At 36.9% G+C, this 144,179-nt stretch overlaps 1 protein-coding gene across 2 annotated transcripts; it reads right to left on the bottom strand.

Moving 5' to 3' along the window:
- Positions 1-50,519: 50,519 nt before the first annotated feature.
- On the bottom strand, positions 50,520-110,566 carry SDHAF3 (succinate dehydrogenase complex assembly factor 3). 2 transcript variants are annotated; one of them, XM_058525964.1, is made up of 3 exons: positions 110,345-110,566; positions 78,939-79,011; positions 51,648-51,712 (listed from the first exon to the last, which is right to left on the bottom strand). In XM_058525964.1, exons 1-3 carry the CDS (start codon positions 110,516-110,518, stop codon positions 51,681-51,683), a joined length of 279 nt encoding a protein of 92 aa, XP_058381947.1. In that variant the 5' UTR covers positions 110,519-110,566; the 3' UTR covers positions 51,648-51,680. The 2 variants fall into 2 exon arrangements, with proteins under 2 accessions (XP_058381939.1, XP_058381947.1); XM_058525956.1 differs by lacking the exon at positions 78,939-79,011 and having other exon boundaries at positions 50,520-51,712; positions 110,345-110,544.
- Positions 110,567-144,179: the final 33,613 nt, after the last annotated feature.

Here is a 144,179-nt window from a genome sequence, read left to right as displayed (position 1 = left end):
ACTTACCACGTACAGCAGTGCTACCTATGCTTCTGTTGAGGTTTTTAGCCACAAATAGGCAAAGATTCTCAAGGTGAGAAGCATTTGAGATAAGCCATTTTTAGCTATTTAGGCAATTTTTCAAGCAGATTAAAATTAAATCCCTATCACTGGTTTTAAAGACATAGCTTTAGCATCTTTCAGAAACACTTTTAGTGAAGCATTTGCAAATTGGTGACACTACCAAATCATATTTTCATCTCATACACAAAACCTTTTGAGAGTTTGGAGAAATGTTTTTTTGTTATAGACTTAAGTGGCTTAACATAAAATACATATGGAAAAGATTGCTTTGAATTGTCTTTCTCAGAGTTCAGAAACAATTGTGAAAAATGAGCTGCTTATCAAATATTAAAGGTGATGTTTTTCTTCTTAATTATCATGCTCCAGAACATAGCGTTAAAATTACTATTTAATAGTTATATCGGTCAGGGTCCAATCCGGAGACAGAAACCACAGAGTAATTTGAATAGGCAAAGTTTAATATAAAGTCCAATATAAAGAATTATTGACTGTAACCAGAGGTTGAAGAAATAGCGGATTGACTAATAAGGAGTAAAGAGAAAGAGCAGTTACAGGAACGACCACTGCCCTGGGGCTGAGATACAGAATCCAAGGAAGGGCCAGATCTGGAAGAGGTCCCCACCAGGGATCCAGACCTCACTGGAGAGAGCACAGCAAGGTTCACTGGATGGCAGAGAAGGCCCCTGCAGCTGTGTTTCTTGAGGACGTGTGGGGAAAGCCGTACACAAGGGATCGCCAGGCTGGTAGTGCTCTGCTGCGAAGCCTTCTGGGAAGATGCCAGGGGAAGATGTCTGCAGAGGAGTTCCATGTGCTGCTGGTCACTGGCTGCTGCTGGAGCCTGGGGCTGCAGAAATGTACCCACTACCGGGACCTGCCTGGAGGAGCACCCTGCTGCCGGGAAGAGAAAAACTCCTTTCTCCTCCAGTGTCCTTCTGGGACTCTCTTCTGACAAAGCTTGACATCATGCCAACTGGCAAGGGAGAAATATTTTCAGGGCCCATTGTTACAGAGCAGAAAATGGAGGGTGAAATTAGAGCTGAGAGGCAATAAATTGATTACTAGCACAGATGTTCAGTAAGGTTCTAAAGAATAGCTCTGTTTGTTATAACCGTATTTTTCCATTTTATCATTGTTAAAAATTATAAACTACTTAGGAGAAAAAATTGTGTCTTATGTCAATAATAATAATGTATTATATCCTCAGCTGGTGAAGTCACTACCATGTCATGTAGAAAAAATGTGGTGGAAAGTAGAAGAGAAGAAGAAATGGAGGAGTCTGTGTTTGACTGATATTAATTGTTGGGTGTGGGTTTGGGAGTAGGTATCTTCCTTTCCTCTCCTTTCATGTGTCCAAGTGGAGGAATTTTCCTGGCCTCTCCCCACGGCTTCATCTGTCCTAGATAAACAGGAATGGTGTATCTGATTGGTCAATTTGGAAGAATGAATGGAAACATTTGGCCCAGCAGCTTCTGCCTTTTCTTTGGAAGCCAGCCTGCCTTCAGGACACATGCATTTTCCACCACCGTATAGTACATTCAGAGGGATGGGCTCTGCCCCTCTGAGGGAGCCTACTAGTGTCTACATGTGCCAGCGACTCAGAGGGAGGGATACATGTGTCTAACTCAGGGGCAGAAGGTGTTAGCTGTCACATATCTAAGGGATAGTCTTCAATTCAGCTTTTATCAGTAATAAAACAAGTAATTTCAACCTCTACCTATTCCTGTGTGTCCACTTCTCACTTGGTTCTGAATTCAGATGAGAAAAGACAGGAATGGTATTTATTGATCCCTCTAAAACTCCAAAATTAATCAAATGACTTCTTAAAGAGAGGAGTGGACCTTTGGATTGCTAGTCTAGGCCTATGATTCTCCTTCTACAGAAGGCTCTACATTGCTTGCCCAAATCTCAACCCTCCTCTACAAGATAGTGAAGTATGTATATTTTGCCTACAGAAATCCAATTTCCTCCTCCCTTTTCTCTCCTCTCCACAGTTTGCCCCATTTCATCCTAGTGCACCCACACGTGGAAACATATTCACCCTCTTTCAAAACCTGACTTTCAGGAAGATCTGATATCAGTCATTGTCACCTCAGTAGTAAAGCCTTGTGTTCTCTCTGTCAGGGGTGATGGGATTTTGAACCTGAGTTCTAATATTGGAACATAAGTCTATTAGTAAAATATCCAGTATCAGGCAGCTGATGGGGTCATGTGGATTCTTGCTGTGGATTCTTCCTGGTGCACCTGAAGTTATAGCCACAGACAGCCCCTAAACTGCTGACCCAACTTCCCAGAGTTTCCTGGGTGCATGATCACTGGGTAACCACGCCCCCTGCCTTCATAGACTCTGAGACTGAATGCCTCCATTGACATATGTCCAGATTCCAAACCACTCTTCACTTAAATTTGACACCCTCCCCCACAAAAAAATGTGTAAAGCCTCAAAAGGAAAATGAACCAGATACAGTTTCTGTCCTTGAGAGTTTACAATCTAAAAGTCAAGATAAGTCCATGCAAAATTATATTAGGTGGAGTGTGGCGAGGTCGTGGCAGTTATGTAACAAATAACATGGCAGTTCACAAAAGGAGAAAGCACATCTGCTTGGAGTCATCAGGAAAAGCTTCACAGCAGAGTTAGCACTTGTGAAGGATTTGGAAGATAAATATGATCGTGACATGCGGAAATAGCGGAAAGTAAGGGGATAATACGGTGTTCTAGTTGGCAGGAATAATACAAGCCTCCTGAGTGCAACCAGGCTCTCAGAGCCTCCATTTACCTTAGAATCTTTAGAACTGGGGCAGCGATGCCTCCCCCCTTGGAATGTTTGGAGAGTCAATGACATCTGCTTGTTAAAGCTCCTAGTCCAATTCCAGGCACACAATAGACATTTAACACATGGCAGCTACTGTGAGCAATACTCTCCAAGAAGGACTAGGTACTACTCAGAGCAGTGAGCAGTCCACTTTAGTGGGATGAAGTGAACAGTGAGGCAAGAAAAGATAGAAAATTAAGTTTGGAACAGATGCCAGAAGGCGTTTAACACTTGACTAAAAAGTATAGATATTATCCGGTTCACACTCTGGAGCCAAAGATTTTGAGCAGAAGTGTAGCTCTTCTCCTCTCTTTTCTTCTCTTCTCCTCCTTCTCCTCAAGTAGAGAGCTTTGTGTTATCATACTTGTCATTTGGGGGGGCATACTTTCCAGCTTTGGTCTGTTTCTTACTTGTTTTATCTTATTTTATTATTTTTCCTCCATCATACTCCATCCCACTCCCATTTCCTTCTCCCATTGATTATGGCTCCAATGTGGTTATACGTATTTTTGGAAATGTATGTATCTGTGAATAAATATATATACTGTATATAGCATTTTATACAGAGATATATAAAAATAGATGCGATAGATAGGAATAGATACATATCCCCATTTAGTGTGTGTAACTGAATCTTGCATAAATATAAAATAGAGATTATTCTTTTGTGCTATGTAGATTGTTCTCTTTCTTGATCTATATGAATGCTTTGCACCATAGAGATCATTTTTTCTTACTTTTTTTTTACTTAGTACTGTTTGTAATACCCATCCATGTTGCCGCATGGTGTACCTCTGGTTTATTACTTCTGACTGATGCAGGGCACTCCTCACTTGCATCTTCCAGAGCACACTAACCTGTTTCCCTGGTGATGGACAACTGCAATGCCTTTAACTCCCTGCTGTCGTAGGCAGTGCTGTGATAAATATCCCTGTTCATGTCTCATATACCCAGGAGTGGGATGGGGGGAGGGGTTCAAAGTGTCAATGCGTATTCAATTTCACCAATCTCCAGAAATGCTGTGCCAGTTTAAGGTTCCATCAGCAATGCGTGAAGAGTCTTACTTCTCCACATCCTCACCAACACTCCATATTATCCAATTTTATAACTTTGGTCAATTTGTTGGATATCAAGTGTCACACACACACAGCCATGCACACACTTACAAACATCTCTTTTCTTAGGACAAGTGTGAAATTAAAATATTATTAAGAATGACGAAAATACAGTATTTTGGACCTACAAAAGCTTCAAATAGATGGTGTGCCCTGAAAGGCCTTATTTTGACTGGATCAGGAAACTAAAGTCAATAAAGAGCTTTGAGTTGATTAAGCCAACTGAAGCAAGGTGGTGAGGGAATTTAACTATATTTTTGCTTTATTTGATGCAAAAAGTTAATAAATCATGTCAAAACTTTCTGCAGTTTAAAAACCTGCAATGTAATCTTTAATTTTAAGCCTGAAAGAATTATTGAAAGTTAGGGGACATTGTTTATTTTTTTTCTTTATTGCAGGGGAGTAGAATAGCTCATGAAATACATTCCTGTTAACCTTCACATAAGTTTTAAATGACATCACCAATATATTTTTCCATTTCAGTTTCCCCTCCTACAAAAGACTTATTCATATGTATTGCCCATTTTTAATTAGATTTTCTCTTTTCTTCCCTTGATTTATTGGAGTTCCTTGTACATTCTAGAATGATGTTTATTTCTTTTCAGTTTTAGATGTTGCAAATATCTTCTCCCTCTCATTTCTTAATTATGCCTACGTGACCTCACATAACCGAAATCCAAGTTTCAGCCATATGGTTTGTGTTTTGAGGTCTGGTTTAAACAATCCTTTCTCAATCACATGTCACCAAGATACTCCCCTACATTTTCTTTCATAAGCTTTGTAATCTTACCTTTCATGTTTTAAAATACCTAGGTTTTACCTAGTATATTCTTTTCTATAAAATAATAAAGCAATCTGGTTTTTCCAGTGCAGTGGGATAATGAAAATCATTTCCTGATTAATATATGAAGCCACCTCTATCATAATATCAAGATTGCCCATGTATAAGGATTGTCTCTGGGCTATCTATTCTATCCCCTTGATCTATTTTTCTAATCTCATGTTAACTCCAAACTCTTTTTATAACTTTTTTTTTGTTACGTTTTAAAATCTGAGAGGGCAAGTCCCTCACCTTTACTCTTCATTTTGAGAATTATCTTAATTATTGATAGACCTGTGTTCTTCCATGACATGCTTGTGGGGAAGCTATGTCTTTCTGCTTATAGCCAACCTTCTATACTCTCTTTGTGATGCTGGGGCTGGGATTCTACAAATTCCATTTCCACTTTTCTAAGTGGCTACCTGTTAGGCTCGTCATTAGGGAACACTAAAGGTTCTGGAGGAGGGCTGGAGGAAGACAAGGGACTTGTTCCTACCGCTCTGCTTTTGGTCCTTGTCAGTGTTCCCCAGCCAAAATTCTTCACCCCAACAGCAGCAGTGGACTCTAGTTTGCAGTGTTTCCTATTGCAAAGGATTCCTGGACCCAATTCCAATGTGTGTGTGTGCACGTGCGTGCATGCTTGCGTGTGTGTGTGTGTGTGTGTGTGTGTGTAGGCTTCCCCACACCAACAAGCAGTTCTCTGACACTAGCAAGGTGTCCAAGAATTCAACTCAATTCTCACACTGTCTGCCTGGAGACAGAATCAGATTCCACAGGTAAAGGGTTCAGTCTCACAAGACCGCCCTCCAATTCACATGACAGTCACAAGCTAGATTGGCTATAAATCAGAGATTCCCAGGACCCACTCCTTGAGTTTGATTAATTTGCTAGAATGGCTCACAGAACTCCAGAAAACCTGTTCACTCACTGGATTACAGATTTATGACAAAGGATATTGAAGGATACAAATAAACAGCCAGATGAAAAGGTGCATAGGCTGAGGTCCTGAACAAAGGAGCTTCTGTCCTTGCGGAGCTTGGGGCCTCCACAGTGGCACATTCTGGTTCCCCAATGTGGAAGCTCTCAGGAAAAAAAAGCCGACTAGCTGTCCTTTTGGGTTTTTATGGAGGTTTCATTACATAATCATGATTGACTAAGTCATTGGCCGTTGGAAATTGATTCAACCTCCAGCCCCTCACCCTTCCCGTTACAGTAGGGGAAGAACTAGGATCAAGCAAAACTAAGATAGACATACCAGTTGGTTAAGATCATATTGTAATAATCCAAACAATATAATAAGAACCTGATCCAGAGAGGTGGCAATGGACATGTAAAGAAGATTAATTGAGATTCACAGCTGAGATGAACTTAACCTCAATTTCTACATTCTACATGTTAGCATGATATATTTACATCTATATGAAGTTTTCTTTTCTTATATGGAGATAGTAAATTAAACATGAATCAACTAGTGGAAAAATATCTGATAATAACTGAATTAAAATATGGGAAGAAGGATTTGACCAATGCATCTCTGGCTATTGGAATAACACTGTTACCACCAGAGTCCTAGGAAACTGTGAGTCATTGAAACAGAATTGTACTGGGGTGATATATAGCTCCGAAAAAGGAACTGAACAACACACAGCTTTATGGAAAGTGTAACAATTCAGCTCACAGTTGAACCCTGAGGAAAAACTTTTATGATTAATTCTGCCTAATATTAGGTCTATTCTCCATAAATAATTTCTCAGTGATTAATTCTTGCCTGGCTTAATTGCTGACGATGGATGACCAGCAGTTGGAATATAAGTAAATCAAAATCACAAAAGCAAAAGAGATGAACAAAACACATAAAATAGCCTCTGTGGAACATGTGAACACATATGCTACAGTGGTAATCAGTGAGATAGACACAGTCCACCCCAGGAAAACAATGTAATTAAAATAAATTATATTTCTTTCCAGCATTGGAGTCACTATTTTGACCAACCTAGAGATAGTTTTGGAGAATATCTTAGGATGAATAGATATTAGCTAATAATTTTTAACCCCATTACTCCATTATCACTACTAATCATTAGGAACCTTCCCTTCCTCCATAGAAGTCATACAGCATGATATTTAGAGTGTGGTTGGGGTTTTAACAAAAAGAAACTTAAGGAATTTGAGATTGAGTTCCCACAGTTCCATAACTTAAGGTCTCTGAAATCAGTATTTATTGAGATTCATTAATTCAACAAACATTTGTTGACTTTCTACTATGTACAAGCATTATGTTAATTGAAGAAATAAGAAGACAAGACTGGCTTCCTGCCCTCAAGATCTTTATGAGCTGAGTAGATGGAGATAGAAAAGTATATGTAAATTTTGCAAGGGAGTACATTGGGAGACCAAAGGAGAGAGTGGTGAACTTTAACCATGTATCTAGCCTTGATTCAGGTACAGTAGACGGATATTGGAACATAGACGTTGAAGCTCCTCTCTGTAAAATAGTTTTGCCCTTTAGGAAAGGTCAGTACTTTGCTCTAAGTCACAAAGCTACTAGGAAGAGGAGTCAGGACTCAAACTGGACCTGTCCCCATGTCTTAGTCTGTCCAGGCTTCTATAACAAAAATATCATAGACTGGGTGGCTTAAACAACAAACATTTATTTCTCACAGTTCTGAGAACTGGGAAGGCCAAGATCAAGGCATCAAGGCCCTAGCAGATTCAGTGTCTGGTAAGAGCTCACCTACTGGTTCATAGATGGCTGCCTTGTTGTGATATTCTTACATGGCAGAAAGAGAAAAAGAGCTCTCTGGAGTCTGTTTTATAAGGGCACTAATCCCATTCATGAGGACTCCACCCTCATGATCTAATCATCTCCCAAAGGCCTCACATCCTAATATCATTGCATTAGGAATTAGGATTTCAACACATGAATTTGGATGGGACACAAACATTCAGTCCATAACATCCTGTAAGTAAAGAAAGGGCAGTGTAGTTTGCCCCCAATCTCAAATCAGAGAATTCACACCTAGCTCTCTCCTGGGCTGCTCACCTTAAAACAAAGCTGCTGACTGACAACTCCCCTACGCACACACACACACAGCTTGTCAGACCTAGCTACCCAGTCTTGCTTTCTTAAATATTAATAACCTCAAATCACCAGACATAGAGGAAAAAACAGCTGCATGAGAGAAAAAAATCCAAACTATTTACCTTGCATATAATAGATAATTATGGAAACAAAAGAGAACTTAAAGAAAAAAGCTCTTAAAAAGGTAGAGAAAATTGAGAAGGTATTTTATCCACAAAGCAAGAACAAGATACTAAGAAAAAGAACTAATTACAAAACAAGGAAGAACTATTAAAAATTAAAATAATTGCTCTAGTAAAGAAAAAAAAATCAATAAGGACTGGAAAATAAAGCTGAGAATATCTCCCAAACACAGATCAAGAGGATAAAGATATACAAAATACGAGATAAAAGAAAAGATACATAGAAGATAAAACCAGAAGGTCTACCATTGGACTAATAGAGTGAATGGGGAAAATAGAGTGGAAGAAGTTAATATAAACATATTAATATAATACATAAAAATAATAGAAGAAACTTTACTGGCCAGAAAGGAGGCCCACAGAGTGCCAAATTCAGTAAATAATGATTTTTTAAAAACCTACATGCATCCTCATGAATGTCAGACTGCCAAAATAAAGAGAAGAAAGTAAAAAACTTTTCCAGAGAGAAGAAAGAAATCAACAAAAGAATGAGAATCATATTGTCATTGGTGTCTTAAAAAACAAGGCTTTGTACTATACCGAAAACTTGCCCATCTCTTTTTTTTTCCCCCTGAAGAAGATTGTCCCTGAGCTAACATCTGTGCCAGTCTTCCTCTATTTTGTATGTGGGTTGCTGCCACAGCATGGCCACTGAAGAATGTTGTAGGTCCACGTCCGGGAACCAAACCCGGGGCCGCCAAAGGGAATCATGCGGAACTTAACCATTAGGCCACGGGCCGGCCCCTTGCCCATCTCTTTTTGATAAGCAAGAGACAGTGTTATTGTAAAATAAGCAACAATGTGGCCTATTTTATAAGGATAAGAGCAGAGGAGTCTGCTTCCTGATATACTCCCCATGGTTCCTTTGCCCTCCTCAGACTTGCCGTTAGCAAACAAAGTATTAGCAGGAGGTCTCATAGGAGTGGGAGGTCAGCATATTTATAAGAACAGCCTCCTACTTTTATACCCAGATGTTCTTTATAGCTTTTGCTATTAATAAGTCCAACCAGACATAATGTAACAAGAAACAGCTATAAGTCTAGACACATCTAACCACAGACATGCTCATGGCATATCAACTAGCCAGCCCTCTGAATGGGAGCTTCTCAAAAATTAGTCTATGTGGCTAAATTCCCATGCCAACTCTCTGAAGCAACAGAGTAATACATTCTGAGGGCACAAAATGACTTTATAGCAATCAAGGATGAGAGTGAATAAAGGCATTTTCAGATAAGTAAGGACTTAGAAAATTTAGCCTTCTGCACTGCTTACCTTCACACTACTTGTAGATATGATAATTAAACGTCTTAATTGCTTAAGCCACTGCTATTTGGATTCATACATAATACAGAGTGAATCTAGGGTGGAGAGGGAGCGGGAGAGAGACTATTGCTTTTCATCTTTAGCAATCTGTATCATTTAACTTGATACCAAGTATACATTTTATTTTGATTTTTAAAAATTTAAATTAAGATAGAAATCATCATGTGCAACGCATTATTTTTAATAGGATTGCTATATCATAGTATCTTATCTTCACAAAAGACTCACTCTGAAGTTCTCACTGTATTTTTCCAAGATTTGTTGTATTCATGCCTTACTAATTTTCTGATAAAAGGTATTTTACCTTTTTAAAGGAATTGTCATCAACTTCTGGGCAGAAAGTAGGCATTGATTAACCAAACCTTTCCCAGGAACTAATTTTTCATTTAGTTCTAGAACTAAAAGTTCAAGACTAAAACAGCCAGTACTGTTGTTTTCCCCCAGTACATCCTAAATTTGGTCAATTTCAGCCACAGGTATGGTTTGGCGTTGTATCCATGTGTTGATGTCTCCCAATCTAAAGCTCCATCCCGGAATTCCTAATCATTGATTAGCATCTTCGTTGTGTGTCATACTGAGAATTCATATGCTGAGTTCATTATCAACCCTTTCAAAATTCTTACTATGTTTCCAATTTCACTAAAGGGCACCTTCATCTCCTCAGAGCTGTGGATTAGAGATCTCTAGAGGGTATTATGGTTTGACTTGCTCATCCTCCTTCTACCTTCCTTTTAGTGTGCCTTTTTTTTTTTTTTTCATGTAACTGCAAAGATTGGAACACTAAAACATTTCTCAGATTCCTTCACAGCCATGGCTCAGAATACCAATTAGGTTCTGCCAATTGGAGGCACACATCCAAGTTTGGGAGGGCTGCCTTTTTGGCTATATTATTCTTCTGATCAAGGGTATAGAGACATGAGGTTCTGCAGCCATACTTTCATGTCCATGCTCTAGCTTTTTGGATATTGACAAGGAATTGTGGTGGTTGCAGCAGCCAGGCTCTGGGTTCTGGTGCCCAGCCACAGTTGAGGCAGCACTGTTGGCAGGAACTAGTCTATATGGTGGGATGTCTTTCAGCTCAATAATTCTAGTGGTGACCTCTACAGTAGTAAGTCTCCTAGTACATCAGATGTGGGATCTGGGAATTATTTGTAGAGACCTAGGCTACATTCCACTTTTCTGGCTCACCTATGATTTTCTAAGCACTGACTACACTATTGAATCTCTTTCTGCATAATAAATGAGCACTGTTTCTGCTGTGAACCCTGAAGTCTTGTTCAGTTCCTCCTCTTTCTTCATACTCCAAATCCAAGCAGTAAACAAATCCTGCCAATCCTACTGACAGAATTTCCCTTGTGTCCAGTCACTGTTTTTCCCTTCCATAGTCCAGGCTTATAGGATGTAAAGGAAAGAGCATCAACTTTGGATCCTGAAATCAATTGATGGCGCTACCACCCCCAAGCCATGTTTCGGTACATAAATAATTTAATCTCTCGGAATCTTAAATTCCTTATCTGTAAAAGGAGATCGTTATTTAGTTTATAGGATTTTGTGAAAATTAGAGATACGATGTGATGCTCTGTGAATTATCATCTACCTAGGACTTGGTATTTAGTTGCAATCACACTATTATCATTATTAAACTCCTACCTGGTCTTCCTGTCCTTGGATCTCTTTCAATCTAGTTGTAGATAGAGAAAAGCTTGGAATAACCAAGGAACTAGAAAAGTAGTCCTTGTCCTCGAGGAGCTTTTAGTTTGGAGAAAAAATTTGAAGGTTTCTGGAAAGCAAGATTTAGATTTGAAAATAGAAAAAGCAACTCTGGATTGGTTTGAGGGTTCTAGACTAAGGCAAGCAAACCTAGTAGGTGAAATCAATGAAAGGATTTTTAGTGCTGTCTTGAGTCCTTACTCAGATCATGTATCTCTCTGACCAACGAGTGACTGAATTATTTTTCTTCGGTGGCTGAGATTCAATGACTGACTTCAAAACTCAAGGCTTTTTCACTTCCAGGAAAGTGAAGGTGATGTACTTGTCCCTATTCCTCCCCATCAATACAACTAAAAACCCCGGAAACTATGTATAAAACAAACCTAAGAAGACTCTGAAAGGTAGAGAAAAGAGAGTAGACCACTAGAGAATATGGGACCCAAGAAATGACATGGTGATGAGTTCCTTGGGTTTTCTTTTTGCCTCTTATATCCTAGACCTGGAGCTGAAGAAGCCAGCAGCCCAGAAATGCCAATGGGCACAGACAGAAAATCCCCAACAAAAGTCTGCTCTCTCTAGCCAAAGAACCAACAAAGGAACAGCCATCAAGACAGAAAACTTTTATACAATAACCACTCTATTTCAGTTAAACTCCACAGAAAAAACTGTGGTCCCACCTCCATCCATACCTGCAAAGGCCGAGTGGGGAATAGCTAAAGGAAATTCTCTAAAAAGAAAGCCAGAGGAATCTTATAACTTCAGGAAGGAAGAAAGAACATGGTAACATGTATCAATAAAATAGGTTTCCTTCTCCTCTTGAGGTTTCTAAATATGTTTGATGGTGAAAGCAACAAGTATAATACTATCAGATGTGGTTCTAAATGTATGTAAAGGAAATATTTAGGACAATTACATTAAAACGGGGGAGGGGAAAAGAACTTAAAAGGAGGTAAGTTTTTTATATTTCACTTTAATTGGTGAAACGATGACACCAGTAGACTGTGTCTATATTATTTGTCTACTGACACCAGTAGGCGTATAATACGTAAAGCAACCACTAAAAAAGCTATATGAAGAGATACACTCAAAAACAAAAGCAATTCAATGAAAGAGGGATAGCCTTTTCAATACATAGTTTGTGGATTCGGATCCTGGGCGTGGACCTACATCACTCATAAAGCCATGCTGTGGCAGTGACCCACATACAAAGTAGAGCAAGATTGGCATAGATGTTAGCTCAGGGCTAATCTTCCTCACCAAAAAAAAAAAAAAGAGAAAAAAGTTTAATTAAAAAAACACAAAACTTGGGGCCAGCCCCATGACCTGGTGGTTAAGTCTGCATGCTCCGCTTTGGTGGCCCAGGTTCACGGGTTTGGGTCCTGGGCTTGTTCCTACACCACTCATCAGCCATGCTGTGGTGGCGACCCACACACAAAGTAGAGGAAGAGTGGCAGAGATGTTAGCTCAGGGCTAATCTTCCTCAAGCGAAAAAAAAAAGAGGAAGATTGGCAATGGATGTTAGCTCAGGGCTAATCTTCCTCAGCAAAACAAAAAACAAACAAACAAAAAAAACCCTTAAGCCAAGAAAATCACTGACCAGAAATGAAAACTTCCACAAGAATCCTTGCCTTCTTGCAGTAGTCTACTTTGTTATTTAAGTAAAATTTTCATGAAAGGATCTCAAAAATATTCAAACTTCACGAAAGAGTTTGAGTATTTTGGGAACTCTTTCAGGAGATAGCACCACTACCTTTTAAAGTAAAATAGTAGCCTTCCAGAAGAAGGCTTTCAGCTGCGATGCAAGGACTACAGCACTTCTGGTAAATGGGGTCTTATTGTTTTAAAGTATATTTTGATGACACAAATGGTGTCCCTTCTTTCTCGAGGAAGTAGCCCTCATCCTCATCTATTACGTTACTCAGACTTTTTTCCCCTAACTAGTTATTATAATAAAAAGACCCTCCCAAGGGGATGCCAACATGATGTAGCAATTGCTAATCCTAGATTACATCCAGGAGTCTTTAAATAGTTTATCAATCCCCATATTTATAAGGTGGTGTCTTCCTCAATTATTCTTTTCCATGGGCTTCTCTCCTCTGGTTATCTTTCTTTTCCAGTCCCATTCACCTTCCAAAAGGCACTAGATTTACAGTGAGGCATTCCCATCTGGCATCCTTGTTGGCAGAAGGAGTAGGCCCTGGGTTATTCATGAGAAAAAGAGTGCAGCCTGGAAACAGTGACTCAGATTCTCTGTCTCGTGGCCCTCTTAGATTTGACATGCCCTCCCTCATGACTCCCTGTCAGGACCCCTTTACTTGCAGAGATGCTTCCATAGTCTCAGCCTCTGTACTTTAGCTCACTACATTTCTCTTGATGCTTTATTGCCTTTTCTCCCCTTGCCCTTTATTTGAACATCATCTCAACACTGCCCTGAAGCTACTCAGAAGCTATGGGTCTCTGTGTGGAAATACAGCTTTAAAGCCATTTGAAGTCTGGAAAAAGTTTTCCATAAATTCAGACAGGAATGAAGTTCTTATGAGGTCCCCACAGTAGCATTTCAGATGATGATGAATGTTTCAACTGACTTTTCATTGACAACATGCATGCTAATGGTTCCAGAAGGAAATACCTTTGCCTTGCTCTGTGAATTTAACAAATAGGTGAACTACCAAGTATAAATACAGAAGCAAGGGGCTTAGTCTTGAAAATGAACTTAGCCTTGAAGTGAATAATAATTCTTTTTCTCAGATTGATTTCATTAGCGCTTAATTGGTATCAAAACTATATTTCATAGGAAATAAACTTCTGAGTTTCCTGCCTACTAGCTGCTGATCCACACTTCTTCCTCCAATATCAAAGCCATCCAACTATTTATATTTTTCCTTTCAGAAGAATGCTGTGGCTATTGTGTTTTCTTTCTAATAATAAAAATATTATCCAGTCTTCGTAATAATTTGGCTGTATGAAGGTATATGACATAAAATTAAGTATACTCTTGACTTCAATTCCTTTCCCTATGTTAAAATGACAATTCCTTTCTCTGTTTATGTAAAAACATATGTATTTGTGTGTATATATACACATGGGTTTTTATATTTCTATTTTTAATAAAAAATGAATTTAAACTATACACACTGTTCTACAAATTTCTTTTTCACATAATATATACACAGTTTTCCAAGTCAATCTTCACTTCTTTTGACCATATATATCACATGTACCAGATGTCTTGAGCATTCCTTACAAAAGCTGAGAGAAGAACCCTCACATTGCCAGAAGGAGGCAGAATAGGTCTCCAGAGAGTACGATTTGAGAATTAACACTTGCCTGCCAGAAACCCACAGGTTCATGATTCACCTTTTCAGTTATTTATAGTTCTCTGCCTTTGGTGGTGAAGACAAAATACAGAGCCCTGCAGCAGAGCTCTTACCTCCCTGAAAGTAGAGCTGAGGACAATGAGAGAGGACTGGGCCCTAAAAAAGGGAATAGAACTTAAAACTTCTAAAGTATCATCATAAAAATAGTGGCCCCAATGTATTAAGTATTTATTATCTCATAAGCACTGTAGTCAGCAATTCACATGACATTCTCACATCAACGCTATGAGAGGGCTACTGCTATTATCTCATTTTTAGGTGAAGGGGATGGAACTTTGAAAGTTAAGTAGTTTGCTCCAGGTTATCTGGCAAGTAATTGGTGACACAAATGTTGTCTACTAGTTAAAAAAAATGTAATAGTTACAGAATAACTTAGAGTACAAGAAAATAAACCCCTCCTCGTCCTACCCATCACAACCTCAGTTCTATACACCAGAGATAACTTCTTTTACTTATTTTTGTTTTTACTTCTTCTGATGGTTACTCCCACAGCAATAAATTGTATACTTAACCCATATTCTTTTGGTTTTACATTTTTGGGCATTGTCTATTGACTCCAAATATTAAAGATGAGAATTTGGGTCACATATTATGCCCAAAACCTCTCAATGTCCCTCCCAACTTTTGATAGTTATATTATTATTTTCAATTCTCCTTCTAATTAATGATGTTGTTATTGTGTAATTTTTATGATGAAAATTGATTTTTGTCCCCTCTGAGAATACAAATAATCCATGTTTATGGTTTAAAAAAAGAGTTTAAAAAAAACATATTCAAAGAAAAAAATAACCTTAAATCTCACCACCTTAGGACACCAACAATTACTTCAGTGGGGGTGACATCAGCATAAAGGCAGAATAGGAGGTTGCCCACCTGTATTCCCCCTCAGCAATAACTTGGCAGCCATCCACAGACAAAAGTGCTCATGTGGGAGCTTTGACATCCAGGTAGGAGTTTGCAAAACCCCAGTCGAGCCCGAGACAGAAGAGGGCCATTTCAGAAGGCAGGCCTGCACCCAAGTGGCAGGCTCACTAATTGGCTACAGAACCAGAAGCAGCCCTGTCCCCTTATGAACTTGGCTATAGCCCCATTTGGCCTTGCGCCTGCCACCAGCATCTTCTAAGGTCCCTGGGGGGATCTGTGCCTGCCCTTGCCTTGGGTGACAGGCCTGTCAACCTTGGTCCTGGCTGTGGACCCTGAAGCAAACCTGTGACTCAGTTCCAGCCCCTCAGCTGTGGTCTAAGGCCATTCTTGCTCACACAGGGACCCACCCAGTGACCCAGGGGCCCAGAAGGAACCACACCTGTCCATGCACCTCGTAACAGGTCTGCCATCTGCAAACCCAAGTGTGGATGCTTCATTGTCCCAGTACCAGCCCTACTGACCAAGGTCCCAGAGGCAGTCCCATCTGCCTAGGGACCAGGAAGACCAATGCCCACCTGAGCACCACCTGGTAATAGGCCTACCAACTGGGGATGGACCAAGCAGCAGTCAAGTGACCTGATTCCAACCTCATTTGACTGTGATCCCAGAGGCAATCCCATCAGCCTGGTGACTCATCAGGAGAAGATTTTTTACCTGCCAAAACCAGTCTGAAAAGTCTTAGAAGAGATGTTTGTTCCTTCAAATGCATAGACACCAATGCAAGTCTACATGGATCATGAAAAATCAGGCAAACATGATGTCACCAAAGGAAACTAATAAACTCCAGAACTTGACCCCAAAGAAATGGAGATCTATGAATTGGCTGACAAAGACTTCAAAATAATCATCTTAAAGAAGCTCAATGAGATGCAAGAGAACACAGATAGAAAACTAAACAAAATCAGGAAAACAATGCATGAGCACAATGAGAAGTTCAATAAGAAATAGAACCTATAAAAAAAGAACAAAACAGAAATCCTAGAGCTGCAGAATACAATGATAGAACTGAAAAATTCAATAAAGAGCTTCAATGGCAGACTATATCATGCAGAAGAAAAAATCAGTAAACTCAAAAACCGGTTATTTAAAATTAGCCAGCTAGAGGAACAAAAAGAAAAAAAAAAATGCAGTGGAGTGAAGAAAGCATATGGAAACTATGGGAATATCAAAAGAACTAATATACACATTATGGGAGTCCCAACAGGAGAAAAGAGAGAGAAAGGGGCAGAAAACTTATTTAAAGAAACAACAGCTGAAAACTTCACAAATCATGGGAAGGATACAGACATCCATATTCATGAAGCTCAAACATCTCCAAGTGAGATAAACCCAAAGAAAATTACCCTAAGACACATTATAATCAAATTGTCAAAAGTCAAAGAATTTTGAAAGCAGAGAGAGAAAAATGACTCATTGGATACCAGGGAACCCCCTTAAGGCTATCAGCAGACTTCTCAGCAGAAACTTTGCAGACCAGGAGGGAGTGGGATGATATGTGCAAATTGCTGGGGGTGGGGGGAACCCACTAACCAAGAATACTATACCCAGTGAATCTGTCCTTCAGAAATGAAGGAGAGATAAAGACATTCCCAGGCAAACAAAAGTTGAGGGAGTTCATCACCACTAGATCTGTCTTATAAGAAATACTAAAGGATGTTCTTCAAATTGAAATGAAAGGACACTAAGTAACAACATAAAAACATATGAAACTATAAAACTCAGTGGTAAAAATAAATATGTAGTCAAATTCAGAGTACTCTAATACTGTAATGGTGATGCATATTCATTTTTAAGTCTAGTACTAAAGTTAAAACTGTTAAAAACAACGATAGCTACAATAATTTGTTAGTGTATACACAATAGTAAAAGATGTAAGGTATGACATCAATAGCATTAAATGTTGGAGTAGGGGACTAAAAGTGTAAAGTTTTTGTAAGCAAAATTAAGTCGTTATCAGCTTAAAATAGACTGTTATATATATTAGAAGTTATACGTGAGACTCAGGGTAACCACAAAGAAAAAACCTCTAGTAGATATACGAAAGATAAAGAGTAAGGATTCAAAGCATACTGCTACAAAATATCAACAAATCACAAAGGAAGACAGCAAGGGAGAAAGAAAGGAACAAAAGAACTAGAAAACAGTCAGAAAATATTTAACAAAACGGCAATAGTAAATCCTTGTCTATCAGTAATTACTTTTAATGTGTTAAATTCTCCAATCAGAAGACACGGTAGCTGAATATATTAAAAAACAAGACCCAACTTGTTTAATGACACACATAAGCAGAAAGTGGAATAAAAGTGGGTAAAAGATATTCCATGCAAATGGTAACCAAAAGAGAGCAGGGGTAGCTATACTTAGACAAAATAGACTTTCAGTCAAAATTAGTCACAAAAGACAAAGAAACTTACCACACAATAATAAAGAGGTCAATTCATCAAGAAGATATAATAGTTGCGAATATATATGCACCCAACATTGGTACACCTAAGTATATAAAGCAAATATTAACAGAACTAAAAGGAGAAATAGACAATACAGTAATAGCAGGGGACTTCAGCACCCGACTTTCAGCAATGGATAGATCATCCAATCAGGAAATCAATAAGGAAACAGCAGACTTGAATAACAGTAGAGACCAAGTGAACCTAACAGACATATATAGAACATTCCATCCAATAGCAGCAGAATACATTTTCTTCACAAGTGTACGAAGAACATTCTCCAGTATAGATCATATGCTCTGCCACAAAATAAGTCTTAACAAATTTAAGAAGATGGAAATCATACCAAGTATCTTTTCTGACCACAATGATATAAAACTGGAAATCAATAACAAGTAAAAATTCATAAATATGTGGAAATTAAACAACACATTCCTGAACAACTAGTGGGTCAAAGAATAAAGTAAAAGGAAAATCAAAAAATATCTTGAGACAAACAAAAATAGAAACACAACATACCCAAAACTTAAGAGATGCAGCAAAAGCAGGTCTAAGAGGGAAGTTTATAGCAATAAATCTCTATATTAAGAAAAAAGCAGGATCTCAAATAAACAACCTAACTTTACACCTCAAGGACCTGGAAAAAGAAGAACAAACTAAGCCCAAGGTTAGCTAAAGGAAGAAATGCAGCAATAAATGAAATAAAAACTAGAAAGACAATAGAAAACATCAGTGACACTAAGAGTTGGTTTCTTGAAAAAAACAAAATTGACAAAACTTTAGCTACACTAACCAAGAAAAAAAGAATACTGAAACAAAATCAGAAATGAAAGAAAAGACATTACCACCACAGAATACAAAGACAATACCACAGAAATATGAAGGGTCATAAGAGACTACTATGAACAATTACATGTCAACAAATTGGACAATCTAGAAGAAATGGATAAATTCCTGGAAACATACAACCTACTAACACTAAATCATGAAGAAATAGAAAATCCGAACTGACCAATAACGGGTAAGGAGATTGAATCAGTAATCAAAAACCTCCCAACAAAGAAAAGTCCAGGGCCAGATGGCTTCATGGGTGAATTCTCTTAAACCTTTAAAGAAGAATTAATACCAATTCCTCTTAAACTCTTTGAAAGCATTGAAGAGAAGGGAACAATTTTAAACTCACTGTAGAAGGCCAACATTACTCTCATACCAAAGCTAGATAAGGACACTTCAAGAAAATTACAGGATAATATCCCTGTAATTTGGTATGTTCTTTCATGAACATAGATGCAAAAATCCTCAACAAAATACTAGCAAACTGAATTCAACAGCACGTTAAAGATACTGTACATAAACACAAGGGAATACCACTCAGCCATAAGAAACTATGAAATCCAGCCATTTTTGACAACATAGATGAACATTGAGGGTATTATGCTAAGCGAAATAAGTCAGAGAGAGAAGGTCAAATACCATATGATCTCACTCATAAGAAGAAGATGAAAACAACAACAAACAAAACACATAGAGACAGAGATTGGATTGGTGGTTACCAGAGGGGAAGGGGAGAGGGGGGAGGGCAGAAGGGATGATTAGGCACATGTGTGTGGTGATGGGTTGTAATTAGTATTTAGGTGGTGAACATGATGTAATCTATGCAGAAATAGAAGTATAATGATGTATACCTGAAATGTATACACTGTTATAAACCAATGTTACTGCAATAAAAAAATAAATAAATATCTTAAAAAAGAAGAAAAAAGTGTTGTACAAAATGATCAAGTGGGATTTATCCCTGGGATGCAAAAATGGTTCAACATATGCAATCAATAAACATTATACACCACATTAACAGAATGAAGGATAAAAATCATATGATATCTCAACAGATGCAGAGAAAGCATTTGATGAAATAGCTGCTATTAATAATGAAATATTTTCCATTTCTAGCTCCGGCTGATGTTACCATAGAGAAGAGTTATGGATTTTTATACATTCACCTTATATTCAGTCACCTTAGTAAACATACTCTGATTTTTATAGTTCTTTGGTAGAATTTCTAGAATTTCACAGAGATATAATTTTATGATTAGCAAAAGAGATCATTTAGCTCTTCTTTTTCAAAAGTTATACCAGTAATTTCATCTTCTCATCTTATTGTATTCTCTATAACCTCTAGTGAAATGATAATTATAATGGTGATAATGTTTTCTTATTTTTGTGAGAATCTTGAGTCTTATTAAATGATGTGTTTGGCGTCTGCTGATATAATCGTATAATTTTCTTCTTTATTCATGTTGACAGATGTTCTGATTTTAGACCATAGTTGCATTGCTAGAATAAAATCCTACTTGGTAGTATTGATTATCATTTTGTTATAGTACTAGATTTAACTTGCTAATATTTTTATGTAGAATTTTTATACGTAGGAATAAGATTGGTCTACAATTTCATTGCTCTTCTGAACTATTTTCATCAGCTTTTGCTATTAAACTTAAATGCAGACCTCATGAAATAAATTGAGGAGATTTTCATGCTTTGTCTGGAATGGTTTAAATTATGTTGGAATTGGCTGTTCGTGAAATTGGTGGTTCTGGTACCTTTCACAATGAAAAAAATCTTTGCTCTCTTCAATTTCTTTTATTATGATCGATCCATTTAAATTTTTAACTTATTCTCAGAATAGTTATACTAATTTATACTTTTTATAATTTATACTAATTTACTAGTAGTATATTTATACTGGTTATACTAATTTATACTTTTTAGTAAATCATCCTTTTCATCTACGTTTTCAAATTTGTTGCCAGAGAGTTTCAGGTAGTACAATGTTATAATTATTTTAATCTGATTCATTTCTGTGCTTATTTCCTTATTTTCATATTCATAACTTTGTATAATTTTGTCTTTCTGTGTAATTTTTTTCCCTATCAGGCTCTTGAAAATATCTTTTATTTTTTTAAAAAACAGTTTTTATGTTTATTTTCCATTCTACTTTTTGTTCTATTTTTTGAACTTCAGCTTTTATTTCTAGTTACCATCTTTTGACATTCTTAGAATTATTTTATTGTTATTTTTTATTTTATTAACATGGATACAAAATTCCCTTATTTTGATATTTTGGTAATTTGCCTTTAATACTAAAGGCATTTAAAGCTACAAATTTTTCTCTGAACTGCATTAGTCGAGCCCCATTGGTTTGGGTATGAGGTGTTCTTTTTTCCCCCTTTATAAATATTTTGTAATTTCAGTTTCAATGTCCTCTTTGATTCAAGGATTGTTTAGAGGATTTTTCTTTAATTTTACACACTTAAGTTTTTGTTGTTCACCCTTTCTTAATTTCTAATTTCATCAGATAAAGATCAGAGTATATAACCTGCAGAAATCTCAATTGTATGAAAAAAATTGTTAAGGTTTTCTTTGCGGTCAAATGCAAAATTTATTGTTGTCTAGTAGATCTGTCTTATTCTGAAAAAAATACTTTAAAATCTCTCACTATTATTGTGCTTTCATCAACGTATCCTTGCATATCCAATAGTGGTTGCTTTATACACTTCATTGCTTTGTCATTTGGTGAATACGATTCATCATTGTTAAATCATTTTCATAAACTGTACTTGTTGTGGTGCCACAATGTCTCACTTTTTCTGATATTAATATAACTGCTTTTGTGTGGGGTCCCCATTGTTAAGTTTGAGGCCCCCGAATACCATAGTGAAGAAGGCTGTTCTATGGCATATCAACAGACAAACTATAAGACTTTTCATCTTCCCAGATGATCCATTCAATTTCTTTACAGTAAGACTATCAGATTTTTGGCCTGGGGATATATTTTGCTCTCATCTATACTTCAGGAGGTTGGGCATAGGGTTGTATAGGAAGATATCTTTATTGGTAAATTGCTCTCTTGTCAAACTCACTTTTCACTCCCAATTCTCTGCTATACCTGCTGAACCTGAACAAGAATCAAGCTGAGGTTGTGAAAGGCAGAGAGGAAGGGGTAGGAAGAGGAGGAAGATCAGTCTGAGGGCATTTATTTGCTTAGGAAAGTTCAAGATCTGTTGTACTTTAGTACTCTTGGAGGCACAAGATTGGCAGAAGACAAATGGTGGACAAGGGAAGATACAGCTGAAGAGCCAGGAAAATATACTTTCTCTCCATTGGTCCCTCATAAGAAGGCTTCTCTGGAAATTACCAGTTGTCCTAACTCTTTTTCTGTTTCCTGACAACATAAGGTTCCTAGGGCAATATTTAGGCAATTAACAATGAGACATAAAGGTATATTGGTTTCTATCAGGTTGTAACAGTAGAAAGACAGGTTCTTCATATGGTTCCATTATTGGCTATGGGTTCCTGATCGGAAATAGGATCTAGTAGCTAAAGGCATGAGTTTGGACATAGACTTCCTTAACTCAAATCCAGTTTCCATCATTTAGCAATTGTATAATTTTGGGCAAGTTATTTAACCTCTATAAACTCCAATCCTCAATTTACAGAGAAAGGCTATAATCATTCCTATCTCAGAGTTTTTGTGAGGAGTAAATGATATAATGTGTTTAATACAGCACCTGCCACCCAGGAACCTCTTAATAAGTATTAGCTGTTGTTGCTTCTGTTATTAATATTGCTACCTAACATCAACATGCTCCTGTTTTCTCATCTCAAAATGCAGCAGGTAGGAGTTAATTTAATTGCTATCTCCTTGGAAATGTGCACATGTAAATTTTCTCTGTCAGCCTTTCTGCCTTAGGTTTATTTAAATCTATTTTAATTGTTGAGAATGTAGAGTTGTTGTTGTCTGACCTGGTATTAGTTTCATCTACATTACCAGCACCCTGCAGTGCCCAATGCTTAGCACTTACTAATTAACCCACCTAACACCGAGAACACCACTCCTGGAGTTCTGCTTTCTTGGCAGCAATCATCTGCTACACCTTTGAGTGAAGGGCTTAGATTAAGCTTCTGATTCCTGAGGCAGAGGGAGGTACTGGGGGAGCCAATCTTTTGTTTTCCCTAAAACAAAATGAGAATTAAAAATGAACTCTCAACTTATACAAATCCCAAACAAGCACATTGGAAAGTTGACAGCCTTCCCTAAGGAGGTAGAAAATCAAATTTAATTATTGACAAGAGAGGAACATGAAATATTTTAAATACTAATAGTGAGCACTTAACTGAAGTTTGTGAAGGGAGAAAAGAACAAGATTCAAATAAGCATAAGAAAAGTTATAGCAAAACTTACAGGGGTAGGAACTTTGCAATATACTAATGCTATTTGTATTAACATGTCATCTACTTCTAAAAAAATGTTCATGTGCTTGTTGACAATACAAATTTGCAGACTGATCCAAAAAAGTGTGCACAACTAATCAGAATTTATTGGAGGGGGCAATAGTCATCAGTTTTGTCTATAGTTTGCAGTGTCCAGGGTAAATGCTTCCATCACATAGTAAGATCAGCCGCTTGTAGGAGTCCATGTGATGAAATGGAAAGAGGATAGGCTTTGATGTCAGGGCTGGTTCTGAAAGATGACTCTATGACTTATTATCTTGGTGACTTTTTGCACGTTTATACTTCTTTTCTATAAAATATCCCCAGTTATTTCATCTATAAAATATCATAGCCACTTTAAAATACTGGTGCAACAATTGGAAATAATGCTTGTAAATGACCTAGAATATATAAGATACTTAAGTGGTAGCTACGACAACTGAAGAGTAGCTTCATGTCAGTACCGCTATGAGGCACATTTAAACTTTTACTTAGATTTGTATGTTGTAAGGAATTTAACCTTGCCCAAAGAGGTCTGGAGAATGTCCTGCCTAATAAAAGTGTCTTTATTTACCTGGGGCTGCAGGCCACAAAGATAGTCTAACAATGTGATTTAGGGTGGGAGTTTTAGGTCACACAGCTCCTGAGGAGCTGGAGACTGAGGTCAGCCATGTGGACAGCCAACCAGGTCTACGTGACCAATGAAACCTCTGGACACCAAGGCTCGGGTGAGCTTCCCTGGTTGGCGATACTCTGTGTGTGTTGTCACACATTGTTGCCAGGAAAGTTAACGCCATCCAAAACTCCAGGAGAGGCAACTGGAAGCTCTATGTTTTGAACTTTCCAGGATTATGCTCCATGCGTCAATTCCCTTGGCTGATTTTAGTTTGTATTCTTTTCCTGTAATAAACTGTAGCTGAGTATATAACAGATTTCAGTGAGTTCTATGGGTCCTTCTAGTGAATCATCAAAACTGAAGGTGGTCTTGGGGACCTTCAAACTTGCAACTGGTGTAAGAAGTAAGGGTGATTTTGTGGAATGTTCCCTAACTTGACAAATTGCTTTGCAACTTCTCTGTAAATATAAAATTATTCCAAATAAAAAGTTTACTTGAAAACAAAATAAAGCAGACAGAAAAAAAACAGAATCCACAAGAATCTGCTCTGGCTAGATAAGGCAGAAAGGAGGGCTTTAATATAGGATATTAGGTGAAGGATTCTTAAGGCATGGGAACAAAGCCTCAAATCAGACCATCCAATTTCACTAACACCAGGAACTTGACTTCACTGCAACCACTGGTAGCTCTATCACTCGGGCTGCTTCTGCCTCAGAAACTCAACCTTGCAAACCCTAGAAAATCATCACCACTGCTGCTCCTGTCACCTATACCAGCAAAAAATGGAAGCCCCATTTATAGCTTCCCAATCAAATATACCTTAGCTGCAAAGGAAGCTTGAAAATTGAGTTCTGACATCCCCTTTAGGACTTATTTTGTAGGAAAAGGGAAGATATACCCAAGTGGATGATAGAAAAAATATGCCAGAGAGAAAAAAGAGATTGCAGCTCTAACTTATTCATTCATGATTAGAAAGATACTATTAACACCATGGAGAGGCAGAATTGGCAAGTATAGCAATAAAAGCAATCATTAGTTTAGCATCTGTTATGTGCCAAGTGCTGTATATACACCATCTTGAACCATCCTAACAGCCCTGTATGGCAAGTATTATTATCCTCATGGTATATGACAAAACTGGTGTCAGAGAAGTTAAATATGGCCAATATCACACAGCAGATCTGACTGACTCCTTATCCTCTCCACGCTGCTGCTTTCAGAATGCCACCAAACAGAGCACCTGAAATCAGGTAAACATTTCTCCATGAATAATATACTAAAATATAGTTAAACTACTTATATTCAGTTTGCCTTGAAGGATGGTTTTCATTCTGAAATCCCAGTCAATGCTGTGTGTTCCAGGCATTGCTGTGGTAGAAATGTCGAAGCCCAGGTAAACACTAGTGAAGAAGAGGTCAAGAAAGGTGTCCACTCAGAGATGATCACAGAGTGGGGAATGAAAGACAATCGACTTTAGATGTGGAGAATCAAGAGGTTCTATCTGGCTTAGTGTTCTGTCGGGAACACTATGGAGGTTCATCTTCCTGAGGATGGGAAGATTGGATCAGGCCGTCATCCCGCTGTGTAGCTCCACATCTGGTGGGGCCTGCCAGAGGCCCTGATGATGACATGCAATAAAAAGAATGCTGCCCATTTTTTAAACTCCAACAAGTTTATTATTAGAACATTGTATACTCTTTACCCTGTGAATCGCCATTAGGTTTTGTGCCAAAGACTTAAAAGACGTACCTCTATGTTTTAGCTGAAATATTATTCTGGGAAGGTTATGAGTTCCCAATAGAAAATTCACATAAGGGAGAATATGAAGGTGGCAGGGTAATTCCTTTGTCTAATTTGCTACATTTAAATTTCTCTTTCTAATCATTCTTGAAGATTTCAATGATGTGGACTTGTTTTCGCATAATACGTGTGGTATAAATGGCTTAATACCCGTGAACAACGCTGTCTTTAGTATCAAAATGAAAGCAGATGAGAGTGATATATTTAACATGCCAATTGGATCATGTGACTCCTCTGCTTAAATCCCTCCAATGGCTTTTCTTTGCTTTTAGAATAAAATCCAAACTCTTTACCACAATGGAAAAAAAAAATATTTGCTTGCCTTTGTTATTCCTTTTGGCTTTGGCTTGTAAGCTTGAATGAATTTCCCTACCTACTCTGAGGCACTGTAGCTTACTACAAAGATCCAGAAACTACAGTTCAATTTAGTTAAAAAATATTCATCAAGTATCTATCATGTGTCAAGTTAATGGTAGTTGATGGGGATATAAATTTATGTAAATCATGGACAATCATGCAGTCTGGTGGGGGAGACGTATATAAATCAATAGTTACAGAACAATGAGATACATGCAACAAAAACGTACATTCAAGATGGAGTAAGGAATAACTGTTGGGAGGTAGACAGCCAGAGAAGACTGCACAGAAGATACGATGACTGAATTGGGCTTTAACGGGTGAAGTAAATAAAAAACAGCGTAGGAAGAAGCAGCAGCATGTTAAAAGGCCTGGGAGCATGAAACAACACTATAAGGATTTTGTCATGTTGGGTCATAAAGCACACAAGGGACAGGACACAGAGGGGGAAGACAAAGCTGGGGAAAGATCACGACGGACTTGAACGTCATGCTAGGGGTTTGGTTGCTAGTCTTCAAGCCAATGATTTTTGATAACTTTTGATTCTACAATAGACGTCCGAAGGAAAACCAACATGGCAGCATATCGGGTGTAAAAAATATATGATGATAGACAATATTGTATGTGTAAATATGTATATAAATGAATATTTATATTCTAATAATAATAATATGAAGTACTATAATTATTCAAAACCCTAATTATAAATTAATTTACGTTTTAAAGTGATGAGTCTTGAGCCTATATATAGCCAACTGGTTGGCCCCTATCCCCTCAGGCCATTCAGGAAGTCATCTCAGACAGTTCCCTCATACACCAGCGTCTGTTTTTGTCTCTCTAACTGAGGGCTTTTTCTGGTTGCAAAAGTATATTCTTCAGCCTGCGCAAGGGACAGGCCAAAATGTGCCGCGGAGTGCCCAGAGGCGCCCCTCAAGCAATGAAAGAAGGGTGTTAGTGAGAAAATACTCCTGTTTTCTCCACCCTCAGAGAGACAATTCTCAGATTTTTTCTATACTTTCTTCAGAAGCCCCCAGCAGTTGCCCATAGCTGTAACCCCTCATCAATGCACCCCTTAGCAGCTGTCTTTCCTTCCCCATCTCACTTCACCTCTTACCACGCTTCTTCCGATCACCTCCCAAATAAATTCTTGTCTCGGGGTCTAGGATGTTAATCTATTTTATGTATTTTAGAAATATTAGGAGGGAAAAACCATAAGTCTCATGTTCAAGAGAAGTAAATATTTCCCTTTTTCAAACATTATAAGATTATAGAAGATTATGAGAGAAGAATCTTTTCTTATAAGAAGAATTTTAGAATCTTCTTCTATTATTAGAATAATCCCAATTTGCACAGATTTGGACAGAAAACCATAATATAGTTATCAGAGTTATCCATCTGCACGTGGGTGGCTCTTTGGGTGGAACTGTTTGCTGTTCTCACTCCCAAGACAAGGGTCCTGCAGTTCCACAAAACATGTGATCTTTCTTTTGTCCTGGCTTGATGTCAGCGTCACAGCAAGCTCTACCCCTGTCTACACTGGATTACATGATTGTCTCGGCTCTGTCACCTTCTCTCTGATCATCACATAGTCTCAATTGGAGCAAAACCAGATTTTACTCATTGGTCAAAGCATTACACTTTGATCTATGAAGGACTGGTGGTCACAAGAGTACAATCACATACCAGCTATAAGCCACAGGGGAGTCCTTGAATGGTTTTAAGCAAGGGAGTGACATCTGACTTTTATTTTACAAAGATCACTCTGGAAGCCAGAGTGGAACATGAAATGAAGGAGGGTGAGAATCAGGATAATAAGTGAGGAGGCCATTTGTTATGAACCAGTTTAGAAATGATTAAGCCCTGAATCCAGGGTATGAAGCTGGAGACCAGGTGATAGACTAGAGCAAAACCGTGGGACAGCATTCTCTGAGCAGCAGCAGCAAATACAAATGCCTCTGGGTACCACAGACATTTGGTTACATCAAATTTTTGTTTTGTGTTTGAGACTGAGGTCTACAAAAGAAAATTAACTACGCTATACAATATAGAGGATGTCCCTGGTGACTTCTCTTCCCTTTTCTCATTCTATCTTCTTCTTCCCTTCGCATCACTTTTCTCTCTTATCCTTGCACTGTTCACTTTTTCGCTCCCTCAGACCTCCTGGTTGATCTTTGTTACTTGCTTTCTTTGTAGAATCAGGAACTTAAAGCCAGATAAGTCTGGAGGTAAAATAATGTCATGGTGAATGTCACCACTGCACAGTTATCTGGCTCTGCCTCACAGTGTTCTACCAAAATTCTAGAACGCCTGCCTCGTCTAATTCCTCCCAAATGGTTCTGGGACTTGAAGACGGCATCTCATGTGTGTTATGTCAAGGGCTCTTTGTACCCACTGGCACAGCCATTTTCTTCCTGTGCTGTCCCAGCTTAGCAAGGTGTTGTTTCCTACCATTTCTGGGACCCCCGTGGCAGAGTCTGCAAGATGTCCCCACCATTGCTCCTAGCCAGGGCAAAGCTGCCAATGACCGAATGTGAAAGGTGCTGATGTCTGCTCAGAGGATGTTATCTGCCATTGACACCGACCCTCACGCTGCTAACATCTTAGGCTTTCAACATCTCAACATCCTGTTCAATATATTACCACGCTGTCCTCAAGAATTAATTAACCTGCTTTTCTCTTGTTATTTAATAAAGTTATTAGGATGCAAGCTACCAACAGTTAGGTAAATTATCAAATTTTCGTTAACGTGAAATAAGAGTGAATATTTGTGATTCTAATATCTGGATAAGACCTGTGTCAAGAGTAAATGGTATTTCATTATATTGACAATTATAAAGACATCTGTTTAATTAATTTTAATTCATTAACAAACGTTAGAAAGAGAGCTCTAGGTGAGCGGTGCTTTTTTTTTATATCTTTTCTTTTTTTTTTTTTTTGGTGAGGAAGATCAGCCCTGAGCTAACATCCATGCCAATCCTCCTTCTTTTTTTCCCCTTTTTCTCCCCAAAGCCCCAGTAGATAGTTGTATGTCATAGCTGCACATCCTTCTAGTTGCTGTATGTGGGACGCCGCCTCAGCATAGCTGGACAAGTGGTGTGTCGATGCGTGCCCGGGATCCAAACCCAGGCCGCCAGTAGCGGTGTGCACGCACTGTAACCGCTAAGCCGTGGGGCCGGCCCTGAGTGGTGCTTTTATACCACTTGAAAGATTAATATGTTTCCTGCAATGGTCCTCTCACTTCATTTCTCTAATGTTCAATTTCCAGCTGCTATTTATTAAAGCTGCCTGTGGTCTTAATTCTAAATCAGAATTCTGTAAAAAGATGGCATGGAAGGCATGGACCAAGCCCTCTGTGTGATTTCCCATAAGATCCTTACTATCTATTATGGGTTGAATTGTGTCCCCCAAAAAGCTATGTTGAAGTCCTAACTCCTGGTATCTCAGAATGCGACCTTATTTAGGAACAGGGTTGTTGCAGATGTAATTAGTTAAGATGAGGTTATACTGGAGTAGGGTGGGCCTTCAATTCAATATGACTGGTGTCTTTTTTTTTTTTTTTTGTGAGAAAGATCAGCCCTGAGCTAACATCCGTGCCAATCCTACTCATTTTGCTGAGGAAGACCGGCCCTGAGCTAACATCTAGTGCCAATCCTCCTCCTTTTTTTTCCCCCTTTTTCTCCCCAAAGCCCCATCAGGTAGTTGTATGTCATAGTTGCACATCCTTCTAGTTGCTGTATGTGGGACGCCACCTCAGCATGGCCGGGCAAGCGGTGCATCGGTGTGTGCCCAGGATCCGAACCCGGGCCACCAGTAGTGGAGGGTGCACACTTAACTGCTAAGCCACGGGGCCGGCCCCTAACTGGTGTCTTTATAAGAATAGGGAAATTTGGATACAGACACAGAGGAAAGATGGCCATGTGACAACTGAAGCACAACTTGGAGTTTTGCTGTCACAACCTAAGGAACGCCTGGGCGACCAGAAGGAAGAGGCAAGAATGGATTCTCTCTTTGAGGTTTTGGAAAGAGCGTGGCCCTACTGAAACCTTGATTTCAGACTTCCTAGCCTGCAGAACTGAGACAGAATAAATTTCTGTTCTTTTAAGCCACCCAGTTTGTGGCACTTCATTACAGCAGCCCTAGCAAACTAATACATCACCCAAGAAATAGCTCTACTACTAACTCACTTAGTCAACAGCCACTAGTTAGGTGTCCACTACTGTCTGTCTGTGCTGAGTGCTAGGAATACAGAGATGAATGGCATGATCCCCACTTTCCAGGAACTTGCAATCCCAGGGGAGCAGGGTTGGGGGAGGCAGACATATCAACAACCAACACTAACTAGAGGGATCCACGGTATAAGACAGAGCTAAGTCCCGAACACAATGAGAGCAACACATGAACTGCACCTAAGGTAACTGAAGGAGGCTTCACAGAGAAGGTGGCTTTTAGGCTGAATCTAAGGAACAAGTAGGAATTCTGTAGAAATTGAAGGAACAAGAACTTCTGAGACAGAAGGAATAGTATTAATAAATGATCTGATCACAATATTTTACTGGCATGGCCAGTTGAATCATCATCCATGTTCAAATCCACAGGAGTGACCTCCTATCCATTAAAACAAACCGTATAGACTCTGACTTCTGATATTACAGTGAGTTACCCTAAGGTGTCCATTTGTTTGATTGCTCAGAACAGATCACTCTTTTGTCAAATACAGTAATCTGTAAAACACTTTTAAAAACACTTTTAAAATGTAGGTTTTACTATTATTCAGCTACAGTGAGGGCAACAGATCAGGAGATGATTGCCATTGAATACATGGTTTGTTACATTTCCCAAGAGGAGGAGACACACCACGCCACGGGGACCACATGGGGAAGCACCAGGGTTGGTCAGAAGGTAGAGGGAGCAGGAGGAAAACATGGACAAGGACCTTTAGTGTGGTTTCTGTGGGAAGGAAGAGATGAGGCAAGGCAAGCAGGCTTAGGATTGGCCAGTTTGAATAATTTTAGCAGGCACTGGGGTGTAGGGGCTGTCCCCAGTTGTCTGGTACCTGGCCCTGGGGTGACTCGAGCAGATGGACAGTGGTGTAGAGTGTGAGAGCCGGGTAGAGATAAGGGTGTGTGTGGGCTCTGAACTGGTTGGTTTGCCTGTGAAATGCGTGCTCCTGGGTTTGTTGAGTTTACTGTCTGTAGTAATTGGCTAGCCCTGGGAGGGGCAGTCTCTCCAGGGTCAGCAAGGCCTCAAGACGTTGAAGCATCAGAAATACAGAACATAAAAAGGCGTGTTTAACACAAGCACCTTTCTTATAATTAAGTCCAGTGTAGATTAGGTGCAATTCTACTCCTAAACTGTCCACTTTAAAGAAATTATTTTAGCATTAAATGTCTTCTAGAAATCATAGGATCCAAAACAGGCACCAGTGCCACGTAACAGGTTCTAACACTGAGACACATTGGCACTTTTTGCTGCTAGTAGGACTGGAAGAGGACCCTTGTATTTCTTTCTAAGAAGAAAGTCAGATTGAGTAGCTGACTAACAAGGAATCATTTGGACTAAATGAGAGCTAAATGAGTTGCTTTCTGTGGTGTTGATCTGGAGTAGGTTGATTCTTTTGGTTTTTATACAGAGCTCCTAGAGAACAATGCCAATTATTTCCACAAATAGAAGGGAACAATCCAGCTATCTGAAGAGTGACTTTAGCATGCTTAATCCCTTAAGGGATAAGAGCTGTCTGCATTTTTCCTTTATGCCCCTCCCTCCTTCTTTCTTTCCTTCCTTTCTTAGAAAAAAAGTATCTTGGAAGTTAAAAAGGCAAAACTCTAACATAAATTCAAATTCTTCCTAGATGTTTGCTACCAGTGATGCTGTTAGATGTTGTTAGGTCAATCCTTAACCTTTATTGACTGCTTTTTATTTGCCCAGCACCGTGCTATACGCTTTATAAGTATGAGCTCATTCATCCCCCTAATAACCCTTGAGGTAGGTGTTCTCACTCCCCTTGTGTTGAAAATAAGAAAACTGAGGCTTAAAGATGTTAGGTAACTTGCCACGGGGGCAGAATTAGAAAAAGGAGTTTGACAGATAGGACTCAATAGCAAGTCCATCTCATATCATAACCCGTGTTTCTGACTCCTACACTAGTGCTTCTTCAACTCCACATGCATGGAAACCACCCCAGGGTCTTGTTACAACGCCAGTTCTGATTCAGGACGTTTCTGCTTCCATAGGGACCTGTGAGTGTGCGTTTCTAACTAGCTTCAGGTGATGCTGGTCAGCCGCCCAGCTTGTGAGTAGCAAGGCGAGGCTATTTCCTGGCCATGTGATCGATTCTTTCAGGAAGCAAGAATCCTACTTTTCTGAATGCTGCAAGTCAAAATAAATGGTGAAATTACCTTTACAATTTAAAATTTTCAGATAGTTTCTATTCTCACGTAAATTAAAAAAAAAAAAGCTTAGTGAATTTCAAAGCTTTTCTAGCAGCAAAACTCCTTTTTTAAAATCAATATACTTAACATTTTAGAACAGTTTTCAGTTTACAGAAACATTCCACAGAAAGTACAGAGAGTTCCCATATATACCCACTCCCCACACACATAGTTTTCCCTATTATTAATATCTTGCATTAGTGTGGGACGTTGGTTACAATTGATGAGCCAATATTGACACCTTATTATTAACTGAAGTCCATAGTTTATATTAGGGTTCACTCTTTGTGTTGTGCTTTCTGTGGATTTTGACACTGCCCCCTTCAGACAGGACCCCATAGTCCTCACTACATCCTTCTGTCTCCCCAACATCTGCCATTTAGCATCATGTGTGCTCTGTTATTTTTCTTATGAAAGAAAGACATTTTTGGGTACTCGTGTTGTAAAAAAATGAGAAAATGAATGATAGACCAGAAAAAGCTTCATGTTTCCAGAAAAGTGGATGAGCACAATGACTTAGCTTCACATGCATTTGTTGACTGCCCACTTTCAATTAGTTTTTAAGTTTGAGATGCCTGATAAAGAACTTTCTCCTGCTGCTTAGTTCTTTACGCCTCCAGCCAGGTAGGATGGCCACCATACGGGACACTTCAGGATTGCAGGAAACCCAGCATTTTCCACGGGCACCCAATCCTGCCTCCTCCTCCTGCCCCCTTTCAGCTGCCGCTCCCTCCCTGCCAAAAATAGTAGCAGAGTGTCAGGTTCCTCCCGCACAGTCTACCCTGCTGCCAGTCTCCTAGGGACTATCTTGGGTTTCTTTAGTATAAAATACAGGATACTCAGTTAAATTTGAACTGAGTATGTTTATTGGGACTGATGAAAAACACTACACAGAAAGAGAATTTTTTTTGTTTGAAATTCAAATTTAACTGAGTGTCCTGTTTTTGTTTGTTGTTGTGTTATGCGTTTTGTTTGTTTTTTACTAGGTCTGGTAACCCTACCTCTGAGACATCTCCTCACCTGCTCAAATATCACCCCAGAGACTGAGTGTTTCATCTTTTGCTGGGACCTGCTCCTTGTTCCTTCCCAAATGAACCCACTCTCTTGAGTTAATGTCTCTATTTTCACTCTAACTCTGTAGCTGACAAATGAAATGTCCTGCCACTTTTTTTCTAACATAATAGTAATAACAGACCTCTCTACTAATTTTCACCTCTTTCTGTCTTTCCCCTGTCACCAAGGCTAACATCAGGACAATCCTTAAACAGAGATAAACTGGCAAAGAAATGTTCTTCCTATGAATCCTTCCTCCACATCATCATCTTCCCAGGCACAACCTCACATTTTTAGGCTGCACTTTGAAGTCTTTCCCCAATTTTATTGATTTTGCCACTTTTATTTGCTGCTACTCATCCCAACCACTCTTTTTATTTGATCCAATCTTGAAACACCCCCTCGCAGTCCTTCCTTTAATTCATTAGGGACAAGACACTATGCAATTATAAACTTGCCTTCTTTTACGTACTAGAATCTTTTTTGTGATAACAACAGTTTTAGAGCCAGAACCATAAAATATGAAATATTTGCTCAGCCCCAGACTTGATGAAGCCATCACAATTGGATCTCTGAGCACTCTCTGAGTGTAAAAGGAACAGATCGGTGGAGCTCAAGAAGGTTAGGCGATTTGTTTTTATGTCACTGAGGTTGACAAATGAAGCGACTCATCTTGTAATTATTTTCCCCAGAGGTTGCTAAGGTTTCAAACAGGTCTTCTGAGCCTCAGCTGCTCTGGCCTCCTCTCACTCTCTCGGTTCCCTAGCCAATAAAGGCTCTCAGACCTTTTCTGGTAAAAATGTGTGCTGGTCTCTTCCATCAGAGCATTGCTATAAAACTAAGAGGAAAAAGCCAGAAAACTGGAGGTCATCTTGAGAACTAAATCCAAGACCTATAACCTAGATTATTAGTTTCAAAGCTGAGAGGGTTGGGATTCAGGGTGGAACATGAAGAACTGTGAAAGCAAAACGTGGAACACAAAATTCTCAGTGCACAAGGTTTATTAATCGTGTGTCCGTCTCCTCAACAGAACTGGTTTTCAACTGCACAGGAAATCAGTCCACTTGTCATTAACATTTGTATAGTAAGCGATATGTACTGTCAGATTAATTGTCCACTGTGTTTGCTACACTTGACTACTTTCCAAAATCAAACTCACTCTCAAAGGCAGAAGATGCACTGTCCTGAGAAATAGTCAAAAGATTTTGCCAAATTGTGTTTATGTTTTTAATCTCTTCTTAGTTATCGCTGTAATCTGCACTAAATGACACAAATAGGTTTTGATCCATTAAAGTTGTGAAAATATGCTTACCCAACTTGAGGTTTTTTGGTGACCATTGCAGTGAGGTGAATATCACTTGTCACTGAGAGGATTTTTTATTTCTAAATGAATTTAATCACAGCATCTCTCTCAGTTCTGCTTCTGTAATCATTATGGCCTTTCAACGTCTGTCTGAAGTTTGTATCATTCAAAGAGGTAATGAAATGAATAGAGCTTTACCGTTCCTATGGCAGGGACTTCAGAAACAAATTTGTGAGGAAAGCTAAGCCGGATAGAAAGATCCCAAGGTAGTAAATAAATGGTTAGGTGGTGACATCATTGATGTTCAAGCATTGACTTTTTCTTTTGTTTTCGTTTGTGTACTGCAGTTCCTTTAGGGATTTTGACTTGGGAGGGAAGGATCTGACACGTCTCTTTACCAGGCCTTACGTCCTATTGAGGCAGTTTTGCCTTTTGCCTCAAAAGCTGATGAATGCCACCTAATATAATATTGTTTTTATGTAGTGCTATTTTATTTATAAAAATTATTTTTTCAGAAATAAATGTATCCAAAAGAATTACAAATACTCTTAGAGATTTTAAGCTTGTGAAGTTGAATATTAGGAATGTGAATTAAAGTCAACTGACTTTCGTACAAGCTCCATTAGCATAAGAGCAGGAAAAACACTTCACAAATCTGAAAAGAGCAAAACAATCCATAAGAGCTGAGGTTCTGACATGGGATGGATTTTTAATTTAAAGGCATCAGTTATGCACAGCCTCTCTATTTATGTGTCCTCCGTGGTGCGAAGCTCAGTGAATTTGGAATAGGTTTGCCCCAATTTATGGCATTATATGATGCTACAGCTAGACTAATTACTAAAGCAGTACAGTCCAGATCTCTCTGTGGCCGATGAGAAAGCTGAAAACCCAAGTGAGTATGTGATTTGTCCAAAGTCATAACTTAGGGCAGATGGTTTTAGAGGCCCATTGCCAGACTCCGAGGCTGGTGATTGTTAGCCTTTCAGCAGTTAGATAGTGTGGTAATACTGAGTTCTGGTCTACACAGCATCTGTTCCCACCTTCTTGTTTGGCTTCCTAGACCATAGATGCTGGAATGGCTAAAACTGCATTTCCCAGATACCCTTACAGCCCAGATTCTACACATGACCTGGTGACAGGAAAGGATTAACTGTTGGACTGTAAATCTTACTCCAGCCTCAGAAATGCTTGAGCACAATTTAATCGTTAGCTAACTTTTTGAAATATCTACTGTGGTTAAATGAGGGATCCAAAACTGTTCCTGAGTAAGCGGTAACTAGTTGTCGTATAACCTGTAATTTACGGACCATAGCTGCAATAAAGAGCTCGGCGCATGACCTTTGGGGAGTTAGGTGATTATCAAACTGTTTAAGCTCAGGGATCCTAAATGCTGTGGCTTCCCTATGCTGACATGATCCACATTCACTTTTTATTTCTTGTGACCAAAACATGCCCTTTGCACATGATTGGTGACATCAGCAGCTGCATCCAACTCCTCTGTGACGCTGTTGCTCTGGGTGTTCTCTCTTCTAGATCCTTTCTTAATGCTGAGTAAACATTTTTCTGGATAAGCCTATCGTGCCTTGAAAGTTTGAATGACAATCCAAGTCAGAAACCCTCTCTGATAACCTTGCACCGAAGTTCTGCCGAGCAGATCCACCTGCGTGTGACTTGGAGATAGAAGTGAGCACCAGGTGATGTGGCCCCATGCAAAGCCATCAAAGCTTCTAGTAGGCATAACGGCAGAAGTATCCAGTTTTTCTGGAGCAACTCCAATGTCTTTCTACTGTCCAGACACTAGCATCACAGGTGTGAGCAGCAAGCTATGGCAGCAGGGATTCTTCCATTATAAATAACTCAACATATGGAATTGCGTGTGGTTCCCCTCACTATTAATAATCCACATTCAGAATTTTTGCATCCTCTCCTCACAACTTTGAGCTTTGCCAGTTTAGAAGGGAGAACTGTTTCCATCAGGGGACACAATGATGGTTCTATTGAATTAGCAACTGTGACTACAACCTGCCCATTTTGGGCTCCACATGCTACTGATCCAACAGGCAAAGATGAGCTTCATCTATTGGCTGAGATGATTGATCCTTATTACTAAAAGGAAGTTGATTTGCTGATATAATTGGGGCAGGGAGAACTATGTTTGAAATCCGTAGATTTCTCTGTGAAAAAAAGGCAGGTCCACTGAAGATTCAGACCCTTCAGGAATATAGGTTTGGAATATCCCACCAGATAAAAAAATCTTGACCCGCTGAAATTATGGCTGAGAGCAAAAGAAATAAGGGATGGGTTGTGGAAGAAGGAAGCTGTAAATAAAAACTATGGCTCTGTGACTAGTTATAGAAACAATGACTAAGTGGCTATATATATCTTCTTCTTTGCTTGTTATATGAATGTATGTCTGTTTGTATATTTGTAAATACAAATTTATTTTTCTCTCACATCCTTCCCCTTATTACTTTATACAAGTTTTATTGGCAGTTAAGTTTACAATTTAATCTTTAGGTGACCAAATATTCAGATGGAACTATAACTGAATTTGGGGAGTAACTATTATAGCTCATACCTAAATAGTGTGACTGCTAATGAAGGTGGATACATTTATTGTCGGGACTTTGGGTTCCTCATTTTGAGAAAAGGATGAGAACATCTTTATTTGTACAAAGGATAGTTGCATTTCTGGGTGAAAACAGAGAATTGTTTTGTCGTTGTTTGGAAGACAAATAGGCATAGATGGGATGCATATGTGTGCTGAGTAGCCAAAGGGATGGATTTTCCCAGTTATTAAGTTATTGCCTCTTAGCTTCAAACACACCCTTCTATACATTGTTTTGTGAGGCTGGGGCTGGGAATCTACAAATCACTCTGGAACAAAGCTTTGCCAGAAGGCTTTGTTAGGCTCTGCCAATAGGGGTGCTAGAGGGAAACTACCAGACAGGAGGGAGAAGAAGAGGCTTGCTCCTTCCTGTTACTATTTGCTTCTTATTTGTTCTCTATTCCTATCGGTGTCATCCCAGCCTCACTTCTTCACTCTTGTTCTCCAACAATTGCAAACTAGCCTTGTCATGCTCCTTCTCAGAGACACCAGTGCCAACTGTCCACTGCCCTCTCCTAGAGGTCTGAGCTTCAGCTGCTCAGTGCACCACCTCTAAGCTTTTAAAGTTTAATAACTTCAACATTTTCCCTTATTCCTCCAGCCCTAGAATTATAGCTGCTTCCTGCAATTTCTACTTCTGCAATATCTCAGCGTTCTCTTTTTGCTTTATCAGTTCTTCAGTAACTAGTTAACGATTCTTTATATTAAATTCTTCCAGTAAAAATGACTGGTGTGTTTCTGTCCCCTGACTGGCCCCTAACTGATGCAAAAGAAAAGCACAGGCTGGATCATAAAGCATCTTACGATACCGTTAAGTGGTTTGGACTTACCCTCAATGAGATGTCACTGAAAGGTTTTTAAAGCAAGAAAGTGACATAATCAGATTTGGATTTGAGAAAAATTACCCTGGCTGGACTCTGGAGCATAGGTTGGAGGGGTCGATACTAGAGGCAGTTAGGAAGTTATTGCAGAAATCCAGATGAGATGGTGGCTTGAACTGAAGAAGTGAAAGTGTTGATAGAAAAAACTGAATGAATGTAAGAAGTATTAAATAGTTAGAATCAACAGGACTGGGTGATGGATTGGATGAAGATGGGGAAGGAGGGAAAGGAATTTATTTCACATGGAGGTGAGAAAGAAGGGTGATAGTCTCCGGTAATGACAGCTGCGTGATTCAATTCATGAAAAAAAAGCCCAAACACTGAAGGGTAATCAGGTTTAGGGCAATTGAATGAGCTCCATTTTGAACTGTGGTCTTTGGCTCTTAGAACATCTAGAGGTGGTTGGATTCAGAGATATGGAGCTCAAGAGAAAGAGATTTGACCTGGAGATAGAAATTTGGGAATCATCAAACGGTTGTACAGAGAGCAAAAGACTTTGATGGAGTTCCCCGGGAGAGAATGGAGTGAGAAGAGTTCTAAGGCCAAAATCCTAAGAACAAAATGTGAGGGTGTTTGGTGTGGTTCTTACAGTAAAGGTGTATTTCTCGCTATTCCTGAATTTGAAAGGTATTATCAGTTGTGTTCAGATTTAGAGCCTATTTGTGTGACCTCAGGAAATTTGCTACACAGTCTCCTCCTTATGGGAGAGTTGCTATCATCTAGTGTTCCTGCCACACCTGCAGTGTCACCCTGCATAGGGGCTCCAGTGGGCACTGCCCTATTTGTTGGCATGACTACTAGGTGACCAGTATTGGGCGCTCATCTAGGAGGAGTTGAGGCAGAGGTGCCTGAAGGAATGTTGAGAAGCCTGTCAGCAACCTGAGACCCTCTGAGAGGGTAAGACCACTGGAAAGCAATGTCTAAAGAGACACTTGATGAGGACATGACCAATAGGTGCTGACCCAACAGAGAACCAGTCTGTCACCTTTACCACTTCAATTACATTTTCCTTTAGGAAGAAGTATAATGGTGCAGTGGTTAAAGACACAGGAGCTGGGCACACTAAAACAGTGGATCCCAGCTCTTGCACTTATCAGCTATTTGACCTCTAGCAAGTTATTTCATTCCTCTAAGCTTCAGATTATTCATCTATAAAGTAGAGAAAGGAATAGCAACTCAAGTCATAGGGAAGTTGAGGTTTAAATGAGAGAATCCACATAAATCCCAGTGCTTGGAATATAATAAGCATTCTATGTTAGCTATAATGTGCTAGATATCAGTTAATTTCCTCTCCTCTCCAAAGTCATCTTGCATTATCAGCTCTATGATGATGGAGATTTAAGGATTTCTCCTTTGCAGTGAGCACAGTATTAAGCTTTGTCAATGGAGGGTTATCGTAGGAGGAGGGATTTCTCTCCCTGATTCTAGTGTGCTGCCATTTTTGCTTCTTGCTCCTGCTACATGGCTGTCAGTGACACATGTGTTGGGATATCCAGTGGTAGTCTGCCCCAGCTGCACGCCCAGGATGTATAGTCTCTTGTCAAGCTTGTAGCCTGGCCTGGACTGGTGATCACTTCACATGGCCCTCCTGAAATGGACACTGAGCATCTCAGACCTCCTGACACTCTGCCCACAAGCAGGCTTCCAATGCCCTGACTCACTCTGTGTGCCTTCCACCAGCCTCAGCCTGCCTGCACTCCCTAAATTGTTTCCCAAGGCCGTCCAGACATACACACTGCACAACCCAGGCTATGCACTGCCCTACCGATGAGCAGGATCCCAATACCCCAGCTTCCTCTGCAAGCCTGCCTGCCAGCCTCAGCATACCCATTGGAGAGTAGTTTCCTGCTTCCCCAGCAAAGATGGACTAGCTCTAGCCTGGGCAACACAGCAAACCTCTCTACTCCCGTGGGCTGCAACCACACCTTCTCCAGTGAGCTCTGAATTCCAGCCATGGGAAGGGCCCCTCATTCCAAGTTTATCCTTCCTTGGGGACTCTCCTTCAGCCCTAGCATATCCTTTAGAGTTTTCTATACATCTTTAGAGTTACTTTCCTATTATATTTAATACTTTTTATATTAAACTTTCCATATTCAAATTAATGGTGGTTTCTGTCTTCAGAATGGACCCTGGCTGATATACTATTTTTAGATAATATTATTTTATTCAACAAATATCTATTGAGTTTTTGCCATGTGGCTGAGTAGTGATAAAACATCAGTGGACAAGACAAAATTCCTGCCCTGATGGAATTTGCATTCTTTATGAGAAGACAGATTGAGGCAACAGAGTTAAATGATGTGAGCTGTCTCTCTGGCTTTAGAAGGCAGGAGGGGCCCCTTACATGTTTCATAAAGCTAAGCCTTGAGATAAAACTCACATCTCCCTACTTTAGAAAAGTTGGTTTAAAATATCAACTAATTCAAATCCAGTTCATTCAAATGTTTTTACCATAATCTTTTTATTTAATCATATTTTAAAACCAAATTGCTTTTGAGTGTGCTTGTCTTACAAGTTCATTATGATATACATTTTAAATTTAAACTTTTACTATTGTCGTCTCCCGGTGTTTGGTTCTCTTCTCAGTAATCTAATGCGAGTGGCAGTATTCACTAGCTATGTCGTTAGGATGCAGATAGTTATTCTTTTAAAGTTGCTTAGCAACAATTATTCAACATTCAGCTTTTATTAGCTTTTGCACAGAGATGTTTTGAAACCCTGAAAAGGGTGTACTATTTCAGCTATCTAGCATTAAAATACTATTTCTTTGCTAGCATAGCACAAGTTAATCTTACAATTTGTCCAAAAATAATACATTTATTAACACCCGTAAGAACTGCCTATTGAGCCCAGCATTTCTGCATGTTTCTCTCAGACTTAGAGATATCCAGAACAACACTAGTTGGAATAAATGAATTTGTGTTTCAAATTCACTAATCTTGTGAGTCAAGATGCTTTTCTTGATCAAATAAATTCTGAAAATGAAAGGATGAAAAATGTGGTTAGACAAGATAAACTTAACAGCCTCTTCAAATTCAATAATTTTGTATGAATCTAATTGACATTACAAAGGTCCTCTACTCTTTCCTCTATCAGGTCTCTTACCAAAAGAATAAATTAGAGACCAAACAGAAAATGCAAACAACCCTCAAGTGTTATTCCCTGAAAAACCAAATTTATTTGAAACATATCAATGTGAAATGGTCCCAAGGGCTAGAAAGTAGAGAGCTTTATAAGAAATAAATAAAAGCGACAAGTACAAACACAAAAGTAACCATTATTTTTATTTTCCCTCTCAAACAGGTGTGTTCTTACATATTGAACAAGTTCCTGAAATGTTATGAATAAGTCAAAATTGTGGAGAGTTGGACGATGCTAAAAGAAAACCTGTGCTTGATCCTTAATTGAAATAAAATATTCTCCTACTTTATTGAATCTTCAGGGTGGGCACTCAGTAATTTGTATTTTTAAAAATCCAACATCATGATAGTGAAATGCTCTTCTTTAATAAGGCTCAATATGCCATGCGGAGGGAGGTCAAGAATAATGATAAACATTCATACAAACATCACCCAGTCAAAATAGAAAACATTGTCACCCAGGACCCCAGAAGATCCCATGTGTCCATTCCCAATCACAACCTCCTTCACTCCCCTGGAGGTAACCAACCTCCTGATCTCTGTGACTGTTAGTTCCTTGCTTTTCTTTATAGTTTTACCACTAATATCTGCATTCTTTACAATATTGTTTCATTTTGCCTGTTTTTGAGCTTTGTACAAATGGATTTATATTACATTTATTTGTATTTGATTTCTTTCTTTCAATCAGTATTACAGTTATGAGAAGCTGTAGTTCATTCAGTTTCATTGTTATGTGACTATACAATAATTTTTTATCCATTCTACTGTTAAGGGACATTATGATTGTTTCTGGTTTGGGGCTGCTAAAATAATTCTTATGTGAACATTCTTGTACGGTATCCTAATCCTCCACAAGTGCACAAGAAAAAATTATCTAGTAATTTTGTGAGTTGTAAAGTAATATTAATAACAACAACAATAGCAATAACAATCGAGCAAATACTTTATAGTATTTATTATGTTCCAGGTACTGCTCTGAGCATTTCACATAGATTAACTCATTTAATTCTCAGAAAATCCTATGAGGGCAAAAATTTGTTCTTGGGTTGGGGGGAGGGTAGGAGAGACAAAATCTTACTCTTTTTATGTATCAAGTCACATGCTCAAAATCACAGAACTAGAAAGATAGGATTCAAATCCATGGAGTTGGCAGCAGAGTCTGTACTCAACTACTACATCATAGCGCAATAGTATTTATAGAGTGTAAACGTCTCCCAATTTGTTAGAGGATGTCAAACTGCTTTCCAAAGAGGTTATACTAACTTATACTCCGGCTAGCAGGATAAGAGTTTCCATTACATCCTATCTTTGTCAACAACTGTTATTGTCAACTTCTTTATATTAGTCAATCTGGAAGTAATCACATTCTGATTTACATTTGCATTTCTCTACTACAAAGGAGGCAAAGGATTTTTTCTATTTTGTATGTTTACTGACCATGTGGATTTCCTTATTTATGAATTTCTTGCTCAAATTTTTTCCCCATTTTCTATTAGATTTTTACACCTTTCTCATTGATAAATAGGAGTTCTTTAGCTGTTCTGTATACTATTTCTTTGGCCATTATATGTGGTGCAACTATCTTCTCGTACTCTGAGGCTGGCATTTGTACTCTTTACTACTTTTGATGAAAAAAGTAGTGTTAATGTATTCAGCTTTATTCATGTTTTTCCTTTACAGTTACAGCTGCTTGTGTCTTATTTAAAATATCCTCTCCTACCATAATATTAAGATATTTTCTATATTATATTCTTATAGTGTAATTTTGCCTTTAACATTTCAATCTTTAAGAAACCTACAATTAATTCTAGGCACCAAAATTTTTCTCCACAAAAATACTCAATTGGCCCAGAACCATTTATTGAAAAGCAGTCCTTACGTCACTGCAGAGCTGTACCACCGTCACCATAAACCAAGCCTCTGTATAATAAAATGCTACACTATCTTAAGAACTATGGTTACATTTTGCTATCTGGCAGGCAGGGTAAGTCCTACTACATCATTCTTCTTAGAGAGTGCCTTGGCTATTCTTGGTGCTTTACACTTCCATACAAATTTTAAAATATCCTTGTCAATTAAAAAAAAACATTTGGAATTTTGATGAAGATTGCATTGAAACTATAAACCGTTTGGGGATAATTAAGATATTTACAATATTAAATCTTCCAATCTTTGAGCACAGAGTACCACTTTAGTTAAGTCTTCTTCAGTGTCTTTAAGTAACACTTCACAATTTTGTCCAGGGTTTTGAACACCTTTTGTGAGATTGCTTTCTAAGTATTTAATATTTGCTCATATTTTAATGATACTTTTATGAGTTTTCATGTTGTTTGTTACTGCTATATAGAAATGCAACTGATTTTTGATAGCAATTTTTGCATCTATAACAAACTTATTAAATTCTCTAATTCATTCTAATAGTTTGTAGATTCTTTTAGACTATCATCTGAGACTAATAGTTCTGACTTGAAAAGCAGAGATGACAGACATCCTTGTCTTTTTCCCAATCGCAAAGAGAAAGCTTTCAAGGATGCATCATTATGTTTGCTGCAGAAGTTTGGTAGAAACCCTTTAATTAGATCGATGAAGTGTCCTTTATACCTAGTTTGTTAACAGCGTTTTTATCACGAATGGATGTTGAATGTTTAGCAAATGTTTTCTCTGCATCTAATGAGGTGATCACGATTAAATTTCCTTTAATTTGATTACGTGGTGGATCATAGCAATTGATTTTCTAGTGTAAAAACAGCTTTTGATTCCTGGCATAAACCTGACCAGGTCATGGTGAATCATCCTTTGCCGTATTCGTCTTACTAATACTTAGTTTAGCACTTTGAATCTATGTTCCTAAGTGAAATTGGCCTATAATTTTTCTTTCTCATATCATCGTTTGGTATCAGGTATTTGCTGGTCTCATAAACTGAGTAAGGGAGTACCTCTTTTTTCTATTTCTGGAAAGATTTGCCTAAGTTCAGAATTATTTATTTCTTGTATATTTGGCAGTACTCACCAAGGAAATTGTTTAGGCCTGGATTTTTTTTTTCTAGGAATATTGATTCAATTTAATTTAATGGCTATTAGAACCATTCTTTTGTCTATTTTGGTAAGCTATATATTGCTAAAAATGTGTCCATTTCTTCTGCATGTAACAAATTTATTGCATGTAAGTTGTTTACAATATCATATCTATTTAATGTCACAATAGAAATAGTTATGTTCTCTTTTTCACTCCTGATATTTATGTGTGTTACTCTTTTTTCTTAATTAACTTTGCCAGAGGTTTGTCACTGTTAAGTCTTTTTCAAAGAATAAACTTTTGATTTTTTTTTATTACTTTCTGCTCTAATCTTTATTTCCTTCTAATTTTTTTGAGATTACTTTGTACTGTTTTTCTAACTTAAGATAGCTACTTCTCATTAATATTCAGCCTTTCTTGCTGCTAGACATATTTAAGGTTATCAATTTCCTCTGACTCCCATTTTAGCTGCAACCCATAAGTTTTAAGTATTTCACTAGTGTTCAGTTCCACTTATATTCTAAGATTCATTAGGATTTCTTGATTGATTCATGAGTTATATGTGACTGTGTTAACTTCCTAAAATATGGGCTGCTGAATCACTTACTTCCCAGGTAAATACCAATTTAAAATTACCCTCATAGTGAATTGAAACTTTCTTTATATGAGGCTACTTTTTTTATCTCTAGCAATGTTTCTGCCTTAACAATTTTTTCAGACATTAATATATCTACATCAGCTTACTTTTTGTTGGTATACCTTTTACCATCATTTTACTTTCAAATTTTCTGTGTTTTATGCTTTAGGTGTGGTCTCTTACAACAGTCTATAATTGTCATTTTTCAGCTGGTTTAACAATCTGCCTTTAACTGGATAACTTAGTCCATTTACATTTGATGTATCTACTGACATATTTGGGTTATATCTATTATCTCATTTTTTTTCTATTTATACTTCCCCTTCTATGTTTCTTTTTCTCTTTACTTTCCTTATTTTTTAATGATTATTTTTTTCCTATTTCATTTTTCCCCCCATTAGCTTGGAAGTTACATATTTATTTCTATATAGCAACCATTTTAGTGGTTGCTATATAGAAATGAGTTATATGGTAGAAATCACATCTATACTTTAAGTTAATCAGTATGTTTATTCTCTTCTCAGACCATCCACAGAGAGCACTTAACTCCAATCACTACCCTACCAACTTGTGTATCATTTTTCTCGTGTATTTTAAATCCCTCATTTTTTAACCTCATGAAACATCATTATTGTTCCGTATGGTAAATGTTCCTTTGGATTACTCTATATTTACATCTTGGTCTTTTATTGCTTCTTTCATCACTTTCCTACTACATAAAGCACATCCTTTAGAATTTCCTTTAGTAAGACCTGCAGGTAGCAACCTTGCTCGTGTTTTGTTGTCTGAAACTGTCTTTATTTCACCATCATTCTTGAAATATACTTGCTGAGTATAGAATTTTAAGTTGAAAGTTATTTTTCTCTCACATATTAGAGATAGTCATTCAACTGGTTTCTGGCTTCCATTATTGCTGTTGAGAAATCACCTAAAGAAAAATCTAGCTGATGTTGTTTTGAAGGTTATCTGTGACTTTTGTTTTGGCTGTTTTTACAAGTTTTTGTCTTTAGCATTCTCCTGTTTCACCATGATTTATTTAAGTGAGGATTTCATAATTATCCTGCTTGGCATAAAACTGTGGATTGGTATTTTTCATTGATTTGAAAAATTCTCAGCAATTCTCTCTTTAAATATTGCTTCTGCCCAATTATCTATTTGAAATTATTAGCTATACATTAGACTCTTGTGCTTTTTCCTCCACTCTTTCATATTTTCAAGCTCCTTTTCTATGTTACATTCTGGGTAATTTCTTCTGTCCTATTTTGCAGTCATTAATTCTCTTTTCAGGCCCATCTAATCTTCTGTTAAGCCTCCCCATTGGTTTATTTATATTTTAGTTATTCTATTTTCCATTTCTAGAATTTCTATTTGGTTCTCTTTCAAATATGCTAGGTCAATTTTTATATGCCTTGTTTCCTGCTGATATTTTCAAATTTGACTTGTATTTTTTAAACATATAAATGTAGATGTTTCATATTATACACGTGCTAATTCCAAAGTTGTTTTCTGATGGCATTTGGGTTTAATTAATGGTGCCAGTCTTCCTCGTGGAGTTTATTTAAACTTGAGGCATTCACTTCCTAGGAAAATTATCTGTGACTCGAGCATCCTCCAAAGATTTATTTACATCTGCCAGGCACTCATTCTGGGGCCACTAAATTCATAGATTAAGTTTTGCTTGCTTTAGCGCCCAGATTACTTGAATTTGGCATGGCCTGCAGTCTTGCACAATTACTGGAGCACATTTTGCTTCTGGCTCACTCTTACCCTGAGCGTGCAGTCCTTAGGGAGAGGCTGGCTTTCTCCACCTCAGGTGAGTTCTGTGCTTTGTCTTCTGCCACTCTGTTCCAAAGGACCACCAAGGCAAAGCTGAAATTCACCCTCAGGGCAAAAGAGGCTTCAGCAGTTTCACTCAGATATTGGCCTTATAACTATTTAATTTCTTAGGATATTGTCAACTCCTAGATGCTTCTCAAAAATGCTTTTTATTTTACCCAAAAGTTTTAGTTTTTAGGACAACTGCTCAGATTAACATAGTCTGCCACATTACCGAAAAGGAAATCTAACATCTTTGTGAAAATGTTGTATATTTTGTAGCATCCTTTTCTCGCTTATCAATGTCAGGAAAATTCCCATGTTATTAAACACTCTTTGTAAACCTAAATTTAAGTTGTTTAATTATACAAGTTATCACAACTCAACTAACCTTTCTGATGTTTGGGGAATTTTCGCTGTTCTTAAATTTTCAGTCTCTTAAAAACCAATTCTAATAACATGTTTATATGAAAAACTTTGTCCACATTTCTGAATTTTTTCCCTTAGTATAGAATCCTAGAAATAGAATTAATGAGTCGAAAAGGTATAATAATTTTTAAAGTTCTTTATACACATTGCCAATTTATTTCCATAAGCTGCTTCAGATTCTCCTCAACCACCACCACCAGTGGTAAGATGCTAATTGTGCCATCTGTCACTACCATTGAGTATAATGCAAATACCTCCCCCACTCCAAATTTCAAGCAGGAAAATGGTATGATCAGATTTGCAAACATCAGTAAGGTGATGTTCGCAGCCACATGGAGAATAATACATTAAGGAGCATGCTGAAGACAAGGAAGCCACGTATAGGTTACTACAGAAAAAAAATCCTGAGTCTAATATATCAGACTGATAAATGGAAAAACAGGAATGATTTTGAGAGAGTAAAGCAGTAGAGTGTATCAGCTTTAACTGTACAACAAACCACCACAAAACACAGTGATTTAAAAGCACTACCATTTATTTGGCTTATGATTGGCAATTTGGGCTGAGATCAGCTGGGCAGTTCTTCTGGTCTCGGCTGGCCTCATTCATGTATCTGTGGTTGGCTGAGAGCTGGCTGGTCTAGGATGGCTCCGCTAGGGTGGTTCACCTCTGCTCCGCATGCTCTCTCATCCTCTGGTAGTCCAGCCCGAGCTTGTTCACATAGTAGCTGGGGAGGTTTCCAATAGTGCAGGTGGAAGTGTACAAGCACAGACGCTAACTGTGCATAATGTCATACCCACATTCTTTTGAGCAAATCAAGACACAAGGCCAGTTCAGTTTGAAGAATTGAAAAACAGATGGAATTCTTGATGGGAGGAGCTGCAAAGTCACATTGCAAAGGGCATGGGTACCAGTAGCAGTAAAGAACTATGGCCTTTTTGCAGTCCACCACATGGAGTTGTCAGAATTGCTGAATAATGAGAAGGAGGCCTCTAGGGAAATGGTGAAAACCAGGATGAATTAAAGAATTCTGAACTGGTGAACCGGGCATATGTTACTATCACTCATTCACTGAGCAGGGAAGAAAAGTAAGTCTGATTTTAAATATGAGTTGGAAATGCCACATAGAATTTCAAACACACATCTGAAGTTCAGAAATGAGATTGAGGTGTTAGAGATTTAAGAGGATAGCTAATATCTGAAGCAATGGATGTGTAAAGTAAAGAGTCCTAAAGATGAAATCCCAGAGAATATCATTACTTAAAAAAAAGAGAAAATTTATAACCTAAAGGAGAGTTAGGCAGTATACAAACCAAGCAGGAGTGGTTTAAAAGCAGTAGGGAACAGTTAATACTATCAAGCCTCACAGGATAACTTATCAGTTTTACACTGATTAACATCCTATCGATTTTGGCAAGTGAGTGGTTACCTTGGTGAAAGCAGATGAGGAGGCAAAAGGAGAGGATGATATTGAGGGCACTGCTAAATGCCTAGCTGAAGTGAAGGACCACAGAAACTAGGGCAGATTGGGATGGAAATGAAGGCAGTCAAGGAATGCCAGTGAACAAAATGAGTGGTCAAAAGACTAATGAGTTCACAGTTAAAGACCACTCCCTGACACTATTTCAGCAGTTCCCAAACTTTCTCAGCTTACACACCATTAGTGACTCTGTATTTGCACAGCATACCCACAGCAAAAACAAATAAAAAAACCCAGTTTCATTTATTACCTAGTCCAAACAACTCAGTATTTGTCCTAACAACTTATCACCTATTAGACACTACACAGCTTCTCAAACTTTGTAATCGCATTGGACATTTTCTGTTACTAATTTTTGTGTGATGTTTGCTTTTATCACAGCAATTGCTAAAAGCTGAGCTTTACAAAGACATGGCATCCAAAAGAATGTTGCAATACCACAGTAAAACTGTGAAATACCTCAAGCTAGTAATTTGTGTGGTGTCCGATAAACATGGCTGTTATTTCCTGAAAAATTTAAAATATCCTCTAGCACACCTGTGAGTCCTCTGTGGTGCTCTGGGGCATCTCAGTTCCAATTTGGGAACCACAGCTCTATCCCCTATCCTTGCTTTATTTTTCTCCATAGTACTTATTGCCCTACATATTTATGTATTTTATTTCCAGCCTTTAGAATGTGAGTGCCATAGGGATAGACATTTTGTCTTTGATAACTGTTGTATCCCCAGTCTCTAGAATGATGCCTGGCATATGAAGGTTCTCAATAGGCATTTGTTGAATGAATGACTAGTTGCAGTGGGAATAAGCAACTGCTCACATTAATATATGAGACAGTGAGAAAAGCATGGAATGTTGTAATTCATAATTTCAGGCAGAGGAGTTCTGAATAAAGTGGGTTTAAGTAAGTGTAACCATGATCACAGGTGGCTGAATAAGTGAAAGTTAATAATGAACCATCAAAGAGCCGTTAGGCTACTAGATAAGTCAACCACATGAATTAGTGGTGACTAAGTGACTAAGGTCACCAACATGATAGCAAGACTTGAGATGGAGAGGTATGAGCCAGGTGCCAAGAACAAAAATAGGGAAGTATAACCAAAAACTACGAATGAAAAAGAATTCTTAAGTTACAGTGGCACAGTGATGGATTGAAAGGAACAGTAAGGAGTTTTATGTTATAGTAAGTTGTAAATGGATCCACAACTCCCACTTCACAAGATGCAGAGAAGCAGTGTCCTCACAGATGTTAGATTTCTATTTGCCAAGAAGCTGAAAGAGATAGTACTGTAAAGAGTCTGGGGATGTAATGTATTTGTTTATGATGAAACAGGGTTCCTAAATGCACAGCTAGATTTTAAACTTCTTGAGGACAAGAGCTTTATCTTATTCATTGTGGTATTCCTGGAGCCTGTTATAATGTAGAGACTAGATTATTGATTGACTGACTGCCTATCTTTCAGTGAGAAAAGACTAACTGATCAATTTACAGATTGACTCAAAGAGGGATGGAAGAAAGGACTGAGGGGCCTGGCGGCCATATACAATGAAAAAGCACGAGACAGCAAAATGGAGTCAAGACAAATCAGTTTTTAAAGAGCTGACATAAATGCAATTGCATCTGAAAAATGATCACCTCAGGATCTAGAGCAAACATACATAACTAAAGATACAAGTCTTTTTAGTGTATAATTCTTAAAATTCATAAACATTTTAGGATGTGAATGGGATTACCATTTAAATTTTTTCAGTTTATAAATCAACTTAAGTGTAAGAAAAATTTATGAAGGTGTTTTTAACTCCCCAACCTTTAGGCAATAAATGAGATTCTCAAGGTAATTACAAATTATTTAATTTAAGGGGTAATCTGTTTTGTTAACAAATACTGTATTATACATTGTATAATCTACTACACAAATGGTAGTATAATACTGAATCTTAAAGCTTCTTTTTATCCTTTCATTGTAAATAAACAATGACTAGGGGAGAAAGGACATTTAAGAGAATAATCATATACGTATTTTTAAAGTAGAAATAATAAAACTTTCAAGATGACAATGTATTTAAATAATAACCTTGTTGGAATTCCATATCTATCATTATCATGGCATACTTATCTGATGAACCTAAAGCTATGAGGCTAATGCTTGAACAATAATAGCATTAAAAACAAATTAATATATAAAAATTTTTTTGGCAAAAGTCCACAATTTTGTCCATTTTAGAGCCATTCTTTCTTTAGTCCAAAAATCAAATTCCATCCAGCAAGTACTGTTACTTCAATAACGTAAAGTTTCACCCACTAGTGATCCTGATCTATATATTGCAGACAGCATTCATGACATCACCAAATAAAAGAATATTTCATTAACACGAGGCATTCTCAAAGCCTAAAAGCTGAAGAAATAAATTTTTTTTTTTTTTTTTAGGAATCATTTTTTGTTTTTTTGGTGAGGAAGATCAGCCCTGAGCTAACATCCATGCCAACCCTCTTCTTTTTGCTGAGGAAGACTGGCCCTGAGCTAACATCTATTGCCAATCCTCCTCCTTTTTTTCCCTTTTTCTCCTCAAAGCCCCAGTAGATAGTTGTACGTCATAGTTGCACATCCTGCTAGCTGCTGTATGTGGGACCCCGCCTCAGCATGGCCGGAGAAGCGGTGCATGGGTGCGCGCCCAGGATCCGAACCCAGGCTGCCAGCAGCAGAGCGCGCACATTTGACCACTGAGCCACGTGGCCAGCCCCAGAAATAAATTTTTAAAAACAATAATAGTTAAATCAAGGGGTTCAGAACTGAAAATGCTTTGTTAAGCTTTATTGTATAGACTAAAGTTTTGGTTTCCTAGACTCAGTGACACTAAATTGCCTATTGGGTTTAGTGGCTTCTTGCATCAGCTCCTGCAACTGTCCAATTTGTTCATCACGAAAGTCATTAAGTTTTTCTTCTGGTAGGGCTGTTCCAAAACATGCTTTTTCAGTTGAATTTTGCCTGTTTTCATCAGCTTGCTGCCACAGCACTGCTGCATACACCTAGTAAAAAGAGAATGAAAAATGAAGCTCATAGATAAAATAAGGTCTGTATTCACTCATTTAATGTTGGAGGACTTGAAGAATTAGATAAATCTAATTCTAAGTCACCTCCTCGTCTCCATCACTGAGTCTTCTGCATTTGGCGAAGAAGACACAAACAAATCTTATTTTGAGCACTTTAAGACTTTTACCAAAGTTCTTAACCTGGAAATCTAGGGGGTTTGAGGGGAGTGGTCCATAGATGGACTTCAGGAGCATGCATAAACCACCCAAAAATCATGGAAAAATGTATAACACAAGCATGCACATAGTTCTTGGGCCATAGCTTTCATCAGATTTTTAAAGGGAGAGCCATGGGTCTTATAAGCTTAAAAGTAGATCTCAAAATTCATTAAGTTCATTCCCGTCTTCAATTAAAAAACTAATTTAAATCACACTAGACAGAAAGAAACTTTTCAAACCTTTAAGCCTTCAATATTTAACAACCATCTTTGTCAGGAAAAAATTCTACATTGTTTTATGCTGTAATTTTTCTCTCATTCAGTCAGCATCTTCAGCCTAATATTCCAACTACCTTTGTCTTGCACAAGTGACACTTTTTTGAAGCAGATTCTCACTCTAAAATCAACCTTTTAATCAGGCAGAAAGCATCAGCGTATTTCAGTACATGAAGTTAAAAGATGAATTAGTTAACTCTGGATAATGCTGCTACTCTGTCTGGTTTAAGATAATTAAATTGCTTATAATTGCTGGATTGCAGCATCAAAGGAACTTTAATTTTAACTCCAGACATTCCAAACCTTTACTTGTATTGGAAATATTTTCTACATGTTTTACAGAAATCCATTTCATATAATAACCAAAAAAAAAAATTGCACACCCTAAGCTTTATCAATCCCATTTCTAAGTATATGCCCCAGCGCAGGGTTTCTCAATTTTGGCACTATTAACAAATGAGATAATTTGGATAACACTTTGTAGTGGGGTGGGTGGGAGTCTGTTCTTGCACTGTAGAATGTTTAGCAGCATCTCTGGTCTCCACCCACTAGATGCCAGCAGCATCCCTCTCAGTCTTGATAACCAAAAACATCTCCAAACATTGCCAAACATTCCCTGGCAGGCAAAATCGCCCCAGGTTGAAAACTATTGCCCTAAAGAAATTTTCAGTCAAGTGAACAAGTAGCATGCACAAGAATGTTCATTGTGGCATTGCCTGTTAAAGCAAAAAAATTAGAAACAATCTAATTGTACTTCAATAGGAGAAAGGACAAATACACTGAGATTTATTCAGATATTTCTTTATAAGCCATACAGTAAATGAACTAAATATCTATGTATAAACATGAATGAATCTCCAAAACAAATAGAATCCAAAAAGGAGGTTTAAAAAAAGTTATTCATTTGTTGAAATGGAAAAACTGATACTTAAATTCATATGGAAATGTGAGAGACCCTGAATAGCCAAAACAATCTTGAAAAAGAATAAAGTTGGAGCATTCACAGTTCCTAATTTCAAAACTTAACTACAAAGCTACAGCAAGTAATCAAAACAGTGTGGTATAGCAGCTTTAGGATAGACATATAGACCAATGAAATACAATTGAGATTCCAGAAATAAACCTTTACATATATGGCCAACTGATTTTTGACAAAGATGTCAAATCCATTCAATGGGAGAAAGAATAGTCTCTTTAGCACATATTGCTGGGAAAACTGGATTTCCACATGCAAAAGATGAAGTTGGATTCCTACCTCCCACCACATACAAAAATTAACACTAAATGGATGAAAGACCTAAACATAAGAGCTAAAACCATAGAACTCCTAGAAGAAAACGGGTAAATCTTCATGACCTTGGATTTGGCAATGGATTCTTAGATATGACACCAAAAGCATGAGCAACAAAAGAACAAACAGATAAATCTGACTTCACCAAAATTAAAAACTTTTTGCATCAGAGAACACTATTAAGAAAGTGAAAAGACAAACTACAGAATGGGTAAAAATATTTGCAAACTATATACCTGATAAGAGTTTAATACCCAGAATGTATAAAAAAATCTTACGACTCAACAAAAAGACCAACAACCCAATTTAAAAATGGGCAAAAGACTTGAGCAGACATTTCTCCAAAGAAGGTATACAAATGGTCAACAAGCACATGAAAAGATACTCAACATCTTTAGTCATTAGGGAAATGCAAATCAAAACCACAATGAGATCCACTTCATATCCACTAGGATGGCTATAATAGTAATAAGGAAAATAAGTGTTGGAGAGAATTTGAAGAAACTGGAATGCTTGTACATTGCTGGTGGGAATAGAAAATGGTATAGCCTCTGTGGAAAACAGTTTGGCAGTTCCTCAAAAAGTTAAAGAATTACCATATGATCCAGCAATGCCATTCAAAGGTATAAACCCAAAATAAATGGATACTTGTACACCCATGTTCATAACAGCATTATTCACAACAGCTAATAGGTGGAAACAATCCAAGTGTCCATCAACAGATGAATGGATAAACAAAATGTGGTCTAGACATACAATGGAATATTATTCACACTTAAAAAGGAATGAAGTTCTGATACATTCTATAACATGAATGAACTATGAAAATATTATGCTAAGTGAAATAAGTCAGACAAAAGAACAAATATTTGTAGGATTCCACTTACATGAAATATGTAGAACAGGCAAATTTATAGAGACAGAAAGTAGAACAGGAGTTACCAAGGGCTAGGGGTTGGAGGAACAGGGATCTATTGCTTAATGGGGACATACTTTCTGTTTAGTTAAGAAAAAGTTTGGGGTACAGATAGTGAGAATTGATCCACAACATTGTAAATGCAATTGATGTCCCTGAATTGTACACTTAAAAGCGTTAAAATGGCAAATTTTATGTTATATATTTTTTACCACATTAAAAAAAGTTATGCAGGGGCCGGCCCGGTGGCGCAAGCGGTTAAGTGCGCGCGCTCCGCTGCGGCGGCCCGGGGTTCGCTGGTTCGGATCCCGGGCGCGCACCGACGCACTGCTTGGCAAGCCATGCTGTGGCGGCGTCCCATATAAAGTGGAGGAAGATGGGCACAGATGTTAGCCCAGGGCCGTTTTCCTCAGCAAAAAAAAAAAAAAAAAGAGGAGGATTGGCGGATGTTAGCACAGGGCTGATCTCCTCACAAAAAAAAAAAAAAAAAAAAAAAAAAAGTTATGCAAGGAGTTCTGCTTCTATTAATGGTGGAGTAGCTCCTGCAGATAACCTTATAAACTCTGTATAAAATATAATCAAACAACAATCCCAAGGCACTGGAGAGCAATCAAAGGCAGAGAGAAAGTAGAAAGGAGTTGATTCTTTGGAGAACGGTAGACAACACTGGGTTAGATGTCCATTTTTATGGCTTTTTGTCTGAGGGAAGATCTCAGTTGGTACTGAGGGGTGATGGAGGAATCAGAGGACAACGTGGGATAACAACAGCAGTTGGAAACTGAGAAGGGGAAATCTCAGAAAAAAAGAGGTACAGAAAGGGAATCCCAAATTCCGCAAATAAACCCTACCAAAATCTCTAGCTAACCCCTTAACTTGGCATGCTGAGGACTCAAGTAGCCCAGCTAAGGTAGAAAGAATTGAATAGATATTTCAGCTGCTTCTTGTCAAAGAGGACAGAGTTTGGAATCTGAGTTCTGCCAAGTTAACTGCTTGATAAAACAAAAACAATACACGTTGGAAGAACATAGTGGAATAATGTCTCTACAATATATGTCATTCACAGTATCCAGGAAAAAAATCCAAAATTACCAGAAATGTGTGGAAACAGAAAAATGTGACCATAATCAAGAGAAAAGGCAATGTCTGAAATGATTCAGACATTCAAGTTAGCAGAGGAGGATTTTAAAGCAGCTATTATGAATATGTTCAAGTACGTAAAAGAAAATAAGGTCATAATAATGCCTAGATGAGAAATCTCAGCAGGGAATAAGGAACTGTAAAAACCAAATGAAAGTTCTAGAACTCTAAAATGCAGTATCTGGAATTTAAAAAACCTCACTGAATGGGCTTAATAGCATATTGGAGTTGACATAAGAAAGAGTCAATGAATTTGAAAATATGTCAGTAGAAATTACCCAATCTGAAAAACTACTTTAAAAAATGAACTTGGGGCTGGCCCGGTGGCGCAAGCGGTTAAGTGCGCGCGCTCTACTTCAGCAGCCTGGGGTTCGCAGGTTCAGATCCCGGGCCCGCACCAACGCACCACTTGGTAAGCCATGCTGTGGCGGCGTCCCATATAAAGTAGAGGAAGATAGGCACGGATGTTAGCTCAGGGCCACTCTTCCTCAAGAAAAAAGGAGAGGATTGGCATCGGACGTTAGCTCAGGGCTAGTCCTCCTCACACATAAAAAAAAAAAAAAATGAACTTAAGATCAACAATCTGTAGGACAATGTTGAAACATCTACCATAGGTTTAAATGGAATCTCAGAAGAAGAAAAGGAGGCAGAAAAAAATATTTGAAAAATAAATATCTGAAAAATAAGTGTACAGGTTCAAAAAGTTTAGCAAGCACCAAGCAAGATAAATACAGAATGAGACCACCCCTAGGCATATCACTGTCAAATTGTTGAAAAGGATCAATAAAGTGAAAATCTTAAATTTGTAAACAGTATGACCATTTGTAGAAATTTTAAAAATAGAAAATAATATATATTATTTACAGATATATACATATGTGAAAAATATATACAAGCAAACATGGAAACACCAGTGTCAGACTACTGATCACCTCTGAGGACAAGGAAGAGGGAAAAACTAGAGTAAAGTTTTAGCTGTACTTTTAATATTTTACTTATTTTTTAAAAGATTGATCTAAAGCAAATACTGTAAAATATCAATATTTGTTAAATCTGGTGATGGATATATAAGTTTCTTTTATATTCTTTCCTATATATTGAAAATTTTCATGATTTTACATTTATAAATTTAAATATGTATAATTTCAGAATATTTCATTGGGGCATAGTTTTTAAATAATTAAGGTAACAATCTAATTCTTATCTTAAACGTTTATGTTTCTTGAGGAAACTAGAAATACATTTCACACAGAAGTGTGAGGAAGAAGTTACAGTTCAAGATGGCAACATAGGAGGCTCCTGAACTCCCCTCTTCAGGACACACACAACCTACAGCTACCTACGGAACAATTTCCTCTGAAAAAATCCAGAAACTAGCTAAGCAACTCCTACGTATTCGGTGAATGGGAAAAAATCCACATCGATACAGGTAAGAGAGGCTGAAACAATCTCGCCATAAACCCCAACCCAACGTGGTGACATACAACCAGGAGGGAACTCAGAACTCCCAGCTTCTCCCTGAGGAACAAAGGGTTTGGAACCCACATCTGGTGCCACAACTTTTAAGACTTCCACCTGAGAAACAGGGCCCCAAAACATCTAGCTCTGAAAGCTAATGGGGCTTGCATCCATGAGACCCACAAGGGTAGAGTGAACTAAGAAACAGGTAATAATGGGATGCCACAGATTCATGTGGATATCCCCCCAGGGCTCAGCACAGAGAGAGCAGACTGAAACACCCAGTCATTCCATGAAAGAAGCCTATTTGCAGATCTTAAAAGCTGCAGCCTGAGAGGCAGGCCTCTAATTTAACACACATCTAGGGGCCGACTGCAATCCTCTCCAGAGATCGGGGAGGCGGGCGGGCACCATGTTGGCCCTCTCCCATTTCCTCACTATAGGTCGCCAGTGCCTCCATGAAAGGAGCTTGTGCATATGTCTGGTGCCCTGGCTTTTGTGGCTTCTGCTGAGAGGACACATCCCTTGACAACCTTTTCATCAATGTCTTATAATTTTCTGTGTATAGGTCTTTCACCTCCTTGGTTGAATTTATTCCTAAGTATTTTATTCTTTGTGATGTAATTGTAAATGGGACTGCCTTCTTAATTTCTCTTTCTGATACTTCATTATTAGTATATAGAAATGCAACTGATTTTTGTATATTTTGTATTCTGCAGCTTTACTGAATTCATTTATTAGTACTAACCATTTTTTGACGGAGTCATTAGGGTTTTCTATATTTAATATCATGTCATCTGCAAATAGAGACAGTTTTACTTCTTTCTTTCTTATTTTGATGCCTTTTAGTTCTTCTTGCCTGATTGCTTTGGCTAGGACTTTCAGTAGTAAGTGGTAAAAGTGGGCATCCTGGTTTTGTTTCTGTTTTTAGAGGAAAAGCTTTCAGCGTTGCACCACTGAAAACGATGTTAACTATGCGCTTGTCATATATGGCTTTTATGTTGAGGTATGTTCCCTCTGTACCGTTTGTGGAGTTTTTATCATGAACGGATGTTGAGTCTTGTCAAATGCTTTTTCTGTATCCACTGAGATGATCACATGATTTTTACCCTTCATTTTGTTAATGTGCTGTATCACATTTGATTGACTTGCAGATGTTAAACCATCCCTGGATGGTTCCCACTTGATCACGGTGTATGGTCCTTTTAATATATTGTTGAATTGGGCTTGCTAATATTTTGTTGAGGATTTTTGCATCTATGTATATCAGGGGTATTGGCCTGTAATTTTATTTTCTTGCAGTGTCCTTGTCTGGTTTTGGTATCAGAGTAATAATGCTGGCCTCATAAAATGAGTTTGAAAAACTTTGAGAAGGGTTAGTATTAATTCTTCTTTAAATGTTTGGTTGAATTTACCAGTGAAGCCATTTGGTCCTGGATTTTTGTTTGTTGGGAGGTTTTTTACTACTGATTCAATCTCCTTACTAGTAATCGATCAGTTTAGATTTCCTATTCCTGATTCAGTCTTTGTGGGTTGTATGTTTCTATGAATTTATCCATTTCTTCTAGATTGTCCAGTTGTTGACGTATGATTGTTCATAGTAATCTCATGATCCTTTGTATTTCTGTGGTATCAGTTGTAATGTCTCCTCTTTCATGTCTAATTTTGAGGCTTCTCTTTTTTTCTTGGTGAGTCTAGCAAAAGGTCTATTTTATTTATCTTTTCAAAAAACCAGCTCTTAGTTTCCCTGAACTTTTCTATTATCTTTTTAGTCTCTATTTCATTTATTTTCAACTCTGATCTTTGTCATTTCCTTTTTTCTACTAACTTTGGGCTTAGTTTTTTTTTCTTCTTTTTCTAGTTCCTTCAGGTATAAAGTTAGATTTTTTAATTTGAGATGTTTCTTGTTTTTTTAATGTAGTCATCTATTGCTGTAACTGTTTTTGCCGCATCCCGTAAGTTTTGGTGTGTTGTATTTTCATTTGTCTCAAGACATTTTTTGATTTCTTCTTTGACCATTGGTTGTTCAGTTGCATGTTGTTTAATCTCCACATATTTATGAATTTTCCAGTTTTATTCTTGGAATTGATTTCTAGTTTCATACCATTGTTGTCAGAAAAGACACTTGATGTGATTTTAGTCTTCTTAAATTTATTAAGACTTGTTTTGTGGTCTAACATATTATCTATCTTGGAGAATGTCCCATGTGTGCTTGAGAAGAATATGCATTCTGCTGCTTTGGGATGCAATGTTCTGTAAATGGCTGTTAAACTACTACTTAACTACATCTGTTATGCCAGAGGGAAGGAGGAGACTGAGAATAGAAAAATACACCACATGAGCTACAGCACCCTTTGGTTTCAAGCTTTCATCATGCTAGCCTCTAAGACTAAAGCTGTCAGAATTTAAGTTAGAAGACTCCTATGATTGACCTCTTGAACCAAAATGAATGCACAGTGCTTCCTCAGGTTAAGTTAAGTAGCTGCTTCAGGTAGCAGAAAGCCATCAAAGGAAGAGGCTTTGCACATGGTGAGAGCAGATGTAGCAGGTTGAATGGGGTCCCCCAAAGATATCAGATCCTAACCCCTGGAACCTGTGAGTGATACCTTACATGGTAAGTGGTTTGCAGATGTATTTAAGTTAAGGATCTTGAGATGAGGAGATTATCCTGGTGGGCTCTAAATACCACCACAAATATTCATACAGGAGAGAGGTGGAGAGAAATGACACACATCAGAGGGGAAAGTGATGTGAAGATGGAGACAGAGTTTGGAGTGATGTGGCCGTAAGTCAGGGAATGCCAGCATCCACCAGAAGCTGGAAGCAGCAAGGCTCGGATTCTCCCCTAGAGCCTCCAACACCTTGATTAGGAGATCCGGCCTCCAGAACTGTGAAAGAATAAACTTCTGTTGTTTTAAGCCACCAAGTTGCGCTAATTTGTTACAGCAGCCCCAGGAAACTAATACAGCAGTAAACTATAGAAATACAGTTATAGGAAAGTCTTCTAACAGAAAAAAACTAACCTTCATGCTATGGTAACAACTTAAACTGTTACCAAAAGGCAAATTAAATGTGGCTTGCTAATTCTGTTTCTCACTAGAGTTTTTGAAAAGGCAGAGGACCAATAGTACCAGTTTATCAGTGACAGAACAATGAGAAATATTTTGAGACACCAGTTCTGCCATCACTGTACTTTCTAAATCTCTACCTATGTATTAAACTTGTTTATGGTCTGAATCCATCCAACACCACTAAATTACTGGTAACAAAGTGGATAGAATCTGTTAGAACGTGACTTTAACATAGACAAAAGATAAAAATATGTCAGGTTAATATCTCTAAAGAAAAGTATTAGCAAACTGACTTATTCCTCAGATTTTTTTTTAAAAGAATAAAAATGAACTGTAATAGATTTATTTTTTGCCAGTTTTGGGAATTAATAAAACTAAAGGAATAACATAAGAAGAATGTGCTTCCTGATGGAAGTACTTAACACCTATACTGAAAATCAACCTGCACCTAATAAGCCCCTACATCGAATCCAATTTACAGAATGTGTTAAAAATCACTATGAGAATGCAATCGGCAAAATCCAGACTATGAAAAGTTACAAAAACAAATAATCCCAGTCTTAGAGCTAATAAACGAAAAATAGCAACTTTATAGTGGAGAAACACAGAAGACACCACCTTAACCAAATGATCAAGGTTAACCTCACCAGTAATAAGTGATACTGACAGCGTGTATCCCTGGATAATTACGCACTGAGAAGGATATACCACCTCTGTAATATTCTTCCCAATAATGTACAACCTCAATCTAATCATAGGAAAGCATCAGACAAACCTCAACTAAGGGACAGTCTACAAAATAACTGACCAGTAGCCTTCAAAAGTTTTAAAGTCATGAAAGATAAGGAAAGACTAAGGAACCATCACAGATTAGAGGAAATTAAGGCCACATGCAACCAAATACAAAGAGGAATATTGGACTAGGCCCTAGAACAGAAAAAGAACATCAGTGTAAAAACTGGTGAAACTGAATATTAAGTAGTTAATAATATTGCACTGATGTTAATTTCTTAGTTCTGATCATTGTACTTTAATTATGTAAGATGTTAATGTGTAGGAAAGCTGTACTATTTTTGCAACTCTCCTGTAAGTCTAAAATTAACTCAAAATAAAAAGCTAAAAAAATAAAGGAAAAATTTCAAAAAGAGAGATTTAACAGACATATCAACCAATTATAAAGTATCAATTTATTTGGATTCTTATTCAAACAAAAATACTGTTAACAAAAAGAGACAATCAGGGAATTTTAAAAAGTGATTGGATATCTGACTATTAAAAATTACTGCTAATTTTGGAGGTATAAGAATGGTATTATAGTCAGGATTTGTAAGCAATCTCTTTTAGAGATAAATATTGAAATGTTTGTGAATAAAATTGCATGCTTGTGATTTAGTTTAAGATAATCTGGGGATGAGGGGAGAACTAAGTGGGGGTACAGATGAAAGAAGATTGGCCATGAGTTGACAAATATTGAAGCTGAAGCCACGTGATGGGTACACGGTGGTTCATTATATTCTCTCTACATTTGCGTACGTTTGAAAGTTTTTCCATTACCTAAAAAAATATATAGTGTGTATATATGTGTGTGTGTGTATATATATATATATACATATATATATATACACACACACACAAACATAACATGTAACTTAAAGGTAATAAAATTAAACGCAAATTTAAATAAACAGAATTAACTACGTATAAATACCAACTAAAATTATTTCAATCACTTCTAAATTTCAACTCGGGGTTTGAAATTTATATCTACAAAGACTCCCAGGCACTGAAAAGCTACCTTTGGCCCAATCTAACCACAAGCCTGTAACTCTAGAGAATCCTCTCATATTGCTTTAACTTCTCAAACCGAAAACTGTAGTTCTCAATTCTTTTTGTTTTGATGAGTGAGGGATATTAAGTGTCTTCAATGCTAAATTTAAATTAACTTTTGTGAATCAGCAAAGAAAAAAGCAAACTGTTTTATTCACATTCAAACATTTTCTGTTCTCTGCCATCTCATCTTCTAAAATATCCTTCAAATATTTTTTCTTGTGGATTCATCGGGGTTCAAAGAAAAGTAATTAGCTTTGAGGGTATCTTTTCTCAATCCTGAGACCTTTATTTTCAATAAGCTTATAATGATTACTTGGGTAACAAAGTTTTATCCCTTTTACTTCTTGCTGTTAATTAATCTTGTTTGATCCCCATTCTCTCCTGCTGCCAACTAACCATTTCTTTAAGTTTCTCCTTCCTCTCTAGTAAGTGTTCATTAGAGAACATAGTAAGTTTCTTAAGTGAAAAAAGCCTACATTTACCAGCAGTTTTTCTTCTTTTTGTTTCTGGAAGTATTTCTTAAATACCTTAGCATTATTATAATTTTTTAAGCCATACACATTTTTAAAATCTAAGTAAAACATACCAAAATCATTTTTAAATAGGTTTCACAATTTATGCACCAAAAGAATAAGATTTCAAATTGATACCTGAGCACATGCTTGTGAATCCTGACTAAATTCACTTCCCGTACCATTAAATTACTTTTTGTATTTATAATGTGAATCACTGGATTGGTGCTATCTGCCCGCCCCATGGGCTAGCATCAAAGTGGAATAAAATTACTTATACAGCTGGCATACAGAAATTGAGACTGATTGATTCTTATGTACAAATTTGGGCCACAATTTTTTTTTTTTTTTGGTGAGGAAGATGCACCCTGAGCTAACATCTGTTGCCAATCTTCCTATTTTTGCTTGAGGAAGATGGTCCCTGAGCTAACATCTGTGCCAATCTTCCTCTACTGTGTATGAGGGATGCCGCCACCACATGGCTTGATGAGCAGTGCGTAGGTCCATGCCTGGGATCCAAACCTGCGAACCTTGGGCCACCGAAGTGGAGCGCACGAACTTAACCACTACATCACCGGGCCGGCCCCTGGGCCACAATTTTTTAAGATGCCAATAAGGAACAGAGTTGGCGAGAAGAGAATGGGATTTGCACATGGGATGATGGTGGAGTCACAGAAAGCCAAAAATCAAGAAAATAAATCTGTGGATTTCAGAGAGTTGGGACTCTTAAGTGTGAGTAATGGAATATCAGGGCAAAAAAGCTACCGGACCCACTCATATCTTAAAGAAATACCTAGATGTACATAGAAAGAGATATAAGGGTTGGTCAAATTAACCATGGTTCACCTATACTATAGAACAGTATGCAACAGTTAAAAAGAATAAAGTCAAACATGTACTGACATAAAGAGCTCCTCAAAACAAGTAAAAAAAAGCAACTTACAGATTATTATGTAAATACAATGCCCTCTGTATAATTTTTAACTATGTACAAATTTATATTTGTAATAGAATGTTTACAAATTTATATATGTAAATGGAGAAGCTGAAAGAATGCTCAAAAAAGTTTGGGGGGCAATCTTTCACATTTTGTTCTGAACATCTCACCTCTGCACTGTTTTGATCTTTTATAATAAATATTATTTAAATAATTAATATTTAAGTAATTAAATGGGAGGGAAAGAAACAAAGGAGGAGAGAAGCTTACAGAAGAAATTTTGGAATGGAGGAAGTTATAGCTCTAGTTTTTCATTATTTGTCCTAACAGCAGAGACCAAATCAATTCGCCTATTGTAACTAATTAATTTGGCTGTAAAGATTAACAAGAAAATTCAAATTCTCATTATTTTGTTTAATCACATATCTACTATTTGCCCTTCTTGGTTCTTTAAAATAAAATTGCAACTAAATAGCCCAAAAGTACAGTCAGAAATATATTTGAGTCTGTAAGAAATCATGATATATGAAAATCCAAACTGTCAAACTCTGTAAGTAAAAGGATAATTAACTGCTTCACAAAAGGATATTCATATTTAGAAAAGCATTTATCATAGGTCCCCTTTAACAATGAAACCAAATGGTTTAAGAAGACTATCTTTCTTTTGAACTACATAAATCCTATTAATTCCCTTACCAGATAGGCATATATGGTGCTGCCATGTCCACAATTTCCTGAAAAACTAAAATGACAGTAATTTTTCAGAGTTTTGGCAAATTAAATTATTTGTACTCCTTCAATGTAAACTCCCAAAGAGAAGGACAACTACTAGCTCTAGAAGGAAAAAGTTACCTTTCTCCCCAAATTATTCAATTATTTTAAGATTTTATTTAGCAACATGGAACCAACAAACTTAAGTTTGGAGCATTTAGTCAAGCTTTCCCTAGAGAACTGATTAAAAATGCCATGCCTCCTTGAGGAACAAAAACAACAGGAACACCCCCTCCATAAGAAACCTGAAAGTTACCTGAATTACAATAACTAAATTCAAAGACACCTTGGGGATTTGAAGCACAGCTGCCCAAGTCATTAATACAGAATATTTTATACTACAGAAAACAGGAATCTACGTTGACAATGATAATAAATGTGATTTCTTGACTCTTTTTGATCAGGTTTTAATATTTCAAGTCATTGATGCTAGATTATTCATTTTTATAGCACAAAAAATATAAAATAACCACCTGTTATTTCTTAGCCCCCAAACACTTATAATACATCACATTGATTCACAGAATACAAACAAACAAGAACTGAAAGTAGCACTAGTGTCACCAATAAGTGTATATTTCTCAGGTGGCCATGAAGCTGGGCCTCTCTGGAATCAAGCTCCCCAGGTTCCTCTGCCCAGTGCAGTAAACCAGACTCAGGACTCACCTGTGACTCCAGGGATGAGCCAAAAAGGTGTTAGTTGCTACTTATAGCAGTGCAAAAAAAGAGACTAAAAACAAGAACATGGAAGGTTCTTGGGTCAGGAAGTAGTAAGGAAATGTAGAGAAGATCTGGTTCACAAATGCTCTTTATACTTGTTTACTATGAATTCTCTATGTCCTTGACAGTAGACACACACAAATCAAACATATCATAATGGCAGAAATGAGAAGTCAGTGCAAATAAATAAGCACTTTCCTGTTTATGAAATTCATCCAAAAGTTCCTAGAAGTTTAATAATAATAGCATTGTACTTAAGGTAAATACTATTATGTAAGTAATTTTTCTTAAAGGCAACTCTTCACTACCTAAAAATATGCTCAAAAAAGTAATTTTAAAAATACATTTTCCTGATCATTTCAAAAACTACAGAGGTAAATGGATTATATGTACATTTTATGCTTTATATAGCAACTTTATTCTTTTGTGATATAATCTGTCTCAAATTTTACAATACTTCATTACATTATAGATATAGAATTAAATCTATAATACTATGATCCACTAACACAAGATATTGAAAAATGACAAAAACTGTTACCAAGCGTTCTAATTAACTGGACATCCTTATTAGACCTACCAAATGTATACAGCACAGGATTGCTGTGAGAATTAAATGATAAACAGTTAATATTTTTAAAAGGTATTTGTACCCAGGCTATAAAATACTATAGAATTCTCTTGGTGGTTATGTGTCTTTGTGAGTACTCTTGCATATAATACTCTTCTCATGGCTGGCTGCTTCTGATCTCTCAGGTCACAGATTATTTGTCTCTTCCTTAGAAAGGCCTTCCTGACTCACCTATATAGCCCTGTTACTCTCTCTCAGTACCCTAATTTTCCTGCTTGGCACTTATCTAATCTGATGTTATTTTATTTCCCCCCCTAGAATGAAAAGTCCATGAAAAATGGGGACACATCAGACTTTTTCACTACTGAATTCCCTTCATCTAGCATGGTGCCTGGATCAAAGAAAGTGGTAATTATCATCTTAATGATGAATAAATGAATGTTGTCCAAACATCTCCCAGAAACCACTCTTGCAGGGTATTATAGGCACAATGTCAAATGCCTAATCGATTTTTTTAAAGGATTCATAATTTAAGATTTTTGATATTGTCACTCTATGGAAACATCCATATGCCTCCCAATATCCTATTTCTTACTGATGACATTTTCAAAGGTTATCTTCTGTGCTCCATAGTTCTCAAACTTTTTGTTCTCAGAACTCCTTTATACTCTTAAAAAGCAAAGAAAGAAAGAGTTCTTGTTTATGTGAATTATGTCTATCAATATTCATCATATTAGAAATTGAAAGAGATATTTATTAACTCATTAAAAATAATATATGTATTACCCATGACCTCATAAACTTTATAATTAAACTCATAAAGTAATGGCACATTTTTATGAAAAATAACTTTGCTTTCAAAAACAAAAAACCTTTTAGAAGAGTGGCACTGTTTACCAGTTATGCAAATCTAATGTCTGGCTTACTAAAAAGACAGCTGGATTCTCTTATCTGCTGTGACATGTAATTTTGGTTGAAGTATATGAAGAAAATCTAGCCTCATGTTGATATAATAGTTGGAAAACAGAGTACTTGAATGCTTTTTCTGATAACTGTGGATATTACTCCTTGATACTACAACAAAACTGGCAAGGGGCAGTTTCTGAAAGGTTAGTTGTAATGTACCATATCAGTGAGCTTTTCCTACTCTATTATATTAAAATGCATTGCTCTAGTTCACCCTTTGAATGAATTTTTTTATCTATACATAATTCTGTAATATCATGCATTGGTCATTTGGAAAATACTGGTTCACTGGGTTATGCCAATCTGCCCAATGCTGACATTTTATTATACAATATAAAAAAATTACATTTGTTAATATCATCACTGATAAGATGAGGAAAATCTTTAAGTGTTGGGAACTGTCAAGCTTATGGTGGTGGATACAAGTTTTCCAAAGTCCTAATTTTTGCTTGAAAGCTCAAATTTTATCTTTGGCAATAAATGTCAGTTATTTTCCATGAAGTGACAGGCTCACTCCACTCACTTTTGAGAAAATGTCTGCAAACACCCAAGTCCAAATAACGATTATTTGTCAGTTGTTCTTTTGGGTAAAAATGGTATATAATTTAAAAAGTGACCAATTTAACTTGCAACTCAAATAGCTGCACAAGTGCTTTTACTCAAGACAATCATACTTTGGTATGAAACCAAAGCGCTTCATGAGTACTTTCCATTTTTTCACACAGAATATTAAAAAGATATGTACTCAAAGGTCAAGATTTAATAAAATTAATAATGTTTACCATTTCATTAAGGATATTCTTAAACAAAATTGGCCTAAAAAACCCTGCAAGTGCAAGGCAGTGGTGAATACACTACTACCTGTGCCACGGCCTCAATCTGTGCCCAGGCACCGGCACTTGTACCCATCATTGGTTTTCACCATCAGTTGCACTTTTAGAACACAGCCTTTCACAAAGTATCTTTCACAAACTTCTAATCCTACTACATGCTCTTCCTTAGAAAAAAGAATTCTCTGCTTAAGTGTATTTGGAAAGTGCAGCAAACTATATTCCAGCTTAGAGATCAACTCTATTCATGAGTATAACAAGGTTTGAAAAGTACCAAAGTTAAAAAACAAAGGAAAAGAAAAACTATAAAACTTTAACACAGTGTTCTAAAAGCATGTCTATAGAACCTCTTTAATGAAGAGATTAAAAAGATCTCAAAGCACACACCTGAGAAAACATTACTATAACCAGAAAACTTCATCTTTAAAATGAAGATTCCAACTTGCCTCATAGAAGAGCCACTCTTCTTTCTGACTTTGCATTTTTCTTTCTTTAAATGCTTACTCTAGTTGTCAATTATCTAACTGCTATAAAGATTTAACAAAAAATAAATTTATAAAAACAAGTCCAATAAAGTCTTCTTGATTTCTCTTCGGGAGAAAACACATGTCAAAATGTGAAAAGAGATGTATGGCCAAATGAGTAAGACATGAAACAAATGAGCTGAAACTACTAGAAAAGAAGCAAAATAATTTGCATATAATATAGTTAACAGTCAATCAAGGAAACTGGAAAAGATTGACTAAAAACACTAGAAGTAATAAGGGTGCTCAGTAAAATGAATTAGTACCAAAATTAATAACACCACACACACTACAAAATCAAAGACAACTTACATAGAGAGATACCCATGTCAATTCTCCCCAAACTGATTCATAGATTCAATGCAATCCCAACCAAAATTCCAGCAGAGTTTTTGTAGAAACTGATGTGTTGATTTTAAAATACAGATGGAAAGTCAAAGGAACCAGAATAGTCAATACAGTTCTGAGAAAGAACAAGTCTTCTTTGAGAAAGAAGACTTAATATCACCTGATTTCAAGACTTACTATAAAGCTACAATAATCCAGACAGTTTGGTATTGGCAAGAAGAGACACACAGAATAATAGAACAGAATAGAGAACCTAGAAATTGCCCCCATAGCCAAATGATTTTTTACAAAGGTGCAAAAGCAATTTGCACCTCTTCAACAAAATGTGCTAGAATAACTGGACATTCATACGCAAAAAAGTGAAACTCAACCCATACTCATACCATATATAAAAATTAACTCAAAATGGATCATATACCCAAATGTTAAACATAAAATTATAAAACTTCTAGAAAGAATCATAGGGAAACGTTTCTGTGACCTTGGGGTATGCAAAAATTTCTTATATACAACACTAAAAACAATCCATATAAGAAAAAACTGATAAACTGGATTTAATCAAAATTTCAAGTGTTTGCTTTTCTAAAGACACTACTAGAAAAATGAAAAGGCAAGCCACAGACTGGGTGAATATATCTGCAAAACATGTATCTGACAAAGGACTCGTATCTAGGATCTATAAAGAATTCTTACAACTCAATAATAGAGAGACAGCTCAATAAACAAGGCGGGGAGGGCAAAAGATATGAACAGATACTTCACCAAAAATATGAGGATTGCAGTAAGCACACCGAAACATGCTCAACATCATTAGTTATTAAGGAAATAAAATTAAAACCACAGCTATAACTACACACCCACTAGAATGGCTAAAATTAAAAGGACTAATACATACTAGGACTAATCATACTAAGTGTTGGCAAGGATGTAGAGCAACTAGAACTCTCCAACACTGCTGGTAGCAATGTAAAATGGTACAACCACTTTGGAAACAGTTGGATATTTTCTTAAAATGTAAAAGAAATGACCCAGCTATTTCAATCTTAGATATTTACCCAAGAGAAATGAAAACATACGTCCACACAAAGAGCTGTATACATATGCTCAGAGCAACTATGTTTCTATTAACCAAAACTGGAAACAACCCAAATTGTTCAAGAGGTGAATGGATAAACAAATTCTGGTATGGCCACACAATGTAATACCACTCTGCTATTACTCAGTTATAACACTGATGAATCCCCAAAATAATACTGCTGAGTTAAAGAAGCCAGATAAAAACACATACTTACTGTATGATACCATTTATATAAAATACTAGAAAATATAAATTGATCTACAGTGACAAATAAAATCATTGTAGGCCTGGGGGCCCCCTTCCCAAGGGGGAAGGGTGAGTACAATAAAGAGAATAGAATACAGTGAGGCACAAGGAAACTTTCTGGAGTGATGGATATTTTGCTCCCTTGATAGTGGTGATGGTTTCATGGGTATACACCTAGGTCAAAATTCACCCAATTGTACACTTTAGTAGATGTAATTCATTGTACATCAATGATACCACATGAAAGCTGTTAAGTTTAAAAAAAAAAAAAAAACTAGCAAACCCCTCCTTACCTACTCCCTACTCACAACCACATGCCACTGGAGGGAGAAGGGACCAGGAAATTAGCAAGGAAATAAAATTAACTTTAAGAGCTAAAGATGGCAAGGATATGGTGAGATAAGAATGCATATACACAACTGATCTAATAATTCATAGGGAACAGAAACAGCTTACATAGCTGATACACTGATACCATTATGACAAAACTCAAAAAGCTTTTTTAAAAATCCTCTTTCTTCACCAAATATTTTACCATTAAAATTTTCAAGCATCAAAAACAACTAGTTTCAGTTTAATAATTAATAAAAGAGGGAAAAAAAGCAAACATAGAAAGATAATAATGTACAGAGTTCAACATTATACTTTGATTTTTCTTTTTAAACTGATACATTTTTCCCCCCAGTTATCTCATTTATACAATGGGGGGAAAATCACAAAACATACAAGAACTAAACTGAGACACTTTTATAATTAGTTTTTTTTTCGTTTTTCACTCTACAGACATGTTTGGTAAATAAAAAGCTGTATAAACTCTATACATTTTTCTAAAACTCAATTTTTTAAATTTACCAATAGAGGATTTTTTTTACTATCTCTTCATCTATAACACATGATAATTCTATATTTTAAAAAAAGGAAGAAAAAATAAACAATTATAAAACTAACTTAAGAACATGATGCATTCAAGTTATACTTTGATGTAATCTTTTTAGAAAACCTTCAAGGTTTTATCGAGAAAATAAAATGAGCAGTATGTTTTCTAACTAATTACTAATTTATATTCTGGCTTGAATCAAAAAAATCCATAACAAGCTACATAATTCTCAGGCACTCTCCAAAGCAGTCTATTAAAAGATCAAGCTACTATATCAAATTAAATAATATATTTTAAAAATCACATATGAAATTGACAGTAATTTTACATTTCAACTTGGGGTCGTGTACCATGATCCAAAGTAGGCTATTATTACATTAAATACTAGTTTGTTTCTGAAACACAAATTTTAACAGAAAATTAAAATATACTATGTCTTAAAAGTTACATGCTGCATTTAAATATTATTCTAATGCACCAAATGAGAGAGTGTAGCATTATCACTATCACAGTGATATTACATGAGTTACCCAGAAACTACATACCTATAACCAAACCAAAAAATAAAATAAAAAACAAAAATAAACTCAATCACACTAAAGGAGACTATATGATTAAGCATATAAAAAATGAACTTAGGATATTTATTCATAGATTTAAAGAGAAATAACAGGAAGAGGGGGAAAAAAGTAGTTTATAGAGCAACTCAATAAAAAAAGTAAAAGGCATCAGGAAAACACAAAGTATAAAGACATCCTCAATACTCTCCTTTTTAACTGCCTTGGCATGAAAAAAAGCATTGAATGTCGTAAAATGTTATCAAGCATTTTTCATGAGAGAGTACCTAGAACAGTCAAATGAGTATTCTGATCCCTTAAGCATGACCTTATAGTGGAGAAATGTACATCACTATAAAAGCTTAATCATGAAAGCCCTTATACATCGCTCTGTGTATGCTCAACAAGTAACTTTCAGACATGCATTTGGTTCTTCAAATTGCATGGATGGTGACTATTATTTTTACTATTCTGCAAGTTCCTTCATCATCTGGCCCCTGCTTAGGTCACTGGCCTCATTACAAACTACCTATAGTTCCCAATATATTCCATGCTTGTTCATGCATCAACAACAGGGATATATTCCCTCTATTTGGAATGTCGTTATTCACTGCATGGTGAAACCAAGGATGAAGATGTTAAAAAATCTTCCCTGGGCCCAGAGGAAAAAAAAACAAACTTTGAGATAAGCTTTGTTAACTGCAGTTGTGCATACTCAGCATAATCCACTGTTGTTCAAAACTACCCAGGTCTTTCTGTCCCTCCTTAAAATACGAGTGAGCTGTCTTTCCCAGGAAGTCAAGGTCCAGACATCAAGATTCAGTTTTACAAGGCCGAACACAGGCTGAAGATAAAAACTAACCAGAAAAGTGCAGTCAGTCAGAGGAAAAGAAATTCAGTCTTCAAGGCCAAATGCAGGCTGGTGGGAAGGCGCCAACCAGTAAGACCATGCGTTCCCTCTCCCCTACCTAAAACCCCAGAGAAAACCCCTACCTTTTTCCCTTTGAGGAGGTGGATCTGAGTCTTAACTCCCATCTCCTCATCTGGCTGTCTTTCGATAATAAACCTCTTTCCTTGCCACAAGCCTGGCATTCCAGTTATTGGCCCTCCTGCACAGCGGGTAATGGAATCTATGTTTGTGTTTAGTAACAATGGCATAAGACTTCAAGACTCAGCTCAAATGTCACTTTCTTTGCCATGACACCTATACTCCCACCCTGAGTTTGCCTCTAGTGCTTCCCTGGCACTCTGTATACACATTTTTTTTTTTTTCTGGTGAGGAAGATCAGCCATCAGCTAACATCTGATGCCAATCCTCCTCTTTTTTCTGAGGAAGACTGGCCCTGAGCTAACATCTGTGCCCATCTTCCTCTACTTTATATGGGACATCGCCACAGCATGGCTCAACAAGCAGTGCGTCAGTGCGCACCCAGGATCCGAACCGGCGAACCCTGGGCCGCTGCAGTGGAGCACACGCATTTAACTGCTTGCGCCACCAGGCTGGCCCCTGTATACACATTTTTTATAGCACACATCTTACAGGTTATTTATGTTATTGTTATTTATGTTAGACTTCAAAGGCAAAAGAGCATGCCTAGATACTCACAAGCCTTCAGAGTCTAGCATTACCAAGTTTCAATGTATGTTCATTGCAGAGAAAAAGAGAGCGGAGGGAATAAAATGTGTAATATACAATGTGCTGGCTAACCAAAACCCAGGTTTCTCAGTTTACCTGACAAATTTGTTTCACAAGGGAAATTGCCAATTTAGCATTGCAGTCTGTATATTACCTCTTACATTTCACAAAAACATACAGAACTTGACAAATTTAATGGATGAGCTTACAAATCTAAATATCAATAGAATTCAGACCCTGATTCATCCCAACAAAATGAGGATATTCAATGACGATTAAAATAGATGTGATTATTTGAGGGTAGTTTTTATTTCTCCTTTATACTGTTTTACAAAATCTCCCCTAAGATCGTTTTAACTTTTTAATCAAAAAAAGTTAGTAAAAAGGCAGCAAAGTGTCTTTAATCCCATATTTGAAAGTCAAGTTAATTTTCAAATAAAATACTTTAAAAAAACATACTAATGAAATACTAAATGGTAACCAAGATGACAAGCAAGAAAATAAAGAAAAACAGGAAAATTTCTTCCAGATATCCTAATTTGAAGTCAAGAAATTTATTTGGCCAGTATATAAATACAAGTGTAATCTGGTCTCTTAAAAATTCAACCTAAAAGCAGTTCTAAGGATGCCCATGCCTTCCTCTTTTCCTTCTCCTGTATACATGTAAAACCCACATCACTAAAAATAACAGTCTCTGTAGTAAATAATTTATCACATCAGTTTCCTTTAGCTTTTATTTTATATTTAAAGGATAAAATGCAGCTTTTTAAAACATGTGTAAATTTTCTCAAATGATGATAAATCTAGAGCCTGCTTAATAAAGACCACTGTTTTCAGAGAATGATTCTCATGGAGACACCATCTCTTTGCTTTTCAGCCAGCTACCATTTAATCCTTTAAAAAGCAAGTTACTCCATCACAGATCAAAGAACTTAAAGCTATTGTTTTCCATTAGTGTTTCCACATAGCCACGATACATCATTTTAAACTATGTTCCCCATATATTTATTTTGCCATCTTTCCTGTAGCTTAAGTTCACTATATAATTGTTTATATGATAATATATTGCTTCAGTATGTAGCAAATTATGAGAAATTATGTTAGTCTGTCCTCCCTCCATCCCCAAACTGGTAGACTGGCTTCACCCCAAATCTTCACCCCTAGTCATTCACTGTGAACAACTCAAACAATTCATCAAATGACTAGTGGCATAGCTGTATGAAAGAACCATGAAATCGACACACCTTTAGTTTAGTTTGGAGATCATTATTACCTTGCCACCACACATTCAGAAACAATGACATTAATACTGTCATATTCTCATGTTAGAAACCACATAGTGTCCTATTTCCCACTGGGTCAAATTTAAATTCTATCAACCAACTCCAGGTAACCAGTCCAAAATTATTTTCAACTTACATTTAATAGGTATTACCTTTTCCCACAGTAATATATACATTTTCAATTCTACTCTGGCATTTATCACAGTTTTATTAATTCTTTATTTATACATCTCTCACAGCCACTAGACCTAAAGCTCCTACTTAGCAGGGAAGGTGTTCTATTCACATAATAGACAATGAACAATCACTGGATAAAGTAAGCAAATATATACCAGATCCTTTCTCATTAGATAGATCCATCTCTGTATCTGCTTTATCCTGCCTCTAAACTTCTACTCCAGCTATTCTCTCCACCTGAAGTGCACTACTTTTTCTTGTTTATCAATCTAAAACCATACAGGGAAGATAGGGAGACCAGCATTGAAACTGCAGCTATAAAAGCCCTTTATATTTTGAGATCCACATTTTTAAAAAAGAACAATACTAGACAGCAAATTGGGTAAGGTTGGTATCAATGACATTTTACACATATTAAATCAAAATAACTTATTCGATTTTACTTAATTGCATATTAGAAATTTTTGCACTTTCCTTTTCTGTACTTAACTAAATGCTTACAATTTTATTTTGCTTTGTTACAGGTAATATGCATATACTAAAAAGGCATTTTATGTGTGTGTGAGATCAGCTGAGCATCTGATCAGGTGACTTCAGACTTAACAATTAAAAGTGATTGCCTCTGGGAAGCAAAAATGCAGGAATGAGGAGGGATGGGATAGGGCAATGATGTTTTTTATTATAAATGTTGTGGTACTACTTGACTTTTGAAACTGTAATCTCAAAACTTTGAAAAAAGTAAAAAGAATGTTTGGTGATTATGTCTTTCTGGTAGGTAGTATAGGTGTTCCTGAACTAGATCCAATTTTTCCATGATGCTATTCCCTAACTGCTTCTTAGATTTCCAATCTGCCTTCATTTCCTAAAGTGAAGTCTTTTTTCTGATTTTCCTGTCAGCCTTATCTTTGTCTTAAGTCTCTAAGACAGAAAAGAGTCAGCATCAGCATCACCTGGGAGCTTGTTAAATATGCAAATTCTCAGGTCTCATCCCAGATCTACAGAATCAGAAACTTCAAGTGGGATCCAGCAATCTGTGTTATAAGAAGCCCTCCAGATGATTCTTATGTACCCCCTAAGTTTGAGAACCACTACTACAATGGTTCAACATTCTCTTTTCCTGACTCCGTCACAACGGCACCATCCTGTCAATTTCCATACAAATCCGTATATAAGTATACAGCCCCTGCAGAAGATCAGTTCTGTTTAATGTAATTACCTGGGAAGAAGGGGCCAATTATCATAAACACTGCTCTTTCTTCTGCCCTCTAATGTGCAGGAACTGGTAGGTGTTCAATAAAAAATCTGAAATGTTTTAAGTGTTTAATGATAAGTAATAGTATGGAAAGGATGCCTTGGAGAACTTTTCACCAAATAAAAGTATTTTTCTTAACTGTAAGTTAGAACAAAGACAACTACTACAACACTAAAAAACTGGGGGTACTTACAATATTACACACTTTTGACCGCTTTGACTTATTCTCTCTTAATTCTTAAAATCAAATAAAACCACAGAAAGTGTTCTGTAGCACGTGTCCATAAATGCTAATAAACCAAAACAAAGCTTCAAAGGATTATTTTTAAATTAAATTTTAAACAACTTGATAATAGCCCAGGAAGACAGCTTAAGATTTAATAAAGGATTCACATAAAAATACTAGTATTTTTTATTGTCACATCGTAATGTGTGTTAAATACTCTACAGCAGTAAATATTTGGAAAAATCAATTCCCACTCTAAAGACAAAAAGCTAACATGGACCCTGGAGAAATATAGTTAAATGGAGCTAAAGAAATATAGTTAAATGGAGCTTAACTTAGTACCAAAGTAAATTTCAATAGCAGTAACACAATTTGTAGGTAGTTTTAGTTTCCAAAAAATTATCAGTAAAAATAAAGATCAGAGTCTTACTTAGCAACACTTTTTGTAATTTCATTCTACTTTAGTATATCTTAAATTTCAAAAACTTTTAAACAAACACAAAAATATTAACATATTCAGATGGTATAAAGGGGCTTGGAGTAGAGTTACTCTCAATAAAATCTTTACTCATTGTTAAAAATGGAAATTTAATGTAATCAGTATGATCTTAGGATGAAAATAATAGATTTAGAATTCATTATTAACTTAAGAAAAATATTCTACAATATACAGTTTTTTATATATAATATGTAGCATAGTAAAGTTTCTGGGAAATTCATGGACATAAACATGTTAGCCTAGATTCACTAGAAACAAAGAAGTGCATATTATGTTACATATAGCAAATAATTTCACCATTTTAAGTAAAAATTCTAGACTTTAATAAAAATAAAGAAAAACTGGACACATTTCTATGATGGCCAATCCCCAAAAAGACTCAAAATGAAAACTAAGAAAATATAATTTCTGATCATTGATAATACATCTGCCTACACAGTAGGTCTCAAGCCTAACTGTAAGCTCTGGCTTATTTCTCATAAATGTTATACCACACTGTAGTAAAATCAGCTTAAGAAAAAGAATTCTCTTTTACAAAACAAATTTGCTATTTCATATACAGTCTTATCCATTCTTTTTAAATAAAATAACTTCTCAAGCAGAATTAGGAACCTATCTTTAAAAGGCTCTTAAACATAATTTAACTATAAAAATCTCAATAAAGTGTAAAAATTATTAATTTCCATAATAAATGATTCTCAATTATCATAATAATGAAGAGACATACAGGTCACACATGGTTAATTTTGATGTACACTCCACTGAGCTGAACCGGCCCTTAGGATCTTTTTCCAAAGGCAGTCTGACCTGCTAGACTACAGTTTTAAACATGTTAGATCAGAACCACTGCAGCTATTAAAAATCTTAGTCACTACAGGTTCCAAGAAGAGTGAGACAGTAACTGAGTAGGCTGGACCTGTGTCCCATGCTGCCTACTGAGTAAAGGGGAACTCTACCAGCATGCTTTGTCACCTTTCTCATTTCCCCATTTTGTAAGGTCACCTTAAGATATTAAGAAAATGCAGCGAAGTGGAGATGCTGCACTCCATGGGGTTCATGCTCCTGTATCCCTTAACAAGTTTCCCCATTTCACTGAGTTAGGCCCTGGCCTTATAATGAGACCAGCTTCCAAGGCATGTACATAATTTCCAGTGTGTATAGATAATATAAGTTTTTATACTAATCCTCATACAATAATAGAACAAGAATATTTTAAAGAATACATACTCATAAAATTGACTATTCAACTCTAAATAGAATTTCCTTAAAATTTCTATACTTCATTAGTAGATACACAAATTGTTAACATTATCCAAACTAATGTGCTAGAAGAAATGCTTTTGGTGTTTCTACTTTCAATAACACAGTCTATAGTATACTGTCCTCCTTTTCCAATTAAAAAAAAGATGTTTTACTTTGGTAAAATACACTTAGGGAGCAATTAAAACTTTCATGATCATATCCTTTCTTTTCCAGTCTAATTATGGATTGATTGTTAAAAAACAACTTATAAGTCACTAGAGAGAAATTATTTTGAAATTCCCAAGAGGTTATGATTCAGTCTATATTATATTTATGAACCACACTTTTGAAATTTAATGGGATTTTTTGGCAGTTCCAAATAATTAAAGCCTCTGGTATTCAACCGTGGAAATTGGCAAAGTATATTGGAATTTTTGATAAATTTCATCTCATAGCCTCTTCATAAATGCCTGCAGGCCTGTAATAAACAGTGTTAAATATGAGAGAAGTAAAGACTGGAAGAGAAAGGAGAATGAGAAGAAATGAAGAATAGGATAAGATCGATTTGATTACTTGAAGGACAGGCAAAACCGTAGAAAGTTAAGTGTTTGTTACATTGGTTGTTCAAGTTGATTCAGCAGAGATTAAAAAGCTCTGGTATTAATAGTAACTAGAAGTAAACTACTTGAGTTTGGAGAGAGGGAAGGAATTGTCAAAGTGAAAGAAAGGTACCAGAAAATACAGAAGATATTGAGTATTCAGGTCTTTCTTATTTCTTTTCGTACAAATCAGTGATTCTCCAATAAAAACTAAGCACAGAAACACTGCTGTTGTAATCACTCCTTCTTCCAGTCCCAACCAATAGCAGCTAACTGTGGGAGTCCCACAAACTATACAGTAATTATTTTTTTTAAGAGATGACAGGGGCCGACGTGGTGGCGCAAGCGGTTAAGTGCGCGTGCTCCACTGCGGCGGCCCAGGGTTTGCCGGTTCAGATCCCGGGCACACACCAACTCACCGCTTGTCAGGCCATGCTGTGGCGGCGTCCCATATAAAGTGGAAGCAGATGGGCATGGATGTTAGCCCAGGGCCAGTCTTCCTCAGCAAAAAGAGGAGGATTGGCAGATGTTAGCTCAGGGCTGATCTTCCTCACACACACAAAAAAAAGAGATGACAAAGAAACTGGCACAAGTAGAAATTAACGTGTTTATACCAAATTCCAAAAATAATTTTCCCATTTGAAAAAGTTCTACTGCACGAATTTCAGATGTTTCCTTTTACACAACTGTAGACTATTCTCCCAACCTAAGACCTAAGAGGCCCTTTGCTATTTTTTCTACAGATTTACTTCTAAGTTTCAGAGGTTCAACATTCCCAAATCCAAAGCCTAACCTCACACCCTGACACTTCTGCCTTTCACTACAGTCCCATATTTATAACTGCCTACCGTGCATCCCCATTTGGGGACTTTCCCATCAGTAGCCAAAGGATAATATGTCCATGTCATTATTATCTCGTTTCCCAATGTTCTCAGGACAGAACCATTCTCAAACATTAAAAATTGTAGAACCAGATGTCAGCAAAAATGGCAGAGTAGGGAACTCCAATGGTCCATCCCTCCACAAAAGCAACAAATACACTGGTAAAAACTGTCAAAACCAACTTTTTCAGTACTCTGGAAACGAATGGAAAGCTTGCAGCAACCAGGTAAACATTTAGTCAAGACAAAATAGCTGAATCTCGGTCAGAGAGCTTGGTGGCTATCTGAACTCACTCTGGTCCTGTCCCATGCTCTCCAGATGGGCAGTGATCTTGAAGACAACAGCTCCCGTTCCCAGTACAAGTACCTAGTATCAGAGAGAATAGAACAGACCTTACTCTCAAAGAGTTGGGATTGTTTGTTGTGACCTTTTGCTTCTCCCTGGAGAAGCAGCTCAAAGCGCTTGCCTTTATCTCCTTGGATGGAACTCTCCCAGTGCTGGAGGACCATCCGGGGACATTTGTCAAAAACATGTAAGGCAAATGTACTAGTTACCGATGCCTGGGGCAAGGGATAACAGTTGAGGCAAACAACAGACTAACTTGAAAAAAAAGGCTGATGACTGAGATGCTTTGGGGAGCAAGGGTTTTGAAAAGCACCCACATATTTCTGGGAATTTAAAAGGTCACACACATGGTCATATGTCTAAAATGTTGAAGGAGTTTCGATTCCAGTGTCACTGCTTAGAGGAGATCCCTCCTGGAGAGCTGCCTGAACAGGAACATCTACACACACTTTTCAAGAGCAAGACATAAATTTTTATATTAAGCCACCAAGACTTTGGGATTGTTACAGAAGTTGGCGTTAATTATGTGAATAATACAGACCTAGAATCTAAGGACCTAGAAGATAGGCATGTTATTTTGCTGTAAAATAAAGAACTTGTTTAAAGAAAAATAAATAACTTCTTTATATTATGTTCTGTTCAATTAGGCTCTCAGCAAATATATTTTGTTTATATTGTTGAGTCACTAACAAAAACATTAAAAAAAAGAGAGACACAAAAATAGGCTGTTTACATGTGTATATAGATATATTTTCAATAAGTTATTTAGAGTAGTACATGTTGGCCACCCCCCACCAAATCTTAAATTTCATAATGCAAATCATTAAGTAAATGGAATTACATATACTCAAATTTGACTTTGCTAGAATACATCTATCTTATAAGGTAAGTTTCACTTGAGTCAAAGAGTTTTAGCATTAACATCCAGGAGCAGTAACTGTGAAAATAACTATGGACTAGTTTCAAGCTGAAAATGAAGTGTAACATAGTCAATACAAATCTATTCAAATTGTATTCAAATCCATGCAATTATTCTTCTGAATGATAATAATTCAGATGAGGAATATATGACAAGAGAATAGCTCTGAATAATAAAAAGAGAATCATTTGAAACAATGAGAAAGCAAAGTAACAAATGGAAAAAGATGCAACTGTTAATAGTTTACCTGGAATGACTAAACCCTAACCCTGTATTCACCTTGAATATATATTTTTAAATGAAAATATTAACAGTAGTTTCACAAAATGCTGTAAAACATACACAGAAAAAAAATGAATTCAGGAAACAGCATCTCAAAAAATGTCAAATAGACATAAAATATTAACTTCCTTTTGAGCATATTGCCATATGCCATACTTAAAGGTATCATGAATTTCTTCTTATAGTAGCATCAAAATGCCAGTCACCAAATTTTGCAATTTACCAATTTATTTAGAGATTTAGCATTTAGTATTATTTAATGTACATTCAATTTTCTGATTATTATATAGTCCTAAGGGCTGAAATAAGTAAATGTTTAACATAGAAATATTATATGATATACACATAATATATATATAATATTGTATAAAGTAAAACAGAATATATTATAGCCTAAATGCATAAGGTACACATTTTCCTTAACAAGATTATAACCATTCAACTACCTCAACAAAAAAATGCATCAACTATTACATTTGTGAAGTGTAACAACATATGGTAGCACAGATTGTCTCGGTATTGTTTTATACAGAATCTACTGACTTGAATCTCTTAACAATAAGAATCTGTCAAAAATGCCTGGATATACATGCCTCACTTTATAACAAACAATTTTGAAAAAACTGCATGAATCAAATTTTTATAAGTCGAATTATATTAAATGAACTACAGAATGGAAGAGTTTATTCCTAAAACTTCTGTTAATGTTTAAAAACCCCTTTGGAAATAAAATATAATCAGTCCTAATTAATCGAAGTTTAGGTTCACATCCTGTATATTGGGTTTCCTTAAAATGATCCTAGTCTATACTATTTTCTAATTATTTTTTTCTAGCATTACAGCACATGTATCTTCCAATTTCAAAGAATTACTCATAAATACAGGGAAACTAGGAAGGTTCTTTATAACATGAAAAGAACAGAGATTTAAAAAAAAAAAAAAGGCAAAAGAATGAAAGCATTCAAATTCTATATTCCTAGAGAATATCAATGTCAGCCTCCTGTAAGTACTCTCCTGTTAACCCAGCCCCCAAAACAAAATTTTTAAAACAGGTAATCGAGCAACGGCTGGGATTTCTAGGATTCTCAGGTTCTAACTGGAATGCAGGAACCAGTATATACCCAGTCCTTGTTACCAGGAAATAGAAGGGAACTGTTGTAACAAGGCTACCATGCACAAAGGAATAATAACTTGAAGTCTGGAGAATATAGAAAAGAATCAGTTTAGGGAGGCAGTAAAATGAGCTTTGAAATTCTTTCAGTTCTCTAGACCATCAGTCTCTAGAGTCAGATGTGAGTACCTCAGGGATACAGGGATTACAGCAAGGTAATCCACTGGGATAAGGGAAGAAAATATCCGATTTTCTATTTCAGTTTTTTATTTTGAAAAAAAGGGAAATTTCATTTTATTGATATTTAAATCACAGGTTGTCACTGGCATCCTCATAACTGTGTAACATAGTCCAAGTCAAGTAGAATTCAGGCAATAAATAATATGAGGTTAATTCTCCAGTTTCCTCATGCCACCAAACTGACAGAGATCTCTCCCTATAACCCCTGCAGCTACTTCTGGTGTACGGTATTTGGATGTGCTACAGTTTGATAGGCCAGTTAAATGGATTTACAATTTATATTATCTAGTTTAAATAAACTAACTCTTATGAAATGGACAGGTGGCTTTAAAGGATGCCTATAAAGAAATCTTCTGGTTGAAGACAATATTAATAAGGCAAGCACAAGCAAAGAAGATAATATAGAACGGACACTTTTCCAACTACTAATCCAAGTTCATCAGCCACATAAATGAGGTAAAAACAATGGCAATAATGTACCCTTGATATGATGTGAGAGAATGGCATTTACTTCTGTGGTCTTTCTCCCTAAAACCCATAACCATAGTTTATTCATGAGGAAAACATCAGACATTCTACAAAATACCTGACTTGTACTCCTCAAAACATCAAAAACAGGAAAAGTCTGAGAAACTGTCACAGTCTAGAGGAGGCTAAGAAGACAGGACAACTAAACGTAATGTTGTCTCCTGGATGGGATCCTTTTCCTGAACAGAAAAAGGTCATTAGGTAAAAACTAAGCAAATATGAAGAAAGAATGAACTTTAGTTAGTAATAGTGTATCAATAATATTGCTTCATTAGTTGTGACAAATGTACCATACTTAAAAAAAAATGGCAATATAATCAGGTCTAAAAAAACTCAGCCCAAATTCTTCAAAAGCATCCAGACTACCTGAAATATAAATTTACATCCACTGTTGTTAACGATGAATGCTCCATTCTAAGTGTATACTATACTTCAGATATTAGCTAATGATAAGACATATTCAGAATTTATAAAATAATAAATATATATACACATGAGTAGGACATGCTCCAAAAGCTTGGAGACTGCAATTCTATAAAATGATTAAGTAAGTTAACTAGACGTGATACTACTGTTCATACATCACCAATTATTTATTGAGTACACACTAAATGTCAAGTGCTAGAGATACAAGAATAATCACACAATTTCTGATTCTGACTCAAAGCAGAGTATAATTTAGTGATGAAGCAGACAAGTAAAAAGGTAATTAGCATACAATGTAATAATGAAGAGGAGTGAGTGCATAATTGCCATAAATAGAAATGAACACAGAGTTCAATCGGAGGACTTTGGCTGAGAAATGAGATATGGGGCAGAGACATACAACAAGGTGCCATCTAAGCTGAGTCTAAAAGGATAAGAAGTTGGTCAAACTAAATAGGAGGGTATTCCAGAAACAGGGACCAGTATGTACAGTAGTCTAGAGCTACACTGTCCAACAGTATAGCTACAAACCAACGTGACTACCGAGTACTTGAAATATGATTACTGAGAACCTGAATTCTTAATTTTATTTAAATTTAAATTTAAAAATTGAAGCAGTTCAGCATGGTAAAGATGTCAATTCTCCCCAAGTTGATCTCCCCAAGTTTAAAAAAATTCCTATCAAAATCCCAGAAATGTTTTTTGCAGACATAGACAAGCTTACCCTAAAATGTATATGGAAAAAGAAAGACCCTAGAATAGCCAAAGCAATTCTGAAAAAGAAGAATAAAGTGGGAGGAATCACTCTTCCTGATGTTAGTGCTTACTATGTAGCTACGGCAAACAAGACAGTATGGTGGAGCCACAGACACACAGACCAATGCACCAGAAGAGGACTCAGAAACAGACCCACACAAACAAGCCTAACTGATTTTTTAGTAAGGTGCAAGAGCAAGTCAATGGAAGAGAAACAGCCTTTTCAACAAACGGTGCTGAAGGAACCGAACATCCACGGGCCAAAAAAATGAACCTTGAGCTAAACCTCACACCATACACAAAAGTTAATTCAAAATGGATCATTGGCTTAAATGTTAAATACAACACTATAAAACTTTCAGAAAAAAACACAGGAGCAAATCTTCAGGACCTAGGAGTAGGTGAAGAGTTCTTAGACTCGACACCAAAAACATGATCCATAAAAAATAACAAATTGGACTTTATCAAAATTTAAAACTTTTGCTCTGAAAACGACCCTGTTAAGAGGATGAAAAACAAACTACAGAGGAGAAACACGTGCACACCACATATCTGACAAAAGACTAGTATCTAGAATATATAAAGAATTCTCAAAACTCAAGAGAAAAAAAATACAATTAGAAAATGGGCAAAAGGCATAAACAGACATTTCACCAAAGACAACATACAGGTGGCAAATAAGCACATGAAAAGATGTTCACTATCATTAGTCATTAGGAAAATGCAAATTAAAATACGAGATATGTACACACCTATCAAAATGGCTAAAATAAAAAAGTGACAATAAATGCTTGTGAGGATGTAGAGAAACTGGTCAATCACACATTATAGGTAGGTGCATAAAATAGTACAGTCACTCTGGAATATAGTTTGGCAATCCTTTCAGTGGACTTACCATACGCCCCAGCAATTGTACTCTTGGGGATTTGTCCCAGAAAAATTAAGACATTTTCATATAGGAGCTTATATACAAATATTCATAACAGTTTTATTCATAATAGCTAAAAACTGCAAACTACCTAAATGTCCTTCAATAGACAATGGTTTAACAACAGTTAAACCAACTGTAGTACATCTTTACCATGAACTACTACTCAGCAATGAAAAAGAACAAATTGTTAATACACAAAGCAATTTGGAGGAACCTCAAGGGAATTATGCTAAGTGAAAAAGCAAATCTCAAAAGTTACATACTGTATGATTCCATTTTATAACACTCCTGAATAACAAAATTATAGAGATGAAGAACAGATTAGTGGCTGCCAGGGGTTAGGGACGGAGGAGGGATGGGGTGACTGTGGCTACAAAGGGGTGGGACAAGAGAGACTTGTGGTGATGGTACAGATCTGTATCTTCATTGTGGTGGCGCTTACACAAGCTATCCATATAAAATTGCATAGATATCTACACACACACAAGTGCATTTATAACTAGTGAAATATGAATAAGCTCCCCAGATTGCAATTACTTGGTTTTGATATTATACTATAGTTATACAAGACGTTAACATTGGTCAAAGATGGGTTAAGACCCCCCTGTACATTTCTTTGCAATTTCCTATGAATCTGTAATGAATTCAAAGTAAAGTTTAAAAAAAAAAAAAACTCAACTAGCATAAAATATTTTCCCAGTAAAACAAATTTTATTGTTTTGATAGGCAACGTTTCACTTCAATAGTTGCACTGTGTAAGATATTGTTGTATTACACTAGGGGAAGGAGAATGCAAGCATTACTTCTAGTGTTCTACACAAGCATATTACCAATCTAGTTATTGTCAATGGATTGATTCAGCTCAAGCGAAGTTTTTCTAGGCACCAATGTAATGCGTACGAGAATATGTTATGCAAGACAGCATAACGTACACTGATACCTATTAATTGATAATTAAATCAAAACACTTATTTTGAAAATTACAATTAAATTTGTTAAGCTTAAAAATATAGTATGGACAACTTTTTAAATTTAAAAGAAAGGCATATTATCGATGCAGAATTGAATAGATGCAAAAGCTAGTACTATGACCAAAACATAAAAAAAAAGGATTGGAAGAAGGTACTACAAATTTCATGATGAATAGCAGTTGTAATTTACTAGAGCAAAGCAAAATAAGAAGGCTGTTTGTGCTGATTATTAATTTTGTGCTGATTACTAACTTCGTGCTGATTATTAATTTATAGTTGCTCAGCTCCAAATTCACCCAAAGCCTGCTCTGTAAAATGGACCTGGGCCCTTTAAATATTTTTCTTTTGCCACCTGGCACAATGTTAAGCTTTGTCAGTAGAGGGCACAGGAGAGAGACCACAGGAGGAAAGGGTTTGGCCTCCCCACTCTGGTGTGCTCAAGTGTGCACAGCTTTCTCCAGCACTCGCTCCTCTAGCACTCACAGCTCCCGCAGTGGCCCGTGGTCAGCAACAACTAGCAACCAACAGCTTCACTACTCACCCCCTCAGAAGTCTCCAGTGAAACACCTCCCTGTAAACAGCTTTCCTCAGCACCTTTGGGTGCTAATTTCTGGCAAGTTCCACCATCACAGCACCACAGCAACTTCTCTGCCACCCAGTGAACTATGACTGGGCCCTCTCCAACAAGGTCTGGATCTCAAGTGGAGGAACATGTCTTTGTGAGCTCCATCTCAGCCCTGAGGGTAGTGGTTGCTCCTTTTATCTGTTATTTCTACTCTGGCGAGTTTTCTTCACTTCTTCCTAGCCAATCTCTTGTTATTCCAATTTCCTGTTACAGTTACTCTAGGGGAGGAAGAATATTCCTCTACATTCTAGGTTCTTCCGGCTGGTCTAAGAATTAAATTGACATGAGACGGAATAACAGGAGAAAATCAAACAAATTTAATAACATGTATACACAGAAGAAACCCAGAAAAACTGAGTAACTGCCCAAAATGGCCAAAGCCACCACCTTGAATACCATCTTCAGCTAAAGACAAAGAAGGATGTTGGGAGGGGTGGTTTGGACTTCAAAGGGGAGGAAGGCAATTTACGTGGAGATGGAAAAGCAAATGTTTGGTAAACAAATGTCTGCCATACCTTGCAGAGACAATGGAATATGGAGGGGACTTTGATCAAATGGGCCTTGCTGTCTATCATGTTCCTCCCTGTCTACCACACCTAGTTCATATTATACTATAGTTATCTATGGTGATAGCTCCTTCCTGGAAGAGGCCTTCTATCTTAAATTCGTTTAGGCATTTGGGGGAAGGTCAAAGTTTCTTTCTTAGTCTCTTGTTCTTAAAAATAATCAAGCCAAAGAGACACACTTTGGGGTGGCAAACTCTGATCCCTCACATTACTAATTCTTTATATTAAACTTTCGTACTCAAATTACTGTGTGGTTTCCCTCCTGATTGGTCCCAGTCACGTAAAAAGTATTTCAAAGATAATAAAGTAGACAATATTAAGAGACATTTTTAGCCAACAGTGACTTTGATAACAAGTTTCCTCTCAAAAGTAAAAAAAAAAAAAAACACCTGATAAAATTGGTTACCAAAAATCAGAATTACATGTTCAATAAAAAAATTTTATAAGAAATGATGAAATCCAGCCATTTGTGACAACATGGATGGACATTGAGGGTATTATGCAAAGTGAAATAAGTCAGAGGGAGAAGGTCAAATACTGTATGATCTCACTCATTAAGTAGTAGATAACAACAACAACAAACAAACACATAGAGACAGAGATTGGATTGGTGGTTACCAGAGGGGAAGAGAGGAGGGGGGAGGGGGGAGGGAGGAGGGCAAAAGGGATAATTAGGCACATGTGTGTGAGGATCGACTGTAATTAGGATTTGGGTGCTGAACATGAGAACATGATGTAATCTATGCAGAAATAGAAGTATAATGATGCACACCTGAAATTTATACAATGTTATAAACCAATGTTACCGCAATAAACAAACAAAAAAATTTTAAACAACTTTTTTTTTTTTTGAGGAAGATTGGCCCTGAGCTAACATCTGTTGCCAATCTTCCTCCTTTTTTCCTTTTTTCTCCCCAAAGCTCCAGTAGATACTTGTATGTCATAGTTGTACATCTTTCTAGTTGCTCTACATGGGATGCCACCTCAGCATAGCTCGATGAGCAGTGCATATGTCCGCACCCAGGATCCAAAACAGAGAACCCCAGGCCGCCAAAGTAGAGTGCATGAACCCAACCGCTATGCCACCAGGCCAGCCCCTTTAAACAACCTTTAACAGGATCTGAGCTTGTAACTTTGGCCAGCTATGAAACAGCTTAGATTCTTGCACAAAAAAAGAAAACCATTTTCAGATGGAGAGATGGTAAACGATATTATTATTTCAGTTACGGAAATTTTGTTAGAAAAGTATCAGGGAAAAAATAAAAAAGATATTTTACAAAAAGTGAAAGATTTTAAATGAAGTCACCCAACAGTTGCCTATAAAATACAACGCCTTTCTAACAATATCATATTTTTCAACATATCACTCTGAACTTCCATTTTCAAGCCTTAATTTTCTTTAAGTGATGTATACTCCTGACACTCAACAAATACAAATGCCTTGTATCATACCTGTAGTGTTCTTAGCTCTTCTACAGCCTAGTTTCTTGAGGCCCCAAATCACACATTAAACAAAGCCATGAACCTAATGAGTACATAATACATACTTGTTAAAGAATACATCATCAATTTTATTTAAATCTGTTTTTGTGTATGTGTGTTTTTTAATATATGGCAGCTAAAACCATAACGGTACACTGGTATAAAGGGGCAGACAGGATGACAAGATGACAGGAAACTCCCTTCCACTAATCTCCCTATAAATACATACATACATACTCACCTCTTTGAAAATGAGCATTGACACAAATCATCATTATCAGAGACTGACCATCTGAAAAGACACTATGTAGAAAAGGAAAAAACGAGCTATGAGGCATTGAAACAATATTGACATGTTAAAGTATCTTTCTTTAAATACAAGTGAAACACTTCAGGAATTATGCAAATTTAAAGTATACTGAACTGCAGAAAGCTGTTGGAGGAATATAACAAGATAGAAGCTAGTAAGATTATCACAAGAAACTAAATTAAAGAGTATTATAATTTAGTACCCCTAAGGTGGTAGAAAACCTAAAACATATAAGTCTGTGTACCCTAAGCAAACAGTAGGCTGAAGATATGTCTTCCCACCGTACCTGTACTTTCTTCCCCTTGCACTTCTAAAGTGATTTTAAAGTTTCAACTGACCAGTTACCAAAAAAAAAAAAAAAAACCTATTCAGATGCGAACAAAGTTAACTGGCCATCCTCAAAACAAGATAGCTATATGAATTTCTTAACCAAAAACTTCTATTGTTCAAGGTGTAAAGTTAACCTTATTTGCATGATCCAATCTATTACTGTGATTATTATGGAAGAATGCCAGCCTCAGAAACACAAAACGCCTTCAAGAAAAGCAAAGGGTAATGAAAAAATTATTCATGACACTTGTTAAACCAGTAAGGCAGACTTTATCCAGGACTACTGCAATGAGGCTTTACAGTAGAAGAGAAAGATTAGGCTTAATTCTGAGTACAAGAAAAAGTGGAAATTTATAGCCAAGGAGTTGGGGGCAGGGTGTCAATGGATAGAACTACTAAGAGGGTAGGGTAATTCTTTGCTAAACTGACCTAATAGGATTCTTGCTAAAGGCGGGCCAGGGTGATGGGATATCGAGGGTGGAGGATTCTGGCTAAACCAACTTGACAGGATTCTTGCTAAAACTGGACTCTTGGAAGACATGCCCAAGGATGGGACCTAGTCTGGCTCAAGGGAGCTTCACGAAAGTTTGGTCAAGGAGAGAATCTTTGTCAAAGGCCAAATTGAACTTCCTTGGACACGCTTTTAAAAACTGAAGGGAAGAGGGGCAGAGGGAGATGATTTTCTGGAGTTCTTTTAGATGTAAGGCTGGCCTAGCCCACTGCCACCAACAAAAATTACAGACTATACAGATATAATCTCCCATGAGTCTGTACCCTGGCACAGACCTGAACTTTGAGATTAGCTACGGATATAAATTGAGCATCCTAGGGTACAAGGTCCTTCAGGAAGCCAGTTGTGCCCTTAAGCTCAGTGGAACATTTTTGCTGGTATTTCTTAGGAGTGCTCTATTGGCAGCCCTAACTTTTCACTATATAAGGCCAATAATTCTCTTAGGTTTAGATTTATTCCTATAAGATCCAAATGTCTTGCCAGGTCTAATTTGTTCATGTAATACTTTCTATCAAATGGGCCTGAAGCAGATGTTCTTTTCATTTGAAAGATGGAGAAATAAAGGAACAATAAACTATGAAACATGACAAAGGTGATACAACAAATCAGTGCATAGAGTTAAGAACTAAAAAATCTTGACTATATTCAATATTTTATTCATAAAACTATAGTATACCACTCCCCTACCAAAACTACTGTTTCCCTACCAAAACTATTAAAGTGGGTAAAAGTATAACAATCATATCCCGGTTGGTATAGGATTGTCCTGGTTTATGACTACTGTTTAAACATTTCATCCAGTTTAAAATCTGTCCCGAATTTTTTCACTTTTTACCAAAGTATTAACAGTTGCATTAAGAGAGTTGGGATGGTATTGACATACCTCTATTTTATACTTCCGGCTTCAGCCATAGCCTACTCTACTAGTGAGAGAGATGCAACAAAGACAAGCTCTCAATTTAATAAGTGGTAAGATCTGGAAGATGACTATTAATAACCCATGTCTCTTTCCCAACCCTTTCCTAATGCAGTGTAACTAACACATTCCTTTCAGGGACAGCATGCAGGCCCTGACTGATAAAGCAAGTGCACTCAGACACAGAGGTTCCAGATATATAACTCCTTCTGGTCTAGAGCAGAACACTCAAATAGGTATTTGACTCTATTTCCCTTACCAGCTACTTACTTAGTCTACCAGGCAGTTGTGCTCTGGTCTGTGCTTCAGCCAAAGAGAGAGAGCTGCCATTCAGCAGGCTCAGTAGGAAAAATGGGAAATTATAGCTTAGGTACATGTGAAATATGTAAGGGAAGTAGAGTACAGAGAGTAAACACAGTATACAGAAAGTGTGATCCTACTAGAGTGCTTTTGTCATTTACTATATGGTACAAATCTACAATTATTTATTGTTTGGTAATGCTTTTTTATTTTGCAATAAACTCTTTTGGCACGAGTAAGCTAAAAAAAAAAAGACTCATCTTGAATGAAAAATTAAGCAAAGAATTTTCACTTCTCAAAAAAATTTGAAAATAAAACATGCAACATGGACATTATTGCAGTATCACTAACCACATAAAAGTCAGGAGACACAAATTCACTGATTAAGCATCAGCATCTACTTTAAAAGTTATTTTGAATTATTTTAAGAAGTCTGTACATGGAGACAACTTAACATATACAGCTATAGACAGTATGTTATACATTATACCAACAAACATTTTCTTCAATTAGATCAAATCACTAATCATCTAAATTAATTTTACTCATTTTTACTCCAGATTATCTTATGCACATATAAAAAGCAATAGTTGTTAAACTGTCGCAAAAGAACAACTCTGAGAAAAGGTAAATGATGTTCACTTTACATCAGTGATATTAGATGCTTCAAATAGAAAACCAGTTAAATTAAATTCAATAATAGCTTGATTTCTTAATCCAATTCATGGAATCAATGTAAAGCCATTAGAAAGTCACTACCTTTTTAAGGTGACACATCTGACATTATTGTTAAGTGCTACTGTAAATTCTGTTAAAAACAAAGTTCAGCATTAAAGATAAAATTATTTTTCTAAAGTAATACAAATATAAATTTTGGTGGAGCAGAGTGCCGAGGTAAGAAACAAAGTTATTACAAAATTTAGAAACTCTTAGAGAAGGAATGTATTTGGTATTGTTTGTGGTGTGTACAAAATTTATAACCGTGCCCAAACTGTGATATCCTACTAATCAAAACAGAATCTGTTGTCAAAATTGACACTTTTTTAAAAATCTGTAGTTTGCACAGTAAGAGTAATCTACAAAATTTTTGTAACAAGGATGATTGTGAATACAACACTTCAGCATGGCTGAATGAACTTTCTCTCTTTGTGCTGCCTATCACCTACAGATTTTAGAAATACTGAAGCTTTTAAAAAACTAATTTGTAAATCAACTTAAGTGTCCTACAACATTATTAAATTTTTTGTAAACGAAGTCCTTAGTTTTGGTTGCATTTTGTTTACATCGGTAGGAATTCTTAATCAAAATATGAGACAGATAAAGAGGCAAAAAGGTTAAGCTTTTAACTCTTAACAAATGGCATTTTTTGAAAACAAAGCTTGTAAACAGAAAGACTGAAATTTACTGCTATTAAAAAAAGAAACAAACAATAAATTAAATTTTAAGAACAGAGATGGTATATAAGATTTAATTTTGAAATTCCATCATTGCATATCTATCTCAACAATCTTTTGTTGAGAACAACTGGGAACAATCTTTAGAAGGAGCTCCTATTTATAACTGGATGTATTTATATTCATACCAAAATGGATGAAAATTGAAAAGGAGCATCTGAATTTGGCAAAACATTCAAAAATCATAAATACAATTTATCTGATGAATTTTGTCTTATAAAAATATTTGTCAAAAGCTACTCTAAATGGAAACAAAAAGATAGTACTTTTTAAAATATTTGGGCTTAAAGATTTATACATTTCAATACAAAACATATTGATTTGAGAATATCCTCCACTAAGCAGATTTTGCCCTAAGCTCCTTTGATATCTCAACACCTATAGAAAGATGGTTTTCTCAATTAAAGAAGTCAACAATTCAAATCTATTAATCATAAAATGTAACTCTGAAAAAGCTTGAAGGAAATTTAAGAAAAATTCTTAAATAATTATATCTTATTGCAAAAACTATATTCTTCAGAAAAAAAGAGACACAGTATTACAATCAGCAACAGCTAAAAAGAAAGTATATTAATATATCCCGAGAAATTATCCGTTTATGTTCTTTTTGTTATGTTCACATAATCACCATAAAGGTTTTTTTTGCCTTAAAATAAACAGATACATGTAATTTTTATATTTTGAAAACTTATTTTTCAGAACAATTTTCATAAAGAACTATATTATAGTTCTAGCAATAAATAAATTTAGAAGTCAATAAATATACATTTAGATATATATGTCTATGCATGTTGTATAACTTAACTTTAGTGCTTCTTTACTCCCCAGTGTCCCAGTTTTGACAACAAATTATACAATCAAACTAATAACAGATAAGATAAAATATCTGCATGTTGAAAAAGTCCAGAATGTTACTAGCTAAAAGTAAAAAAAGTCATATGATTTCCCTTCCCCTTTTTTAACTAGATAATCTACTATCTAGTGTTCAAAAAAAAAGAAAAAGAAAAATACTGTGGCCTATTTAAGTTTTCACAAAATTTCCAAGTCTTTATTTTGATCTTCAGGTCATCATTCACATAATTCATACTTTCACAACTAATCTACTATACCTACGTAAAAGTTGCATACTCTTTAAAATTTTATGAAAAGCATATTGTTTTAATAAGAACCACAAATATTAATTGAAACACAATGTACCCAGTACCTATCCGCCTTGCAAGATTGTGAACTCTAGAAAACAAAGATTATATCTGGTCAATTCTTTTTACCACTATGAATTATCAGTGTCCAGGGCAGTATATGAAACATGGTAAGCGTTTAATAAATATTTACAGAATGAATGAATTTCTTAAGTTAAGACAGGGATAATTTCAGAGAAGACCTGACAGTGATAGAGACAGGAGGCAAGAAACAAACAGTAAAGAGAGCTTGAGACAGCCATTCAAAACTTTAGGCAAGTTAACACGAAAGTATGTTGAATCAATTCCTTAATTTCTAAAATAAAGTAGAATAAAAGCCCACATATTGGGTTTCATACATTTATCTATAAATAGTAAACTCTGCACTCAACTTCCCCTAAACTAAGAAAAAATGCATTTACCAAGAGAAAACACTAATCAAGAGGACCCAGAAAACCTTCAAAAATGAATTAAAATTCTATATAAGAAATAGAAAAAAAATTTATTCCATTTTAAAATTAGTGAAACATTTAAAATATTTAAAGTGACAACAAAGTATCATATCAGACAATACAAACATGAAAATTACTAGTTGAAATAAGAAAGACGAATACTATTTCAGATATAATCGAATTATAAAGTTTTCTGAATTTCACTCAGTCTTTCCAGATATAAGGATCTTCTGCCATCATGTGGAAATTTTTGAAATTACACTTACACAAAAAATTCCTCTATCTGACTATTCATTTCCCAACATTAGAAAGGATGAATCCAGTTGTAAACAAGGTAAATATTCTTAGAAGAATTAGAAAATGATCATGCACAGTTGCTCCTAGCTTCTCTCTTCTTCCTGAAAGAAGATGGTGTTCATTGCAGCTTAAGGAAACTGCATGGCACTCACCTTCTTTTTTGTTTCCAAGACTCCTAGCAGTTACAGCTATCCTAGGTCTCTTCCAGTGCATGATCTTAAATTCCTTAACTACTCTTTCCTTATCTCTCTCCCACTTTAGGCACTTAATATACTATATTAAATGGAAAAAGAAACAGGAATAGTAAGCTACTTTAAACTGTCCTGAATAATTAGTAACCACAGATGCCTGATATAAGTTTTATAAAGAACAAAAGCTTAATTAATGGCTGCATAGCACAAAAAATAAAAACTGAACCAGCTATTCATACATTCATATGCCTAGTGACTTGACAGTGTATCTAGATAAAAACATGAATTAAAGTGCTTGGGATAAGCCTAGTACCTATGAAATACAACACTGAATTCTCATATATTTATGAAATACAATTTAAGAATTCCCAATATCAGGGTAAAAACCTTTGCTTAAACTATTAATCTTTATAAAGACTACAATTCACATATTTAATTGGTTAACTTTTTATCCAGCTGTGCACATTAGCATGTTTGGCCTTCACCCAAAAAATATTCACACATTTTTCTCTGGGGAAACAAAAAAGATTTACTGAACATCTATTATAAGCAAAATACCACCCTAGGAGCTTTAAAGTACACAAAGATAGGTAAAATATAGTTTTTGTCCTCAAGGAACTTACCATCTACTAATATCAAAAAGGATGTACACAAATAACTATAATACAATGTAAAAAGAACTAAATACCAACATAAAAATACAAAAATAATGTTTCAGGAAATTAGAAGACATAGAGTTTGGCTTTTTACTGGAAGAGTTAATCAAGAAAGAGTTGATAGCAAAGGACTGGGGCTGTCTCAAAAGACATTTTAGGATTTGGCATATAGAAAAAAACAGGAAAACATTTAGGCCAAATGAATAGTGAAAGCCAAAACAACATAAGGTCACATTCAGAGAACACTCAGTTGAATATGACTAGAACATAGGATACATGACAGAGAATATTGAGATATAAGATAGGAAAATATATTCGAGCCAGATTTTGCACAGTTTTGCACTCCAAGTTGAAGAGAGGTCAATGGGAAAACAGTGATGGTTTTTGACAAGGACAATAATATGATCAAAGCTGTGTTTTATAAACTGACAGTTAAAAGAGACTAAAGGCAAGATTATTTATGAAATTACTACAAACATCCAGAGGTAATGACAATGAGAAAGGAGACAACAGGTCAGAGTTCTGATATGGTAAAAGGAAACAGAGACAACAGGATTTGGCAACTAATTGGACATGGAAGAAGACAGAAGGAAGAATTAGGAATAACGAAATTACAATTTTGCTTTCAGCACACTCAAAGCTCTTTCCTGGAAATCTTGCCTCCTTCCTATCAATCTCCTTCCTACCTCACACCAGAGCTAAAACAGCTAACATTTATTGAGAACTTACTATGTGCAAGGCAACTACTGTGAGTATATTATCTTTTTTAATCCTTAACCTTAGAGGTAAGTACTATTGGTATTCCCATTTTACTGATGAAGAAACCGAGGCTTGGAGTGGTTAATCAAATTACTCAAGGTCACAGAGTAAGTGGCTGGATGTTAACCAATATCAGATAATCATTAAAGGATTGGCTGATAATAGTTTAAAATGGAGTCTCTCATAGGGGTAATTATATTTAAAAAAAAAAAAAACAACTCAATGATAAAAAGATCTTCAACACTCAACCGAATGGAGCCATATGAAGGAATGGCAAGTGACAGGGCAGATATACTGGGTAGAGAACTGCCTAATCGTAAATTCAATGGCTAAGGGAAAGAGAAGTTTTCCTCCTTTACTCATATTACTCATCATCTTCCCCACTGCCAAAAGATCAACATTCTCAACTACTATTTTTAAGGTACAATGAGTCTCATTCTACCTTATACAGACTTGTAGCAGACTTATAAACTCTTCAGAGACCCTAACCATGTATTAATCTCTGTATCCCCTGAAACATAGTCGGCACTGAATAAATGAGTGAACAAATAAACTCAGTTGGGCTGCTTCTTTCTAGTCCTCCCTGGCATAGAGACCAACATCCTCACACAGCTCAAGGCCTACATTTGGAACAATTTCTCCATGTCCCACCTTGAACTTGTTGCTGAACCCTCTGCTCCTGATTCTTTGCTTCCTTTCCAGTTTTTGACCTTAGTAATGTCGTCTGACACGCAACTTGTTAAGGCCATCAACAAACAAATGGTTGGTTGGCCCTATTTACATTAGAAGACATATTTCTCCCAGATCACAGGACATTTCCAAAGGTTCCCTAACCCGCTGACTTCTTCCTCCGTTATTGAGGAAAGGCTTTACTTTCCATGGGATCTAACAGTACCCATGTTAAATCATGAGAGGATTCTCCTTTGCCTGACTATCCAGTAGGTTGAGCAGAGGATCTGAGAGATGGGGCCAAGATCCCAATGCTCTTAGCTTTAATTTGTATATACTTTCCCAGAGAAACAATGTAACAAATAGTAATTAGGCTCCCAGACAGCCCTGCAGAAAAACTCTATTTAACCACAGTGCAGTTAAAATATTACACAATGGCAATTACATTTTATTTTATTTCTTCATTATAAATCTACCATATTTAGGCTATATTATGGACTAAATAGTTTTTTATGGTTAATTCAGGTTAACAATATTTCAGTATCCAAACTAAAAGGTGGATGAATTATCATTAGCATCTTCCAAGTATTAAGCAGAGCAATAAACTGCTTGATATCGTTAGACTACAGTAAGTAGAAAGCAAACATAATTAAAAGCAACACATACATCTACTTCTATAACTACAGACTAAGATAAAGCAAAAATTTTAAATAAAAATAAACCATTAAGATTTGGGATTCCAGTAATGATTTTAAGAAAGAAAGAATAAAAACTACTAAATAACTTTTTAAACTTCGTATAACTTCACACTAGCGCTGTTACTAAGAAAATATAGTTTAAAAATATACTGTAATTAATATATGAATTCTTGCTACCCCCTTAATTTAGGGTGTAGAGCATATTTTGATAGCATTTAACTGAAAAGAATAGAACTAAAATAATCTGGTATGTCTCACTTATAAAAATTGCCAAATCTGAATTTGTTCTTCACATCAAACACAAATTAAATTTTCTTCTTTTTAGACACATGCATCGACATTTGTAGACAAACCCTATTTAAAACAAATTTGATGTATGCAAATACAGGTTTACACAAAGAAATTATGTGCTGATTATTCACTTTACAAAAGGATTCACAAAAGAATTCCTTTAAATAGTAAGTTTGCCAGTATACTTAAAATATAGTTAAATTTCAAAAAAAATCAACTTATAAACAACTTTTCAGAAATATACTCATAGTATAAAGGCAGTTACAAAATATCAAGCCTCTAAAACTTCTAGTATTATAATCTTTGTCCCAATAGCTTGACAAATCTAAAAGATAAAATTGGTGAAACTAATAAATTAAATAGCTGAAAATGGTATAGAAATGCATATTTTAAATAGTTCTTAACTATATACTTTTATAACTATTCTAATAATATGAAACTACCAAATTCTTCTTTAGAATTATACGCAGAGACTAAACAATAGAGTCAGTATGGCTAAAGGTGACCTGAGAAACCAGAGCTTAGAGTTGGCTTTGACTTCTTTGTGCAGGTAAGCCAGTACAAAAGAAGAAAAACCCAGAGATTCTCATCAGCATTGCAGTTTTTGTTCTTCCTTTGTGGTTTTCTAAGAAGTGCTCTGAGATGTAGAAGACAATGTCTAGGAAAAGAAAACCCAAATTTGATGATCCAGTAATGGAGCATTTTGGACCAACTAAGGGAAGAAGGAAGGATGCTAATGCCCCCGAATGGCCACTACTGGCTGACTTCCTGTTCTGTTCAGAATTCCACCCTGAGATCAAATCCACAAACCCTGGCATCTCCAGTGAAGACCAAATAGACGTGGAGTAATCTGACAGCAAAAAAGCAGCCTTACAACAGCAAGGTAGTGAGGCTGAAGGAGAAACAGGAAAAGGATTTAGCCAACTCAGGAAAATCTGATGGAGCAAAGAAAACAGATTATTGCCTGAAAAAACAGGAAGAGGAGGAAGGTGGGGAGGATGACAGATAGAAGGAAGAGAAGGAGGAGGTATCTAAGGAAGAGAGGAGGATGGAGAAACAAAACTGAATATCTATCTCCACATGAATTCCAGAGTAGGGAAACCACCATAATATGACTCTATGCAGTGTATCTGCCTCATTAGATTTAGTTACAAAATTAGAATATGATCATATTGCAGTTTCTAAAAGTACCCTAGAAATTTTAAGTGATTTACATGAAGTAACCAAGGGTGTTATGAGCACCCTGAAACTATATCAAAGTTGTACATATTTCAAAACATTTTAAAATAAGTTTTTCTCACTCTGTGCATCTTCCTCTTAGCCCTGTAGAGGCATTTAAAGATGTGTATGGCATTTTTTAAGCGGTGTTACCTATGCTTATTGGCTACAAATCCTGAGTTATCAATGGTACATATCTACAGCTTATAAAATGAATAAGTAACATAGACAAACTACTGAGGCCCGTGCTGGGAAGTGTGAGGCGGTGAACAAGATGCCTTTTGGAGGGGCAATAGTTTAGGGTATGTGCTGTGAAGCTGCATGCTGATGTTGTTGTAGTTGTTTTTGTATATCTGTATATATGTATTTGCCAAGCCATCTGCCACCATCCTTAATTTGGAAGGGGGGAGGGGGTTCCCATGAGAAGTATATGGATTTTTTTTATTCAATGAGATAGTTTTTAAACAAACTGTAGACTTCATCTTCAGCAAAGAGTCACTGCATCAAAGTCCAGAAACCTTTGCTACTTAAACATACAATATGCAACATTCTGCTATTTTTTTGTATGTTTATAATGAATTTTTTTGAAAAAAATAAACCAGTTATATATATATAACCACATACATATTTAAAATATATTCAAATAAATAATAAATATTCTAGTGTTTGAGAGCTTAGATATCAAAAATGCAATTTATTTAGAAACGTTTCAAGTTCTAGTGATTTAGGAGTACAGAAGAGCAAAACCTTGCAAATAAGATAAATATGATCTTCCCTTGGGAATTAAGCTAACTAAATCAACACACAATGGGAAGTATTGAATTCTCTCAAGGCGGTAAGACAAATCAGGTAGCTTAATCTAATAAACACAATAATAATACTTTGACAGACAGAAGGTGCTTAAAATAAAAATAAAGTATTAAGAGGGGCAAACTTGCTGATATGTGTTCAGCACTGTCCAGGGAAAAAAAAACAGTGAAGCACTAGGACCCCTGATGTTTTCTACTGTAAATGAAACAGATGTTTTCTACTGTAGACACAGTGAGGCCTGATGAAAAATCTCTCCTGCCTACCCACACCCCATTATTTTAATTCCATGTTTACTAGGCAAACTTCTAAACACGAATTCACTCTCCCAGAAAGCTTAATAGAGGTCCACAATCCCTTACTTGCAATTCTGAAGTCAAAGAAGTTTCCAAAAACAAAAGCTCTTTCAGAACTTATCTGGCAGCAAATTCTGACCAAAAGGGACATGAAGCCTTTCTTTACTCCACTAAATATGAACAAATGTTTTACTGAAGAAACATTAATGTATTTGACTACAGGGTACCACCCCAGATCTGAGACTGGGGTGTTTCTTAAAATTCAAACTCCTTATTACCTTTCTAAAATCTAAAAAATTCTGAATTCTGAGACACATCTGAAAGAAGGTTCCCTGGATCTAAATGTAAATATTCTGACTCCTGGAAAAGGAGCCCCCTTAACCAGCCTCTTAACCAGCACCCCCAACCCTCTCCCCCCAACCCATAGAAATGAGTAAATCAGCATTCTGGTCTATACTACAATATTACATAAATTTAGTTAGTGTGAGTCCGATGACATTATTTGATTGTCTCTGGGTATACTGGTAAAATCCAACTCCAGACCTACAAGATCAATCAACCAGGACTTATAATCACAATCCTGGGTGGCACATACCTACCTTGAATCTCTTTCCTAAGCCTACTGGTTTCCGAGCCACTAAGTGAGCCTGTTTACCAGTCTTCCATCCTCTCTGACTGAGCTGCTAGAAGACAAACCAGCAGTTAACCAATCTTCTCTCCCAGTCTGACCTCACTGTCAGCCTTCATGTAATCCTTCTACAATACTTAAAAAAAGAAAAGGTGAAAATTAAAATACAATAGATTTTTAACGGTTATTAAGCAGCAACTTATTTTGATCAAATTAAGTTATTGGAGAATCAATGAGTATACAAGAGAATCGACGAGTATTTAAGTATGATCTCTAAGAAATTAAACATGAGAAGATTCTTCATGTTGCTTAAAAAGACTTAATACTATACCAGATAGATGGCCCTAATGATTTTCTTCTGATCTCAGTGCAGAGCCCCAAAGATTCTAAATATGTCTTCTAGCGGTTGCAAAAAGAGTAACTAAAAAAAAACAAGATTAACTAGATAAAGTTTAATTTTGAGTCTACATTTTTTTTTCAGCAATGCTTTATAGTTGTCAGTGTACAGGTTTGTACACCCTTTGTCTGAATTACCCCTTAGTATTTCATATTTTTGATGATAAATGGTATTTTTAAATTTCAATTGCCAAGTTTTCATTGCTAGTATATAAAAACACAGTTAATTTTTGTATATTGATCACATATCATACAACCTTGCTAACCTGACTTATTAACTCTAGTAGATTTTTTTGTAGATTCCATCAGATTTTCTACATAGATAATCATATAATCTGTGAATAAAGACAGTTTTCTTTCTTTCTTTCCAATCTGGATGCCTTTTATTTCTTCTTGTCTTATTTCAGTAGCCACTTACTATGTTGACCAGAAGTCTTCACATTTAGATTTTTTTATTTCATTTACAAAACTCAGTAAGAAATCACATAAAATATATGACTAATATTACTTACTAAACATGAAGAAGTCTAAGTTTAAACTACAAAATTTAAAGGGCAAACTTAGGAAATATATTTATAAGGTGCTGGTTTTTGACTCATTGAATGTGTTTGCCTCCAGGGTTTTCTGACACAAGACTTAAGATAACAAAAATATTGAATACATCCCACTGCATTTTTAAAAGTAACATTTATTGGCTTTCTTATAATCACTAAAGTAGCATATGATCTTTGCAGAGAATCTGTAAATTGTGAGGTACAAGGAAGGGAAATTACAATTATCCTTAATCATATCGTCCAAAGATAAACACTGTTTATGTTTAATTGTATCATGAGCAGTTTTCCACGTCATTAATTCTTCTGAAACACCACTTCTAACAGCTGCATACTAACTCATTCATCATCTGGCTATGTTATAATTTCATTCTTCTCTATCATTGGACATCTACCCTGCTTTAAATTTTTTACTATTACCATATACATGCAGCACAGCAATTGACATCTTTGTATATAAATCACAGACTGACCTCTTAGTAGAGTCCCTTTGCTCCATTCTTTTATTAAAGCTGTTAGTGTTTTCCCTATCCAAGCTAAATAAAGTCTTTTTATTTTATTTTATTAATCATTTTATTTATTTTTTTTTTTAAAGAGTTTATTTATTTATTTATTTTCCCCCCAAAGCCCCACTAGATAGTTGTATGTCGTAGTTGCACATCCTTCTAGCTGCTGTATGTGGGACGTGGCCTCAGCATGGCCGGAGAAGTGGTGCGTCAGTGCGCTCCCGGGATCCGAACACGGGCCGCCAGCAGCGGAGTGCGCGCACTTAACCGCTAAGCCACGGGGCCAGCCCAGGTCTTTTTATATTAATGCTATCAGTCATATATCATATTAATCCCAAATATATTCCATTTGCCTTTTTAACTATTTTTTAATTTGGGAGTTACTAATTTTATGTTAATTGTATCCGTATTACAAATACAAATAAAATGTACTGTATTTTTATTACCCATTCTATTACTATAGTAATGTATAACCTTAAAACTAACAGAAAAGAGTAAAGAGAAAAATCAGTGTTGCCAATGAAAAGTGTAAAGCAGGTTAAGCCATTTGATATAGTTTTAACTCATTTCCTAATATTATATATTAGAGGTAAAAGAGAACTTTATGGTCCATCCTTAATTTCAAGGGTAAAATATTATTTCCTCTACTGAGAGAACTGAGGGCCAAAGAAACCTTCCAAAAATTACATAGGAAACATATATATGCCTGACTAGTACAATAGTTTAACAGTTATATTGCAGCAACTTTCATTCTCATTTCATTACTGAAAAAATCGTTGAGAGAGCAATGTGTGGCAATTAGCATCTTGGGCTAATAAACATAAAAATAAATCATTACTTAAACAATACTTAAATATTTGTTTGTTATGCTAAAAGTGTAGAAGACAAAAAACATGATTAAGAAGCTTCCCTTTCCCTTAGGAAAAATACAAAAAATGGAGGAAGAATCAAATAAAAAATAAATTGTAGTATGCAAACAAGCAAAATTCAAAGAAAAAAAATCTATAACCATTTTACACTGCAAAAGTTGAATAGTTTTGTTGGAAACACTGATTTCCAAAATCTTAACTTGACTTTCACGAGATTAGAGCACAAGATTTTTGTCCTGTCTAGCTGTGTGAGACCAAACAAGTCATTTTACTTCTATAGGCTTTGGTTTCCTCATCTTTAAAATGAAAGAACTGAGGATTTCCAGTTCAAGATGGCAGACTGGAGAAATCACAGAAGCTTATTTCTTATTTCCACTCCTTTCCAAAACCCCACTCAACTGAAAGTAAAGAAATTTTTAAAAGGAGTAATCCATAATGACTAAGAGAACACAAACGGAGCCACTAGCAGCCAAGAGAGTTCAACAAATTTCTCAAGATGGAAAGCAGGTAGAGGAACATAACTAATAAAACAGTGTAGCTAGAGGAAGCCTCAGCTAGAATACAAAACAGAGAATACAGCTGAAGACAAAGCCAAACTGCCAGAACCAGTGGAACACAAACACCAGGCAGGTAAGGAAATCAGGAGTGAGAAGCAAATCCAAGGGAGATACACTGCAACTCTGAAACCCTAGCAATAGTGTTCCAATCAACAAGCCTACCTCTGTGCAGAGTTCTCAGTTTCTTATTGCTTTACTTGTAAATTATGGACAGAAAACCAAAATTCACAAGATATCTGAAACATGAAAGAGACCAAAATAAAATGAAAAATGTTCCGAGAAGAAGAGATAAATTACGGAATAGAAAAGAATATATTGCTCTTTATTATAAGCCCTTCTACACTAATTTTTCAATGATGTGCATACATTACATCGATCTTTTTAAAAAGTTTAAATGCATTGACTAAAAAAATAAGTTTACTGAAGTAATCTGAAGCTCCCTTTCAGTCAATTCTAACGCTCCCTATGTAAAATTTCAGACATTTGTTCTTATTAAGCAACCTCATAGAACAGCAAGTAAAACCAGTAAAATTAATAATATGCACATACATATAATCCTTTATCTTCTTAAATTCTGTGCAAAAACTTACTTCAAATTTTTAAGACTGTGTGTTATTTATAAACGCACATACACACACCCCTACAGACACGTACAGATCTGTTTTAGAACCACAACCACTAGCGTATTAATATTATCGTGCCATCACCATTTTAAATCTATAAATTCAAATAAATTTTAAATCATTTAAATAAAAGGAACATACCTCTATGTTCCACTAACATAGTATAAAGTCAAAAATATATACAATATTAATCAAATTATAATTTTTTTAAAACACCTTTAGTTACTTTATAACATAAGCATTGTTGTAACACATCTCATGGCACTAATAAAAGTTAAATATTCCTAAATAAAAACAGTATCTTAAAAGCTTCACTAAAAATCCAAATGCTTCAGAAATGGAGAGAAAAAAAAACATTTTATGTTCCAAATAAACACTGTTTCATATCCTCTCCTTTATGCCTTTTTCAACCATTAGTTAAGGAACACAACATGGCTAAAAGTTTTTAAAAGGAAAAGGTTAATGTAGAAAACATACATGTGTGCCACAACACCATTCAATCATTCAATAAAGCATCACAAAAACACCACATTGAGTAACATGCAGAATAAACAGTACAACGGAGAGGTTCCCAAATGACTCCCTCATAGTTGATAGATGTACCCCCCACACATACAATCCAACCACTGAACAGAGAGGTAATTCATTCCTCTTCTCCTGCAAGCTAAAATACAAACTACAAATCAAGATGTTCAAAAGCAACCAAATGAGGTCCCCAAATTAGGTAAGAGAGGCGTACAATTATAAAAACTGCAAAATAGCCATCCAACCCTAATTATACTAAGTTAAGGAAACTCTAAATATAGGTGACATGCAACTTAATCATATATTTTTTATCTGATGATCCACTTTAAAGTCATAAATAAGAAAAAGATATCCCATGTGAGCTACAAATGGATGGTTACTTGAAATCTGAAGCACTTCCTCCTCTCTAAAACAAATACAACAAAAAAGCAAATGTTATACTATGATATCCAGACTATCATACAAATCTAAAGAATTAAACATAATCAAGAAGGAATGTTCCTTTGCAGAAGTAGCTAGGAACAACTAAATACAGAAGAAGAAAAGAACAGAACAGTTCCAGAACTATATTACTACCTTCACTCTCTAAACTCCTAAATGTTAGCGGTCTATCTTTGACCACCTTCCTCTATGATATACCCAACCTGAGCACTTTCATCCACACCTTTGGACCATCAACGACAGATAATGAATTCCAAATCTCTATCTCCAGCCACAACCTGCCTCCTGAGTATCAGACCAATTATATCTCAGAACATCTCCACTTGACTGTCCCACTAGAATTTTTAACACAAAATGTAACTATACTGAACTCATTCCCCACCCGCTCCTCCTATATACCTATTCTGGTTATTGGTATCAAGTTCCAAAACCTGGGAGTAATGCATTCTATTTCTTCTCCCGTCACTAATCCTATATCAGTCACCAATCAAGTCCCATTCTACCTGAAAAAGAATAACATATAAATTTATACTCTCCATTCTCAATACCTCTGTCTTGGCGCAGGCACATATATATTTGGGATTACTATATCTCTCCTAACAGTTCTCCCTATCTTCAATCTGGCTCATTCTTCAATCATTCTTTCATATTGCCGCTAAAGTGATCTTTCTTGAATATAATTTGAATCATTTCCAACACTGCTTAAAATCTTCCAATGATTCAAAATAAAAATCTAAAATCCTTAGCAGAATATCCTTTATCTCTTCATCTCTTTCTAATGTCCCATAGAAGACACTAAATGCCAAACACATCACTGCAGATCCTGGGAAAAGTCATACTATTTCTTACCTCAATACCTTTGCATATGTTATTCCCTCTTTCTAGAAAGCCTTTTTCTTGACGTGGTGACACTGACTTGCTCAAGACTCAGCTCAGACATTATATGTGGCCTTCAACTTCCTCCATTCCCTCCTTGCCCCCATAGCATTTAAAAGACACCCTTTCATATTTTAATTGTCTATGATACTCTACTAAACGTTGGACACTGTGCAAGTAAAATATATTATTCATCTTTGTGTCCCACAATGCCTAGCACTTTGCCTGGCAATAATAAGTGATCAATAACTACTTATAGAATGTTTAAGTCTTTTTGCTTTTTCCAGAAACAGAACTTCCACTATAAACCTTCCCCAACAGACAGAGAGCAAAGCAGTTACTTAAGAAAACCAGAAACAAGGCAAGAAAGGAACAGACATAAACAAATGGGGCAGAAAAGGGAAACTCTTCACAGAGGCTCCTGAGAGCTGTTTTTACTTTTTATCTCATATTCGATCACAAACATGTTTTACTTGTTATTTAATCTTCAACGGTTATTCTGATTTCCCAGAAAATAAGTGGTAAGAAGTTCTTTTCTCCACAACTGGGTAGGTACAGAGAGAAAAATGGAAAGCATTACCTAAATCAGCTATTCTTAAAAACTGAGCATAGTTAGAACTTTAAAAATGCCATAGTGAGTAAGACCCTCGATCTACCCAGCCCCAATTCCACTTCTCATAGTTGCCTCCGAAAAGACCTGGGAGTAAGATTACGATGGATATTTTACCAATCAGTTATCGAACATTCTCCCTAACAGATTCCCAACATCTCTTCCTAAACTTATGTTTTTTTCCTTATGGTAAGGAATTATATAAATTCACTATTTACTCTGTAAATATGCATTTACATTTTTATCCTTAAGATAAAATAAAATACTTTCCTCTTGCCTTCCCCCAAATAGTCCTTGAACAGAAACTTCCCCAGCTGAATTCCTTCTAATATTTGCCACAGTTTTCCATGATCACAAATGAAGGGAACAGAGAACTCTCCTCCTGATACTCGGGCCTTTAACATTCCTAATCCTTCCCCTTTCTTTTCTCCAGTGGTACCCACACCCAATTTTGCCCTTTAAAGTAAAACAAATTCAGAACCCATTCAAGTTCATAAGTAATTTTAGAAGTGTGTGAGAGAATCCCAGAGACCAAATCCCACACAGCACAGTAAGTCCACAATTGTGTTACTCTCAGTTAGCTTAATATAAACATCAGCATCAAGCTAGTAATACTCATATAACATGTGTCAAGCTTGTAATCATCACTAACCAAAAAAACAAGAAATCCATGTGTTAAAGATGACATGAGTGGCATCATATTAAAATAGAGCCAGTGGAGGAAGATGGGCAGGGATGTTCGCCCAGGGCCAGTTTTCCTCAGCAAAAAGAGGAGGATTGGCAGATGTTAGCTCATGGCTGATCTTCCTCACAAAAATAAATAAATAAATAAATAAATAAAAATAAATAAATAAAATAGAGCCAGAGCAGCCATTTCAGAGGGATTGCCTTACACGTCTTGTTTTCTTTATCTTTCAAACTGCGTCTTGTTTTCTTTATTTTTCAAACTGGACCAAACTGCCAACATTCCAATAAGTCAGTAAAGACAAGAATATCCTGTTTGTAAGGACTGATAAAACTGGACTTTGCTGACGATCGAATCGCTAACCAATCAATGAAGTACAAGTCTGGCCTTTTGCCTGATGACCAAATCTCAAGCCAATCTATGAAGTACAAACCTGGCCTCGCCTCATCGAGCACCAATGAACTCTTCTTTAACACAACTCACCTCATCCTCCCTGTTTCCCATAAAAACCCTAAGCCCCTCTCCTGTAACCAGAGCACATTTTGGGTTTATGCCTAAATCTGTATCTCCTGAATTGCAATTCTAATTGCCTAAATAAATATCTGCTGTTCAAACTGTACTGATTTTTCCTTGATCAACACATGCCCCATAACTAGTTGCATCAAGTATAACACAATCATAAATTATGTCACATAGGGGGGAAAAAAAGACTTAGAAGGCTGAAGTATATTACTCTCCAGGATCACTGCCCTAGCCAAGTTTTTCTCCCCTCCAAGTTTTTCTCCCCTCCAAGTTTTTCTCTAGCCCTCATCTTAGAAAAGAGAAACTAGCTTTCTTCATAGAATCCACCCCACCCCTTCCAACTCCCAGGCTTAAACTGAGCTGCTTTGCAACTGTGAGAATTATTATTTTATCCAAATAATTAAATCACTAGGTTTAAACTTACCTTTACCCAGCTGCCAACTCATTAACTACAGGGCCCTAGTGGTACCAGCTCAACACAAGGTTGACATAAGGGAAGCCATATTGTAGAAAGGAAACCATCCTGTAACTTTGAATGACCTCTGATTAACCCAGCTGGATACATGCCCTCCAGGAGATATACACTCTCTGTAGATTTTATGGCCCCTGCTTGTGTATGTACCTCCCAGCTGTGATAAGACGATAACTTCGTTTGAGTTCCCTAAGAATGTGATGACCCCCAAACAGAGATTCTATGCTGATATCCATGACAACTGAAAGATCTGATGTAACACCACAGGGTCAACATTCCTAACCCCCTCCCCTAGAACCCATTGGCCTATATACTGCTTCAAGATTCTGTGCCCTGCTTAAGATGGTTCTTTAGGACACTAGTCCCCTATCCTCTGATTTGCTAGCTTATCGCTTAATAAATGCCCTTTCTCTGCCACCATCTTGCCTCTTGACGACTGGCTTTTATCTTGCAGCGAGCAGATCATGCCCTTTGCACAGTAACACTACCCTCATGGAATACATTTTTCTACATTCCAAAAAATGCTAGATCAATAACGGGGAAGAAAGGACAACACTTCCCTACAGAAATACTCCAATTAATAAATTCAGAAGGAATGAGGGAAATAGAAAATCACCTAAATTAGAACACAATGACAAGATCCATCAATGAATGCTAAAATTAGTCGGAAAAGTTTAAGGAGAAAGAGGACACTTGTATAGCCTCAGAGTATCTCCCCCCAAATATGTATTAATTTCAAAAGGGAAAATAGTAACTTTACAGTGGAGAAACCTGGCAGATATCACCTTAGCCAAGTGATCATAGTTAACATCACCAGTAATAACAAGTCATATTGATATCATGTGCCTTCTGATAAGATGTGTTGAGAAGAGCACATCACCCTTGTGGTGTCCTTACCAATAATGCAGAACATCAATCTAATCACGAGAAAACACAGACAGATCCAAATTGAGAGATATTTTACAAAATAACTGACCAATACTTTTTTAAAAACTGTCAAGGACATGAAAGATAAAAGATTGAGGAACTGTCATAGACTAGAGGAAATTAAGGAGACAGGATGACTAAATACAACATGGGATCCTGGATTGGATCGTGGAACAGAATAACATTAGTGAAAATACTGGCAAAATGCGATTATAGCCTGTAGTTAACAGTACTGTAGCAATATTAATTCTTTAGTTTTGATAATTACACCATGGTTATATAAAATGTTAGCATAAGGGGAAGCTGGGTGTAGGACGTATGGGAACTCTGTACTGTCTCTGTAACTCTTCTGTAAGTATAAAATTATTTCCAGAGTTAAAAAAAAAAAAGGCTGAATTCCTGACACCAAGCCTCCTAGGTCAACCAACACATTTTTTATTTACCCAGGTTTTTTAAATGTCACTCTCTCTCCTCCAGCCTATTATCAATTTATTCTGAGTTCTGACTCTTTCCCTAAAAAGCTCCCAAGTTTTTATACTTTAGGATCTCTCATTGTGCCCTTATTTCTCCCCAACACAGAACTAGACTTTCCTTCCCGTCCTGCCACAAACTGACCTGGCTTAAAAGATACCCCTTAACAAACAACTTAATATCTAATAGTTTCATTGCAATGAACAATTTACAAAGTGCTTTTAAATATATACAAACACTAATTTAGAGGTGCATATTGTAAATACTGTTGTTATTTTACAGATAAGAAAATAAGACTAGGAAAAATTAAATGATCTGACATTTAATAAATGACAAACCTGAATTTGAATCCAGTTCTTCTGGCTCTAAGACCAAATTACCATATTAAAAGAAGGCAGTCTGCATTTAAAAAGATCCAACTTCCCTGGCTCCAGGCAGGCTACATATACCTAATACACATGATTTTTAGGAAAGTTCTAAATTTCACCAGTCCTAAATGTCCCTCCTGCAAGTTTCAATGATTCTACAATCAAGAATTCTGGGATTCAGTGAAAAAGCTCTACGTTCACCCTAACCATAACCTTTATGATTTTTTTAAAAACAGACTTCAGTCATCTCTTCAGCCACCAACTTTTTAGGCTGAAAAATCGCTTACCTCTGTTTTTATACCAACACTGCTGCACGCTTTCAAATACCTGAGATGTTGCTCTAAGCTTCAATTCCATTCATTTCTTGTTATTTGCAACTAAGAACTAGAAGCACTCCTGCAGGGCCCCCTATCTCACGAAATACTCTAAACATCTTTCCTTTCACTCAAAAAAAAAAAAAAGTCAAAGGGCTAATCTCTAATGCATATAACCGCCTAAGATTTAGTGCAACGACGCACAGCAATGTAACCAAGTAAGGTGACTCGAGACTGCGGAGAAACCATCTTTCACGTGACTGAACTCTAATCCTCCCCACCCCCACCCAGTCTTATCTGATTTCTCTATCAGGCCACTGAGAACATTATTAAGACCCAACAAAGAGCACTGAAGTTTTTTAAAAAAATATATAGTAATTATGGAAATAAGTCTGAAAACTAAGTAATGAGAAAACCATTAAGGTATTAACAGGCGTCTGCTACGTGCCAGGCAGTGGAGACGTCACAAAGCTGCGGAGACGGTAAGCTGTTCGAGCAGTGGACGGCGGTCTGCTCAATGCTGTCACCTCCCATGCTCACCCCTCCAGCGCCCGGCACGCGCACGAGCTCAAAGAGTTGAACTGAATTGGAGACGCCGATGTAACGGAATCTGCTCCAGCGAGGAACCCGTGGGAGAAACAGACGGGCTTGGGATGTGACTTTGGGAAGTAGTGTTTGAACAGCTTTGCCCTGTTTAATTCAAACGGAACAGGCTGCCGCTGCGTTTGCTCCTGCGCGGGGCCCGGGAAACCGGCCGGGACAGGCGGCCTTTCGCAGGGACACACCCGGCCACCTCTGAAGACCCCAAGGGTCTCGGGCGAGGCACAGGGGGCAGTCACTTGCCTCCCATTCCTGCAAGAAACGCTGGGCCTCGTCAGAACCAACGGTCTTGTGTCTCCTAAACTCGTCCTTCACGTACTGGTCGCCGAGCGCTTTGAGGTCCGGGGGCAGAGCCCGGTGCAGCAGCAGGATGCGCCGGTACAAGGTCCGGACCCGCGAGACGTGCCGGGCAGGCATAGCGCCGCGCGCGGACCGCACACCGCGCCTGCGCAAAGGGACGGCGCGTGCCCGCCCCCTCAGAAGCCGGGGATTAGTGAACCGGAACACAAGCGGAAGACGGCACGCCACCTTTATCCGGTTTGGTCCTCTCTAAAATCAGGACCTTCCGGAAACCCGAGCTGCAGCGGCGGGCAGGAAACGGGCCGGTCCTTGTCTGGGAGGGGCGTGGCTTTCGTGGAGTCGCGCCTGCGCAGCGACTGCTCAAGGGCTGTGTCAGGGACAGAGAGGATGCCAACCAAAAATCTGGTGTGGGCCTGTTGTCACCCCTCAGTCACAGCGTGTCATCTTTTTCATTCACCTTCCCCCCTTCCCTCCTGACAAAGGCCCGAGAAAGCCTTAGTCAAAATCGGGCTCCTCCAGGAAGCCTTCCATGATTAGCTCAGCCCACTTCAGGCGTCTTACAGTGTTCCTGCGTTCTGTGAGAGGGATCAGAGTGGGATTAATCTCTCCATTCAGGAGCCCACCAACCCAAGCAAGTACTTTGCACAGTGCTGTGCTACTAATATGCACCCTGAAGGCGTGGCCTCTTTCCTGTAAGTCTAGTAAGCCTTGAGCCGGCAAGTTTCATTAACTCAAATCAGGTTGGCTACAGAACAATCATTGGGAAGCATTTTAAAGGTATTGTTTCCAGGGCCACGATCCTGGAGATTCTGATTAAATAGTCTGAGATGGAAATGGTAGAATCAGGACGTTTACAAACCACGTTTTGCAAAGGCGATACTGCAAGTGTGACTGGTGTTGGGGCCCCGGGCAGGCCACCCCAAAATATCCCATAATAGTAGATTGATTATTTTGAATTAGAGTTACTTGAGAAGCAAAAAGAGCATTCTAACCCTCCTGCCTGTGTTCCTCCTGAAATCAGGAAGTAAATCTCCCATGTGAAAGGGAAAGGCACTCTCTCTGAATCCTTACCACCAGAGCTAGGGATTCAGGGTGGGGAAGCCTGCGTACACAAACCTGGCTAATTTACTGTCTCAAGCCTAAACTCTGCTTAAATCCCTCACTAATTATGTACTTCAAATCTAAGTTTCTTTGGCTTGTCATTCCTCACAAATTTATTGTTTCTTTGTGTAAAAGATACATATACTGCCTGCTTTGTTCACTCTCCCGGCATGATTTTTCTATGATCTCCAAGTAGATGTTAAACTGGGTTTTCCTCCTGTTAACCTGGCCTTGTGTCAATGCTATTATTAGTCCAGCCATCAGAACACAAGAAGGGTAGAAAGGGGATCTTCCCCTCCAGGACACCTGCTTCCAAAACTGGTGGCAACTTGGCCTTGTTCTTTCTCTCCCATCACACCTTTCGTCCTTCAGCAAATGCTGATGGTCCCACCAACAAAATATACGCAGAATTTGACCACTTCTCACCATGCCCTCCACCACAATCGTCTCTCTTTACTGCACATTGTGGTAGCGTCTGATGTTCCTGCCTCTGGCCAGTCATGATCCACCTAAACTGAAAAGCAAATCATGCACTCCTCTGCTCCACAAAGTCCTCCGGTGGTTCTCATCAGTCAAACCCAAAGTCTCTCCGACTTCTTCGCTCTCTAAACTTTCTCCTACTGCTCTCTCCCTAGTTGGCCAGTTCCAGCCACGCTGGCCTTCCAGCTCCTAGTTCATCTTAGAACAGGCCAGGCACACTCCCAACTGAGGGCCTTGACGCTTGCTGTTCCCTCTGCTTACAATGCTCTGCTACATACATCTTTTTGACTAACACCTTGATTTCACCGGGCTCCTGACTTTGGGTCCCCTTCTGATGAGAGCCTCCCTAGCGACCATATTTGAAACTGCAACATCACCACGGCAAGAGCTCCCTAAGCCCCCTCTCTGCTGTTTTTCTCTCTATAACACTTAGATATTTTACTTATTTGCTTCTTGTCTGCCCCCCACACACACATACCCCCTAGAATACAGATTCCCTGAGGGCATGGATTTTGTGATTTTAAGGGTGTCAAGTGGCTCATATGACCTGCCGGTAATGAAGGAGCAAGATGGTGGGAATTGACGTGATTCCCTCACAGACGCCAGACTCCTTTGTGCAAAGACTTGCTGAAAGACAAAGAAGACACACACTCGCTACCAAGGGCAGGGACTTAGTTATTTTAGTGTCCTTGTCAGGGCCCACCACAGCGCCTTATAAATAGTAAGCACCCTAATACTTATTACCTTGAATGGATTTTTTCCTTTTGCTTAAATTTAGGAAAAATATTTATTTAAAAGAACACAGAACATTTTTTAAAAATGGATTTAATTTGGTATGATGACAAACCACATTAATGGCAAGGATTGAATGGCAGCGTGGTTATTTTACTTTTAGGAAATTTTTTCTAACCATATTTCATCTGTTAATATGCCTGTAAATTGAAAATTAACTTCTTGTTCCAGCTTACTTTTTTTCTGGTTTCCTTTGGGGTTAAAGTACATGTATAATAAATACTTCTTTCAGAGCTAAAGCTCTTATAAAAATGTGGAAAAAACATTCTGCCAATGAATTAATAAAAAATACCAATAAAAGAATTAATTCAGTCTCAAGGGAGCAAAAACGGTCCACAGAGCGTTAAGCAATTTCAGTGCTCAGAAATGGCAAATGATGGATGAGAGAGGAGCCAAGACATAGTGGTGTGGTTAGGCCTTGAGCAGAGGGATCAAGCAATAACAGTGAGAATAATGATAGATGACTTTTATTTTTTTACAATGGGCTGGACAGTGAGTTATGTTTTGAGGACAAAACTTTCTCTGTTTCCTTGACTTTCCAGTTTAGGCTGACCAGTGTTCTTCTTGTGGTTAAAATAGCCATGAATTGAAAATAAGGTCTGAGTTGTATTCTGGGCCACTAATCCAGATCAGTACACTTCATGCAGGCCTTTCCTTTATCCTTTCCCTGTGTGTTTCTTTTTCCTGCGTGTTATTCAGCAAGTCACTCAACCACTCTGTGCCTGGATTTTCTTACATGTCAAATGAGCTGGGTTAGGTAATTCTCCAGTACCTTCCAACACTACTAATCTAATCATGATTTCTCCAAGATTCCATCCAAAATTTTTTGTAAAAGTAGAATTATATACATATGCACTGTGAAATAATTGCTTTGAAAAGATATTTGTTTAAGAAGAAAGGGGAAACTCCTCAAAACTTTATGTGGAACACATCACCTAAGCCTTTTAGGGCACATAAACTGTAACAACCATAATATCCCCATACTCAGAGGGAAGATCAATGCAGCAATTGCACTATTCAATGCAGTGCTTGTGCAGACCGATTCCCACACAAATAGAGATGGAAGAGGCTGCTAGAGAAGCTTCTCGACAAGCAGATAGAGAACTTTGAGGTTAAAAGACATAGATAGAAATCAGTGAATAAGAAAAAATAAACTGAAAGAAGGAGAAAGGAAACCGCTGTGTGGAGCATACTGAATTGTTGCTTTGTATTATGCCTTAGTCTTTACATTAATATGTTGAAAATAAGTCTTACTTCCAAATAATGTTAAAGCTTTTTCTTCTACAGAAAGGACTGAGTGAGAAAGGATTGGTGAATGGGAGAGGCTGGTGGTGATAGATTTGGAAACTGCTTTATGTCATTAGATATGGAAACAACACTCCCGCAGGCTTGGATTCGGTTGCACAAGTGGCTCAGTTTTGAACTTATAGTTACTAAATTCCAAATTCTAAATCATTGAGAATAATGAAAAGTAGAAGCCTGGGACAAGATACATCTTTGATCCAAACAATCTTCATATGCTTAGAGGCCTGGAGAGATGAACAAGCCTGATATAACCATGGTAACTACCGATAGTCCCCCAAACAGAAATGGTCTCTTATTTTCCACCTTACCTTGGAGTCCCAAATAGGAACATCGCTATGTGGAGGTGAACATGTAAGGAGGAAGGACTTCTTTAAATATTTTTACTTGGCATCCGAATATTTCTAATTATTGAAATGCAATGGTAAGGTAGCAGGTAGTCTTGAAAGCCAAAATTTCAAGCTTAAACAAAACAGTTCAAGGAATGAGAGAAACAAATACATTTACAGAAAGTGCATTCTTTGAAAGTCTTTGGAAAACATATTAGTCTTTATTTAGTATATTCCTGAATTTCTGAAACTTGTTACATAAGAAATATCAAAGAGGGATTAAATGTGTTTGTACCTGGAGAGAAAGATCCAACCATAAGGGATGTTTTAAATGTTTACAATTGTTGATAAATGAGGATGGAAAATCAGCTAAAGCCCAGATAAATTGTCATGTTTAATAGTTTAAAATACTAATGATATTAATTTTTTTCTAAGGAGAAAAAACGTAATCATTGCCACAGAAGCTGAAAAACATTTGACAAATTCAACATCCATTCCTGATTTAACCACAAGAATAAAAAAATAGAAATCAACGGATTCCACAACACAAAAGCTAGCATCTTTGTTAACGGAAAAACATCTGACAAAGTAGGTAAGCGTTTGCATAAAAAGGGAATGGAAAAAGAATGTATATAATATTTCCTTCATTGTGCAAAAGAGATAAACCAAAACCTGATTTAAGAAAAAAAAGTTACCTACGAGGTGAATGAGGGTGGGGGCAAGGCAGAGAGGACAGGAATGGAAGTGAAATGTTTCTGAGTTTACGTTTTTATATAGCTTCAACTTTTGAACAGTGAAAATGTCTTACATAGAAAAAAATTAAAATTGTAAAAAGCTAACACTAATGTAGAAAACAAACCTTAAGAACTATTTCTGAATACTGCTTTGGCCATATGCTGTAAATTTTGTTCTAAATAGTTCATCATTTACATTTATTTCCATTTTTCCCAAAAGTTATTTAGTTAATATAAAAATAGATTTTTGGCTCTCTTTCACGACTGCTGTCTAATTTTATTGCATTGTAACCAATGAATAAGTCTTGTAATTTATCAACTTATAGGGGAAGAGGAATTTCTTCAAATTTCCTTTGAGGCCTACTACACAATTTTTTTTGAGGTTCTAAGTATGCTTAAAAGAATATGTTTTTCTATTTTGCATGTACAAAATATATATATAAAGTATATTTTATATCGTTTAATTATATTATTCAAATTCTCTATTTTTTATTTTTTAGTTTTGCCCACTTGATCTTTCAGTTTCAGAAAGTAGAGCACTGGAGTTGCCCAATATGACCATGAATTTGTCAGTTTCTCTATTAGGTTATATCCGATTTTGCTTTGTATGTTTTGAAAGTTACGTTATGTTAGGCTAAAAGTTAGTTTGAAAGTTAGATATGTTACATATTATGATTTATGATTGTTATTTCTTCGTGTAACTTTTAGCAACATGAAACAGTGCTGCTAGTCTCTTTCAGTATTTTTGTTTTAAATTCTATTTTGTCTGATATTGATATAGTTACAATTGCTTTCCTTTTGTTAGCATTTGCTTGAGGTTCCTTTTTATTGTCAACCATCACACGTCATTTCGTTTTGTTTCCACTTCATCATCTATGGCTCGATTTTCCGTTTATTATCCAGTCTCTCAGTAGATGAGTTTAGCCTATTCATATTGATTGTGTTTAATGGTCTGCTTGGACTAATCCCTGCTGTTGTATTTTGTTTTCTACTTACTGCAATTTCCAGATTTTTTCTACTGTATTGCCTTTTATTGAACTACTAATTGGAAAGTTTTACATTCTATTTCTTTTCTTCTCATTATAACTCTTGTATTTTTAACATGTATCCATAATGTTACATTGTTCAAACAATATTTAAAGTTAATCATACCTATATTCTCTTACAAATAAGACAAGAACGTTGGCATGATTCTATTTCTCTCCCTGTCTACCCTCTGCAAGGTCCCGTGTTGATGTCAGTTGGAAATTGTAGGTCCAGGGTATTGCTTAAAAGTACTCTTTCTTAATACTCAATACATATTTATGTTTAACATTAATTTTTATTAATTTTTTGCCACACCACTACTTTTGTATCCCATTTCTTCTTCCTCAGTTCGTTTTAGGATCTGTGAACAGGCTTTTGGTTGTTTGGCTTTATTTGGTTTGGTTTGGTTCTGATCCATTTCAAACTGAGAGCACGTGACTTTCTCCAGGTCTGTGACATCTACTCTATCATTTCTTTAAAATTTGCCTTCCTTCTCTTATCTCCTTCTGGAATTTATATTGGATGGATGCTGAAACTTTAGATCAGTCACTAATGTCTCTACTTTCCATATTTGTATCCCTTGGTACTTTGTTCTGGAAGAATTCCTTGACTTTATAGATGTGTTCACCTGCCATTCAGCCCATCTGTTGAGTTTTTTTGTCTCGTTCACTATTCTTAGTTAGTGATGCACTATCCTCTCTTCTCTTTTTGAATATCCTTATCCAAAAGTCCTTGTCTACTTATTCTAAAGCCCTGTTCTACTTGTCTCTTATCTATTTCCTGAAGCATAAGTCCTTCAGTTTGTTGAGTTCATTATCTTTCCTCGTATGGGCTCTCCTCAAATGTGGATGATTCTGAGTACTTACCTTTGTATTCAGCTGCCCTATTAGTGTGCCTATTCTCTCTGCCTTATTCAAGGGAAAGGAAGACATGCTACTGAGGATTGTATGCCCATTTATTTTCAATAAGAGTAGGGCAGTGGAGAGGATGTGCCACCAGGCTATCATGCCCATTTGGGTATTTTAGCAGGTAGTCTTCCACTTGTGGAAATTCCTTTCCCCTTAGGCCCTTGTCAGCCACCTACAGGCACTCCCATTCCTCTCTGATCCAAGCTCGTATACTCACTGCCCCCACCTGCAGCAGACAACTGGCTGCCCCTGCTGTAGCACCCTAACTCATCACCCTGTTAGCTGCAGGGCCCTCCCTGCTCTGACTATGTATCTCCTCCAGGTGTGGTCTACTCTTGCAATCACTCTCATCGTTTGCTAGCAATACTCCTCTACTCATCTTTTGGGCTGAATTTTCTTTTTCAAGGAAATCCCATCTACTCTCCCTTTCTCAGGAATTTCTCACAGTTTCTGGACCATCAATAATTCCCCTTATTTTTCCAAGCCAGTTACAGCTTTTTAAAATATCTTTTATCACATTTCTAAGGTTTAGCAGGATTGGGGAGACTACAGTGTGTTTCCAGTCTATTATCATAACATTTGAAGTACAAAGTGTTATCTACAATCGTAAAAAAACAGAATCAAATCTAAATGTCCAACATCAGGGAACTGGTTAAGTAAATTATGATATAGCCATACAATGGAATATTTAATATGCTTTTAAATATGATGTCCTTGGGGCCAGCCCAGTGGTGTAGTGGTTCAGCTCAGCGTGCTCCGCTTTGGCAGCCTGGGTTTGCGGCTTCGGATCCTGGGCGCGGACCTACGCCACTTATCAGCCATGCTGTGGTGGTGTCGCACACACAAAATGGAGGAAGATGGGCACAGATGTTAGCCCAGGGCCAGTCTTCCTCAAGCAAAAAGGGGAAGATTGGCAACAGGTGTTAGCTCAGGGCCAAACATCCTCATCAAAAAAAAAAAATGATGTCCATGATGATATTCAGTGTGAGAAAGTGCATCTTAATTATTGTTAAGCAGCAAAAGCAGGATACAGATAGATAAATAGGTCAACAGAAGGTTTAGTAATTTTTTAAAAAGTAGAATAAAACCCAGAAACAAATACACTAAAATATTAACAGTGGTATTGTTTCTTGTAGGATTATGGATGTACTTACCAATTTTGAACAAGTTGTCTCTCTTTTATATACAAAAAGATATTTTACATCACTATTTTAAAAGCTATTGAAAACAGAGAATTTATATTATTTTCAAATTTCCATAAAGTCTTCACAAAAACTGGATCATAGCATAATGAAAAACTTCAGTGAATTTTTTAAAAAGTGGGAATTTTACAGACCTTATTCTCTGACCACCACACATGAAAGTAGAAAGTCACAATAAAAGTTTAACATTAAAAATGTACAACCAGTTGGAAGTTTTAAAACATTCTATTACATAAATATTAGAACAAAGGAGAGGAACGTAACAATAGAGTATTTAGAAAATATTAAAAAGAGACGCTATAAGACTAGGAACAACATACATTTCATTTTAAATTGTGGGATACATATCCTCAGGTGCTCCTCTAAGAAGACATTATAGATGAGTAGAATTTAAGCTGGGCCTTGAATGATGGATACAATATGGACAGGATAAGTAAAGACTGAGGGCTTTTCAAAAGAGAGAAACAACATGAGAAGCAATGTTGAACTTGTGTCATTAAAACAGCGAAGAAACCAAGCTGATTAGAATTATGAACAAGCTACTCCAGGCAGTAGTAGAAAATAGTCTTTAAAAAAATAAAATGTTTGTGTGGAGCTAAAAAGAATCTTATTCATATATATTTTTTAATGTCTGATTTTACAGATGGTAAAACTGGGGCCAGAGAAGTTAAGTGACTTCCCAAGTTGAAAGGGTTTAGAATATGCAGAGCCTTAAAAGGCTTATAACACAGTTCCCCATTTATAAGGTAAGAAAAGAGGAGTTACTGGAAGTTTTGAGCCAGGAGGACATGGTGAGAGCAGTGCTTTAAAAAGAACAGTCCGGCAGCCATGTGCCAAATAGACCCTGTTTTAAAAACTGGTTAGTAAATATCCAGTACTTTAATACTAAAGAGTTCCTACAACAGTGGGGATAAAGATTTTCATATAGCTAACAGTATTTTAAACTATAAAAGTAAAAATTGTCTCTGAGGAAGAGAATGTAAGAGTGAAAAGAGAAATGATGTAACTCTGGGTTACATCCCCATTTACTAAGCAGGAGGTGATTAATAACTTAAGGGCTGTCTGAAGAGCTCACTCCAGAATCGTCCCACTTCCCACATGCCACATCGGCAATACCACAGTGTTTCTCTGAGGAAATGGTTTAAGCTTTCCAAATAACTAATGAGCATTCAGAACACAGTTCACTTATACAAAGTTGGCACTCATAATAAAGAGCCACAAAATCTCTATTATCTGTATCTTCTTCCTTTCTACTCTCCTCCAACCCAAGCCTTCCACCAGTACTCTTGATTATATCCCTACTCTTCTGAGAGGTGGCTTCATAATTCTCCCTCATTCTTTCTCTCACCAGCATCTTCAATTATTCTCCTTATGAGATTATTCCATTCAGTGAATAAACATTCACAAAAATACTTCACATTAAAAGAAAAATAATCACTCCATGTTTTTTGCCTCCTCCTCAAACTTCCATCCTATCACTCTGCTTCCTTCATTGGAAAACTTGAAAAAAAATAATATATTTCTTTATCTCCATTTCCATTCCCCACTTAATCCCTTTTAATCTATTATTGGCCCCCCCACGCCTCAAAAATCACTTTCTTCAAAGTCACTAGTCACTTGCTTCTGTTCACACATCTACTCTCTCCTGACCTTCTAGAAATCTTTCCATCTTTTGGGTTCCATACATTTGTACTGGCCGAGTGATCCCCCCTCTAGGGCCCCATTGCCTCTGTGTCCTTAGCTAGCTGCAGTTCTTCTTCTCACCCCTAAATGTAAACGTACCCAAAGGCTCAGTCCAAACATCAACTCTGTCAGTACCGTTGGCCTGTCCAGCTGTCCCCAGCCATTGGTGATGCTCTGCTGCCCCCACCTGGCCAAGCCCATTCTAACCACTTCAGAGGCCCACACAGGACTCTTACATGGAAAAGTGCCAGGACATCTTACCAAATCTTTCACACCCCTGACCTGTCTGTAGTTTCAGCCTTCCTCTCTATCTAACCACTGGATGAAGTCAAATTGGATGTTCTGTCATCTCTTCAGAGTGTATGTCCCAAATTAAACTTATCATTTTTCTCCAAAGACCTTTCTCTCTCCACCATTCTTCAATTTATCTAGACTCAAGACTTGGGAGGCATCTGTACCATCTTTCACTCTCTTCTTATATCTTGTTATTGAGGAATCCTTGTTGAGACTTCTTTTGTAAATCAGTCACTTTTTTTCCATGTCAATGACCCTCCTGCCTAGCCTTACAACAGTCCTCTAATTGGATTCCCTTTCTTCAAAGACTTCCAAAGCTTTCCCACTGTTTTCAAGGTAAAGCCTGTGCCCCCAGGATATAAAATTGGATTAAAAAATCACATTGCAACCAAAGGCAAGACTTGCAGCTGAGCCACTTTTAATGCACTTTTTCATTATATGTGAATAAAAGTATATTTTCATTATAAATACAATTGTATATTATACAATTTTCTTAACATTGAAGGAAAAAATTCTAAATGATAAATTCAAACAAAGATTTCAACTTCATAATGTCATTATACTTTTAACCCGCAGAAAGCAAAAGTAAGTAAATATATAAACATATGCAAAAAATAATTGTCTGACAAGGGAAGTCATTCCTCTCCTCCCCCCTAAATTAGATAAGTTCACAATATGTGTTCTTCATGCTCACAAATTTAAGGCGACTAAATCATATTCATATTCAGCTAGGTTGCAGCTCTGCCATTTAACTATGTGACCTTGGACTAGTTGTTTAAGCTCTCTGGGTCTCAGTTTCCTCCTCTTAAAATGTGAATAATATTATGTACTTCAAAAGCTTCTTGTGTGTTTTAATCATTTAATATGAAAAAAGGATTTAGACTAGTTAGTCTATAGCACATAGGAAGTGCTGATTAGTGGTAGCAATGATGACGGTGATGTAAATTAACAGCCAGTAGAAACTGCACTTCTTATTTTGAAAAGTTTTTTTTAACTTTTTATATTTTAGAATATAATATTGATCTTAGATGTATGAAACTTAAATTAACTGAAATGATGCAATACAATTACACTGTGACTACTTAGATTCTTAAACCAGAGTTTGTACCTGAGTGCCTAGTATACACAAGTATGATAGCTTTCCTTTGAGCAACAAGAACAGTTGTTCTTGAAGTGATAATGTCTTATAAATCTGGACTGAGTTTACTGATTCAAGATAAATCCTGCAGTATCTGATAGACTCTCAGCAGCAATGATAGGGGCAGAACATTTTAGTCTTAGACTTGTGTTGTGAAATCACTTGAATTGCTATTACACATGCTGGCTGAGAATGACTTTGACAAATTAAGTGAAAATTAGTGTTTAGTCTCTGTCGACCATTCTACAGCCATGATGATGTGGAAAGAGGATCATTTATGTTCGGAATGAAGAGTGGGGCCTGGATAATTCTAGAAATTACATTATTCTGAATAAGTAACTTCTTAAAAATTATTTTCAAGGTGGAATTAAGAGTGCTTAAACAAAGAAGCATTTGTTCTTTCATAAAATAAGACTGGCAATGAATAGTACAGCATTTCTTTAAAAATATAACAGCAAATATCACACAGATCTTAGAATTAGGCTCAAGTTTTAGAACAAATCATAAGTTTATTTTAATTACTTTATTTAATTGAACCCCAATGGCCTTTTAGATAGTACAATAATGTTCTTAAGCAGATGAGATTATTTAAAAACAGATATATAATGGAATTATAGCCTTCTCAAGAATGTCAAAACATATGCAGCCAGTAATGAAATATACATTTCAAAGTTAGGTCTAATAGGATCTATATGAACAAAATTTAAAAAAAAAAAAGAAGAACATAAGTCTAGTCTTCCTTTATGAATATAGATGGAATTATAGGCTTTCTCAAGAACAGTGGCAGAATAAACATTCTATAGAGAATCCACTTTGCCATCTATATGTGTATGATATTAAAGAAAATAAAGTACCCAATTTAAATATTTTCATAAATGTAAAATAAATCAGTTTTTAAAGTATCTAGTTATAGTTCAGAACCATTATAAATTAAATTCAGAGATAATTCGAGGGGAGGCTTAACAACGTATGCAGTGATTCTTCATTTTTATTCTGCCTAGCAGGCTCCTAATAAGTCCATAAAAGGTCACTCAAGATGCCTAAGGAAGACTCTAACCTGAGCACACAGAATGTTTTCCATAGTCCTCCTATTGGAGAACCTATAGAATGGCTCAAGAAGATGGGCCTGAGGGAAAAATGATTTGTCCAGAAGGCAAATTTATCCTAAATGGGTGCTTCTCAAACTGTAATGTGCTCACTAATCATCTTGGTATCTTATTAAAATGCAGATTCTGATTCAGTTGGTCTGGGGAGGGCCCTGAGATTCTGCATTTCTAACACGTTCCCAGGTGATGTTGATGCTGCTGGACCACAGACCACACTTTAAGAAGCGAGGTCCTAAAACATAAACTGTATCATAAGCTAACAGAAAATGTCATTTTACTTCCCCAAACTTCATCTTCTTGTTCAGATATGTATAAAGTGGATATTTTGGGTGACTTGTAAACATTTTAAATTTCTCCAAATTGAGGTCCACTTTAAAATATTCTCACTGCTCATGAAAAGAAGTGGTATGAGAAGTAAAAAGAAAAGAGAATTACTCTTTTTTTAAAATAAAAGTATCCTTTGAAAGGATAACATAAATCATCGAGAGCAGAGAAAAGCAAAACTAAGCCTCAAGTACAATGATCTTTGAGTTAAAGAGCCAAGGCAGGAGAGAAAGGAGACTGCAAAGGTGAAGTGACTCAGTCCAGCCAGGGAAGTCCTGTCTTCAGGTCTGGGGCCTGCCTAGCCTCAGTAGATAGCGTCTGTATGGGACATGGGGGGCATTAAGTCTTAAGTACTTAAGGCTAAAAGTATTCATGAAGGCCTACAGTTGCCTAATCAAATTGCTTTTATGCCTTTGGATCAGCGTTACATTACCCCACAGGGAATTTAAACACAACATAAACATGTATTTAAATGAACTTAGAAGAAAGCTTGTTGTCTCGTCTCCTGTTTTAATTAGATATGTCTTATACAAAAAACATATAAATGCAGACTCTGTGGTTTCCCTGGCAAGGCTACACACTAAGTAAATCCACTATAGTATTATTTTGTTTGCTTTTTTCCCTTAATTAAGTTTTTAAAGTTTCCTTAGCTCTCTGTGTGGCTGCTTCAGCTTATGCAGCTGGGTTTGTGGTGAAGGAATGGGAGAGCACATACCAGGTCCCCTTACCCCTCCCGGGCGCCTAATAGTACCTCCTGTGCAGCCAGATGGGAAAGCAGAAGAAAAAGGAGGGGGAAACATCCCAACTGCACAACAAATGCCCTTCATAGAAACCCCCTCTTATCCTACTTAACAAAGGCCCATTATTTTCCTAGCATGTTGATAGAGTGGGGAATACTCAAAACTCTCAGCTTCAAATACGTGGACAGCCTTCCAGGGCTTATGGAAAACAAGGATAGTGTCCAATTATATAATGCCAATATATTAAAATATTTTGCTGGCCCAAGTGTTATCTTCACCACAGATCTCCGGACTGGAGGCTCCTCTAGAAGCCAGTTTCAGAGGCTGCAATCATACCTTAGCCAAATAACCAATATGGGGGCGATCAATATACAGGACCCTAACTTCTCTCTTCCTTTTGTTAAAGCTTCAGGGAAGAAGGCAGGCTTTGACTAATGAGCACAAGCTGCTGAATGGCTGTTTAAATTAGAGAGCTGAAAGCCCTCAAAATCTTGTAATTTTTTGACTGCCTTTCTTTGTTCCGGATTTTGTTTTGTTTTAGTTTAATATGAATTAGACCTTAATTGAATGCTGCTAAATTTGAGAGCAAAAAGGAGCATGTGCATAATATGAAGTGTGTGTGTTGTTCTAGCAGGCTCCAAACGTGTGATGAAGCTCATGGTGACTCACATAAGATACAGGTATATATCCGCATATCTTTTTTATGTGTCAGGACTACAGCAGAGAAGAAAACTGAATAAATTCATGTAGTATTCTCTAATTTATGCTTCTGTTCTCCAGGTTATATACTTGGTTTAAATAAATTAAAATTTATATATGAACAAAGATATACATAGAAAAAAAGATGGGAAGAAATACACCTAAATGTTAAAAGTGATTATCTCTGAAAAGTGAAATTCGAGGTGACTTTTCATTTTTTTCTTTATATTTTTCTTTTCCCCTCCCCCCAAAACTTCTGAGCCTTTTAAAACAAAAACAAACAAAAAAGACTATACTACAAGCAGAAGCATAATTAATAATTTTTCTTGTTGATATTTGTTCCACAGCTATTTTACATAGATTACTTACTTCAATCATTCAACACAACTTATTAAGAATCTCCTATGTACCAGGCATCATGCCATTGAGAATGCACTAATATACATACATGGCATGTTTTTATCAAACAAATATCTAGCCAAATATTTTTCATTGACCTATGGAGGATGCTAGTGTCAATGCAAATAATCCATAGTAAATCTATAAATCAAAATTGGAGTGAGTTTATTATGAGCCAGATTTGAGGACTATAGCCTGAGGCCTTCCTTCCCCAAGGAAGGAAGGGCACCAAAGAAATGAGGTGTACAGAGTGGTTATATACTGTCTTGGAACAAAGAGCATACATCACATTTGACAGGAATATCTCTTTTACTGCTGTCACGAGATGCTTAGCTGGCACAGCAGGTCAGTGGTCAGCAGGTCAGTGGTCACAAGGTGAGCACAGCAGGTCAGTCTTTAATCCTTAGTTTCCAGAAAGAGATGCTTATCCTTAAAGAAATGCCAATATGGGAGGAAGCTACATCCCTGTCTTCAAGGGCATCATTGTTGTCTTTGGGACATAGTAAATGTTTAAAGCAGGTGTACAATGCATGCTCAACAGGCCATGTCAGGCCCTTTTGGAAAAACAAGGTCAGGCCGAATTAGTTTTACACCAAATGGCTTCCTCATATACTCCACTACATCCTATTGCTTTTCACTTATTTATCACTAGAAATGCAGGCTCCACATTACCCCTGATCCTCTACTTTAATTTCTCCTTATTCTCCACCTTTCCTTAATGTCACCAAGAGTAGAATTACTCTGACCAAGCAAGCTTTTTATCATTTTGTTTTGATCTTCAGTGAAAATATGTAATGTCACCTGATGTTACAGATGTAACTGCCTTCAGCAGTGAAAACACAAATGTATAGGCCTCTTGTCCATCTTTTTGTGGCTTTGTGCCAAGACCCAGTAATGGTGCAGCAGCCCCCACACTCCTCTGAGGCAGAGGCAGGCCTGAGAAGGCATCAGTGAACCCCTGTTCCTCTCTCATTTGAAGACACTCATATTTAGGAAGCCCCAAAGAAAGCTGTGTGAGACCAGGCTCATCAAAAAGAATAAACAAAAACTGATCAAACACTCAAGGACCAAAGTCTGTAAAAGATGCTTAGCTAGTTAAATATAGATCTTCAAAATGGAACTATTGTGTATGCCCCAGGTTCCAGAAGAAACCACTGTGATTAGCAACTTCCAGCTAACATTTAAATTCTAATGTAACTAAGTGGTGTTCCTTCCTTGTCTAGGTGTAGTGTGTTATTTAAAAACATCTGCTGCCAAGCCCACCCTGTTGCTTTTCACAATGGACAGCACATTAAAAAGATTTCTTGACTGGGCATTCAAGATCCTTCATGCACCGATCTCAGCACTTGTTCCTCACATTCTATTTCTGCACAACCTTTCACTCTAGTCAATCGGCATAACTGGCTAGTCCTAGAACATGCCTCACACTTTCCCATTTTTGTCTCTTAATCACAAAAGCCCTACTTTCTTTTCTCCATTTTATCCATCCATCCATTTCCTTCTTCAGGAAACTCCCTAAGAGGACTTTAACCCCCAGAATGCCCTCCATCCTTGGACTCTATTGTGCTTTTCTCTAGAACTCATCCGGCCATGACTGGGTGAAAGAGGGTAGCTGGTTTGGATTGGGTGGGGCTGTCAGTCCCCAATCCACACACTCTTAGAGCATCTTCTCTCTCCAGCTCCTTACCATTCAGTACTGTTGTTTTGGCTTTGCTTGTCTTTTGCCTGCATAAGGCAGCCTATCTAATAGAGAGCTTAGATGGATCTTCAATGGGCCATAGGGGCCTTTTGTGTTATAGAGCACATAATGAGTAATCAAAGAAACGGTAAATTATTATTTTATGATCTCATTATCTTTAACTTTTCAAGATTGAGTCTATCCAAATAGACTTTGTGCTCTTTGGAGGCAAGGATCATCTCATACTCCTTTTATCTCTCAGAGCTCCCAAGGCAATGCTTTGCATACGTTAGGTGCTCAACAGATATGTGTTTCTTGATTTCTTATTCAACACTATCAGTGACCAAGTGGCCCCATAGAAATACCAAAAAAGTGAAAAATCTGCCTTGTAAATCTGAAGCTGATCAGCTATCTGGCTCCATTCCTTTTGGACCCTCAGCCAGACTCCTTTTATAGTCTAGGTGTTCTCCAATGATACTCAAACTAGATATGGTTGCAGTGGCTCAGATGAGAAAAGTGTGAGTGAAGAGAGCATAATGTCTTTGGTGCAATTATCCCTTCTAACAGCATTTCTATGTAGACTCTGTAACTCCATGATAATTTTGTGGCAGAGACTGTTTATTGTCCCCTGATACTATCCTCACTTCTCCCTTTTAGAAAGAGAAATCTCACATTTCAACTGAACACATGGCTCCCAAGCTGACATCATATTGTCCAGCCTTCCTTGTATCTAGGCAGAGGCATGACTAAATTCCAGCCAGTGGGCTGTGAACAAAAATGATGTGTGCAAGTTCTGAGTCAAATCCTTTAAAAAGGAATTTACTTGAATTCCTTTCCATCTTGTCTCTCTCTCTTGCCCTTGTCCAGGCTCAAATGCGTAGCATAAAGCCTGTGAGCCAGTTCTGAAGATGGCAGCGCCCTCAAGGATGGCATAACAACAAGGCAGAAGAAACCCTAAGTCCCTGAATTACTTCATGAAGCAGAATAACCTAAATACTCTAAATTTCCAATTAATTCTGGACTGACATATAAGGGGAATATAAAATTCTATCTCATTTGAACCACTATTTTCAAATCTCTTTGTGAGGGTAACTTAGCCTATACTCTAATTAATACGGATGTTTTCCAGGTAGATAGGACTTGTCAAGATCAACCTCTGTCCCTTGATTATACCACATATTATACTTTTCAGAAGCTATGCACAGGATCTCCCTTCTGTCTGGATTTATTTCAATATATCAAGCTACTTAAGGATATCATAACAATATAGACATGGTGCATCACCTGCACCAACTGTTGCCTTATCTGAGTTAAGAGTGTGGTTTCTCTAAGATAAGTACCACCAAATTTTGGCCTTTTCTCATTTTGTCTTTCCTTTGACAACCACAGACGTAAATGTCACTTTTTACTACATAATGCATACATTTGATGTTTTTCACCAATGTCCCCATAGTCCAAGGCACTGATTTTACATGAGAGGTCAACCCCATATGACCTATTCTCCAGGAACACATTATATCTAAAAACTAGGGTCCAAGAAGGAGCATTCCAATCAAAGAAGCCAGAAGCTGCATACCTCCTAACTCTCAATCCTAGATACAGCTTCCACCTAGTCTGCTAAAACACTTGTGCTGGAGCCCTGAGATGCCGTGTTAAGATGTCCTACCCCGAGGCTGGCATGCTGTGAGGAAGCCCAAACTAAGCCTACACAGAGAGTTCACAGGGAGAGGCCTCCAAGACTATATAAAGAGAGAGATGGCTGGCCAGCTTCCACATATTCTAGCCATCTACCATTCCAGCTCCAACCACTTTCTGACTACAATCCGATGAGAAACCCTGAGCCAGAACCACCCAGCTGAGCCCTTCGTGAATTGGCATCCCATAAAAACAATGAAATGGTATAAAATACATTGTTATTTTAAGCCACTAAGTTTTGGAGTAGTTGTACAGCATAGATAACTAGAACAGTCACCAAAAATACAGAGCCCACTATTGCATTTTGCTGGGGCCATGAGGGAAAAGGTGTTATTTCTGACCAGAAGCCTTGCTGCCTGAGAATTTTAGCATACAGACCACAGAATTTGGAGTCAAGAGTCTTAGTCTTGACCCTTTGCTCCAACTTGCTTATAAAGTATGACTTTAAGCAATTCACTTAAGTTTTTCAGATTCCACATCTACAAAGAGGGTAAGTGACTCTTAGGAAGGCTGTGAGGGTCAACAGGAGACAGTAGGAACAATCCTCCCAAGGAAAGTGTTCAATAAATGCCACCTGTGGCTTGATTTCCTCATGCCTGCTCATCTTCCTGAAGGTCTTTTAAGAAGCTGAAGCTGCATGAAATGGATAATAATTTGATAAGTAGACTTTCCTCTAGTGCAACTCCAAAAAACTCGACAGACTCAATTGACTCCAATTAAATGTCAGTTACCCTTTGACCTGTTAAATTACAGATGAAAGGTGCTAGCCCTTCCATGATTTGCAGAGAAGAATGCTGCTTCCCATCCTAAATCTCTATTCTGTAACTCCACAGGGGCGGGCCCCATTGTTTTTCAATAGGAGAAACAGAAGAAAAAGTCTTCTCTCCAATAGCCCCTTTTTATGAGCTTTGCTCTCTGTGAGATCTCAGGGAACATATGTGGTCAGGATCATTTCTTCCGGCACCACAGCTCTTTTCAAAATTCCTCCTTTGGCAGCCAGCAAGTCTCTTATAATCCCTCTGGAAATAGCTTTTCCCTGAGAATAATCATCCTGGCAAGGAGGCAGGGAAGAATACATAACTGTGTCCCAGGAAAGCCTTGTCTGAGGCCATCATTTAATGCCAATCCTAGCACCGTATGGCGACTACTGAAGGAAAATATTGCTTTGGTATAGAAATCAGGCTCTGTGGCTGCTCAGCATGGGTGGCCTGACAACCAGGTGGGAAGCAACTGCAGAGACAGTTCTTAACCTAGGTTACTTCTTTAAAGGTTTTTTTTTTTTTATAATTTTTTATTTGTTTATTTTTCCCCCAAAGCCCCAGTAGATAGTTGTATGTCATAGCTGCACATCCTTCTAGTTGCTGTATGTGGGACGCGGCCTCAGCATGGCCAGAGAGGCGGTGCATCGGTGCGCGCCCGGGATCCGAACCCGGGCCGTCAGTAGCGGAGCGCACGCACTTAACCACTAAGCCACCAGGCCGGCCCTAGGTTACTTCTAATGTTCAATGGTTAAAGGAAAATAATGAAAATTAATTATTTTGCTGTATATTCAGATATTTATCCTGCCTCTAACCAGTCAGAAGCAGAACCTAAAACAGCTGCTACCCTAAAATCTAAAAGACATATTTCTGAAAAAATATGTCTATACTTTTACATATAGAAAATATGAATTGTTCAATCATTGTAATTTTTGAGTGAAAATCTTGAACAAACCATTTATTAATAATAACCCTATTTATTAATAATAAGGCCAGCCAAGCTCAATATTTTTGAAAAAAGAAAGATGGGCAAAGATCATTGACATTGCACTAATTAGGATTCTGGAAATCTAACTAGTTATGTTGAATTCAATGAAATTGATTTTGATTGTATCAAGATAACTGATAACATCCCATAGAAAGATATAAATTTAGAAGAATAGGTTGTATTTCATAGGCTATGTTTTGAGTGATATTTTTCTCATCTTCCTATCCATTTCCATAACCCCATTTTTGCCATAGAAGGAACACAAAGAAATTTTGTTTCTGGCTTCAATTTTTAAAAATCAATTGTGAAGCAAAACTCAATTATAAAGGCTACCATGCCTCTTAATTTAAAGACTTAAAAATGCTAATTGTTGGATATATGAAAAGATATATATTTTTGAAAAGATTAATAGACTCAAACTATTAGCAATTTTTAAATCAACCTTTTTTCTCCTATTCTAATTTTTAAGTGTTTCAAGCCTTTTAATGGAAGCTTTCAGGGCTGTATCCTGAGTCATTTAATTTCTGTTAACAGATCTGTCCTGGCTTCTTATTGGCATTTATTCCTGTGCCACCCACGTAGAACTCCAAATGTGGATCCAAGGACTGCTGAGCTGTGAACACTCTATTTGTGTAATTCTGCCAGTGACCACCCTTAAACCTCAGAAGAATCAAAGGAAAGCAAAGATATGCTGAACTGTTAAAAAAAAAAACACACAACCTGCAGGATACTTACAAAAATGTGAGTTCTCCCATATTGCACCCTGTCAAATAGAGATCCTAAGGGTCAGGACCACCAATGTACACTTTTTGGCTGTTAGGGCTTCTGGGCGTGATTTGTGGCAACGTGGTATATGCATATGTACCAGACTGCCCAATGCTCCACACAGAAATTAGGACTAACCACAGCTGAAAGAGGAAACCCTCGTTTGGTGCAAAGAATAGGTGAATTGTGAGCCCTGGGTCAAAATACCTTCTTTTACCTTCCTCCATCCTTAAATAGGATTTGTGTATGTGTGCACGTGTGTGCTTTGTAGCTTAAATCAGAATAAAAAGACATGAGACAGAGGGCTTTCCCACTCAGCAACCATGGATTAGGCAAAAATTAAACAAAAAGAATCTATAGTAGTTATTTGAACCTTAACTACCGACTTTCTTGCCAACATCACTGACACTCAAAGCTTTGTTTCGTTTTGGTTTCAATTTGTAATTTCAATTTTATTCTGTGCTCTGAATTAAAGTGAGGGTAACATCAGTTAATTATAAGTTAATTTTGGCATAATCTGGAATAAATCAGATGATTGTTTAGTTCACATAAATATATTGTAATCATAAATTGGGATTGTAGACTTCGAAGGGAGCTTTGAAATTATTTCCCATTTAAACCTCTCATTTTAAAGATGAAAAAAAAAGGAGGAGATCCAGTGTGATTAAGTGACCTCCTCAAGGTCATCCAGCTAATTAAAAGCTGAGTGAGAACTAGATTTCTTGTCTCCATTTTCCACATCTGGTGTTTGTTTTGTCTATTACACCTCAACTTTCGATTAGTCATAATAAGAGGTAACACTGACCTGGATTAAACAGCAAATAAACCTGGTGTCCCCTTTCCTCATTCCTGGGCTCCCTGAAAATGGGATTGTTTTGTGGTTTATCTTTATATCCTCTGCTGTATCTAACACAGTGTAGGTTTTCAGTAAAAAGGTGTTAAGTTAAATGCACTGATTGGAGGAAATCAACCGATCTATTTTTTGAGGAGCAGCAGATTAATGTTAATATCAGCATTACGGACGGTGAAGGAAGGCTGCCAGCCAGGTGGAGAATGATGGGGGAAACTGGTTAGCAACTTACATTTTCCATTTCTCTACCACAAAGAATAAACTACATGGAGGCTATAGAGACTCAACAGGAAAATACAAACAGCACTATTATTTCTATTATGTGAGTAAGCCATTCCTTTTTCTCAGTATCCTTCTCAAATTGCTAACGAATCATATTCTAACATGTATAACTTTCACAATTTGCTGTTATTTCTCAGATATATGTTGTCATCTCCCCATTGTGTGTAGTACTACTAGCTCTGAGCTTATGAGAATTCAAAACAGGTTGCTAATTAAAATTTTAGCAGAAGGAGTATCAGGTATTAAAAAAGCATTTGAACTGAGAATTTGGAGGCGTGGGTTCTAGTCCCGGACCTGTCAGTAATAAGCCGTAAAACTTGAGATCAATAGTACAAACTTACTGGTGACTCCCCAACTTCCTTCCAGCTTTAAAATCATATGATTCAATAGCCCTTCTTGACAAATTCACAAAGGTTTATTAAACAGTGCCTAGAACTAGGCATGTGTTTATTGTTCTAAAGAAGGTAACTACCTTATTTGGAGGGAGCAAACCTAACACACCATGTTATTGCCATCATAAATAGAAGACTCAAGGGGCTGGCCTGTAGGCGTAGTGGTTAGGTTCGCGTGCTCCACTTCGGCGGCCCGGGGTTCTCGGGTTTGGATCCCAGCACAGATCTATGCACCGCTTATCAAGCTGCAGCAGGCGTCCCATACATAAAATAGAGGAAGATGGGCACGGATGTTAGCCCAGGGCCAATCTTCCTCAGGAAAAAAAAAAAGAGGAGGATTGGCAACAGATGTTAGCTCAAGGCTAATCTTCCTCCCCACCCCTCCCACCTCCAAAAATAGAAGACTCTAGTCACATGTTAGGCAATGAAGAGGTGACCATGGGGGGCAAGGGGATTAAAGAAGTATAAAACAGGGTCTCTGCTCTCCAAGGTTTTAACAAACCTGCTGGGAGAGAGAACCTTCATTTAAAAAAATAAGTAATGTTCACATTAGTCTTGTCCATGCTGAGGGTCTATTTGATGTCCAGTTGGTTTTATTTGGGTAATATTTTTTAATAAGTACTAAATTAGGTTATATAATCCTTAACTCCATATGCATACAGAGAGAGAGAAATATGACCTAGACTGGAACCACATATCCTGAAACTGGAAGACTGCAGCAAGATTAACTAGCCCAGGTGCCTCCTTTAGACAGGACGCTGAAACCAGTGCCGTCACAAAGGGCCAGATGTTCAGAAGGGCCCCATAATTGGGGTTTAATGCTCTGTGGTTGCTGCCTTGAAATTCTTAATGTTACCATTGGATTTGGATTTTGTGAGTGAAGTCCAATGGGGCAATGGAACATGTGCCAGGATCTTGGAGCCTCAGCTCCCGCATGATCCCGCCTCCCTCCATCTCCTCAGGATGGGTTCTCAGCGGCCTGCTCTCCCACTCCTGGGCACCACACATACCAGCCAATCTCCGCCTCCCCTGCCCCACAATGGCTGCCGCCCTCTGCAGCTGGCAGGAGGCTGGGCGCAGCACAGGGAGGGAAGGAATGAGCGCTGGCCACAGCCTAGCCCTGGGCTGACACACTACTGTGCATCTGTTGGGCAACTGGCCAGAGGCTGCGTCTGGTCAGAAGAGAGCCTCTTCTCTACCCTCACCCAGATCCTGAGCACATGCCAGCCCTGAGGTTTAAAGATCCTTTGGGGTCACCTATCTGCTGTGGATTGGGGCGGCGGCCTCAACTTCCCTAGACCCCTTCCCCAGCTGAGGCGTCTTGCCTGGGAGGGTGGCTGGCAGGAGCAGAAGCTGGTAACTGTCAGGGCCACCCACACCCTTGGACAGATGTGAGGGTCTGCTCTCACCCGGTAAGTAGACCCTGTCTCTGCCTGGGGAGATCCTCTCTTCCTTGTTTTACCCTGAGTAGGTCTTGTATTTGTCTCTTCTGGCCCCCTGGAGGCAGGAAATTTCCCCTTCATTTTTTTTTTTTAATTTTATAATTTTATTTTTAATTGTGGTAAAAAAACACATAACAAAATTTACCCTCTTAACCATTTTAAGTATATTCACATTGTTATGCAACAGATCTCCAGAACTTTTTTGTTTAAATTATTTTATTGAGGTCATATTGGCTTATAACATTGTGTAATTTCAGTGAAATCATAACAAGCATCTTTTCAGACCATAAGGCTATGAAACTGGAAATGAACCAGGAAAAAAAAACTGGGAAAGTGACAAAAATGTGGAGATTAAACAACATGCTACTGAACAACCAATGGATCATTGATGAAATTAAAGGAGAAATCAAAAACTATCTGGAAACAAACGAAAATGATAACATGCCATATCAAACCATATGGGATGCAGCAAAAGCGGTCCTGAGAGGGAAACTCATAGCGATACAAGCCCACCTTAACAAACAAGAAAAAGCCCTAATAGGCAACCTTAAATTACACCTAACAGAACTAGAAAAAGAAGAACAAACAAAGCCCAAAGCCAGCAGAAGGAGAGAAATAATAAAAATCAGAGCAGAAATAAATGACATTGAGACCAAAAAAACAGTAGAAAGGATTAATGAAACATGTAATTTCAGGTGTATGTTATTATATATCAGTTTCTGTATAAACTGCATCTTGCTCACCCTGATAGTCTAGTTTTTATCTGTCGCCATACATACATGCCCCTTTACCCCTTTCGCCCTCCCCCAGCCCCCTTCCCCTCGGGTAACCACTGATCTGTTCTCCGTATCCATGTGTTTGTTTATCTTCCACATATGAATGAAATCATGTGGTGTTGGTCTTTCTCTGCATGGCTTATTTTGCTTAACAAAATACCCTCAAGTTCCATCCATGTTGTTGCAAATGAGACAATTTCATCTTTTTTATGGCTGAGTAGTATTCCATTGTACATATACCACATCTTCTTTATCCATTCATCAGTCGATGGGCACTTGGGTTGCTTCTGCATTTCTCCTTCATTTTTATATTGTGCTCTGATATTTGTATTTAAAATTGGCATTGCACAATATAAAAATATATGGGAAATTCATGCTAAACATTAATATCTAAATGTTTCTTTACTTAGAATATCATTAAATAGCAAATAAAAAACACTATGACAAGATCCAGAGAGAGACCATGGCAAAAAGGGAAAAGCTTCATATGTACCTTCAACAGCACTTTTCCCCCTGCTTTTTAAACAAGGGCTCCACATTTTTATTTTGCTCTAGGCCTTACAAATTATGTAGTCAGGAAGAGTTTTTTATTATTTATAGTATTATGTATGTATTACTTATAGTTTTTGTTATTTTTTATTATTATTAAAAATTATGTAGTCAGAAAGAGTTGTTTTCCCACAAACAGAAAGAAGAATTCTGTCCTAAAAAAAGTTTACTGACTTGCAGTGATGTTTATATCCTTTCAAGAGGTTGAAGGATTTCCACCAACTCCTAATCTCCTGATCTCTCTTTTATTTATTTTATTTTTATTTTTGTTTATTTATTATTGCCTCTGCCATTTCCTTGAAGACTCCTCAAGCTTCCAGAAAACTTGAGTTTTAATATCTTGGAAACAGTTGCTCCACTGCTACTTGCACACGTTTTGTCAACCATTTTGAGGCAAAACTGTTCACTAAGTACAAACTAAGTGGCAGGAAGAGAGACCCTAGAAGAATAAGCAGTATCCACTACACAATACACTCAGTGTGGGAGAGCTGAGGCTTCTGGCCTGTGGCCTGGGATACTCCATTAGCTCTCACTGGCGGAGAGAGTACAGTAGCACTTGGAGCATGGGGAAAAGATATTAAAAGTGTGCAATAGTGACGGTTTAATATATATTTTTAAAGGAAAATATCATAGAGACAAGTCATATTATAACAAATCAATTATAATTATATTATAGATGGCATTAAGGGACTATGAGCTTACAATTTTGTATTCTGCTCTCTTCGCTTGACCTTAAAATGTCACATGTATCTGCTTTAATTTACTTAATATTTTCTTATCTTTGGATATTAGTTGTTTTCTGGTTTTGTGCCCAAAACTCTTCTGTATTTAGGATTAGTTCTTTAGAATAGATTCCCAGTTATTGGTACAAAGAATATGATATTGATAAAGAATGTTGATAAGTATTTTCAAATTGCTTTCAAAAAACGTTACAGAAATTTCTACCTCTACAAACTTGAGCATTTCACAGCATCCTTTCCAACACTTAGATTTATGATCTAATTAATCAATTAATTAGTCATTTTCCAATTCAAAAAGTAAATCATACCTCATTGTTGTTCTTTGATTACTAATTAAAAGAACTGAATACTTCTTAGTCATTTTTTATATCTCTGTAGCAGATTGTCTTTTTATTTCTTTTTATAAAAATGAATAGGCTATGATGGCAAAGATGGGCAATATTAGCTCTTTCCCAAACTGACTATCGCTGGCCCGGATAGGGTAACACACACACTCCTGAGCCAGTCACCACAGGGAAGAGATAGAGTGGTACCTTCGTTTGTGAGGCCGGGGCCATGTGCTGACCATGATGCCAGAGGATGGAGTCAACTCAGTTGAGCTGGGAACAAACATCATTGCCCAATACAAGTCCTGAGCTGGACTGAGGAAAACTACACAGTCCCTAACTTTAAGGACATTGTGGCATATGTCGTAAGTGTATTTCCACGCCTTCAGTTGAGTGTAAATGCTCCTAGGCTAAAGAGAATTGAGGAACAAATGATCACAAAGTGATCATTTGTGAAAAGACAGAATGTACTTGCAAGTGATCGATTATCAAGTACTTAACTTCCTACAGACAAAAGCTAATGCTCCATTTTATAACTAGGCATCTGCTAAAAGCAAGCATTGGACTAGATCTTTTGTACACGGTACTTTATGAAAACATCAAGTTGTATCCTTATTTATTGCAGGTCCAAACAAGCTTTCTCTTGACATATTGATCATTATTATCTTTTCCTCTGAGTGAAATGTGTCTGGAGTGAAATAGAACAATAAAAATCTTTGTAAAAAATAATAATGAAAAAGTGTCTCTTAAAAAGAGATACACTTTCAGCTTATGGAGTTCAGATAGATATAAACCATGAGAAGCTGATTGAAATGAATTTTGAAATCTTGAAGTTCAACAACGCAAGGAAGTATATAACAAAAGAGTTCTCTGAAAGTGTAAACAAAAGGACCATGTTACATAAGATTACTTCTTAGTTATTTCATCTTCTTTATCACACTCTTTTTCACTTATGTTTTGGTCACAAAGAGATCAGGCATCATGAAGCATCAATTCAGATTTACTTGTGTTGGCCCTGAAACGTATATTAGTGTTACAGTAGTCCCCTCTTACCTGCAGGGGATACGTTCTGAGACTCCCAGTGGATGCCTGAAACTGCGGATAGTACCGAACCCTATACACGCTGTTTTCTCCTATACCTACATACCTATGATAAAGTTTAATTTATAAATTAGGTACAGTAAGAGATTAACAATAATAACTAATAATAAAATAGAATAATTATAACAATATACTGAATAAAAGTTACTATAGATCTTAGCAACCTCAGCATACGATTTTTTTTTCTTACTAAGTCGAGAACTTTCACCTTTTCAATTAAAGGAAGCCCTTTATGGCTTCTCTTTGGCATATCCCAATTGCCAGCATCACTACTCTTGCGCTTTGGGGCCATTATTAAGTAAAATAAGGTTACTTGAACACAAGCAGTGCGATACGGGGACAGTCAATCTGATAACTGAGAAGTCTACTAAGTGACTAACGGGCAGGTAGCATATACAGCGTGGGATACGTGGACAAAGGGATGATTCATCTCCAAGGCAGGATAGAATGGGATGTTATGAGATTTCATCATGCTACTCAGAATGGGGCACAATTTAAAACTTATGAATTGCTTATTTCTGGAATTTTCCATTTAATATTTTCAGACCACGGTTGACTGCTGGTAACTGAAACCATGAAAAGCAAAACTGTGGATAAGGGGGGACTACTGTATATTCTTCCCCTCTATTTTTCACTGCCCCTTTCATTGTCGGGGAAAAAACAAAAAAACAAGGTGGGAGAGGGTGCACAAAGAAGCTAAGTAACTTGTCTGCAGTCACACAATCACTAACAGAGCCAGAAACCAAAATCCTGTTTCCTCTGGTCTAATCCACTAAATCCCTCCAACAAGCACCATAACCTCAGCAATTGGATTTTCCTGGGTGTGCATTCCAATGGCTAGAAATCAGGCAAACTGTAAATGCCACCAGCAAGTGCTAAATATGAATGAGAGAGCACCCAGAGCTGAACCCAAATCCCTGCTCTAAACACTCTGCAGTCAATCCATTTTCCACATATTTTCCTGAGTTCTCCTGGATATTATTATAGCTCTGGAAAGAAAGTTGGTTGGAAAACTTGGCATCAACTGTGCAAATAAAATGAAATGAATAAGTTTTTCTTTAAAGAGAGTCTATTTCTTCTAAACATTGGTTCAGAAGCTGTGGAAGCAGCCATATTTAATTAAACAAACGCTAAGAAACCTCATGTTTTCAGTGGAGCAGACATGGTTTTTGCCATCTGTCTTTTTGCAATTGTAGAATCTCCACATAGTAGATGTGGTAAAAGGAAATCATGATTGGTTTCTTCCCTAACAAACATTTTTCATGAAAATTGTCATCATCTTAACTACTGTCAGAATGAACAAAATATGACAAAATAGACATAAGAGGAGTAGAATTTCCAAGTAGGTTTTTGAAAAGGTCCTGATTTTTATGATATGCTGTCCGTTTCCTCATTCAAAACGCATATGCAGTTGTCATCCATTCTAAAAACAACATAAAAAAATGGAGGCTTTTAGACAGATGGATGAATGCGTGTCTCTTTATTTTGAAGACAGCAAGGTACCTGGAAGTGCCTTGAGAACCTATAGTTTTTTAAGAAAAGTGCAGAAAACTGAGATGCCACGTGTGCTATAATACAATATAAAACAAGTTGAGAATCAACAAGGTGACAGAATTCTTTTTTTATCTTGGATAAGGTCTTCTTTTTGTATTTGCAGAGTTGGAATAATAATGTTACTCATACTCAGAGGGACATTTTATGGTTACCGGGGTAAGAGGATTTTAAAAGCAAACACTTAGTAGTATTATTACAGTCATTTCAGATTCCCGCTTCTAAAATTCTTTATAATGTAGAATCATATAAATCCCACTTCCAAAATATCTCTTGAATCTACATATTTGTCTTCATTTCCATCATCGTTACCCTAATCTGAAATGACACGATCTCATATCAAGACTGCATCAGCACTCTCCCAACTCATATCTCTGCCTCTTTTCTTGCTAAGAGTTGACTCCAAGGCCTGAAAAGATTATGATTCCCTCTCTCAATCCCATAAGTAATTTGACTAAAACTGTGATTTATCTTTTAAAAGATTTTAGCATGTGACTCTGGAAAACTGTTTGTTTTTTTCTGGTCTTCAAGGTAGACCTGTGACTTGCATTTACATAAGACTATTGTTTAATACAGACGTGCCTCTGTGTTTGGGTGTCTGCATTCTGGACCATATTAATTAGATTCTAGAACTAAGTCCTGATGGATTAAAAGAAAGCCATGAAGATCATAGCTTCACCTTCGTGAATCTTAATCAAAATTTCAAGCTCAAGAATCACTGTGCATGGAACAACAGAAATGCTACTTATGTGGCACTTTATATTTTTGCAAGAGAAAATGCTTTTGAGAAGCACACATCTGTTGTTTTTGCATGCTCAGCATTCACTAACTGTTCTTCTTTGGGAGACCAAGCCTCATCCATTGGCTATGCACTTGAGAGGACTTAAATCAAGGAAATGAGCACGTGATGTAGGCTAGGCCAATCTGAAGCTCTTTTCCTGGTAATCTGAATCTTGAGGAAGTAACAAAGATTAAAATAAATTCAAGTTTACTCATCCTGATGACAGTGACCTTAAGAACTTCCCACTGATTCTTGCTACCTATATTCCTGGAGCTGTTATAATTCCCATCCTTTTGGAAACCAAGCTCTTTGAGTTCTGGCAAAATATCTTTCTACTAATTTCTTTTTTTGTTTAAATTAGCCAGAGTTGATTTTTGTTTGCTACTTGCAATGACAGAACTCTACTTAGTACAGCTGTCACACTTTTTTGGTTTCAATACTAAACTAATTTACCTAAATAATACTGTAACCTTAATTTCACAATAAAGTTATCAAATAATATAATTAAAAAGGAGAAAATCTGTAACACAGTTCTCATCACCCCTTTCTTTAGTGTCATTTTAGATAGACTATGGTGTTAAGAATATTCTAAGCTTTTTTCACCGTACACACACACACACACACACACGCGCGCGCGCCATTTGAGTGGCCGTTGAACTTGCTATTAGTCTAAAGTGAAGCGGCTCAAACACGTTTCTCATTGATGTTAAGAGCATTCACAACTCAGGATTCTTGGCTACTCCCCAGTAGTTCCAGTGTGCTAAGACTTCCTACAACTCTTCCATAACTAAGGGTCTGAATGCCTCCTGCCAGGTCACCACAGGGCCTTCAGATGGAGAGGGGCAGGGGAGACTTGGGGTTAATAAAGTGGTGGCCATGTCCAGCTCAGCTACGACCCAATCAACCCTCCTTCCATGATCTTCCGAGAGACAAAATTCCCCTAGCTTCACTGGAGACTTTCAAGTAAGTATTTCATTTTCCAGCTTATTTGTAATATCAAAGTTTAACCATAAAATAATGAGACTTTGAAAAGTAAGAAATAGCAAATGCATCTATCCAAAAGAATGTTATTTAAGACATCTTAAGATGCTATACATTTTGTGAACGGTGCAAAAAAGTATCTTTGTAAAACCTCTATCAGAATTAGCTAGTCTCATTATTTTTTTGACCATCAAAAGATCTAGGACCAAATAGCTATTTTTTTGTGTCTGAAACAAGTTTATCCCCAAAGAATGACAATATGGTCATTTTCCAAAGAATAGTCAAATTTTAAGAACAAATGTGTATAGTAAGATCTCATTTTGTAAAAAGAAATACGAATATGTTCAAGATACATTTCTTTTCCCCATTTGAATGCAGAAGTGTTTTTCAATCTCGAAAAGCTATTATTAAAATAACGGTTCATCACTGAAATCAACAATCCAAAGAGGCTTATGTACCCCTATGTTCATTGCAGCATTATTCACTATAGCCAAGTAGTAGAAGCAACCCAAGTGTCCATGAACTGATGATTGGATAAAGAAGATGTGGTGTATATATACACAATGGAATACTACTCAGCTGTAAAAAAAAAAGACAAAATTGTCCCATTTGCAACAACATGGATAGACCTGGAAGGTATTATGTTGAATGAAATAAGCCAGAGAGAGAAAGACAAACACCATGTGATTTCACTCATGTGTGGAAGAAAAACTAATACACGGACAGAGAGAACAGTTTGGTCGTTACCAGAGGGACAGGCTTGGGGGGGTGGGTACAAGGGGTGAAGGGGCACATTTATATGGTGACTGACAAACAATAATGTACAACTAAAATTTCACAATGTTATAAACTATTATGACATCAATGAAAAAAAACAAAACGGGGCCAGCCAGGTGGCGTAGTGGTTAAGTTCATGTGCTCCACTTCGGCAGCCCAGGATTCACAGGTTCGGAACCTGGGCGCAGACCTACGCACCGCTTATCAAGCCATGCTGTGGCAGCATCCCACGTATAAAATAGAGGAAGATGGGTACAGATGTTGGCTCAGGGCCAGTCTTCCTAAGGAAAAAGAGGAGGATTGGCAATGGAAGTTAGCTCAGGGCTGATCTTCCTCAAAATAAATAAATAAAATAACGGTTCATCATGCAATCATTGGCACCTGAGAAATAAAAAATATTATAAATAATCCAAATGTCCCAAGTCTTCCATCCTATTTTAATATCCCTTTCTATTAATATCCAAATCAAGTGGCTGAAATTTCTATCCAATTTCTATAGCAGCTAGCACCCATCCCAAAATGTCCTACGATTCCTTAGAACCCCTATCATCATCTCTTGGTCCACATAGCTGCTCCGGCTAAATTTCTAATCTACATTCATCATCTCCCTCTCCTTTTCTGCACTTCTTCAAGTGCTTCTGCACTGTTAGCCATCTTCATTTCCCAAACCTCATCAGCACAAAATTTATGGATATTCACCCTTTTACTAGAATTTGAGGAAAATGGAGACATGTTACAGGTCAGCACCAAATAGTAAATAACATTAAATAGAATTTTATAAATCTGAAATATTCTTACCCCTCCCAGCCCTAGGGGATTTCTCAACGCCAGTTTTTCTCTCTGGGCTCTACTGTCTACCATATTTGGGGAGATCTATTTCTCCTTGATGCATAACTCTTTTTCCAATTTCCTCTTCTTTCAGGCCTAAGAGGGCACCCAAGTTCCTCTCTCCCCAGTTGCCAGAAAAAACTCAATATTTTTAATATATACTACGCAGAATAATTTGCTCTTAACCTCTACTCAAGAACAGGCTCACAAAATATTATTTCACACCAAAAAACAAAGCCATTTATTTACTTCAAAACAACTGTGACATGGTGGAGGGAGTGCGGTACACGGATGAAACAGATTGGACATATGTTAATAATCATTGAAAAGCTAGATGATGAATTCATAGTACTAATATCTCTACATTTATAGATGTAATATAATAATAAGTTTGTAGAAAGACAGATAACCCTTGGGGGGTTGAATGTAAATAGGAGTTTTTTTCTGTAGAGGTAGACATCTCTCTTTTGGAAGTCTTTAAGTGTCTATGGGGCAACTCTTACAAATGGTAAGAAATTGTGTAGAAGCAGTTACTGCCCAATCCCACTTTTTACAAAGGCCTGTTAAGATACTTTCATAGAATACATAAATTCATAAGCACCACTGCTCTCTCTCTCTCTTTTCTGAAATTTCACACAGCTATTCCCTCTACATGGAGTACTCACTTTGTCTTCTCCTTACATTTACCTGCTAACTTTCATTTATATTTCAGATCCCACTTCCTTTGGAAGGCAGTCTTCCTTACACTCACTTAGGTTCTCCTGGTATGTGCTCCCATAGCACTCTTTACTTCCCCCCCAACACTCTTCACACATTATATGTATGTGTTTATGTCTAGATTGTATACTCCACGAGGGCAGGGACAAAATACGTCTTATCCTTGGCTACAGCCAGAGTGTCAGCATAGTGCCCAGGATATGGAAGCATTCAATAAATATTTGTTGAATAAATGATTGAGTGATTGAATGAAACTGGGTAAAAGCACTAGCCTCGTTCCTGGTCAAACAGCAGATACGATGCATATGTGTTGAGAGAAGAAAGGCGTGGAGAAATGGAGATTTAGAATCAGTTTCACAGAAAGGAAATGTATGTGGATGGAAGTGGAACGGAGTGTATATAAAGCTCTCAAGCTGGATAACCCTTACCTTCTCAGTGAAGTAGGAGGTTAAGAAAAGAGTGAATAAATGGCAAACAATTAAAAACAAATAACATACAAACAAATTTTGATGATTTTAGATCTATTATTTTTTCTTTCAATCTATCATCATTGTATTTACACTTGACTTATCTGTACTTGAAGGTCTATCAGTCCTACCATCATTTAATATGATGATTATATTTAACCCAGGAACAAAGGGTATTGACAACATATTATTTTAATATAAAACCTATTTTTTTTTGTGAAAGAATAAGCCAAGATGGTATAGGAATGGGTAATCAATTGTCTTTCTTGTTTTGTGATTTACGTCTCTGTGCATCATTGTGTGTGTCTATGTGTGCTTGTATGACTTTTGGTGAAAAGACCTCCCTCATTGGGCTGGTATGGTGGACATTATGTAAATTTTAAAAGTAACATCAAAATTCCCTCCATTTTTTTTTCCTTAGAATTATTGAGTTGTCTAGGTTTTCTCTGGTAATTTTCTAATATTCCTCCTACCCACACAGCAGGACTGACTTCTTTATCCCTAACTCAGAAAAAGCATTAGGCCTTGCCTGGAAATGAAGGTTTTCATAATATTTAATCTTTTTTTCTTCCTTTGGTGTAGCTTAAGTCCCATTACTCCTGGACCTGTCCTTGTTGACTAATGAGGATAATTGGTCCCTTTCCTCCTGAAAACATCGTTTTATGTATTTTGGAGAGTTATTATGGCCCTTTTCAGCCCTCTGTTCTCTAGGCAGAACAGGCCTGATTCTCTTAACCTTTCCTCACAGGGCTGATTTTCCAAACCTTTGATCATTTTTGTTCTTCCCCTCTGAACTCTCTCCAATTTGTCTGTCTCTTTCAAAATGTGGTGCCCAGGAGAGAATTCAGTCCTTAGTTGAATCTTAACCAATATGATATTAACCTGGCCAATGCTTAGTGGATGTGTAATAGAATCTTAAATATTATTGATCCAAATTCTGGTATGGAAGTTCCTCTTATTTAAAACATAATAGAAATTAGGAATTTTAATTTGACACTCAGTGTTCTTTAAAGAGTCCATGTGATGGTATATCACAATATTTGAAAAGCAGTGAGATGTCAAACAATAGTGAATAGA

This window comes from Diceros bicornis, chromosome 3 (assembly GCF_020826845.1).
Source record: "Diceros bicornis minor isolate mBicDic1 chromosome 3, mDicBic1.mat.cur, whole genome shotgun sequence".
Classification (NCBI taxonomy): domain Eukaryota; kingdom Metazoa; phylum Chordata; class Mammalia; order Perissodactyla; family Rhinocerotidae; genus Diceros; species Diceros bicornis.
Note: the sequence above shows the minus strand (reverse complement) of the source record. Positions and strands in the feature narration are given on the sequence as shown.

Excerpts from the sequence above, each read along its gene's own strand:
- SDHAF3 (XM_058525956.1), bottom strand. The coding sequence starts at position 110,518 with ATGCCTGCCCGGCACGTCTCGCGGGTCCGGACCTTGTACCGGCGCATC. Across the intron at positions 51,713-110,344 it reads GTTTCTTGCAGGAATGGGAG|GTGTATGCAGCAGTGCTGTG; the intron begins GCAAGTGACTGC and ends TCTTTTTACTAG.